At 39.1% G+C, this 144179-nt stretch overlaps 2 protein-coding genes, 1 long non-coding RNA gene and 2 pseudogenes across 6 annotated transcripts; 2 read left to right on the top strand and 3 right to left on the bottom strand.

Annotated features, from left to right (window-relative positions):
- The first annotated feature begins 2667 nt into the window (after window positions 1-2667).
- Window positions 2668-3612, top strand: LOC144309040 (myosin regulatory light polypeptide 9 pseudogene; annotated as a pseudogene).
- Window positions 3613-43587: 39975 nt separating this feature from the next.
- On the bottom strand, window positions 43588-49175 carry LOC144309086 (diphosphoinositol polyphosphate phosphohydrolase 3-beta). Of its 4 annotated transcripts, none has more exons than XM_077890205.1 (3): window positions 49160-49175; window positions 47858-48392; window positions 43588-46846 (listed from the first exon to the last, which is right to left on the bottom strand). In XM_077890205.1, the coding sequence occupies exons 2-3, from the start codon at window positions 48349-48351 to the stop codon at window positions 46843-46845; spliced, it is 498 nt and encodes a 165-aa protein (XP_077746331.1). In that variant the 5' UTR covers window positions 48352-48392; window positions 49160-49175; the 3' UTR covers window positions 43588-46842. The 4 variants fall into 4 exon arrangements, with proteins under 4 accessions (XP_077746331.1, XP_077746333.1, XP_077746334.1 ...); XM_077890207.1 differs by having other exon boundaries at window positions 43588-44113; XM_077890208.1 differs by lacking the exon at window positions 49160-49175 and adding an exon at window positions 48680-48807.
- A 690-nt stretch (window positions 49176-49865) lies between these two features.
- LOC144309087 (uncharacterized) lies at window positions 49866-57079 on the top strand. The gene is made up of 2 exons (XR_013375211.1): window positions 49866-50348; window positions 52383-57079. It is a non-coding gene; the product is annotated as an uncharacterized LOC144309087 (long non-coding RNA).
- Window positions 57080-76278: 19199 nt separating this feature from the next.
- LOC144308917 (dynactin subunit 6 pseudogene) lies at window positions 76279-101992 on the bottom strand (annotated as a pseudogene).
- A 37250-nt stretch (window positions 101993-139242) lies between these two features.
- LOC144307936 (centromere protein V-like protein 3) lies at window positions 139243-141111 on the bottom strand. Its single transcript, XM_077888013.1, is given in 1 exon segment — window positions 139243-141111. A coding segment is annotated over 1 exon segment (807 nt). The 5' UTR covers window positions 140963-141111; the 3' UTR covers window positions 139243-140155.
- Between the last annotated feature and the right edge of the window lie 3068 nt (window positions 141112-144179).

Genomic DNA, 144179 nt, shown 5'->3' with positions numbered 1-144179 from the left:
CCCAACCTCCCTTTCCACTACCCCTTGTTCATTTCCCAGAGTTAGGAGTCTTTCATGTTCTGTCACCCTTACTGATATTTCCCACTCATTTTCTCTCCTTTCCCCTTTATTCCCTTTCACTATTTTTTATATTCCCCAAATGAATGAGACCATATAATGTTTGTCCTTCTCCGATTGACTTACTTCACTCAGCATAATACCCTCCACTTCCATCCACGTCGAAGCAAATGGTGGGTATTTGTTGTTTCTGATGGCTGAGTAATATTCCATTGTATACATAGACCACATCTTCTTTATCCATTCGTCTTTCGATGGACACCGAGGCTCCTTCCACAGTCTGGCTACTGTGGACATTGCTGCTATAAACATCGGGGTGCAGGTGTCCTGCCGTTTCACTGCATCTGTATCTTTGGGGTAAATCCCCAGCAGATACACTTACTTTAGAAGACAGCTTGGTAGTTTCCTATAGTTTGAAACATACACTTACTACATGACCCAGCAAATGCGACTCCTAGATTATTTTTTTAAAGATTTTTTTTAATTTTTATTTATTTATGATAGAGAGAGAGAGAGAGAGAGAGAGAGGCAGAGACACAGGCAGAGGGAGAAGCAGGCTCCATGCACTGGGAGCCCGATGTGGGATTCGATCCCAGGTCTCCAGGATCGCGCCCTGGGCCAAAGGCAGGCGCCAAACTGCTGCGCCACCCAGGGATCCCTGAAAGCTCTTTATCTCTCCTTCTATTCTGAATGAGAGCCTTGCTGGATAAAGTATTCTTGTCTGCATGTTCTTCTCATTTAGGACCCTGAATATATCCTGCCAGCTCTTTCTGGCCTGCCAGGTCTCTGTGGAGAGGACTGCTGTTAATCTAATATTTCTCTCCATAAAAGTTAGAGATTTCTTGTCTCTTGCTGCTTTAAGGATCTTCTCTTTGTCTTTGGAATTTGCAAGCTTCACTATTAAATGTCGAGGTGTTGAGCGGTTTTTATTGATTTTAGGGGGGGACCTCTCTGTTTCCTGTATCTGAATGCCTGCTTCCCTTCCCAGGTTACGGTAGTTCTCAGCTATGATTTGTTCAAATACATATTCTGGCCCTCTGTCCCTTTCAGCGCCCTCACGAACCCCAATTAAACGTAGATTTTTCCTTCTGAGGCTGTCATTTATTTCCCTTAACCTATCCTCATGGTCTTTTAATTGTCTCTTTTTTCCTCAGTTTCCCTCTTTGCCATCAACTTGTCTTCTATGTCACTCACTCATTCTTCTACCTCTGTAACCGTTGTCATTAGGACCTCTAGTTTGGATTGCATCTCATTTAATTGATTTTTAATTTCTGCCTGAGTAGATCTAAATTCTGCAGTCATGAAGTCTCTTGAGTCCTTTATGCTTTTTTCTAGAGCCACCAGTAGCTTTATAATTTTGCTTCTGAATTGGCTTTCTGACATTACATTGTAATCCAAATTTTTAACTCTGTAGGGGAGAGGACTGTTTCTTTTGAGGATTCTTCCTTTTGAGGTGAATTTTTCCTTCTAGTCATTTTGTTCAGTGCAGAGTGGCCAAAAACAAGTTGTACTGGGAAAATGAGAAAAAGAGAGAAGAGAAAAAGGAAAATGAAAAAAAAGAAGAAGAAAAAGAAGAGAAAAAAGGGTGGGGGAAGCAAACAGAAAACAAAAAACAAAGGCAAGAATTCTCTGATTCTATATACTGTAAATCCCTCGACTTCCCCTGGAACTTTCCAGTGCTGCTTGGTCAACAACTTGCTTTTTCTCTGTCTAGCTGGTCTTCTGGGGGAGGGGCCTTCTGTCCTGATTCTCAGGTGTGAGCACTTGGGGGAGCTGCTCAGCCCCTTGCCTGGTGCAGGGCTCAGTGGGAGTTGTTTATCCTGTTTATCCTGTGAGGCCACTGTGAGGCTCAGTGAGGGTAGTTTATCCTGTGAGGCCCCAGGAGGAACAACAACAGTGGCAGCGGCCAGCTCCCCAGCCCTGGAGTCAGCTCACACAGTAACTACCAGAGCTCCCAGTCTGCAGGGGCCTGGATGCTCCGGGTTGGGGTCCGCCAATCTGCACAGCTCCAGCCGCCCAGTGGCAGGAGTGTCCTTGCTGCCCTGTGTCCTCTCGGCCTCCGCCTGTCCTGGGGAGAGCGCCGGATCTTGGGCTGTGTCCCCCAGCGCCCTCGGTTCCAAGGCCTGTGCTGCTGGAATTGCACTCACGGGCTGCAGCCCCTTCTGTGCAGAGCCGCCGCCCAAGCCGCCTCCCGAGCCGCTCCCAAGGCTCGCGCTGCAGCCCTTTAGGGAGTTCGGCCGCGGGGTGTGGCGCCCTCTCCCCCGGGGTGCAGGTCCTCTGTTAGTGTCCCTGGGAGCCTGAGGGCATCCTCGCCCCTCCTGGGATCCTGCTCCAAGTCCCTGTGAGTGCCTTTTCGTCCAGGAAGATTGGTAAAGCTCCTTCTTCTCTGGGACGGGGCTTTCCTGTCCTAGGGACACTCGCCCCATGGCTTTAGCCCGGCTACTCATGGGGCCCCTCCCCCTTGGATGCTTTTTATTTCTTTTTTTTTCCGTCTTCCTACCTTGATAGAAGCGCGAACTCTTCTCACTATAGCATTCCAGCTGTTCTCTCTAAATCTCAGGCCGAATTCGTAGGTTTTCAGGATGATTTGAAAGTTATCTAGGGGGCCCCGCACCAGCCCCACGCAGCGAGCGAGCGCCTTCTGCCTTCTCCCCACCAGGGAAGCCCCACCCACCTGAAGCCAAGATGTCCAGTAAGCGGGCCAAGGCCAAAACCACCAAGAAGCGGCCACAGCGGGCCACTTCCAATGTCTTCGGATGTTTGACCAGTCCCAGATCCAGGAGTTTAAGGAGGCCTTCAACATGATTGACCAGAACCAAGATGGCTTCATTGACAAGGAGGACTTGCATGACATGCTGGCCTCACTGGGAAAGAACCCCACTGATGAGTACCTCGAGGGCATGATGAGTGAGGCCCCAGGGCCCATCAACTTCACCATGTTTCTCACCATGTTTGGGGAGAAGCTGAATGGCACAGACCCTGAAGATGTGATCTGAAATGCCTTTGCCTGCTTCGATGAGGAGGCCTCAGGTTTTATCCATGAGGACCACCTTCGGGAGCTGCTCACCACCATAGGTGACCGCTTCACGGAGGAGGAAGATGTACCGAGAGGCATCCATTGATAAGAAAGGCAACTTCAACTACGTGGAGTTCACCCGCATTCTCAAGCATGGTGCCAAGGACAAGGACGACTAGGCCACCCCGGATGCCCCTGCCGAGGCCCCTGTCCCACTCCTGTTCCCCACTCACTGTGTATCAGCTCCATGCCGGTGATCCTACAGGACCCTCTCAGGGGATCCTCCCTCTGAGGGGCTAGGGGCCCAGCTCCTTGTGGGGAAACAGGCTGAGCAAACATAGTGCCAGGCAAGGGGCGCACAGCCAACGTGAAGCAGGTGTTCCACCATGACCTCCCCCATCCCAAGAGAGAACTGTCTTCTAGGGAGCTGGGCCTCAGGGCTGCTTCTCACAGGACAGGCCCTCTGTCCTGTTGGACGCAACTTCACATGCACCCCCATGCAGGGCATGACAGCTCTTTCCCAGCCACTAACCTCACCAAGGTCCTTTCTCAGAGGGCAGGATATCCTCTGTGCCCTGCTCAGCCACCAGAACATAGCCCACCCACCGGGAGTGTGATCCAGAAGATGCATGTAGGTTGGACATTTGACCCAGGGGAGACAGAATCTTAAATAGAAGTCTGAGCACTGAAAAAAAAAAAAAGAAAGTTATCTAGGTAATTTGGTGGGGACAGGTGACTTGGGGACCCTACTCTTCCGCCATCTTGCCCCTCCTCTGAACAAATCTTTATAAAGCTGAATTTTAAAAAGCCGACAAGAAAAAGTGAAAGAAGTGAAACAATAAGAAAAAAGGTCTTAATAAAAGTGATCTAGAGTTAGATCAAGAAAACTTCCCATTACTGAGAACAGAGAAAAAATCAGAGAAAATTATCAAAGATATATTTTAAGAAATCTCTTTAAAAATAAAGATCATGAGTATGCAGCAAAAATGTATAAAGAATTAGATAAAGTGGTATTAATTTAAACTTTCAGAATACCCAAAATAACTAAAAAAATAGTAAATCCTCAAAAAAAAAGCCCAAGAAGACAAACATTCAATAAAACATACACAAGACAAATGACTATATGTAGATGGCAAATGAGCATGTGAAAATGTGCCCAACATGTTGAAATGCAAATTAAAATACCAAAGAAATACCACTACAAACCTTTTTTAAATTAAAAATTGCTCATACTAAGTGTTGGTGAGGATGTGGAACAACTGGAACCCTCATATATTGCTTTGGAATTCCAAGGCCCACTTTGAAAAAATATTTTGGCATTTTGGCAATAAAGGTGTAAAAAAGAACTTCAGATGAATTTTTAAAAAGAATTTTATGGGGCAAGCAGAGCAAGGAAAAGTATTTATGGTGAATTTGAATTAAAACATGTTTCTAAGCAAAAACGATGGCTATAATGAAAGTACACATGGGATTCTGAAAATCCTAGGTTCAAAACTGGCTACACCAAGTACTAGTATTTTTGTTTTGGGGGGTTTTGTTTGTTATTTTTTTCTTTTTGATCCTCAAGATGTCTGATTTTATCTTACTTATATTTTCTTTTGTTTTATAGTTTATTATTTTACGACCAACTGCCCTGCACGAACAGACAAGCTTCTCTAATATCAACTACTGCTGGTGGATAGATTTTCTTTGTCTTTTTGTTTTTAATTGATAGTTTTAAATTGCATATATTTATTGTATACATCTTGAAGAATTTGGACATATGCATACACCATTACCATGACCAAGGTATTAAACATGTCCATCACCTCCAAAAATCTCCTCATGTTCTTTTGTTTCTGTCTGTATGTTTGTTGTTTTGGTAAGAACATTTTACATGAGATCTATGATCAAATACATTTTAAAGTACAGAATACCCCATTGTTAACCATAGGTGCTTGATCTCTAGAATATATTCATTTAGCATAGCAGAAGCTTTATACCCATTGAAAAACAATTCTCCATTTTGCCATTCCCTAGCCCCTGCCAACTACCATTCTATTCTCCATTTCTGTAAGTGACTTTTTGATAGTCATATAAGTGGAATTATGCAGTATTTGTCCTTCTGCAGTTGGCTTATTTCACTCAACATTATGTCCTCCAGGTTCATTCATGTTATCACAAATGCCAGGATCTTCTTTTTTTAAAAGGCTGAATAATATTCTATTGCATCTATATACCATGCTTTCTTTATCCATTTATCTGTCAATGGACATTTGGGTTATTTCCATATCATGGCTGTTGTGAACACTGTTGCAATCAATGAACATGGGGGTTCAGATATCTCCTAGGGATCTGATTTCAATTCTTTTGGGTGTATATTAAGAAGTGAAATTGATAGCTCATATGGTGATTCTGTTTTTAGGTTTTTTTGTGGGAACTTTCCACTGTTTTCCATAGTGGCTACATCATTATATATATTCCAACCAAAAATGTATAAGAGTTCCAATTTTCCACATGCTCACCAATGCTTGTTGTCTTTTCTTCTATTTTTGGAAATAACCATCCTAATAGGTATGAGGTGATATCTCATTGTGGTTTTGATATGTATTTCTCTGAAGGTTAGTGATGTTTTTATATACGTGGTGGCCATTGGCATGTCTTCTTTGGAAAAATGTCTATTCAAATCCTTTGTATATCTTTAAATTGAGTTATTTGGTATTATTGCTATTGAGTTGTAAGATATCCTTATATATTTTGGTTATTAACCCCTCAGCAGATAGATAGTTTACAAATATTTTCTCCCTGGGATGCCTGGGTGGCTGTTGAGCATCTGCCTTCAGCTCAGGTCGTGATCCTGGAGTTCCAGGATCGAGTCCCACATCGGGCTCCCTGCATGGAGCTTGCTTATCCCTCTGCCTATGTCTCTGCCTCTCTCTTTCTGTGTCTTTCATGAATAAATAAATAAAATCTTTATTAAAAAAAAACAAATATTTTCTCCCATTCTGAAGGTTTCCTTTCACTCTGTTGATTGCACAACATTCCTGTACAGAAGCTTCTTAGTTTGATGCCCACTTATCTGTTTTTGCTTTTTTAACTGTCTTTTGATATCAAAGCCAAGAAACCACTGGCCACACCAATGTCAAGAAGTTTTTCCCTTATGTTTTCTTCAAGGCGTTTTACAATTTTAGGTCACCTTATGTTTAGGTTTACAATCCATCTTGAATTGATTTTTGTGTATGGTGTAAAATAGAGAACAAATTTCATCTTTTTACAAGTGGATATTCAGTTTTCACTGAACCATTTGTCAAAAAGATTATCCTTTCCTCATTTGAGTTATTGGCATCCTTGTTGAAGACCAATTGACCATACATACCTGTATTTATATTGTCTATTCTGTTCCATTGGTCTATATCTACCTTTCTGCTTTATTATACTGTTTTAATTACTGTAGGCTTATAATATATTTTGATGTCTCCAGCTTTGTTCTTCTTTAGCAAGATTGCTTTGGCTCTTCTTTTGTGTTCCATATGAAATGAAACATTTTTTCTATTTCTTTAAAAATGCCATTGAGATTTTGATAAAGATTACATTGAATCTATGGACAGCTTTAAATAGTATGAACATTTTAATAATATTAACTTCCAATACATGAACACAAGATACAGAAGAAAGATCTCAAATAAACAACTTAATTTTATATCTCAAGAAACCAGAAAAAGTAGAATAAACTAAGCCCAAAGATAGGAGAAGGAAGGAAATAATAAAGAACAGAGCATAAATTTACTTAAAACAAAAGGAGAGGGGCAAGATGTCTGAAGAGTAGGGTCCCCAAATCACCTGTCCCCACCAAATTACCTAGATAACCTTCAAATCATCCTGAAAATCTACGAATTCGGCCTGAGATTTAAAAAGAGAACACCTGGAATGCTACAGTGAGAAGAGTTTGCGCTTCTATCAAGGTAGGAAGACGGGGAAAAAGAAATAAAGAAACAAAAGGCATCCAAGGGGGAGGGGCCCCGCGAGGAGCCGGGCTGAGGCTGGGGCGAGTGTCCCCAGGACAGGAAAGCCCCGTCCCAGGGAAGCAGGAGCTGCACCAAACTTCTCGGGCGGAAAGGCACCCGCAGGGAGTTAGAGCAGGACCCCAGGAGGGCGGGGATGCCCTCGGGCTCCCGGGGACACTAACAGACACCTGCGTGCCCAGGAGAGTGCACTGAGCTCCCTAAGGGCTGCAGCGCGCACGGCGGGACCCGGGAGCGGCTCGGAGGGGCTCGGGCGGCGGCTCCGCGGAGGGGGCTGCGCGGCCCGGGAGCGCGAATCCAACAGCGCAGACCGGGAGCACAGGGCGCCGGGACACAGCCCAGGATCTGGCCTCCCCCCTCTGCCCCGCCCAGGCAGAGGCCGGGAGGGCCCAGGACAGCAAGGACGCTCCTGCCCCGAGCTGAGAAGATCAGCGGCCCCGCCCCGGAGCCTCCAGGCCCTGCAGACGGAGAGCTCCGGAGTTACTGCAGGAGCTGAATCCAGGGCTCCAGAGCTGGCCACCGCCACTGGGGTTGTTCCTCCTGGGGCCTCACGGGATAAACAACCCCCACTGAGCCCAGGCCCCTCCCCCAGAAGACCAGCTAAAAGGACAAGGTCCAGGGGAAGTCAAGGGACTTAAAGGATACAGATTCAAAAGATACTCCCCCGTGTTTTTTGTTTTGTTTTGTTTTTTTTTTGATTTATGATTGCTCCCCCCCCTTTTTTCCCTTTCTTTCTTTTTCTTTCACTTTTTCTTCTTTTTTCCTTTTTTCGTCCTTTTTTCTTTTTTCTTTTTCTCTTTTCTTTCCTTCTTTCTCTCCTCTCTTTTTCTCCTATTCCCAATACAACTTGTTTTTGGCCACACTGCACTGAGCAAAATGATTAGAAGGAAAACCTCACCTCAAAAGAAAGAATCAGAAACAGTCCTCTCTCCCACAGAGTTATAAAATCTGGATTACAATTCAATGTCAGAAAGCCAATTCAGAAGCACTATTATACAGCTACTGGTGGCTCTACAAAAAAGCATAAAGGACTCAAGAGACTTCATGACTGCAGAATTTAGATCCAATCAGGCAGAAATTAAAAATCAATTGAATGAGATGCAATCCAAACTAGAAGTCCTAACGACAAGGGTTAACGAGGTGGAAGAACGAGTGAGTGACATAGAAGACAAGTTGATGGCAAAGAGGGAAACTGAGGAAAAAAGACACGGAGAATTAAAAGACCTTGAAGACAGATTAAGGGAAATAAACGACAGCCTGAGGAAGAAAAACCTACGTTTAATTGGGGTTCCTGAGGGCGCCGAAAGGGCCAGAGGGCCAGAATATGTATTTGAACAAATCCTAGCTGAAAACTCCTAATCTTGGAAGGGAAACAGGCATTCAGATCCAGGACATAGAGAGATCCCCCCCTAAAATCAATAAAAACCGTTCAACACCTGGACATTTAATAGTGAAGCTTGCAAATTCCAAAGATAAAGAGAAGATCCTTAAAGCAGCAAGAGACAAGAAATCCCTGAATTTTATGGGGAGGAGTATTAGGGTAGCAGCAGACCTCTCCACAGAGACCTGGCAGGCCAGAAAGGGCTGGCAAGATATATTCAGGGTCCTAAATGAGAAGAACATGCAACCAAGAATACTTTATCCAGCAAGGCTCTCATTCAAAATGGAAGGAGAGATAAAGAGCTTCCAAGACAGGCAGCAACTGAAAGAATATGTGACCTCCAAACCAGCTCTGCAAGAAATTTTAAGGGGGACTCTTAAAATTCCCCTTTAAGAAGAAGTTCAGTGGAACAATCCAGAAAAACAAGGACTGAATAGATATCATGATGACACTAAACTCATAACTGTCAATAGTAACTCTGAACGTGAACGAGCTTAATGACCCCATCAAAAGGCACAGGGTTTCAGACTGGATAAAAAAGCAGGACCCATCTATTTGCTGTCTACAAGAGACTCATTTTAGACAGAAGGACACCTACAATCTGAAAATAAAAGTTTGGAGAACTATTTACCATTCAAATGGTCCTCAAAAGAAAGCAGGGGTAGCCATCCGTATATCAGATAAACTAAAATTTACCCCGAAGACTGTAGTGAGAGATGAAGAGGGACACTATATCATACTTAAAGGATCTATCCAACAAGAAGACTTAACAAGCCTCAATATATATGCCCCGAATGTGGGAGCTGCCAAATATTTAAACCAATTAATAACCAAACTGAAGAAACACTTAGATAATAATTCAGTTATACTTTGTGACTTCAATCTAGGTCTTTCTACCCTCGATAGGTCTTCTAAGCACAACATCTCCAAAGAAACGAGAGCTTTAAATGATACATTGGACCAGGTGGATTTCACAGATATCTACTGAACTTTACATCCAAACTCAACTGAATACACATTCTTCTCAAGTGCACATGGAACTTTCACCAGAATAGACCACATACTGGGTCACAAATCGGGTCTGAACCGAAACCAAAAGATTGGGATCGTCCCCTGCATATTCTCAGACCATAATGCCTTGAAATTAGAACTAAATCACAACAAGAAGTATGGAAGGGGGGATCCCTGGGTGGTTCAGCGGTCTGGCGCCTTCCTTTAGCCCAGGGTGCGATCCTGGAGTCCCAGGATCGAGTCCCGCATCAGGCTCCCTGCATGGAGCCTGCTTCTTCCTCTGCCTGTGTCTCTGCATCTCTCTCACTCTGTGTCTATCATAAATAAATAAATCTTTAAAAAAAAAAAAGAAGTATGGAAGGACCTCAAACACGTGGAGGTTAAGAACCATCCTGCTAAAAAATGAAAGGGTCAACCAGGAAATTAAGGAAGAATTTAAAAGATTCATGGAAACTAATGAGAATACAACCGGTCAAAATCTTTGGGATGCAGCAAAAGCAGTCCTGAGGGGGAAATACATCGCAATACAAGCATCCATTCAAAAACTGGAAAGAACTCAAATACAAAAGCTAACCTTACACATAAAGGAGCTAGAGAAAAAACAGCAGATGGACCCTACACCCAGCAGAAGAAGAGAGTTAATTAAAATTCGAGCAGACTCAACGAAATCGAGAGCAGAAGAACTGTGGAACAGATCAACAAAAGCAGGAGGTGGTTCTTTGAAAGAATTAATAAGATAGATAAACCATTACCCAGCCTTATTAAAAAGAAGAGAGAGAAGACTCAAATTAATAAAATCATGAATGAGAAAGGAGAGATCAATACCAACACCAAGGAAATACAAACAATTTTAAAAACAAATTATGAACAGCTATACGCCAAGAAATTAGGCAATCTAGAAGAAATGGACGCATTTCTGGAAAGCCACAAACTACCAAAACTGGAACAGGAAGAAATAGAAAACCTGAACAGGCCAATAACCAGGGAGGAAATTGAAGCAGTCATCAAAACCTCCCAAGACACAAGAGTCCAGGGCCAGATGGCTTCCCAGGGGAATTCTATCAAACGTTTAAAGAAGAAATCATACCTATTCTACTAAAGCTGTTTGGAAAGATAGAAAGAGATGCCGTTCTATGAGGCCAGCATCACCTTAATTCCAAAACTAGACAAAGACCCCACCAAAAAGGAGAATTACAGACCAATATCCCTGATGAACATGGATGCAAAAATTCTCAACAAGATGGGATCCCTGGGTGGCGCAGCGGTTTGGCGCCTGCCTTTGGCCCAGGGCGCGATCCTGGAGACCCGGGATCGAATCCCACGACGGGCTCCCGGTGCATGGATCCTGCTTCTCCCTCTGCCTGTGTCTCTGCCTCTCTCTCTCTCTGTGTGTGACTATCATAAATAAATAAAAAAAATTAAAAAAAAAATTCTCAACAAGATACTAGCCAATAGGATCCAACAATACATTAAGAAAATTATTCACTATGACCAAGTAGGATTTATCCCCGGAACACAAGGCTGGTTCAACACTCGTAAAACAATCAATGTGATTCATCATATCAGCAAGAGAAAAACCAAGAACCATAGGATCCTCTCATTAGATGCAGAGAAAGCATTTGACAAAATACAGCATCCATTCCTGATCAAAACTCTTCAGAGTGTAGGGATAGAGGCAACATTCCTTGACATCTTAAAAGCCATCTATGAAAAGCCCACAGCAAATATCATTCTCAATGGGGAAACCCTGGGAGTCTTTCCCCTAAGATCAGGAACAAGACAGGGATGTCCACTCTCACCACTGCTATTCAACATAGTACTGGAAGTCCTAGCCTCAGCAATCAGACAACAAAAAGACATTAAAGGCATTCAAATTGGCAAAGAAGAAGTCAAACTCTCCCTCTTCGCCGATGACATGATACTCTACATAGAAAACCCAAAAGCCTCCACCCCATGATTGCTAGAACTCATACAGCAATTTGGTAGCGTGGCAGGATACAAAATCAATGCCCAGAAATCAGTGGCATTTCTATACACTAACAATGAGACTGAAGAAATAGAAATAAGGAGTCAATCCCATTTACAATTGCACCCCAAAGCATAAGATACCTAGGAATAAACTTAACCAAAGAGGTAAAGGATCTGGACCCTAAAAACTATAGAACACTTAAGAAAGAAATTGAGGAAGACATAAAGATATGGAAAAGTATTCCATGCTCATGGATTGGCAGAATTAATACTGTGAAAATGTCAATGTTACCCAGGACAATTTACACGTTTAATGCAATCCCTATCAAAATGCCACGGACTTTCTTTAGAGAGTTAGAACAAATTATTTTAAGATTTGCGGGGAATCAGAAAAGACCCCGAATAGCCAGGGGAATTTTAAAAAAGAAAACCATATCTGGGGGCATCACAATGCCAGATTTCAGGTTGTACTACAAAGCTGTGGTCATCAAGACAGTGTGGTACTGGCACAAAAACAGACACAGAGATCAGTGGAACACAATAGAGAACCCAGAAGTGGACCCTGAACTTTATGGTCAACTAATATTCGATAAAGGAGGAAAGACTATCCATTGGAAGAAAGACCGTCTCTTCAATAAATGGTGCTGGGAAAATTGAACATCCACATGCAGAAGAATGAAGGCAGACCACTCTCTTTCACCATACACAAAGATAAACTCAAAATGGATGAAAGATCTAAATGTGAGACAAGATTCCATCAAAATCCTAGAGGAGAACACAGGCAACACCCTTTTTGAACTTGGCCACAGAAATTTCTTGCAAGATACATCCAGGAAGGCAAAAGAAACAAAAGCAAAAATGAACTCTTGGGACTTCATCAAGATAAGGAGCTTTTGCACAGCAAAGGATACAGTCAACAAAACTAAAAGACAACCTACAGAATGGGAGAAGATATTTGCAAATGACATAGCAGATAAAGGGCTAGTTTCCAAGATCTATAAAGAACTTCTTAAACTCAACACCAAAGAAACAAACAATCCAATCATGAAATGGGCAAAAGACATGAAGAGAAATCTCACAGAGGAAGACATAGACATGGCCAACATGCACATGAGAAAATGCTCTGCATCACTTGCCATCAGGGAAATACAAATCAAAATCACAATGAGATACCACCTCACACCAGTGAGAATGGGGAAAATTAACAAGGCAGGAAACCACAAATGTTGGAGAGGATGCGGAGTAAAGGGAACCCTCTTACACTGTTGGTGGGAATGTGAACTGGTGCAGCCACTCTGGAAAACTGTGTGGAGGTTCCTCAAAGAGTTAAAAATAGACCTGCCCTACGACCCAGCAATTGCACTGTTGGGGATTTACCCCAAAGATTCAGGTGAAATGGAATGCCAGGACACCTGCACCCCGATGTTTCTAGCAGCAATGTCCACAATAGCCAAACTGTGGAAGGAGCCTCGGTGTCCATCGAAAGATGAGTGGATAAAGAAGATGTGGTTTATGTATACAATGGAATATTTCTCAGCCATTAAAAACGACAAATACCCACCATTTGCTTCAACGTGGATGGAACTGGAGGGTATTATGCTGAGTGAAGTAAGTCAATTGGAGAAGGACAAACATTATATGTTCTCATTCATTTGGGGAATATAAATAATAGTGAAAGGGAATATAAGGGAAGGGAGAAGTACTGTGTGGGAAATATCAGAAAGGGAGACAGAACATAAAGACTCCTAACTCTGGGAAACGAATAGGGGTGGTGGAAGGGGAGGAGGGTGAGGGGTGGGGCTGAATGGGTGATGGGCACTGAGGGGGGCACTTGACGGAATGAGCACTGGGTGTTATTCTGTATATTGGTCAATTGAACACCAATAAAAAATAAATGTATTTTAAAAAAATAAAACAATAGGAACTAGAAAAAAATAGAAAAGGTCAATGAAACTAAGAGTTGGGTTTTTGAAAAGATAACATTGATAAATCTTTAGCAGACCAAGTTAGAAAACAAGAAGACTGAAATAAAATTAGAGAAAAAAGTGGAAACATTACAGTGGATACTATAGAAATACAAAGGATCAAAGGGAAATACTATGAACATCTATACTCCAACAGATTGGATAACTTAGAATAAATTCCTCAAAACATAAATCTACCAAGACTGAATCACAAAGTAATAGAAATTATGAACACACCAATAAATAAGAGGTTGAATATAAATAAAAATATCCCCAAAATAAAAGCCCATGACCAAATAACTTAACTGGTTAATTCTACCAAATATTTGAATAAAAATTAATGCTAATCCTCACACTCAGTGAATATTTTGAAGAGGTGGGAATACTTTCAAGCACATTGAATGTGGCCAGCACTATCCCTATACCAAAGACAGATAAAGACACTACAAGAAAAGAAAACTATAGACCAATATCGCTGATGAATATAAATGTAAAAATTCTCAACAAAATATTATCAAACCAAATTGAAGAACACATTATACACCATGACCAAGGATTATACACCATGAGCAAGTAGGATTTATTCTTGGGATTCAAGGATGGTTCAGACATATGCGAATCAATAAATGTAATATATCACATTAATAGAGTAAAAGTTAAATATCACATGATCAACTAAATGGAACAGAATAGAAAGCCCAGAAATAAACCCACGATTGATTATATGGTCAATTAATCTTTGAAAAGAGAGATAAGAATATGCAATGGGAAAAGGCGGCCTCTTCAACAAATGGTGCTGGGAAAACTGGACTGCTTTCTTATACCATACACAAAAATAAACTCAGAATGGATTAAAGTGCTAAATGTGAGATCCAAAACCATAAATTTCCTAGAAGAGAGCACAAGCACTAATTTCTCTGACATTAGCCATAACGACTTGTTTCTAGGTATGTTTCCTGAGGCAAGGGAAGCAAAAGCAAAAATAAACTATTGGGACTATGTCAAAATAAAAAGCTTCTACACAACATAGGAAACAACCAACAAAACTAAAACATAGCCTACTGGGGGCACCTGGGTGGCTCAGTTGGTTAAGTGTCTGACTTTTGGTTTCAGCTCAGGTCATGATCTTATGAGCCATGGGGTCGAGCCCTACTTTGGGCTCCATGCTCAGTGGGGAGTCTGCTTGAAGATTCTCTCCCTCTGCCTGTTCCCCTACTCAATCTCTATCTCTCTCTCTCTCCCTCAAATAAATAAATAAATATTTTTTTAAAAATGACAACTTAATTGATAGGAGAAGATATTTGCAAATGATACATCTGATAAAGGGTTAGTATCCAAAATACACAAAGTATGTATACAGCTCAACAACCAAAAAACAAATAATCCAATTAAAAATGGGCAGGAGACATGAACAGACATTTCTCCAAAGAAGACATCTCCAAAGCAGGCACATGAAAAGATCCTCAAGATCTCATCATCAGGGAAATGCAAATCAAAACCACAGTCAGATATCATCTCACACCTATCACAATGGCTAAAATCAAAAACATAAGAAACAAGTATTGGTGGGGTTGTGGAGAATAAAGAAACCCTCATGCATTGTTGGTGGGAATGCAAACTGGTGCAGTTGCTGTAGAATACAGTATGGAAGTTTCTAAAAAATTAAAAATAGAATTATCATATTATCCAGTAATTGCACTACTGGGTATTTACCTAAAGAATAAGAAAACACTAATTTGAAGCTATATATGCACCTATATGTTTATTGCAGCATTATTTACAATAGATAAATTATAGAAGTGGCCCAAATGTCCACTGACACACGAATACATAAAGAAGATGTGGTATGTATATATATAATAGACTATTATTCAGCCATAAAAAAGAACAAAATCTTGCCATTTTCAACAACATAAATGAAACTAGAGAGTATAATGCTAAGTGAAATAAACCAGTCAGTGAAAGACAAATACCATATGATTTCATTCATATGTGGAATTTAAGAAACAAAACAAATAAACAAAGAGGGAAAAAAGATAAACAAAAAAAGTCTCTTACCCCTAGAGAACAAACCAGTGGTTACCAGAGGGGATGGGAGGGGGATGGGTAAAATAAGTGAAGGGGATTCAGAGTACACTTATCTTGATGAATACTGAGTAATATATGGAATTAGTGAATAACTGTATTGTACACTTGAAGCTTATATAACACTATATATTAACTCCACTGGAATTAAAATTTGAAAAAATCACATGATCATCACAGTAGATGCAGAAAAAGCATTTGGCAGTATTCAATGTCTTTTCACAATAAAATCGTTCAACACACTGCAAATAGAAGAAACATACCACAACATAACAAAGACCATATACAACAAATCTGCAGCTAATCTTATTCCCAAAGGAGAAAACTGAAACTTTTCCTCCAAGATCAGGAACAAGACCAGGATCCCCCTCTTTACCAGTGTTATCAATATAGCACTTTAAGTCCTAGCTGAAGCAATAGGGAGACAAAAACAAACAAAAAAACTCAAGATCAGGAAGGAAGAAGTAAAATTGTTGCTATTTGTAGAAGATATGATTTCGAGTATAGAAAACCCCAAAGAGAAACGAACAAGGGAAAGTGGAAAGGGAGGTGGGAAGGGGGATGGGGTGACTGGGTGATGGGCACTTGATGGGATGAGCACTGGGTGTTATGCTTATGTTGGCAAATCAAACTCCAATAAAAAAAAAAAAATATATATATATATATATATATGAAAAAAAAAACCAAAGACTCAAACAAAAATATTTTGAAACTACTCAACAATTTCAGTAAATTGCAGCATATAAACTAAACATACAGAAACTAGTTTTATCTTATAATTAATACTGAAATATTGATAAGGGAATTTTAAAACTTCTGTTCACAATAGCTCAGAAAGAATAAAATTCTTAGGAATACATTTAACCAAAGGAACAAAAGACTGTACAAGTGAACACCATAAAATACTGATCAAAGAAATTAAAAGGACTAATGTGGTGACCTTGAATAAGATATTTGGGCAGCTGGGGTGGCTCAGTGGTTTAGTGCTGCCTTCAGCCCAGGGCGTGATCATGGAGTCCCGGGATCGAGTCCCACATTGGGCTCCCTGCATGGAGCCTGCTTCTCCCTCTGCCTGTGTCTCTGCCTCTCTCTCTGTGTGTGTCTCTCATGAATAAATAAATAGAATCTTAAAAAATAATAATAAGATATTTATCTTTTTTTATTCTCAGTTATTTCCTTAATAAAATGGACATAACTGAGCAAGCAGATAGATAATTTTTTGAGGTTTTATTTATTCATGAGAGACACAGAGAGAGGCAGAGACACAGGGGGAGAGAGGAGAAGCAGGCTCCAAGCAGGAGCCTGATGTGGGGCTCCATCCCGAGACTCCAGGATCACGCCCTGAGCCAAAGGCAAAACCCAGGTGTCTCAGATAGATTATTTTTTTAATGAAAATTGGTCATTCTTATTACAGTTAACCCTTGAACAATGCAGGTTTGAACTGTGCAGGTCCACTTATATGTAGATTTTTTCAATAAATACAGTAGAGTACTATAAATGTATTTTCTCTTATGATTTAATAACATCTTTTCTCTAGCTTATTTTATTCTAAGAACACAGTATATAGCATGTACAGTATACAAAATATGTATTAATCTACTCCAGGCAAAAGTAGACTATTAGTAGTTAACTTTTTTTTTTTAGTAGTTAACTTTTTTTTAAGTGTGAGCCATAGTTGTTACCCAGCCTCATATCAGTAGGATTATATATGCAAACCCAGGGACCAGTGGATGTGGGAATCCGGGGGGCCTCTTTTATTCTGACAATGAGCTTCCTTTTCCTAGTTTTCCTCCAGCTTCCTGGCCAACCCACTCGCTATTTTTTGTTTTGTTCATTTTGTCGTGTTTTGTTTTCTGAGTCCCTTCCTGTGTTTCTCCTTTACATTTCAACTGCTTTTCTGTTTTTTTTTTAATTTATTTTTTATTGGTGTTCAATTTACTAACATACAGAATAACCCCCAGTGCCCGTCACCCATTCACTCCCACCCCCCGCCCTCCTCCCCTTCTACCACCCCTAGTTGGTTTCCTAGAGTTAGCAGTCTTTATGTTCTGTCTCCCTTTCTAATATTTCCCACACATTTCTCCTCCCTTCCCTTATATTCCCTTTCACTATTATTTATATTCCCCAAATGAATGAGAACATATAATGTTTGTCCTTCTCTGACTGACTTACTTCACTCAGCATAATACCCTCCAGTTCCATCCACGTTGAAGCAAATGGTGGGTATTTGTCATTTCTAATAGCTGAGTAATACTCCATTGTATACATAAACCACATCTTCTTTATCCATTCATCTTTCGTTGGACACCGAGGCTCCTTCCACAGTTTGGCTATCGTGGCCATTGCTCCTATAAACATCGGGGTGCAGGTGTCCCGGCGTTTCACTGCATCTGTATCTTTGGGGTAAATCCCCAATAGTGCAATTGCTGGGTCGTAGGGCAGGTCTATTTTTAACTCTTTGAGGAACCTCCACACAGTTTTCCAGAGTGGCTGCACCAGTTCACATTCCCACCAACAGTATAAGAGGGTTCCCTTTTCTCCGCATCCCCTCCAACATTTGTGGTTTCCTGCCTTGTTAATTTGCCCCATTCTCACCGGTGTGAGGTGGTATCTCATTGTGATTTTGATTTGTATTTCCCTGATGGCAAGTGATGCAGAGCATTTTCTCATGTGCATGTTGGCCATGTCTATGTCTTCCTCTGTGAGATTTCTCTTCATGTCTTTTGCCCATTTCATGATTGGATTGTTTGTTTCTTTGGTGTTGAGTTTCATAAGTTCTTTATAGATCTTGGAAACTAGCCCTTTATCTGATACGTCATTTGCAAATATCTTCTCCCATTCTGTAGGTTGTCTTTTAGTTTTGTTGACTGTATCCTTTGCTGTGCAAAAGCTTCTTATCTTGATGAAGTCCCAATAGTTCATTTTTGCTTTTGTTTCTTTTGCCTTCGTGGATGTATCTTGCAAGAAGTTACTGTGGCCAAGTTCAAAAAGGGTGTTGCCTGTGTTCTTCTCTAGGATTTTGATGGAATCTTGTCTCACATTTAGATCTTTCATCCATTTTGAGTTTATCTTTGTGTATGGTGCAAGAGAGTGGTCTAGTTTCATTCTTCTGCATGTGGATGTTCAATTTTCCCAGCACCATTTATTGAAGAGACTGTCTTTCTTCCAGTGGATAGTCTTTCCTCCTTTATCGAATATTAGTTGACCATAAAGTTCAGGGTCCACTTCTGGGTTCTCTATTGTGTTCCACTGATCTATGTGTCTGTTTTTGTGCCAGTACCACACTGTCTTGATGACCACAGCTTTGTAGTACAACCTGAAATCTGGCATTGTGATGCCCCCAGCTATGGTTTTCTTTTTTAAAATTCCCCTGGCTATTCGGGGTCTTTTCTGATTCCACACAAATCTTAAAATAATTTGTTCTAACTCTCTGAAGAAAGTCCATGGTATTTTGATAGGGATTGCATTAAACGTGTAAATTGCCCTGGGTAACATTGACATTTTCACAATATTAATTCTGCCAATCCATGAGCATGGAATATTTTTCCATCTCTTTGTGTCTTCCTCAATTTCTTTCAGAAGTGTTCTATAGTTTTGAGGGTATAGATCCTTTACATCTTTGGTTAGGTTTATTCCTAGGTATCTTATGCTTTTGGGTGCAATTGTAAATGGGATTGACTCCTTAATTTCTCTTTCTTCAGTCTCATTGTTAGTGTATAGAAATGCCACTGATTTCTGGGTATTGATTTTGTATCCTGCCACGCTACCGAATTGCTGTATGAGTTCTAGCAATCTTGGGGTGGAGACTTTTGGGTTTTCTATGTAGAGTATCATGTCATCGGCGAAGAGGGAGAGTTAAAAGGAGAATTACAGACCAATATCCCTGATGAACATGGATGCAAAAATTCTCAACAAGATACTAGCCAATAGGATCCAACAGTACATTAAGAAAATTATTCACTATGACCAAGTAGGATTTATCCCTGGGACACAAGGCTGGTTCAACACCCGTAAAACAATCAATGTGATTCATCATATCAGCAAGAGAAAAACCAAGAACCATATGATCCTCTCATTAGATGCAGAGAAAGCATTTGACAAAATACAGCATCCATTCCTGATCAAAACTCTTCAGAGTGTAGGGATAGAGGGAACATTCCTCGACATCTTAAAAGCCATCTATGAAAAGCCCACAGCAAATATCATTCTCAATATCAAAGCACTGGGAGCCTTTCCCCTAAGATCAGGAACAAGACAGGGATGTCCACTCTCACCACTGCTATTCAACATAGTACTGGAAGTCCTAGCCTCAGCAATCAGACAACAAAAAGACATTAAAGGCATTCAAATTGCTTTTCTGTTAATGTGTCTCTGCTTCACCAGTGTGATAACTCTTACAGCAAGCACCACAAGTCCTTCGTCTTTTGATTTCTGGCATCCCAGATATTTCCTGAGACAAGCTAAAAATCAAGGCATGTGTATTGAATTGATCTTTTGTGATGACTCCCAGCAGAAAAAGCATCTCCTCCATTTAGGAGTCAGCATTATAGATTTTATATTTGTAGGCACCATACATATGACCTTTTTTTTGGTGCCAAACACTGCAGGAATTGGCTCAGTTTTAGTGCCCTGGTGAATTTGCATGTTCCCTCTTAGGTCTTATAGGCAAAGCTAGACTGCAGGCACCTGATTCTTGGTAGAACACCTTGTGATTCCTCTTGGAGCAGGGGGAGATAAGCAGCCTGATCTGCTACAAAGTAGTTTCTCATCTGCCTCCCTATCTAGCTGGAGGCTGACACAAGGTCAATACGCATCCATCTCTGGTTTCAATTGGGTACAGGACATTCCTCCTTGTGCCCCCTGAGAATACAGCTGTGGACTACAAAAATGTTTCCTTCCTTAGGATACTGCTATAGACTTCACACTGACAGAGAGACCTACCACCTGTGTTGCCTGTCACTGAAAACCTCCCATTCAGTGTCAGTCCCTGGGGAACTACTGGTGCAGGGAGTTGATATTGCCTTTGCTGTGTCTGTATGTAATAAACTTTCTGAATCCATTTGGTCTTACCATTTCCTGTCTGGTCAAATCTATGGAAATGTAAAAAGCCAAAATAGCTGCTGTGGTTAGCCTGCGGTCCTGTTGGCTTCTGCAGTGTTACTTAGGGACCACTTGACAGACAGACTCTGGTGTTGACTTGTGTGGGCTGCATGACCAGAATACTGACTTATTTTCTTTGGCATCACACACAGCAAGGAACACCGTTTTCAGTACATTTCTTGACTTAGAGCAACCTTGTCAGACCTCAGATATTTACAAACCCACTTTAGAATGGATGCCATGTCTAACACCAGCTACATTGTTATTCGATCAATAAATGTACTGAAATCAAATAAATTTCTAAACTCAAATCATTTAAAATGTTAGCTTTATATCATACTTACTTGAAATTCAAAATTAGTATCACTTGCTAGAGATGTAATTGTGATGATAAATGAATTAAAAACAATTTGAAAGTTTAAATGAAAAAAAAGGGATAAGCCAAATCCATTTGCAATGTAATGCCTAATTCATATGTTATTTCATTTATTCTTCATAGCAACCATTCAGTGTAAATATTGTAATGAAATGAAACAGATCCAATGGGTCTAAATGCCTTTCCTATCATCACACAAGTTAGTGTTTGTCAGAGCCAGGATTGAAACCCATGGGTATTTCATGCTGTAGCCTTGAGAGACAGAATAGGTAGGAACCAAGTTAATTTGCCTCAGCAATTCCCCCTTTCCCTTTTGTTTTACTTAGGCCCTCATTTTTAAAAATCCAGCTCCACAACCTAGGACCTCTCATATATTTTGTGGCAAAGTGTGACACCCTGCCTTTAGTCTTACTTTTAATTTGAACCTTAGATTTTCAGTATTTTTGACTAGGGAATATTTTTCATCCTCTGTAAAGTGGGGAAACAATTGCTGCTTGTAATCCCCTGCCATTCCCTGAAGGTGGTGAATTTTGAGTAGTGCCCTTAGTTGCAGAAGTAATTTTTTGGAGTATGAGGATGCAATGGGGGAGGGGGGGGCGGGGGGGAACTCAGTGATGGAATTCTTATATTGTGCAGAGTAATAGAGGTGTAAGGCTAATAGTAGCTTCGAGATGCTTCTGAGATGTAGTGATTGTTAGATTGATGGAGATGTATGCAGAGGGAAAAAGATTTGGCTTTTCCCTACCTGCCTTTAAGTAACTTTTGAAGAGAGGTCAGAAATTCTGCAATGTTGTGGTCTTTTGCCATGGGGGCTTGTGTCATTAGTTCCTTTCTCTTTTTTCATGCAAACCATTCCAAATGGCTTTAGTATTCTAGTTACATTTTTCTATAGCACAGTAACTTAGTATGTTATTAAAACATTTTTAATGTTTCTTTTTGTTATAAATGATTTCATCTGGGATACTATATGATATGTGGGCCACATATCATATATTCTTCAAGAGAAGAACAAAACCTTTAATGTCAAATGGCGAAAAAATTACTATTACTAAATTTTTATGAAAATATCAGGTTACCATGATAGTCATAATGTGCACTGTTGAGTTTTCATGGATTCAACATTTTCAGAAATATTTACTTTGTGATAGAGCAAATCTTTTAACTTAGAACTTGAATCTCCAAATCTTTTTGGAGTCAGACATAAGTTTTGGGTCCACTCTGACCTTTTTTGTGAGGATTAAATGAGGTCATAATGTATGAAACTTAGGAAAGAGAAGTGGCTAACTTAGTACATATGTTACAAATACATGTTTTTATAATAACTCCTGTTATTATTAAAGAATGCAATAAATGGAGTTACTGTTATAACTGTTCACAGCTCTCGGTTGGTCAGTCATTCACAACCATACAACACAGATCAAAATTATCTAGGCAAGTTAACAGAGCCATGATGTTTAACTTTCTAGGTATAGAAGATTAGTATCAGCGTAGAAACAGGAGTAGGTAGCTTGCATAGTGACAGCTTTATTATGGGGTATTTGATAGAAAAGATGGGCAACTTACAAAGCTTGAAAAGATAGGAACCTGAAGTTTCCCCTTATTCACTATACTTTAAGTAGGGTCCAATGCTAAAAGGGAGATGCAATTCAGAATCAACTAAACATGGGAAAGTCTAGCCCTGCATTTCTCATAGCCTTTCAGGGTCTTCAGTTCCAGGGAGTAGAAAAAGAGGTTTTACATACCAATTCATTTTATGAAACTAGTATTACTGTGATATCAAAGTCCAAGAAAGAGAGTACATGAAATAAAAGTACAGGATAATGTCACTCATGAGGACATACATAAAAATTCTAAACAAATTATTAAGACTTATATTATTCAGAAGAATAATAAATCATGACCATCCCCCCCCCAGTAATGTATGGTTGGTTAAAACATAGGAACTTATCTATGTAATTTACAACATTAACAGATTAAAGGAGAAAAAAATCCTATGATCTTCTCAATAAATGCACTGAAAGTGTTTGAGAAAAATCAACATATATCCAAGATAAATATTTTTAGCAAAATAGATTAGAATGGAGCTTTCTTTGGTACACAGTAAACATGGTGACACTTGAAAATTTCTATTTCCTATCAGGAATAAGACAAGAATGTCCAATATTACCAGTTCCATTCAACATGGTACTGGGTGGGTCTGTCCAATGTTGTAAAATGAGAGAAGGAAAAAAAGTTATAATGTTTAAAACAGAAGAAGCTAACTGTTAGTATTCAAAGGTTATATGACTGTGTATGTTGAAAACCCAAAAGAAGCTAGACATAAACTTTCAAAATTAAAAAGCATGTTTAGCAAAGTTGCCGGAGATAACATCAATTTACAAATATGTCTGTATATACCAGATAAATCACAATATAAAATTTAAAACAATGAAAAAAAAACAAGAAAAAAGGAGAAAAAATAAAAAAACAGACTTAAATACAGAGAACAAACTGATGATTGCCAGAGCAGAGGTGGGTGGAGGGGATAGATGAAATAGATAAAGGGGGTTAACAGTACATTTATCTTGATAAGCCTCAAGTGAGGTATGGAATTGCTGAATCACTATATTGTACACCCGAAACTAAGTAACACTGAATGTTAATTATACTTGAATAAAAAAAAATGACATGAAAGTTACAAAGAAGATGCTCAATAAATGTTCTCTCCCAGGGAAATAAATGAAATAACGATATAATTTTCAATAGCACCAAATGCTTAGAAATAAGATTGACAAAATATCTGCATGATTCTTTGCAGAGAGTTGTAAAACTTTATTGAGAGAATTTTAACAGTGAAATATCCAGCATAAGAACAGTTTGCATGGTTTCAGCTTGTCTTCCTTTAAATCTGTGATTGCCTGGAGGACAAACATTATATGGGGAATATAAAATATAATATAAAAATTAGTGAAAGGAAATAAAGGGGAAAGGAGAGAAAATGAGTGAAAATATCAGTGAGGGTGACAAAACATGAGAGACACCTAACTCTGGGAAACGAACAAGGGGTAGTGGAAAGGGAGGTGGGCGGGGGGTTGGGGTGACTGGGTGATGGGCACTGAGGGGGGGCACTTGGCGGGATGAGCACTGGGTGTTACGCTATATGTTGGCAAATTGACCTTCAATAAAAAAAATAAAAATAAATTAAAAAATAAATCTGTGATTGACCTTCACCTGTAAGGTAAACAAAGCAGTTGGGAACATTACTTAGCAGAATTTTATTTATAGTATGTTAAAGGTATACAAAAAACACTACAGTTTTGGTTTTATAAGATAAATTTCTAAGCAATATTTAATCAATATTTTTAAACACATCACTCTTTTTTTAAAAATTTTTTTTTAATTTATTTATGATAGTCACAGAGAGAGAGAGAGAGAGAGAGAGAGAGAGGCAGAGACACAGGCAGAGGGAGAAGCAGGCTCCATGCACCGGGAGGCCGATGTGGGATTCGATCCCGGGTCTCCAGGATCGCGCCCTGGGCCAAAGGCAGGCGCCAAACCACTGCGCCACCCAGGGATCCCCACATCACTCTTTCTATTGGTACAAGAAAACAAGAAGACTATTCAAGTTCAGAACATACTAAAGGAATGGAACTTATTAAAAGGCAGTTTTATTTTTTAAAGATTTTATTTATTTATTTGAGAGAGAGAGAGAGTGATCAAGAGAATGAGCATGAGCAGGGGCAGGGGGAGAGGGAGAGGAAGAAACTGACTCCCCTGCTGAGCAGGGAGCCCAAGGTGGAGCTCGACCCCAGGACTCTGGGATTATGACCTGAGCCAAAGGCAGACACTTAACTGACTGAGCCACCCAGGAGCCCCTAAATGGGAGTTTTAAATGAAAATTTAAAAATTGCTTATGCTTTTACTAAAATCCAAACAACACACAAAAAACCTTGACAAAAGAAATTGATAAATATGTGTCATTTAAAAGCTTCCACTTGGGGGCACCAGGGTATCTCAGGTGGTTAAGCGATTGACTGGAGACTTTAGCTCAGCTCATGAAAGATCTCAGGGTCTTGAGATCAAGCCCTGTAGGTCTCCATGCTCAGCAGTGAGTGTGCTGGATATTCTCTCTCTCTCTCTGTCTCCCTCTGCCACTCCCCTGCTTGTGCTCTCTCTTAAAGTAAATACAAATATTTTAAAAACAAAATAAAAGCTCCCACTTGAAATAACATTCTAAATATAAGATAGCTAAATCAACGTCATATTGTTGCTTGGCTAAGTGAATACAAAGGCCAGTACTACATCCATTTTGTCTCTATTGTGCAGAAGTGCAAAAAAGTTTTTTGAGCTAGTTTAGCCCATATGTGATCGGTAACCATTTGTCCCCATTTCTACCTGTAATCCTACTGTGATTAGAAATAATGCCTTTTTTCACACTTGACAGTAATAAACTACATGGTCATATTAGTTTTAAGTCATCACCATCATTTCTGAAATTAAAATATGAAGCACATATATACCGTGTCTTACAACATGACACAAAAATGGAAGGAATGGATTGAGGAAGGGAAAAAGGAAATGAATGGAGAGAGGGAAAGATATCTAGAAAAGTCAAACATTTGTTTCTAAAAGTAAGTGCTTTTTTACACTTTATTGAGGGAATAACTGACAAATATATGTATTTCAAGTATACATGATTATTTGCTATGTATACATTGTGGGTTACCAGATAAACATAAGGAATTAACATATCCATTATTGCATATAGTTAACTTTTTGTGTGTAAGAATGCTTAAGATCTACTCTCATCACCTTTCGAGTATACAATATCATATTATTCACTAAAAGTAAGCGCTTCTGAGGGACAACTCTGACAAGTTTCGGAAGTTTTCCTATAGTATCTGCAATGTTCAGGTACTACTGAGATATATAAGTTTTCCTAATATATCAACCACTTCATATTTTGAAAATATTGAGTTCAAGAACGTATTCACTTTCAATTATATAAAATACTTTTTGTTATATCTTGTTCATGTTCCTTAGTGTGTACACTTCTTTATTTCATTTTCTTCAGGATTATGTAAACTAGTGGATACTCTTCATAAATATTTTTTAAAAGAACAATCTTCCTGATTTATTAGCTGTATTATTTTTCCTTTTACTAATATTTCATACCTTTTATTAAGTACTTCTTTCCTTTTTGTTAGGTTTATTCCGTTGCTTCTTGTTTTTCTTATCTTTTATGTTGGATGCTCATGTAATGTATTATCTATGTAATTACATGCATTTTAAAGGGTATTGCTCTTCCTATAAGTGCATTTTAGCCATGTTCAATAGGCTCCTGGATGTAGTCTGAAAACTATCTCCTTATGTAAATAGTCGAATGGAATGGTTCATCAATGTAGACTAAAAAAGTTTAGGACAATGCAAGGTAATTTCCTCCCTAAATATCAAGCGTGTCCTTTAAGTTCAGAAGCTCTTAAAATTAATGGTCATCGATTTGAAAAACACCTATGTAAAACACAAGTTGATTATTTATGAATTATTAAAGTTATAGACTTTAAATTTAAAATCTTATCAATTTATGTCTCAAGGCAAAAACTTTTTTTTTTAAAGATTTTATATATTTATTCCTGAGAGACGCAGGGAGAGAGAGGCAGAGACATAGAGGGAGAAGCAGTCTCCCTGTGGGGAGCCTGATGCGGGATCATGACCTGAGTTAAAGGCAGACAACCACTGAGCCACCCAGGTGCCCCTCAAGGCAGAAACTTATAATATGCTACTTTTGCTATGGTTATAGGTGATTTTGTCATAGTGTTCACATTTTTATTAGGGACAGTAGGTTCTGAAAACTGACAGGGGGACAGGGAGTGTGTTTAGCACAGATATTTCACAGATCTTTTTTTTTAATAATAAATTTATTTTTTATTGGTGTTCAATTTGCCAACATACAGAATAACACCCAGTGCTCATCCCATCAAGTGCCCCCCTCAGTGCCCATCACCCATTCACCCCCACCACCCGCCCTCCTCCCCTTCCACCACCCCTAGTCCGTTTCCCAGAGTTAGGAGTCTTTATGTTCTGTCTCCCTTTCTGATATTTCCCACACACTTCTTCTCCCTTCCCTTATATTCCCTTTCACTATTATTTATATTCCCCAAATGAATGAGAACATATAATGTTTGTCCTTCTCCAATTGACTTATTTCACTCAGCATAATACCCTTCAGTTCCATCCACGTTGAAGCAAATGGTGGGTATTTGTCATTTCTAATGGCTGAATAATATTCCATTGTATACATAAACCACATCTTCTTTATCCATTCATCTTTCGATGGACACCGAGGCTCCTTCCACAGTTTGGCTATCGTGGCCATTGCTGCTAGAAACATCGGGGTGCAGGTGTCCTGGCGTTTTATTACATCTGTTTCTTTGGGGTAAATCCCCAACAGTGCAATTGCTGGGTCATTGGGCAGATCTATTTTTTTTTTTTTTAATTGGTGTTCAATTTACTAACATACAGAATAACACCCAGTGCCCGTCACCCATTCACTCCCACCCCCCGCCCTCCTCCCCTTCTACCACCCCTAGTTCGTTTCCCAGAGTTAGCAGTCTTTATGTTCTGTCTCCCTTTCTGATATTTCCCACACATTTCTTCTCCCTTCCCTTATTTTCCCTTTCACTATTATTTATATTCCCCAAATGAATGAGAACATATAATGTTTGTCCTTCTCCGACTGACTTACTTCACTCAGCATAATACCCTCCAGTTCCATCCACGTTGAAGCAAATGGTGGGTATTTGTCATTTCTAATAGCTGAGTAATATTCCATTGTATACATAAACCACATCTTCTTTATCCATTCATCTTTCGTTGGACACCGAGGCTCCTTCCACAGTTTGGCTATCGTGGCCATTGCTGCTAGAAACATCGGGGTGCAGGGGGGGGGCAGATCTATTTTTAACTCTTTGAAGAACCTCCACACAGTATTCCTGAGTGGCTGCACCAGTTCACATTCCCACCACCAGTGCAAGAGGGTTCTCCTTTCTCCACATCCTCTCCAACATTTGTGGTTTCCTGCCTTGTTAATGTTCCCCATTCTCACTGGTGTGAGGTGGTATCTCATTGTGATTTTGATTTGTATTTCCCTGATGGCAAGTGATGCAGAGCATTTTCTCATGTGCATGTTGGCCATGTCTATGTCTTCCTCTGTGAAATTTCTCTTCATGTCTTTTGCCCATTTCATGATTGGATTGTTTGTTTCTATGGTGTTGTGTTTAATAAGTTATTTATAGATCTTGGAAACTAGCCCTTTATCTGATACGTCATTTGCAAATATCTTCTCCCATTCTGTAGGTTGTCTTTTAGTTTTGTTGACTGTATCCTTTGCTGTGCAAAAGCTTCTTACATTTCACAGATCTTGAGCATCAGTGACTATATGAATTTTTTCTACTTGATCAGCCACAGATACTGGAAACTTGACTCTCTCTTGCCATTTTGTTTGTCACTTGAGGCTTCATTGGGAAAAAGGTTTTAAAATGCATTTTTTAAAAAGTCAGAAACATTTAGAATTTGACAGAATCTATTTATTCCCATTCAGATCTCCATACAGAAAAACAAATTTCAAGCAGTATTTATTCATTATCTTAGTAGTGATGAAATCTCAATTCAGATATTAAAATCTGACCCCCCCAAAAAATAAAATAAAATTTGACCCCAAATGATATTTTACAATTATTTCAAAACAGCATATCTTTATATTCTATACATGCTATCCAACAGAACCAGAGAATGCAAAAATCAGCATTAAAATTAATATATCTGATTTGAATTCACTAATTATATAGAAGTAGAGATAGGTTTAGAAGTTAAGAGATTCTCCTGGAATCACACAGATTATGTTAGAGCTGGTGGTAGACCCCACTTCAGTGCCTCAGCATATTTCATATGAGCTGATATTTACTACAAATATATTATGTATTTGTAAAAGAAATTATGAAAGAATCTGAATTCTTAGCTATTGGTTAAAGTACTTATACTCAAAAGTAAGTAAATTTTTTGTTTGTTTTTAAATATTTTATTTATTTATTCATGAGAGACAGAGAGGGAGAGAGAGAGGCAGAGACACAGGCAGAGGAAGAAGCAGGCTCCATGCAAGGAGCCTGACATGGGACTCGATCCTGGACCTCCAGGATCAGGCCCTGGACTGAAGCCAGTGCTAAACCGCTGAGCCATCCAGGCTGCCCCAGTAAATGTTTTTATATCTCATAGTTCATTATGGCTTTGATCCAATTGGTTCCTAGATCCGATCGTCTGTAAGTAAGGCAGCCAGGCATTGAGAGTCTGAATTACCTGTCAAATAATCTTTAATATATGAAAAATAATAAACTTGACTATCTCTTACCATTTTATTATTTAGTAAGTTTAGGCTTCATTGGGGAAAGGATTTAAAATGCAATTATTTTTATTAATATAACAATAATGTTATATCTATGTTATTAATGATAGAATATTCTGAAAACTAAAACCACATACTTTGCATTCTTAATGGGTAACATACCTGCTTCTGGCATTTTAATGGGCTCTATACTTGGAAAACTTGCCCCCTTGACATTCAGACCATCTCTACCCTTATCCCCAGTCTTTGGGTGAGCCAGTTCCTGGAAATCAGCTTTCAGATCAGGCCCTTAAAAAAGTGAACAGTTTAAGCAATGAACATGAAATATAAGTAATGAAAAAATATTTATTCCTTCAGTTATATGAAATAAAATCCTGTAGGCTAGTGTGATAATAACTGACAGAAGGATGGACTTCACATCTTTGTTTTCCTGTATTATGAAACTATTTTTATTTTTTCTAAAGATTTTATTTATCTATTCATGAGAGATAGAGAGAGGCAGAGACATAAGCAGAGGGAGAAGCAGTCTCCTTGCAGGAAGCCCAATATGGGACTCAATTCCAGGACCCTGGGATCACGACCTGAGCCAAAGCAGACACTCAACCACTGGGCCACCCAGGCGTCCCTATGAAACTATTTTGAATGACTATCTAAAGATAAACCACATACAAAAACATATAAACCACACTACATCTACATTTCCATTATATTATCATAGTGTACTAAGAGTAGAGAGCATGAGCTATCTGAGAAATCTGAAGTCTACACCATGGACAGGATTTTAATTACAATTAAAATTTAATTTTCTGAAGGACTGAGTGCATTTTTGGGCTTATGACAAATATTATAGTAGTGACACACATCCTCTTTTGGGATAACCTGAGATTTATTTTGTTAAAATTAACTAGCTATTGTTCCTCTTGCCTTCATCCATGAAGGCAAGAGAAACAAAAGCAAAAATGAACTATTGGGACTTCATCAAGATAAGAAGCTTTTGCACAGCAAAAGAAACAGTCAACAAAACTAAAAGACAACCTACAGAATGGGAGAAGATATTTGTAAATGATGTATCAGATAAAGGGCTAGTATCCAAGATCTATAAAGAACTTATTAAACTCAACACCAAAGAAACAAACAATCCAATCATGAAATGGGCAAAAGACATGAAGAGAGATCTCACAGAGGAAGACATAGACATGGCCAACACGCACATGAGAAAATATTCTGCATCCCTCGCCATCAGGGAAATACAAATCAAAACCACAATGAGATACCACCTCACACCAGTGAGAATGGGGCAAATTAACAAGGCAGGAAACAACAAATGTCGGAGAGGATGTGGAGAAAGGGGAACCCTCTTGCACTGTTGGGAATGTGAACTGGTGCAGCCACTCAGGAAAACTGTGTGGAGGTTCCTCAAAGAGTTAAAGATAAAACTGCCCTACGACCCAGCAATTGCACTGCTGTTGATTTACCCCAAAGATACAGATGCAGTGAAACGGTAGGACACCTGCATCCCAATGTTTATAGCAGCAATGTCCACAATAGTCAAACTGTGGAAGGAGCCTCGGTGTCCATCGAAAGTTGAGTGGGTAAAGAAGATGTGGTATATGTATACAATGGAATATTAGCCATTAGAAATGACAAATACCCACCATTTGCTTCAATGTGGATGGAACTGGAGGGTATTATGCTGAGTGAAGTAAGTCAGTCAGAGAAGGACAAACATTATATGTTCTCATTCATTTGGGGAATATAAAAAATAGTGAAAGGGAATAAGTGGGAAAGGTGAGAAAATGAGTGGGAAATATCAGTCAGAACATGAGAGACACCTAAATCTGGGAATCGAACAAAGGGTGGTGGAAAGGGAGGTGGGTGGGGGGTTGGGATGACTGGTTGATGGGCACTGAGGGGGGCGCTTGGCGGGATGAGCACTGGGTGTTATGGTATATGTTGGCAAATTGAACTCCAATAAAAAATATATACAAAAAAAGAACAAAAAAGTAAAATAACTGAGAATTTGCTCTCTGCTTTAGCTCAGACATCCATCTTTTACCCTTTATCAGTGTTCCTGGTTCTTAGGCTTTTGGACTCAGACTGTGACTTAGACCATCTGTCCCATGATTCTCAGGCCTTCAGACTTGTACTGAATCACAGCACTGATTTTTCTTTTTCCCAGCCTGTAGGCAGCAAATTGTGAGATTTCTTAGCCTCACAATCACATAAGCCAATTTCTACAATACTTTTCTATTTACCTATATCTATCTATATCCTATTGGTTCTTTTTCTCTGGAGAGCACCGACTAATGCACATTTTGGTACTGAGAGTGGTTCTAGAGGAACTGAATGTTAAGGATAAATATTCTGAATTGATTCTTGAGTTTCTGGAATTGACTGTTCAGTATTATTAAATTTAAAGAAGTTAATGACTCTATTTCCAGTAGTAAAGAGAGATCGTCCATGAACTGTTTATAGAGATATGCAAAATATTTGCATTGGATACTCCTAATCAGCAACTTAAGGAAGGAGCCAAGTGACTCTGTATATGATTTTAGAACGTTTTTTGAAAACTAAGAAATATAATGACATTGGTTGGTTTCTCCAAATGTCCCTGGACAAATTAGTAAAAGAAAAAGATGAGTTGAAGGATTTGAATACTGAGTAATAAATGACTTAAGATTTTCTAGGGATCCCTGGGTGGCGCAGCGGTTTGGCGCCTGCCTTTGGCCCAGGGCGCGATCCCGGAGACCCGGGATCGAATCCCACATCGGGTTCCCGGTGCATGGAGCCTGCTTCTCCCTCTGCCTGTGTCTCTGCCTCTCTCTCTGTCTCTGTGTGTGACTATCATAAATAAATAAAAATTTAAAAAAAAAATAAAAAAAAAAAAAAGATTTTCTAGTTGTGCCCTGAAGGAGAGCCTTATCTCTTATAGCTGCAGGGTTGAAATTGCTGAAAATCAGATGCAGAATCTTATTTTTTAATTGGCTGAATTACAGTGGAAGTCCTAGCCTTTCAGGGTGTCTACTGTTGAAGTGAGAGCAATTGGACTGGGAAAGAAATTCCTGTAAATTAGAATAAGAATGCGTGAGAAGGCCCTGATGAAGCTGGGTACATTGAGCCCCTAAATTCTGATGAATTCTGATGTCTGCCAGTAGACATTGTCTCCCCATGCCCAGTGGAACTTGTCTCCCCACTCATCCACCAAAGGCAAAATGGGTGTGGTTACTGTAATGGACAGCAGAGACAAAGCAGAAATCTGAATAGTCTCACTCATTCAGACATGACATTGGCTAGTTGATTATTGTGTTCCTACCAGTGAAATAGGTAGGAAGCCTACTAAATTTTTTTTACTGATCTGTATAAACAGAAAAGTTTTAGGTAAAATGAGCAAACATTTAATCTATATCATAAGAGACTCTTCAATCAATTTCCAGTTTACAGGCCTAGAATTCCTTGAATGAAAGGGAGACTGGATCTCCTTGAGTAAGGACCCTGGTACACTACTGATAAGTTATACATTTACTCTTTCTCCCTACCCTACCAAAGAGACCCCAAGCCCTTTTTCAGGGTAACTGTACATTGGAGAAAAGAAAATAATTAGACCTTTCAGGAATTACTGGACATTGACTCTGAACTGACATCGATTCCAGGAGATCTGAAATGTCACTATGGCCCACCATGAAAGTAGGGGCTTATGGAGGTCAGATATTGATGGAGTTTTAGCTCAAGTCTGTCTCACAGTGAGCCTACTTGGCCTCCAAAAGCATCCAGTGTTTATTTTGCTGGATTTAGAATGAATAATTGAAATATACTCTACAGTTGGAAGAATCCCTACATTGGTTCCTAATCTGTGGAGTGAGGGGTATTATGGTGAGAAGGGCCTAGTGTAAGACACTAGAACTACCTCTACATAGGAAGATAGTAAGCCAAAAGCAATACTGCATTCCTGATGGATTGCAGAGATTAGTACCACCATCAGGGAGTTAAAAGATGCAGGGTTGGTGATTCTCTACACATCCCTATTCAGCTCTACCATTTGGCCTATGCATAGGACAGATGGATCTTGAAGAATGACAGTTGATTATCATAAACTTAGCCAGGTGGTGCTTCCAATAGCAGCTGCTGCACCTGATGTGGTTTCATTGTTTGTTTTTTTAAAAAAAGATTTTATTTATTTATTCATGAGAGACAAGCACACACACAGAGAGAGGCAGGGACATAGGCAGAGGGAGAAGCAGGCTCCTCTCAGGGAGCCTGATGTGGGACTCAATCCCAGGACCCTGGGACCACTCCCTGAGCCGAAGGCAGATGCCCAACCACTGAGCCACCCAGGTGTCCCAGTTTCATTTTTTGAACAAATTAACACATCCCTTGGTATCTGGTACCTAGCTATTAACCTGGCAAATGCCTTTTTCTCCATGTTTGTCTAAGGTTCACCAAATTCAGTTTGCTTTCAGCTGGAAAGGCCAGCAATACACCTTCACTGTTCTACCTCAGGACTATATCAATTATTCAGCTCTATGACATAATTTAGTTAGCTGAGATCTTGTTCACCTTTCTCTTCCACTAAATATCACACTGGTTCTTTAGGTTGATGACATTGTATTGAGTGGACCCAGTAAGCAAGAAGTAGCAAATACTCTAGGCTTGTTGGTAAGACATGCCATGGAGTGGAAAATAAATCTGGCAAAAATTAAAAGGACTTCTACATCAGTGAAATTTATATGGGTCCAGTAGTATGGGAAATGTTGAGATAGCCCCTCTAATGGGGAAAAATGTGAAGATATTTGTGTCTTATGTGAATTCTTACCAAAGGGTGGCCTCAGCAGAGAATTGAATAATTAAGTAGATTGGATGACCCATTCTATAGATACCAGTCAGCCTCTTTCCCCAGCAATCCTGTCTCATGAACAAAGGGCTCATGAACAAAGTAGCCAAGGTGGCAAGAATGGAGGCTATATAGAGCCCATCTGCAACATGAGGTTCCATTCATGAAGGCTAACCTGGCTATGAGCACTGCTGAGTGCTCAATCTTCCAGCACCAGAGACCAACACTGAGTCCCTGATATGGCACCATTCCTTAGGTGATCAATTGGCCAGCTACTTCATGGCAGGTTAATTCTATCAGACAGCTTTCATTATGGAAGAGGCAGTATTTTTGTTCTTATTGGAATAGACCCTTATACTGGATATATATTTGCCTTCTCTGCATGCAGTGTTTCTGCCAAAACCACCATCCATGGATTTACAGAATGATTTACCCCCATCATTGTATTCCATATAGTATTATGTCTGATCAAGGAACTCAATTCATTGTAAATGAGGTGCAGCAATGGGCCCACACTCATGGAATTCACTGGTTTACAATGGTACCCACCACCTTAAAGCAGCTGGCTTGATAAAACTGTGGAATGGCTTTTTGAAGACTCAGTTATAGCACCAGCTAGGTGGTAATACCTTTAAGGGCTAGGAGAGATTCTCCAGCAGGCTGTATATGCTCTGAATCAGCATCCAATATATGATGCTGATTCTCCCATAGCCAGGATTCATAGGTCCAGGAATCATGGGGTAGAATGGAAGTGGCACTACTCCCTATGCCCCTGGTGACCCACTAGGAAAATTTTAGCTTCCTGTTCCTGCAACTTTATGCTCTGCTGGCTTAGAGGTCTTAGTTCCAAAGAGAGAATTACTTCTTCCCCTAGGAGATACAACAACAATACCATTGAACTCTAAGTTAAGACTTAACCTCTTCATTTTGGATTCATCATCCCACTGAATCAATAGGAAGAAAAGAAGGAAGTTATTGTGCTGGCTAGGTGATTGATCCTGACTAAGAGGAAATTTGGACTGCTACTCCATAACAGAGGTAAGGAAGAGAATGTCTGGAATACAGGAGATCCTTCAGGGCATCTCTTAGTATTACTATGCCCTATGATTAAAGTCAATGGAAAACTACAACAACCCAAGTGATTAACACTTAAATCAGTGAAATTTGTGTAAGTTTGCCCTCCATGATATGAGTAGGCCTCATTCAATCATTTGAAGCCTGAATATGACAAAGACTGACTTCCTTGAGCAAGGGGGAATTCTCCAATAGATGACCTTCAAACTTCATAATGTAATACCAGCCTTCAGACTAGAACTGCACCATTAGCCCTCCTTCATCTCTGGGCTGTCATCCTACACTGCAGAGTTTGGATTTACTAGTCTTCATAATCATGCAAACCAATAAGTCCTCTCTCTCTCTCTCTCTCTCTCTCTCTCTCTCTCTCTCTCTCTATATATATATATATATATATATATATATATATATATATATATATATATATGTTGTTTGGAGAACACTGACCAGTAAACATGGTAACTCCTATAATCTTAGGGTAGTTACTGAATACTAAAGAGAGGACAAACAGGTATACGTTATTTTAACCATCATAATTGTTGCCTTGACTAAATTCCCCATGGTAATAGCACCCAATAGCAGGCATGGACACTTTGATTCATTATGTAAAAAATCAAAATTAAATTAAGTCTTTGGCAAGTACAAACTGGTTTGAAGCAATGGAATGTCATATATCCTCTCCACCTTTATCTAGTTTATATGGCCCAACATAAAATAAAACAGAGCTTTCAAGGATTGAAACCCATTATATGGGCAGCCTGGGTGGTTCAGAGGTCTAGTGCCGCCTTTGGCCCAGGGCGTGGCCCTGGAGACCCGGGATTGAGTCCCACATTGGGCTCCCTGCATGGAGCCTGCTTCTCTCCCTCTGCCTGTGTCTCTGTCTCTCTCTTTCTCTCTCTCTGTCTCGGTCTCTCTCTGTCTCTCTGTCTCTGTCTCTGTCTCTCTCTGTGTGTCTCTCATGAATAAATAGACAAAATCTTAAAAAAAAAAGGAAACCCATTATACAAGACCTATTTAGAGAAAGGGTGATCCCTACTACTTCTTCATTTCACAGCCTAATTCGGCCTGTGTTTCACCTGGAAAGAATAAATAGGACTTCACAATGGATTACTATAATCTTAATGCCATATTACCACCCATTAAGGCCCCCAAAATTAATATTATGGAACTTACTGATTTCATCCAATCAACAACTGATAAATATTTTTCTATTATAGATTTGGCCAATATGTTCTGCTTAGTGCCTGTTTCAAATGCCTCTCAGCCCATTTTCCTTCCTCTTCAAAGGGAAATTATATACCTTTACCTGGCTATCCATAGGGTACCTCAACAGCTCTTCTATCCCACACAATCTTTGCAGGCAAGACCATAACTAAATTCAACTTTCTCCAGGAGCACAAATATGACATTTTCATTTATGCCATTCTCTTTCAAGGGATTCCTTGGAAACACTCATTCAGGAGATCCAAATACTCAAAAAGCTCACAAAAAGGGTGTGGGCCATTGACTCACACTTAAGTGCCAAGTCTCACCATTTCAGATAAATTCCTGAAAATTAGTAACCTGAGAGCTACCAATTCTTGATGCTGTCAAAAAGCACAGCTCACCTTCTCAGCACCCACATTAAAACAAGCCAAACAACTTTTAGTCCTTTTTTGGTTTTGGAGGCAACATATTCCTCACTTACAAATTTTATTATAGCTTATTTATGCTGTTACTTTCAAATAGGCTCAACTTGAATGGCACCCCCAACAAAGAGCAATACTATAGACACTCTTATTAGTGTCCCTCAGAAACTCTTTCACTGTAGGGGCTTAGCAACCTACTCTCATGCATCTTAGAGTCTCTGAACCACCCATTATGGCCATAAATTGCCTGTGGCATTTTGACACAAGAAACTGTACTATTAGGTCCTGTGCTATGTATCATTAGAGAGCAATTGCTACACACTGGGGTCTTCTGGAAATAGAGGCCCTCACAGGCCCTGAGCTTATGACCCTCCATATCCAGCTAATTATGCCTTGGGCCTTGGAAAAAGCACCCTCACAAACTCACCAGTCACCAAAGCCTCTTTGATATAATACGAAGCCAAAATTGGGTCCTCTAGCGTATCATACTTGCAGGTGGGAATAGTCCTTCATGTCCTCAGTTTCTTGACAGATGTCATGGGGCATGAAGATGTCACCCCTTGGCTACCTGAGGATCATCTTGGGATTAATTTAGTGGATAGCAATGGGAGTTTGCATACTTTATGGATACATTGTTGTAATCACACATGACGGAACTAAGTGGATTGCTGCTGCTTTTCACCCCTTAACCCATATGTCTCTGAAAGTACTGGACCCAAGGGTCAGCATAATTACCCAAACTTCAGGCAGTCATTTTAGCACTGGATGCGCTGGGCTACAGCTGGCCCCTTCTGCAAATTTTTAGATCCCTAGGCCTGGTTCATTGGCCTGGTTATCTCTTTTGGCCAATGGCAGCAATATAAATTCTTTATTGAAGATTGTCCCTTTTGGGGTAAAGACTCTGGGAATATCTTGCTTCACAGATAAGAAAATATAAATCAACATCACACACACCTCTCCATATACTGAAGCTATGATAGAAGCCTTCATCAAGAGAGTCCTTATCCCCTTCAGATTTCTTTTTTTCCCCCTTCAGATTTCTAGGCATTATTGACTATGACCAAGGTACCCATTTCATTTCTCAGAATATACAATGCTGGGCAACACATTTGTTGGAATTTTCATCTTCCTTACAGGCCTCAGGCTACAGACCTCACAGAAAACCTTAATGGTATATTGAACCTGTACAAATTCAATTGAAGAAACATGGTACATGAAAAGATGCTCAACATCACTCATCATCAGGGAAATACAAATCAAAACCATGATGAGATACCACTTCACATCTGTCAGAATGGCTAAAATTAACAACACAGGAAACAACAGATGTTGGCAAGGATGTTGAGAAAGGGGAACCCTCTTGCAATGTTGGTGGGAATGCAAACTTGTGCAGCTACTCTGGAAAACAGTATGGAGGTTCCTCAAAAAATGAAAAATAGAACTATCCTATGATCTGGCAATTGCAGTACTAAGTATTTACCCAAAGGATACAAAAATACTGATTCAAAGGGGGCACATGGACACCAGTGTTTATACCAGCATTATCAACAATAGCCAAATTATATAAAGAGCCCAAATGTCCATTGATTGATGAATATTATATATATAATATATATAATGGAATATTACTCAGCCATCAAAAAGAATGAAATCCTGCCATTTGCAATGACATAGATGGAGCTAGAGGGTATTATGCTAAGTGAAATAAGTCAGAGAAAGACAAATACCATGATTTCACTCATATGTGGAATTTAAGAAACAAAACGAATAAGAAAAAGAAAAAAAAGAGAAAAAGAAGAAAAAAAAGAAAATTAAAAGAAAAAAGAGAAGGAGGCAAACCATAAGAGACTCTTAATTATAGAGAACAAACTGATGGTTGATAGAGGGGAGGTGGGCAGGGGATGGGCTATATGGATGATAGGTATTAAGGAAGGAACTTGTGATGAGCACTGGGTGTTATATGTAAGTAATAAATCACTAAATTTACTCCTGAAACCAATATTACACTATATGTTAACTAACTAGAATTTAAATAAAAACTTGAAAAAAAAATAAACATGGTACATTTTAATCATCAAACATCAGGGATGAATTGTAATGAAGTCTGTGTCCATTTTATTTTGATGTTTGTTGACAGCTCTTAAACCTCACCCCTCACTCTTCCTCTTCAGCTGTACATATAGACAAGCTAATACAAACCCTGGGTGCTCTCGCTTTTGGTGGATGAGAGAATTCCAAACCATGCAAGCTGCTGGCTGTGCATTAGAGCCTTCACCTCAGTTTCACCCTCTGCAACAAAAATCCAAGACAGTTTCCTTGTTCTCTCAAGACATTTTCAGACCAGCTTTGGAAGCCTGTTCTGCTTTCCTCACAAAGCATCATTAGATAATAAACCTTTGAGTATTCTCTTGGTGTGTAAGTGGCATCAACAGTCTCAACATCTGAACCAAATTTTGGATGAGGATGGGGTCCATTCTGTATTTTCAGAGTAGCCACAACCAGTGGCCTGTTTATAGACAGAATTCCTAGCAGGATATGTGAAAGTGGAATTGTAGGGAATGGCTACATGGTAACCTTGCACCCTCGCGTGCATTCATATAGGTTTGAACTGCAGCTAATCTGAGTCTGGGCTAAATGCCCTGTGACTTCCCAGAACACAGTCATACAGCCCCCTTCCTTCCCAAGTTATTTAAATTTCAGCCAGTAAACATACAGCACAACATTAGAGATGTAGAATTTGATTCATCATGTATAAACAACCCCAGATGCTCATCACAACAGGTGCACTCCTTAATACCCATCACCTATTTAGCCCATCCTCTCTGCTCACCTCCCTTCCAGTAACCATCAGTTTGTTCTCTATAGTTCAGAGTCTGTTTCTTGGTTTGCCTCTCTTTTTCTCCCCTATGTTCATTTGTTCTGTTTCTTAAATTCCACATAGGAGTGAAATCATATGGTATTTGTTTTTCTCTGACTTCTTTTGCTTAGCATTATACTCTCTAGCTTCATCTATGTTGTTGCAAATGGCTACACACACACACACACACACACACACAATCACATTGTCCTTATGTCCTTATCCATTCATTAGTTGATGGACATTTGGGCCCTTTCCATATTTTGGCTATTGTAGATAATGCTGGTATAAAAATCAGGGTGCATGTATCTCTTCGAGTTAGTTTTTTTTCTATTCTTTGGCTAAATACCTAGTATTACAATAGCTGGATCATAGGGTAGTTCTATTTTTCACTTTTTAAAAAAAGATTTTATTTTATTCATGAGAGGCACACACAGAGAGAGGGGCAGAGATACAGACAGAGGGAGAAGCAGGCTCCATGCAGGGAGCCTGACGTGGGACTCAATCCCGGGTCCCCAGGATCACACCCCAGGCTGAAGGCACGCTAAACCACTGAGCCACCAGGGCTGCCCTATTTTTCACTTTTTGAGGAAACTCCATACTGCTTTTCAGAGTAGCTGCACCAGTTTGCATTCCCACCAACATTGTAAAAAGGTTCGCCTTTCTCCATATCCTTGTCAACATCTGTTGTTTCCTGTGTTAAGTTTAGCCATTCTGACAGATGTGAAGTGGTATCTCATCATGGTTTTGATTTGTATTTCCCTGATGATGAACGATGTTGAGCATCTTTTCATGTGGCTGTTAGCCATCTGTATGTCTTTGGAAAAATATCTATTCATATATAGCCCCTTTCGTTTCTTTGTTCATTAGGGTATGTGGGACAAGGACCTGGGGAGCTGGCACCATTAGCTTACTCTTCTTTGCACTGTGTATATAAACTGCCTAAATCTAAAAGTAGCTAATTATGTCTTAACCAGTTGATTCAGTCAGGTCTTGGCTTTGTCCTGTATGTGTGAATTTATTACCATATAATCCTTATTGCTATATTTTAGCCATAAAATAAAATGATATAATTGGCATATTTGTATTCATTCAATAGTTCTTAAACTGAATAAATAGCAAGGGCCTACCATGTCTTTCAATCACTTGCATTTGGGAAAGTTCAGTGAATTATCAAATGCAGTGGTGGGGCCAGTTCAGCACCTGAAGGAATATCCCATAGTACTAAGAAGTTAGGAATACTCTGGGAAACGAACTAGGAGTGGTGGAAGGGGAGGAGGGCGGGGGGTGGGGGTGAATGGGTGATGGGCACTGAGGGGGGCACTTGACAGGATGAGCACTGGGTGTTATTCTGTATGTTGGCAAATTGAACACCAATAAAAAATAAATTTATTATAAAAATTTTTAAAAAGTTAGGAATAGTTATTACTAGGAGATTCTGAGAAATGGAAGCATGATTGATACCCAAAATTTTTTTTCCAATAAAAAGAAATTTGAGTATAGATCAGTTTTATGGTATATAAATTTTCACATATTCCAGCAACAAATACCTGGCAAAATAACAGTAATATATTTTTGACAAGTGGGAGTATGACAATCATTTACATAATAAACATGTTATGAGCACCTGTGGGGCATCATGTTCCAGGCCCTGTGCCAGACTCTGGAGACACAGAGACAATCTAGTCTCAGTCCCAGAGCCACAGAACTTCAGAGTTCAGAAGATAGAAACATTCAGGCTAATATAATAAATAAAAATATAATTTTGGTAAGAACTATGAAATAACTAAGCAGTAGGGTACCTGGGAATGTAAGATTATACTCTACCCCAAGAGACCAAAAAGGGCTTTTCAGAAGCAGTGCTATTTATAAATACAGAGGCTATGATTATCCCCATTTTACAGAAGAAAAAATTGAAGATTAGAGAGGTAAAGTAACTTGGTGGAGGCCACAACCAGTTTTAGGCCATGACCTGTTGGGACTCCAAACCACTATTTGTTTTAATTTATAACCACTATCTATGGTTCCATTCCCCTTTTTCATGAAATTTTTAAAACCTGCTAAAATTAGAGCAAACTCAAGTTAGGAAACAACTTCCAGGAAGACTTATGAGAACTTCTGTGGAATTTTTCCGTTCCTTCTAACAGGGGAACCTTGGAAAGGAAAGCTCTGCCCAGCTGGGGCTAGTAAGGGGCACTCTAAGATAAACCTTTTAATCTCACCTTTTCCAAGAAACCAGTTTCTGTGGAACCACTTGCTCTTGTAATTGAAACACACTTGGAGAGCAAGAGTGGAATGGGTAGCTTTAGCTTCATAGTACTTCACACTTAAAAGGTGTTCATCTTTCCTGGAAGGGGCCTCCAATGTTGTTCTTTCTGCCTGCTCCTTCTTTACTCACAAAAGTTGGGACAGACCTCACATCTGTTGATTTCAGCACAGCTTCACTAATTCCACCTTAGAAGGCTTTAGCCTCTACAGAATTCTAAGTACAGTCCCAAACAGAAGGAATATTTGCAGTCAGGAATGTTAACTATTTACTTTCCTGTTTCACCTACCTTATATGTAACTTTAAGGTTAATGAATATGCAACTAATAAGTCTACAGCCATTGATTTCCTAAAAAAACCATTCAAAGTAGCATTTTATTGATTTTTATAAAATTCCATAATTTTTCCCCTGGAAACTCTATCCCTTTGTGCTTTCACATTGATATAAACTAGACTGTGGCAAATATCCTGTTTAACAGAACATGAGAATACATTCCCATTTTCCAATCAATAAGAATTTGACTTTTCCTGTTTCAATGAGCCAAATTAAGAGAAAAAAATGCTAACACTGGCCTGTAGCAAGAGAAACACTAGCCATTCCAGTTTGTCAGCCCTCTCTTTTTGGGCATTTGACCTCTTGGGCTAGAAGAGGCAACTTGGAGCCAACATATTCTAAATAATCTAAAATTTTTCTTCCTCCTCTTTTTTCTGTGCCTTATATATTAGCTTTAATAAGAACTCTGATAACTACCTTTATTAATTTTTTACTGTGGAAAATGTCAAACACACAAAAGTAGAGAGGAATATAGATAATGAACCATCATCTAATCATCACCCAGCTTTAACAATTATCAACTCAAGGCCAACCTTGTTTTATTGGTATCTCTAATGCACTTAACATCCGCTTATTATCAAGCAAATTCCAGATATCATTTCGACCATAAATATTTAAGAACGTATCTCTAAAAGTTAAGGACTCTTGTTTTCAACATGACTACAATACCATTATCCCAATGAATATCAAATATCAAGTCAATTTTATAATTATCTGGATTGTCTCGTAAATGTATGTATTTTACAGTTTAGTCAGATCAGGATCCCCAAAAGATCTATATATCATAATTGGTTGATGTGTCTCTTAGGGCTCTTTAATCTATAGGTTCATTCTCCATTTCTTTCTTTTATCCTGGCGATTCATTTACTGAAGAAACTGAATTATGTGTCCTACAGTTTCCTACAGTCTGGATTCTGTTGACAACTCTGTGGTATAATGTTTCTTGATAGATGGTGTTTTCTATAGATTAACAATGTCTAGAGACACTGATTTAGGTTCAAAATTGTGGGAAATATACTTCATAGGTGGTGTAGGATACTGCCATCAGGAGGCACACATCTGGGATGATAGAGACGTATGAGTAAGAATTTTTGCTAATATCTTATGTTTGCCTTAAAACAGTGTGTGATACCTGATATATGAAAACACATATATGCTAGACAGTAATTTAGTGTACTAACACCAGATTGGATGGTGAATGCTTTACCACTCAGTGTCATTACAAAGTATTAATTATTTAGACAAATCTTCAGTAACGTCTACCTTATTTTTTTAAGATTTTATTTATTTATTCATGAGAGAGACACAGAGAAAGAGGCAGAGACATAGGCAGAGGGAGAAGCAGGCTCCCTGCAAGGAGTCTGATGTAGGACTTGATCCCAGTACCCTGGGATCGCGCCCTGAGCCAAAGACAGATGCTCAACCACTGAGCCACCCAAGTGCCCTACATCGACCTTATTTTAAGTGACATCTTGTAGATACATAAAAAGATTAAGGAAACTAGGTCCTTGAACTCAAGATCATATAGCCATCCTCATGAGAAATACAGATGCATAATCATAAAAACACAAAAGAACGGCCATATGTGCCAAATTAGAAGTCTGTACAGATACAGTGGTAGTTAACAACCTGGAGAATAATCATTGTAACAGAGAAGTGTCCAAAAGCATAGAATGAGCTTGTCCTTAGGAATGTGAAAGAGTTCACCTGTGCTTCATAATTCCATTCATCATTGGGTTCACATACTTGATTCTTTCAAAGTAAATCTGAATAACATCTATGCCATTCACCTAAAAAAAATATTAACAGTTTTATTGGTTCATCAATTCCTCCAGGCAACAAATATCTATTGAAAGTCTACTAATGTTCATTAACTACTTTGTTTTGGAACAGCCTTCAGTGAATCATCCAATACAGTTCCACTCTGAAGCCCCATGAAAATAACAGATTGTCCCAGGTAAAATATGAAGCTAAGAAATCAAGAATATACTAGTAGTAGACATTTCTAATCTGTAGCTCAACAACAAATATCTCCACATTTTAGTCACTCTTCTAGGTTCTGGGAATATGGGCAGGATTCAGGCTGGGTCCTGCTCCCCCCAAAAGTTCATAGTCTAACAGGCCACCAATCATTCAGAAGGATGATTACAATACTAGAATGGTGCTGAAAATATTTCCTGTTTTTCTTGCTGCTTCCACAAAAGGAACCCTGAAAGAGAAAACTCTAGCTAGCTGTTAGTACTTAGGCTCTAACACAGATTTCTCACCTCCCTTTTCCCAGTTAACAACTTTTGATAAAGGGATTGTCTTTCTTATAACAGGACTCCATTTAACCGGAAGTGAGAGGAGGAGCTCCAGTTTCAGAGCCCTTTAAACTGTCTGTCCCAGGAAGGTCCTTGAATGTTGCTGCAACATTACAAACTGCCCGTTCTGCTCTTACACAAACACACACACACACACACACACACAAATTTATTTGATGATTCTTAATATAAAATGTTGAAATCTTTATAGTTCTGTCAAACGAAACCATATAAAGGAATTCAAAATATTTATAGCCACCTCCCATCACTTTAAGAGTTAATAAGCTCAACAGTGATTTGCTAAAACAAAACAGATTTCTTAGAAAATATAATACATTAGACATCCAGGGAATATGTATCAAGCATAACAGTATCACCTTTATTCCAACATATCTTTTTAAAACTTTTTAAAGATAAGAATAGGCACTTATCCCATTGGGAAAAGGAAAATAAACATAGCCTTTACAAAAACAGCTGAAAACACATTTCTGCCTCATATTTGAAAGTCTTAATTATCTTTGATCAATGCCATTTTCTTTGGGGTAAGTGCATGAGCTGAAAGATTCATCTATTCATTTTTTGTGCAATCATCACATAAATAATTCATGGGTGCTATATACTGATTCTACAGGGAGAAAATTCTAACTGTGCATCAAACCCTTAAAGGATATAAGTCATAGACATGATTAGGTTTGTTAGCTCTGTGTCAAATATTTTAGCCTGAATTTTTTGGATTTCTCTTTTAAAATGAAAGGCTTTTTGTTTTGGGGTTCTTTCTTAAGTTTTCCTAGACTGAATTCCAAAAGCATATATAACAAGAACTGCCCACGTGAATTTGATAACTTAAGTGTGATAACCGTAAAATGTTCTGCTGCAACTTAGAAATTCAAGCCTTGGAAGTTTTACAAATTGTATAAAGATATCTGGGCACTGAAGAAAATTATAGCAAGTGAAAGAACTCAATTCAAATGTTTCTGAAGAAAATACAGCAAATATTTACAGGCTAACAATTCTTAAAAGTTGATTTGTCAAATACATAGTTCAAAAGTCAAAACATAAGATTGTGCATTATTATTTCTAAAAATTCTATATATAGGTTAAACCTCCCAGGTATTTGTGGCAGCATTTCAGATGAGGGCAGTTTTACATATGGAATAGTTATAAAGTATAATCCAGTTCCCTTGCTGTTAGTTTATATTTTGAAAAATCTGAGGTTACCAAGAATATCTATGAGTCAATTTGGATTATTGTAACAGGAAAGGTTGTATAGGATTTAAAAGTTTAAAAAAATAAGACATATTGCTCTGTACAAAGAAACAATTTTTAAAAAACATTAGATGATTCTGTATAATTTACAATATGAAATTATAATTGGTTTTTAAAAGTTGATTTTCTCATTCCTTTGACAATATTATTTTTTGTTAACTAAAATATGTATTTCATTCAGACATATTTGTATATGGCAGATATTTTTTAAAAAACAGTGGCACCAAAGTTACAAAAAAGGCAACAATTCACCAGTGCATGTGTTCTTTTGAAAATGTTAATGTGCAGAATAGCAAAGGATTTAAATTAGTTATTATCCACTTATATTTATTACTGGTCTATAGAATACTTTCTAGATCTTAAAGGTTATATGTAAAAGTCCCCCACCTATACTCTCTTCACAAAATAGGCTCTTCCTCAACATTCCTGAGAGAAGGAGTTCCAAGAGGAATCTAGACTTTCAAAATTTCTTAATAGAGTGCATAAAACTGACTCCCAAAGTCAGCTGAGTGACACACACAAAAAACTATCAAACTATCAATAATGATTAAAGATGATATATACTTAGCTGCCCTATAAATTAGGATAATCTTTAAACCCCTCAATACCCACTTCATGTAGTTGGCTATATTTTTACCTACTTTTTAATATGGTTGGGATGGAACACAAAGTTTCAAGACAGACTTAAGTATTTTACATGGCATTCCTGGTTTCAACAAAGTTAGCAAGGCAATGTATGAATTTTTAGTTTGGCACCAAAAACAGTTGGTCTTTTGACACAAAATGTTTATCCTAAATCTTTGAGAGAAATTGTTCAGTGGTCCGGATGGTTTAAGAAATCTGTAAAAGCTGAAGTCTGTAAAAGCTGAGTAGCAAGACGGGTTCCTCACTGGATTGGGATGTAATCACCATATAAATTCCACTCCTATGGTTACTGGTAGTCAGGAAGGTTAACTGGAATGTCACAAAATTCAAATATGTGAAATAACTTTCTTTCAAAGACTAGTTTATATTGAGAAAACCATGGTTGCTCTACAGTATTAAGAAATGGGCAATGGAGTTGGAAGCTGAACACGCTAAATTACACTCGATGAATACAGTTTTCATGACAGTATGTACATATCAGGATATGTTTGGCTAACAATACTTTCCCAAGAAGATACTCAGTGTATAAAGTAATATAATCTGAAACTACATTTGGGCTATATGGGAAATGGCCATTTCAAATATGCAGCAACAAATGACCAGTGGTCAGAATTCTTTTGAAAATGAAATCATAAAAAAAAAGGAAAAGAAAATGAAATCATGTACGTATGGGTAAAGAAACTTCTGAAAAGGGCAAATTAGATCACATTACTGAACCGAAAATTGTTGCCCACTGTGGAAAGACCACAAGATGTAAAATTTCTTAAATACTTTAAATATATATATAGATCTATATCTATCTGATCTTTAAACCAATTTCCATCACAAAAGGGCTTGCTAGCAAGGTCTAATGCTGCGAATGAGAAAGCAAAAAATACAGATGCCACACAACCAAGATGTTCAGATTTTAAAGGCCTTCACTCCAAAACAAACCACAAGATTGGTACCAAAAACACGCACGCGCACACACACACGTGTGTGCAATGTAATAAACTACAGCATCAACACACACACACAAAGGGCTGGGCAAGCAGTTAAGGCACCTTAAAAAAAAAAAAAAAAAAAACATGTGGTTTAGGATTTAGGAAATCTGTTACAGTGCTACCAAGCAGCAATTTTGAAAGCATCTGAAAAACGTGCAAATTGTCTGAAAACTGTCTGGCAACCGAGACAGTTTGCAAGCGTGATTCAGAGGTCTGCCAAGGAAACAAAAGAAGCCCCCCTCCTCCCCGTGAGACCGCAAAGGAATGAGAGGTGCTCCGGGCACTATGTATTCTAAGATAGGCGGAAAGCAGAAGTCTGTGCAGGAGCCGTACATACTAGGGATCGCTCTGTGGCAGGGACGCGGCCACGGAGTTTCCATTGGTTGGGGAACCGCCCAGCTTTAGTTTTTCCAGATATTCGGCATGCACGGGCTTGTGGCACTGGAGAACCTTGATCGCATCTTCGATTTTGAACCACTCTCGCTTCCTCCCAATGCTAACCGAATCTTCCCAATCCTCCAGAATCTCAGTGACAGTCAGTACGTACACGTACGTTCTGTGCTTGCGGTCTTGGTTCTGCTCGAAAATGCCCAGGAGCCGGCCTAACTTCCCCTTCACTCCCGCCTCTTCGTACACCTCTCGGACTGCTGCACCGCCCGGCTCCTCCTCGGGCTCCATGCCCCCGCCCGGCACAATCCAGCGGTCCGGGTACCGACTGCTACTCACTAACAGCACCTCGTCCTCGCGCTCGCTCCGGAAGCACAGGCACGCCGCTCGCTTCTTGAACCCCTCCGGGTCGTAGGTGCGCGTCTGGTTCGGCTTGCACTTCATCCTCTGGGCCGTCCGCTCCCGCCGCTCGCTGCCGCTGCTGCCTGAGGTGCCGGGGAGAGAAAGAGCTGAGTAGAGGTGCAAGGAGAGAAAGCGCTCTAGCCCTGAGTCCCAGGAACCCGAGGAGAGATGGGGCGGGGGCGGGGGCGGGGGCGGGGGCGGGCGAGGTACGTCAGTTAGCTCGTCCCTCGTGCGGGCCGGAGGGTCCCGAGCGCAGCCGCCTGAGTGGACGAGGCGCCGCCGCCCCCCGCGCGCGCCGCCGCGCCCGCGCCGCCGCCCCCGCGCCTGCCGCCGCCGTCGCGGCGGGTCTGCCACTCCGCACACAGCCCACCCGCGGCTCCTGTGGGCGTCTTTTTCCCTCCTCAGCCGCCCGGCAGGGGTTGAGTGAGGTGAGGCGCATTCGCGTGCGCGTCCGCGTCCACGTCCACATTCACGTGCGCGTTCACGTTGGAGGGCGAGGGGCGGAGGCGGGGGTCTCGCTGCTCCCGCAGCGCGTGAGGCGCCTCGGGCCCACTGCGCAGGCGCCCCGCACCTCCCAGGCTGGGAATCTCTTTCCTCAGGGAGTTCAATTCCCGCGCTGTGACTGTGGCCGAGATCGTTTCCACGTGTGCCTTTGCGTGGAACTTGGCTGTGGCGCGGCCAGACCTTTCTCCTCATCCTCCTCAGCAAGTTGCATGAAACACCTACACTTATTTTACAGACGATAAGGTCAAGGGCATCATCATCGCCCCATAATGAATGCTACTGACTTAAGGTTTATGAGGGCCCGTTGTCGTCAAAATGGTCCTCAGTATTCTTGGCAAAGCAGTACCTAATCTTTGCTGAGTCATATCAGTCCTTTCAGTTCTTCAACAGGTTTGTCCACCTAAAAGGTAAAACAGCCGGTTATAGTTTATCAGCAAAATGGGTTTATTTGGGTGTAGCAGAGGAATTGCAATTCGGGACATGCAAACTATGGCACCCCATAGGCCAGTCTGGAGATGAGACCAGAGGAATCTTTGGATTTTTGGAACTTTCTGGGGAAAAGGAGGTGGTTGGGAGGGACTGCTGTGAAGGCAAAGTCGACACAAAGGACAGCAACAGTTCTAGGTGCTGACGGTTTCTCATTAGCCCAGTTGTGGTATTTTCCTATTGGCTGAGCTTGTTGCTGGGCGAGGAGAAATTCTTTTTTTCTCTTGCTGGAGTAGGGAAAGTAAGCTTCTTCCTGTTGGGAATGCCAAGCAGTTTGTCTTTGTTGGGGTCTGCAATGGCCTGCAGTGGTAGGGCATGAGAGCTCTCCCTGCTGGCCTCCCGACTCCATTTGAAATGAGGTCTCCTTTATTCAGGGTGTCAGGGTCTTGGCCTTGCTGGGCATGTTGGCACAGCCCATAACTTAACACTTTTCTTGAACTCCTATTGACCTCTTACCTAACCTCTGTTCCTCAGTTTCCTAACAGTAAACTTCTCGCCTACTTGTATCAGCCCTTGGCACTTGGAGTCCCATTCACCCAACAGCTGCAGAACCACCCCAAGTCTCCTTTTATTAAGTCCCAACAATCTTCACCCTCCACACCCTCTACCCTTCTCTCTCTTTCTCACTGATGGGTGCTGCTTTGGGTTTTGGAAAACATACCTATGGAAAGCCCTTAATAGTTTTCAGTTTGATGTTTACAAGGCTCCTAGTGTGGGACTCCAGCAAAGCCACTTGGTGCTCCCTCACCACCTCTCTGTTTGGTCATGCTGTCCTCTTGGCCAAGAAGTGGTCCATCCCAGTAAAACTTTAACAACCAAAAGCCTTCCCTCACCTTTTCTTTTTCTTTTTTTTCTTATTGTTTCCCTGCTCTAACAGTAGCCTTATGGAGAAGACCTCTGATGTCCCCCAACTTTTGCCATACTGCAGCTTAGGCATCTTTGTCTCTCTCTTACCCACAATCCCTCTGCTGGCATCAAGCAACCAGGATCATGGAAACTCACTTTTCCAGGGAAATAATCCCTCATCAAAGGGAAATTGAATCTGAAATGTAAGTGCAAAGGAATTTTTGTTTGTTTGTTTGTTTGTTTGTTTGTTTAGAGAAAGAGAGAGAGAGGGAGGGAGGGAGGGAGGGAGAGAAGGGGAGTGCGTGAATGGGGAGGGGAAGGGCAGAGGGATGAAGAGAGAGAGAGAGAGAGAGAGAGAGAGAGAGAGAGAGAATCTTAAGCAGGTTACACGCCCAGTGTGGAGCCTGATAGGACCCTGAGATCATGACCTGAGCTGAATCAAGAGTTGAACGCTTAACTGACTGAGGCACTTATGTTCCCCAACAGCCCAATTTTTATTTTAAAAATTTTCCCTTTTTAAATTTAAATTAAATTAATTAACATATAGTGTATTATTAGTATCAGAGGTAGAGGTCAGTGATTCATCAGTCTTATATAATACCTAGTGCTCAATATATCACATGCCCTCCTTAATGTCCATCACCCAGTTACCCCATTCCTCCACCTCCTCCCCTCCAGCAACCCTGTTTGTTTCGTATAATTAAGAGTCTATTATGATTTGTCTCCCTCTCTGATTTCATCTTGTTTAATTTTCCCTCCCTTCCCCTATGATCCTGTTTTGTTTCTCAAATTCTATATATGCGTGAGATCATATGAAAATTGTCTTTCCCGAGTGACTTATTTCGCTTACCAGCTCAATTTTTACAGCTCAATTTTTAAATAACAAGTTGGATCAGCTTCTCAGGTTCTGTTCTACTCCATTTATGCCCAGAATAGCTCATAAAAACGATCCTGTTCCCAGTGGCAACAGACACCTGCAATATCTAGAGCATAATATGACTAAACGTGTGGGTTGCATATGAAGAAAATGATAAAATGGAGACATAAAGAGAATGACTTCAACCAATAGAGATACTACTACTATTGACCATATTTTAATGTTATATGGATGGTCAAAGAACAGTTGAAGGAATGTGACATCCTGTAATTAAAAACAAAGTAGGAACATAGATGTTAGCAGGCTGTATTCTTCAGTGTGTGTAATAGACAAATACACAAACGATGTTAAACAACTAGAAGAAATTCCACTACAATCAGGATCTGGGCAAATTATCACCAGTATGATTAAATTTTGCTTTATATGGTCTTTCCAGTGTAAGGAGAATGTAAAGAGAAAAAAGCATTGTTACAGTAAAGAAGACAAAATTTTCATTTTTTCCAAATGATACGAATATCTTCTTGGAAAAAGCCTAAGAAATGATGTAAAAATGAATTCTTTCCAATGGCAGAATGAAATATTAATATTTAAAGTATGGATGCTTTCATGTATTCCAGTAGTAATCATATAGAAAATATAATAGGGAAGTGATAGTATTCAGAGTAGCAGTATCAACCATCACACAATAAATAAAATACCAAGGAATCCTGAACAATATAGTTGGGATATTGTAGTAGAAAATGATAGAGCTTAGACTCAGCTTTGAAAGATAGTATGAATGAATCCAGAGGAATTCCAGCAAAGCCCGGAGGTGGGATTGATGTCTGTGGGGAGGGGTGGCCCAACCAGGCCCTAGCCACATCACTAGTCTACTTTATAGTTACCACATCCTATCTCCTCATTGTACCAGAGGGGCCGCTTTTCAGTCTAAGTCTATCACTTCCACATCAGAGGATGCCTATGTAGTAGGTCTCTGCTGGGGCCATATTTTTTGGAAGGGAGAGGAATAGCAAATTAGAATATGGAAAGAGGTTCAGGAAGAATTATTACTGGCAAAGTCACAGCACATTTCTGGATAAGGGGATCCCCAATTGACGGTTTGGTACACTGCCAGGAAAATTTCAAACTGTTTTTTTGGCAAAATTTCATACAATGAATATATTATTCATGTATTAGATCGATAATAGGGCAAGATAGCTATTAATTTTTCTGCAGAAGATTAAAAATCATTTTTGGGAGACTAGCATTCCACTGTCTGGGTCACCCATAGTTAACGATTTCTCTAATGATGAACGTGGTTGTTTCACAAAGTATGGTAACAGTAGACTGTTACAGTAATGACTGTAATTTGTGCATGCAGGCCTGTATCTCTTCCCACATTGCCCTTGTCCTTGGCGATGGAATTTGCTTTGTCCGATGGAACCATAGCAAGTGTGAAGCCAGCAGAGAATTGAAAAGCACTTGCACACCACGGTTTGCCCCCTCTTGCTGCTCTTGGCACAGAGAACAACAATGTGAAGAAGTGTGGGTGAGGTGGATGATGAGAGGCCCAGGACCCATGTATTCTCTCCACCACAGCCGATGGTGAACCAACTGCCAGATGTGGGTGAGACCATGATAGACCATCTAGCCCCCAGCAGAGCCAGGGGCTCTCACCACAGATGCATAAGCAGGCGTTCTGAGAACAGCGAAAGGACCACTCAGCTTTGCTCAGCTGAAATTATTGACCTGCAGAATTACAAACAGAATTTGGTTGTTTAAAGTCACTAAATTTTGGATGGTTTGTGGTACATCAAAATCTGGCTGGCACAATTGGTAACTGCCACCCATCAAAATCCAACCAAAAATAGGAGATAGATAAAATACTTTTCATAGTAGAAATATAGCCTCTGCTTGCAAAAGTTGACAGTGAACTTTCCCTGGAGTCTTAAGGAAAGGGATGAGGTTAAGATGTGTGACATTTGTTGGATACGATCTGTTTGCCAAGCCCTGGGTTGACCCCTGTATCCTGTTTAACAGCCCATTAAATCTTAGAGAGGAGATTACTATTTGCAATTCATAGAAGAGAAGACTTAGAGTGGAGTTTGTATTTGAATTCAAGTCTTCGTGTCTCTACAGCAGATTATTTTTATCAGGAGCTATGGTTTGTTGTGTCATTTTTTGGATGATGTGGAGAATTGACTTCTTACATGAGGTGTTCTTTTGCTAAGAGTCACTGGGTTCAAAGAAAGGTATTTTCATCTGGATGTTCTTCTCCTGCACAATCTAGTGAAAAGAACACCTAAGTGCCTACCTCACTTCCACCAATCAAGTGTGTCACCTCGACATGTTACTTGACCACTTGAAGTTCAATAACTTCTGCACACAGAAAATGGAATTAAGTGATGCAGAAGAGAAGATATTGTTTCATCATCACTCTGGGCATTGATTTTGATCTATTGGTGGTCTGATTGGTTTTACATACTTAATATGTATCAACCAACAAATCTGAACAATGAGTATCAGAATCTCCCTTCAACAGATTAAGAAACCAGCTGACATGCGCTTAAGTAAGACAGTAAGTGAGGGAGCTGAGATTCACACCTTGGTCTGTGTGACTCCAAAGGCAATCCTCTTCCCTTCTCTATGACACATGTCATGGATGTTGAGAGTTGCTGACATGCACAGCCCATGCCATTCCTGTGATACAGATGTCTTCCCCTGGGAGAATGTTAGAGACCTTCCCAGAGCCCTTTAGCATTCACAGCCAGAACCAACTTTCAGGAGAGTGACCACAACATATCTGAGAGGATTTCAGGAGATAGTAAAGGCGAACAGTCAGGTGAAGTGATTTTAGTAGTAGTCAATGAGAGAAAACATGATGTTTTACAAACAATAGTCAATGAGAGAAAACATGATGTTTTACAAACAAATGACCTAGAATTTAAATCTGGCTCTCTCAAGTAGTTTTGCAGCCTGAAGCAAGGGAATATCTCTGACTGTATTATTTCTCATCTGTAAACTGGGATTATAAAAGTACCTACCTCATTAACCTCACCTTGCCTGAAAGGGCTTTCCTGACCATGTGTACCCACCCTCCACTTACACTAAGATTAAATTACCTCTCCCCCCCCCCTTTTTTTTTAATTTTTGAGGCTTCCTTGACTTTAATTCTGTCACTGCTCTACCCAAGGAGCTCTGTAATTGGCCTGCATGTTTGTAAGAAATTAAAGGCTGGGGGCCAACCTGACACATATCTATACTCTCTGAATCAGGCCAGTGCCTGACCTTGGTGTCCAGGAAGGATTAAAAATATATTGTTTGAGTGTAAATGTTGACGGAAGTTACATGGATCAAAGGCCAGTGATTAGTGTACCTGTTAATTGATTATTAGCGATATAAAATGAAAGATGAGTGAACATAGGCATCTCCAATATATCTTTTCACATGGGGAGGTTGGATGGGTTGTGTTCTTCAGATCACTCTCCATATGCTCCCCATTTTGTTGCTTCTTTGTCTGTCTTGGATACTGTTTTTCCCTGGATCACAGAATTGGCTTCATAGTGCGTCTATGGTAGATAATTCAGTAAAATCTTCCCCAATACAAAGTGATTGGAGCAAGAAATACCTCTCCAAGTTTTCCCTTTGATTAATGAGTGAATCACAGGGTGAATACAGGCCTTTTACTTTTGTGGTTTTGTGAGTAATGGCTCAGTGTGCAACCAAGGGTGTGAACACAAAGATCAATGGATATCAAGTCCAGGTGAGTGCTTCCATTCTCTCCGAGAGGCAGCACTTCTTGATTTCTTCTGCTTCTTTGGTCACTCCCTCTAGTTCCCTGACTGCTATGTTTCTCCTTTGCACCGACATTGTCCCTGTACATACTTCTCATTCAGCACCTAAGCCTTTCTAGTGCTCCTCTGTTCATGTGTCAGAGTCAAATGCTAATGAAAATCTACAAGCACCCCCCAACCCCTATTTTATATTGCTAAGTGCACTCACCTTTTCCACCCCACCCCATATTCCTGATCCCCTTTTCCTTGGCCTGAGTTATCACCTAACAGACTATGTTATTTACTTCTTTCTTATGCTTATTGCTTATTTCTCTCCCCACCCCCACTATAGCTCCTGCTTGAATAGAAGCTCCTTGATCTTAGGGATCCTTGTCCCTTGCCCACTGGTATATCTCGAGCAGCCCAGAACATTGCTGAGCACACACTCTAGTCATCTGCATCATATCTATTGATATAATGGGCATATCTGTCTCTCTTGCTACATTGTGACACCCTTGAGAGGCAAGGGCCACATTTTATTGGTCTTTGTCAATCCACCATCCAGGACAGTTTTTCATTCAAATGGAAAGGCATCGCTGAATATCTGTGGAATCAATCCGTTAATTAATCTTTTGAAAGTGACACTAATAGGGAAAACATTCTGTTTCCAAACCGCAGTTATTCTAGTAGGTGCCATCGGTGTCAGCACCATGTATGTATCAGCTGCCGTGCAAACTATCTTAGGCAGCTGGGAGATATTTGAGGGCTAGAAGTCTGACCCATTTTTTTGTGGATCCCTCAAAGGGCTGGTACCATTCTTTCTGCACAGCAGGATTTAGAGGGGTGTTTCAGATAGCCATTCATCACCTGATGATTTTATCTGTGCAGGACGTATACTATAATTTACCTAATTTCTTTTAAAATAAAACTGTATCCTTGAGAATAAAACATATAATTAAGCAGACAAAATGAAAGCAATATGCTGACATGGTTGAAATAAATGTTGAGGCTAATGTGAAGTAATAGTGCACATAATGATGGGCGCTACACTAGGCTCTTCATCAATCTTTCATTTAGTCCTAATAAAAGTACTTCAGGGGTATACTGTCATTTTCACTTCACAAGGGAGGATATTGAGATCAAGGACATAGTGGAAATTGCCCAGGACCTGAAAGCTTGTAGGTAGGTACACGAGGTGGAAACTCAGGGCTCATTGATGATGACACCCCAGAAAGTCTGCAGTATAGGCCTGCCCCCAGCAGTCCTGTCTGGTTCCCCTTCCATTATTTGCTGGTGCAGCTCTGCACTATCTCATCCTATCTCCCAAAATTTCAGAAGCCCTTCATCCCAGAAATCTTTTCCCTGTTCCTTGGGCCCAAATGTTGATATATTCAACACTAATTCTGGCTGTGACAGAAGAAAGATGATGGTTTTGAGCCCTTGTAGAAGACTAGAATAATTGTTACTTACCACTCCTTCGTGACTTTTGATGATTGTGGATCCTAAGGAAGGCCCTTTGTTGCAGAGCTGGTTTCCTTGTGTGAGAATCCTGTGTTTGGCAGGATGCCCTTCCCTTCCACAAAGGCATCCAACCTGCCCAGGAAGGAAGATAGTTTGCTTGTCAATGACGCTGCGCACCCACAGGCCCAGGCACCATGAGACCAGTTCCTTCAGAGGCGAAACAGGTTTCTCAGGGTCACCAAGCTGTTCCACAAATTTCACGGGCTCCTTAGATAAAGACGCATACAGCTGATGTTTGGTATCAATTTGGGAAAAGGAAAATAACTGCAATCCTTCTTTCACAGTAAAAGCCTCAAGTACCTTGATCAGAATTAGCCTGTTCTGGAAAGATGCACCATTAGTGAGCACCATGTATGTATGTAGCTATGACCAAAGCAGTAGCTATGACCAAAGGTTCTGAGCCAGGCATCCATCATTCCCTGGAATTTGAGATTGGTAGGAAAACAGCTTTTCCTTCTCTTGTTTTCCGTCTTCTTTTGGGCTACCTATTTCAAGGCAAGTTTGAAAATTAGTGGTTTTGTTAGAAGTATTCCAAAAATACAATATTGTATCTCCTAGTAGAGGACACCAGTTAGACTCTTAGTTTCTAAACTTCACTTTAACTTTGGTCAAATAGCTTTTTCTACCAGCCTACATGTCAAAGGAAGTATCCTAGATTTGTTGCTCTGGATGAACTTCCTGGTGTATGTCATTCCCAAAATCCTCATAAAGGAATCCTTCTTGGTTTTTTTGTTTGTTTTTTAACTGCTCTATCAGAAGAGATAATAAAAGCTCTTTGAGGGCCTACGGTGTTTCAGGTGTTTTGCATATCTTGCTGGTCACCTTCATAATATTCCTATAACATAAGTACCATTATTCCAAGTTCACAAATGAGGACATTAAGGCCCAGAAGGATAAATATATTGGCCCTGATGCATGGCTAGAAAGTGGCAGACCTGAGATTTAGGACTCCTGTCACAACCATTGCCTGCATTGGTCAGCATATTCTGACGTTTAAACAAAATGCAAATAAATCCCTGTGTTTTTGAAAGTCACCAACGTCAGTTAAAATATTCTCTACCATTGCTATGTTATCAGTCTATTTACTTTGAGTCTTGCTCTTGCAAATAATACTTTTCCTTTACATGAGATACTGAGTTTATGACATTATAGTCAGGAGTGGCAGATATGAAAAGGCATATACATGACTAAGGCCCCTGGCGTTGTTACTGTAAGGCATATTGTGTGCTGCTGAAAAGAATGTTATGTGCTATATAGAGGCACATGGACAAACAGACCAGATTTCCATTCCTCCAACACCTCTTCTAGAGGGGCTTCTATCTTCTAGAAGGGCTTGCATGGCACCTGAGACTGAAAAGCCACACATACAGCACTGCTATGAAAAATATCGGCCGTACTACCTGCAGATTGGAAGTGGGCATTTTTGTTGTCAGTGTTTCTGTATGAAATAGATGAATTCAACAAACCACGTTTCATGTAGTCTGCTTCATACAGGATATGCAAAAAACAAACAAAACATGGTCCCAGCACTTAAGTACCTCACAGGTTTCCCTGTACTTTTGTTTTTCAAACAAAAAAACGGAATGTAATTTGTGAATTAGAGGTCTCCATAGGGTACACTTGCAGTGCACGAGAGGAAAAGAGGAAGAAGAGACAAAGAATTGGACTGAGAAAGAATAGCGCAATAGGAGCAGGAGTCAGATCAGGAGAACTGAGTCCTCGTGACTATGAACACGTATGTCTGTACCTCAAAATTCCACTCTTTGGGGACTCACCAACGTGATCCCATGTTCTTGAAAGTTTATAAATTTCACCAAATAATAATCACATTACCAATCTTATATTTATTAACTTATTTCTCCAGTTAAACTTCTTTACAGGTGTGAATACTGTGTATCGATCACTTTGCATTTGAAAAGCCTAGGAGAATTTCAAAACTTCTTCCACTGTGAGGACATTTCAGAAACTGAAAAATTATTAGAAAGGCCAGCACTGATTATGAAGTCAGGAGGTCAGCAATACACTGGTACTGGAAGCTATTGAACATAGGGAATGGGATGAAAGTCAGATAATCCATATGTACCACACACTTTGGTAGGCTCTGGGATTAGAGGGATCATTCAAGCTGATCCAGCTATCTTAGTACAGAAAATCATACAGGCGGATCTTAACCCCAGTGGTCCGTAAATATTTGTCAAAATTCTTTATCAGGGAAGTGTTTTACACACACACACACACACACACACACACACACACACACACATTAAATTAGAATTCTGGAACTCAACTAGGCTCACAGAGTATTGGAGCCAGTCTGTCTGACTCTCAAGCCTCAAAGAATGTCTATGACATCAGACCCTTTTACTTCTTAAAGACTGATCAATTGGGGGGGGGAGAGAGAGAGGGAGAGAGAGAGAGAGAGAGAGAGAGAGAGAAGAAGAAGAAGAAGAAGAAGAAGAAGAAGAAGAAGAAGAAGAAGAAGAAGAAGTAGTAGGAGGAGGAGGAAGAGGAAGAGGAGGAAGAGGAGGAGGAGGAAGAGGAAGAGGAGGAAGAGGAGGAGGAGGAGGAGGATGGGGGAGGAGCAGAGGGAGAGAGAGAGAGTCCTAAAGCAGACTCCTTACTCATCATGGTGCTCATCACAGGGCTCAATCCCTGGACCCTGAGTTCATGACCTGAGCTGAAACCAAGAGTCAGCTGCTTAACAACTGTGCCCCCCAAGAGCCCCCAGGACCCTTTTTCATAATAATTTATTTAAGTTTAATTCAGAGCCCTTATCTACAATTCCCCTGGCTGTGCATGTCTGTTGTTGCCCCATAAGATATCCTTGGAACTGAACGTTCTGCCTTATCTAAAGGGCAGAGACTGAGTGGGCAGCTCCAGCATGGAACTCCTTCACACTAAGTATGGCACGCATCTTACTGGGACATATCCTTCTTGTTACTGTCATACTTCAAGCTATCCATTCTTGCCTCTATATTACAACTAATCTTCACTACACAAGAGTTAGAATTCTCTGCACTGTGACTTTGGCTGTGCTTATTTTAATTTGCACCTTAGAGCTACATGTGGTTATGGCTGGGACAGAAATTATGTCCCATTCTCTCCATTAAGTTGGATAATACAGAGAATTACCTTAACCACAACAGGTTCAATGCAGTAATAACTTAAATACCTGATATCAGTTTTTCTGTGGCTGCACAACAAATTGTGACAAATTTAGCATCTTAACCACTAATTTATTAGTTCACAGTTTCTATGGGTCAGTTGTGTGGCATGGATCTAGTGAGTTCTCTGCTTGGGGTCTCACAGGGCTGAAATCAAGGTGTCAACTGGGCTGGGATCTTACCTGGAGGCTCTGGAAAGGAAACTATTTCCAAGCTCTTTCAGGTGGTTAGAGGAATTCAGCTCCTGTGGAGCAGGATGTTGTTGGGGCTGCTCTCAGATTCTAGAGGGGCTGGCTGTAGTTCTCGTCCTGCAGTTCTCTCCATCTTCAAACAAGCAATGGTGTGTCAGGTTCTTCTTCTGCTTCAAATCTCTCTTGCTTCCCCTTCTGCTGCCAGCCAGAGAAAGGTTTAAAGAGCTCCTGTGATTAGATTAGGCTTTTTTGTATAATCTCTCTATTTAAGGTCATTGTTTAGTAACTTTCAGTACACCTGTAAAATCCTTTTAGCCATGTAACAACACAAATATGCACAAGATAATTCATCTTATTCATGGTATCTGAGATTGTGGTGGGAAATGTTAGGAGACCAGTTTTAGAAGTCTACCTACCACAACCTCGAATAACCATCATTTGATTATTTATGTAAACCTTTTTTTTATGACCCTGGTTGTCTGAGTCCTATGAACACAATGCCCACTCTTTACGGACTTAGATCATGTTGTCATGCAGTTGTACTTTTAACAAGTGGCTTGTGCCTTCCCAAGTGTATTAGTCAGAGTTTTCCAGATGAACAGAATCAGTAGCATCGTGTGTGCTTGTGTGTGTGTGTGTGTAGAGAGAGAGAGAAAAACAGAGAGAGAGAGAGTGTGTGTGTGTGTGTGTGTGTGTTTGTGTGTGTGTTATTGTGATGAACTGGCTCACATGAGTATGGGAGCTAGGAAGACCAACATCTATGCCAGCAAGGTAAGAGGCAGGAGAACTCTAGTGTAGTTCCAGCCCAAGTCAAAAGGCCTGAGAACCAGGAGAGGCAATGCTTTAAGTTGCAATCCACCAGCTGCTGGGGTCAGTTCTCAAGAAGTTTTGATCTTTCACTCCACGTCTAAAGGCAGGAAAAGACAATGTTCTACCTCAAGCAGCCAGGCAGGATAGATTCCGTCCTGCTTGAGGGAAAGTCAGCCTTTTTGTTCCACGTAGCCTTCAACTGATTGGATACAGGACACCTACACTGGAGAGGGCAGTCTGTTTTACTCAGTCTACCTATGCAAATATTAGCCTTGCCCGTAAACACCTTCACAGACACACACACTCAGAATAATGTTTGACCTAATATCTGGCCACCCTTTGGCCCAGTCAAGGTGACACATAAATTTATACATAACACCAAGCATCTTGACAGTCCATTGATTAACATTTATTTTTAAATTTCCTTTGTATCTTAAATACTCTATTTCCATGTTTCCCAATGATAAAATGCATCTGTGAATGATCTCACTTTTAGTCACATGTTAACTATTTACGTTTTAGTTTATATGTTGATAGGGAAAACAGATCTGCAAGCAGTTTACATTCTTTACTGTAAAGGGGAAATTTGCATCACGCTGCATGCAAATTTAACAATACCTAATATTTATGAAATATTTACCATATTTGGCAAGTTCTTTTGTCAGCTCTGTAGGTGCTTTACCTCATTTAGTCAGCACAATACCATGACATATGTGTCATTAACAGCCCCATTTTTATATGAAGAACTTGAATACAGAAATTAGGTAATCTTTCCACTGTGACAGCTTGTAAGTGACCGGCCCAGGTTTGGAATCTATGGCTTCAGAACTGATGTTCCTAACTAATTCATGTGCCTATATAATTTATCATCCAAACTACGTAAAATTTATTATCCGAGCCAGAATGAGAGCACTTTTTAAAATTATACCTGCTCAGCAATGCCTGGATGACTCAGCGGTTGAGCTCTGCTTTCTACTCAGGGTGTGATCCTGGAGTTCAGGGATTGAGTGCCAGATCGGACTCCCTGGGGGAGCCTGATTCTCCCTCTGCCTGTCTCTCTCTCTCTCTCTCTTTCTCTCTCTCTCTCTCTCGAATAAATAAAATCTTTAAAAATAAATAAATAAAATCATACCTGCTCAATAGGCATAAAAGAGCAAAGTTGTAGATATGTCAAGACATTGCTTACTTGGTTAGTGATAATTCTTTTTGTCACAACTATCAGAGAATTCTCACCTAGACTGGCTAAACCAAAAAAGAAATCCATGATCTCAGGGCATTTGTAAGATCATCATCACTTTCCCTCCCTCTGTTAGATTATTCCTGTCAGCATACAAACTGGTGTTGTTTTCGTATTTGAAATACAACAAAACAAAATCCAAAACAAAACAAGCAAAAAGCCTTTTTTAAACTCACTGCTTCTACCACCTGTGAGACCATGTATCCTCCCCTGATATCAAACCTCACAGGGAGAGAGTTTTCTACACTGGCTGTCTCCAATTCCTCTCCTTTTCTGTCTCAATCATATACCAATCAAGCTTACACACCTTCTACTAAAGTGAAACTGTTCTGGTCAAGGTAACATTTTCATCAGTATTTCTAAATCAAGTGGTTGTCTCACAGTCCTCTCCTCAGTTGACTTATCAGTAATTTTGGACAGAGTTGACCACTCACTCCTTCTGGAAGTACTTTCTTTCCTGGTATATTATTCAGGGTTTGCTAGGGAAACAAAGCCAAGTTGACATATATACACCTGGGTTCCAGGACAATACTTTTCTGGTTGTTCTCTGACCTCCTCAATCTCCTTTAGCTGGCTCTCTTCCTCTCCTTGTGACCTCCTGACATTGACCTGCCTTGGAACTCAATCCCTTAGTCCCTTTATCTTCTCTGCCTATACTCATTCCTTTGGTTATGGTGTCTAATATTGTGTCTTTATATGGCGTCTACACCCTCAAGGGTATACCCAGGGACAGAAAATTCCTGTTTTACTTGACCCCAATACTTCAGTTGTTAATATTTTGTGTATTTTTGGCTCTCTTATTCTCTCTCCTTCCCTCTCTCTGACTCTCTCTTTGTCTTCTCTCTTACCTTTTCTTCTCCTTAAACACACCGTATACTGATACATATACATACAAATTGTTTCCAAACTATTTGAAATTAAGCTGTAAATATGTCCTTCTACCCCTAAATACCTTAGAGTACCTTCATGAGAACAAGGATATTCTTTTGTGTAAGCACACTACAATCATCAAAATCAATAAATTAACATTGATACCATATTATTATATATCTCATTTACAGACCTTATTCAAATGTGGCCAATTATCTTAACAAAGTGATTTATATGAGTGAAATTGTATGGTCTTTGTCTTTGTCTGACTGATCTATTTCTCTTACCACAGTACACTGTAGCTCCATCCATGTCATAACAAATGGCAAGATTTCATTCTTTTTGATAGTTGAGTGATATTCCATTAGATAGATAGATAGATAGATAGATAGATAGATAGATAGATAGATAGGTTCATCAGTCGGTGGACATTTTGGGCTCTTTCCATAGTCTGACTGTTGTTGATAATACTTCTATAAACATCAGGGAATTTAAGAAACAATACAGATGAACATATGAGAAGGAAAAAAGATAGAAGGAAGCAAACCATGAGACTCTTAGTGATAGAGAACAACTTGAGGGTTGATGGAGAGACGTTAGTGTGGGTTGTGCTAAATGAGTGATGGATGAGTATTAAGGAGAGCACTTGTTATGATAAGCACTGGGTGTCATATGTAAGTGATGAATCATTAAATTCTACTCCTGAAACTAATACTACACTATATGTTAACTAGAATATAAATAAAATTTTGAAAAAATGTCATTTATAGAAAATTTTATAAATTTTATGGTTTGTCCATTCTTCTCTCCAGTGTAATGTAATGTAATGTAATGTAATGTAATGTAATGTAATGTATCTAGTTATTATTTCACTTTTTTTCTTCAATCCGGAACAAGTTCTCAAACTTACTGTCTTGCATAACCATTACAGTTTTGAGAAGTATGAACCATTTACTAGAGTGTCCCTCATTTGGGGTTTACCTGATTTTCTGTTTTCATGATTAGATTCAGCTTATGCATTTCTGCAAGGAAGACCAGAAGGTGATACTATATCCTTCTCATTGCATTATATCAATTAGCACATGATATCCATTTATTTCATCATTGATGATACTATATTTGTTCTCTTGGTTAAGGTTGTATTCATCAGATTATTCCAAAGTAAAATTAATATTTTCCTTTTGTGCACTTAAATATTTTGTGTGGAGATACTTGGAGACTATGGAAATATCCTCTTCTATCATCCATTAATGATTCTCTACTGAATCCATTAACACATGATGTTTGAAAAATTATATGTTTCCAACTTTATCATTTTTCCCCGTTTACTACTAAGGATTCTTCTGCAATGAAGAGCTTTCCTCTCACCCACATTTATTAACTATTCATGTCTTAATTTGTTTCAGTATGGGTTCATGAATGTATATTTTATTCACTGTGTAATAAGCCACTACCATCATGATTGATTTCGATGCTTTAATTTGCCCAGATTTGGTCACTGGAAGCCCCTTGATTTCTGTTCCCATGTCCTTTGATATGTGTCCACTTTTCTTTGAAACCTTTTTTGGTGCAACAAGATGTTCCAGGCTCTTTTTGTACTTGGCTGTTCCAGCCCTGGACTCAGCCATTTTCCCAAGCCCTGGTTTCTTATAGTGTAGAATGGTGTTTGGAATGGAATCTTGCTTTTAAGCATCATTTTCTATTGGCACTATGACTTGACAATCTCCTACATTTCCTTTAACTCATTACCCAATATGTGGAATTGGCATAAAAATAGGATATTTTCTCATAGGTATGTGGCAAGGTTTAAACATAGTAAAGAAAGCATTTAGTATAGTGCTTGGAACACAGGTGATGTTTTAAAATGAGACAATTTGAGCATCACAGTATGTAATAATAATAATAGATTATGACCCAGTGAATAAAATAAGAATCTATAAGTATACTTGAAAACAAGTATACTATTTTTATCTTTTTATTTTTTTACTATTAAATACTTCTGGTTATAGGTAAGATCTACCACCTCTGGGAAAAACCTCAGGATTACAATATTTGTCTTGTCAAGTCAAGGCCAGTTCAAGCATTGCAGAGCCTGTAAGAATAGAAACATGAAGAATGATTCCAGAAGCGGACTTCAAGACTTGTTAACTGACAGACTTCAATATTAGGGACAAACAACATGAAATGAAGAACATCAACCTCTCCTAACAAACCCTGCTACTAAAACCCAGTACTTTCCTTTTTGTGGCCCTAATACCACTGTGCTATAAACAGACAATTATTTTTCTGCTCATTCATTAGACCGTGAACTGATAGATGTAACTTGTTTATGACTTACCCTTGATACCCAAAACAGTGCCTTTCAGTATAGGAGACATCCAATAAGTATGTTCTGAGTGAGTGACTGACTGACTGAATGAATGAATGAATGAAAATATTGAGCAGTTTCAAGTATCTCATTAGCATAACAAGAGGAGGAAATTAAGGCTGACAAAAATAGAGAAGCATCCCCAAAGTCATACGCTTATAAGAGGTAGAGTTCCATCCTGGTCTGAATCTAGAAGCCTGAAGCCTTAGTTGTATTGCCTCCTTGGATGATGGGCCTTCCCAGAAAGAAAAGTCTGCCCAGTTCCCATGTTTCCAGAATTCAGGTGGAAGCCCTGTATGTACCAGACTGTGTCTCCTAGACTGGTTCAAAGTTCAGGTAATTAATTCAACAAATATTTATGGATCACTTACTATAGGTCTCTCAGATTTTGGAGATATAGCTGAGAACACAACAGATTCCCTGCTCCTGTTAATATTTCATTCTAGTGTGGAGAGTTAGATAATGAACAAGGGGACTCATAATATTAGGAATGATGGAGAAATTAAACCTTGATTACAAATAGAGAATCACGGGATCCCTGGGTGGTGCAGTGGTTTAGCGCCTGCCTTTGGCCCAGGGCGCGATCCTGGAGACCTGGGATCGAATCCCACGTCAGGCTCCCGGTGCATGGAGCCTGCTTCTCCCTCTGCCTGTGTCTCTGCCTCTCTCTCTCTCTCTCTGTGACTATCATAAATAAATAAAAATTAAAAAAAAAGCAAATAGAGAATCATCCAACATGTGTGTGTAGAGAAGGAAGTGTGAATGTGGAGGAGAGAGAGAGCTTGCTGGGTTCAGAGAACTTGGAATAGTTTGTAATAACTGGAGATAGAGTGGAAATATAGGCTGGGGGTTCAAGTGGGAAATTAGAAAGTAGTATCCACAAGAAAATGAGTCACTTAATTTCTCTGGGACTAAATGTTTTTGACAAGAAAAGAGGAATGTAGACCTCTGAGAAAATGTGTGGCAAATGTCTAAAGCTCAAATCTAAAAACAATGCTCTTTTCTTTTATTGAACAACAATGACATTAATTATAGCTGGTGTCTTTGAGTTTGCTCTTTATTAGTCACTGCACTAGTTGCTTTATGTGTTTATTTATTCCTCTATAAAGAAGAGTAGTGGGGATTTTTATAGTTTACAATGTTGGGTAGCAGTAGATGGCAGGTATTAGAATTAAATCCCAAATCTGTCTAATTTCAAAGAGCTTGTTGTTTTGTCTAAATATTTCTCTTTTCTTTTTTCTAGAGGTTGCACTTAGGCAAGAGGTGGCAACCGAGGTGAATTGAGTGGTACATAAAGTTTAAAATGAGAGTTATGGGAGCTCCTAGGTGGCACAGTTAAGTGTCTGACTCTTGATTTTGGCTTAGGCAGTGATCTCAGGGTGGTGAGATCAAGCCCCACCTCTGGCTCCATGCTTAGCACAGAGTCTGCTTAAGATTCTTTCTCCCTCGCCCTCTGAACAACCCCTTCTCCCCGCTCTCTCTTTCTAAATTAAATAAATAAATCTTTGAAAAAATAAAACTAAATGACAGTTATGAAACTAAATAACAAAGCATTTCCACAGTGTTTAGTAAAAGGGAAATCAATTAAGTTTATTATTTATATTTCATTCTTAATATTTTAGCCTTTGTGGTTTTTGAATTAAATTTTTTATCCTTCAGAATTTTTTTATAATAACTTTTACTCAGGCAGGGCACCTTGTGGCTCAGTGGTTGAGCATTTGCCTTTGGCTCAGGCCGTGATCCCAGAGTTCTGGGATTGAGTCCCACATCAGGCTCCCCACAGGGAGCCTGCTTCTCCCTCTGCCTATGTCTCTGCCTCTCTCTGTGTCTCTCATGAATAGATAAATAAATCTTTAAAACAATAATTGTTACTCATCCTAGAGAAATGAAACCTGTGCTTAATGAAATATATATTTAGGGACATGTAATCTAAATTTCTAAAAAGATAGTGTTTATAGGTTGTAAGACCTCTGATGATATCATGTGCCATTCCCATTAATAAAGAAAAGTCCTTCCTGAACCCATCTTCCCCAATATGGAGACCCTGGGGAGATGTTGACAGGGCACCTGTGAGAAACCAAGGTATAAATGGATATGTGTGTATGTGCTGGTGGTTTTAGAATATGAACATGAATTCTTGGATGCTCCTCCCTTTAAAAGGTGGGCCTTAAACCCCTCCACTTTAAGTATGAGATGGACTTAGTGACTTGCTTCTAAGAAATAAAATGAAGTAGGAGTGATGGTGTACAACTTTAGAGAGCAGGTCCTTCCTCTCTTGGACCTGAAGGAAGCTGAGGGAAGCTAGCTGCCATGTCATACCCAATAGCCCAGTGGAGACATGGAACCAAGGCCTCCTGCCAACAGCCCTGTGAGACGGTCATCTTGTACGTGGGCCATTGAGTCCCTATCAAGTCTTCAGATGGATGTAGGTCTGACTGACTTCTTGAGAAAAACCTCATGAGGGGCGGGGCAAGATGGCGGAGGAGTAGGGGTCCTCAACTCATCTGCCCCACCAACTTACCCAGGTAACTTTCAAACCATCCTGAGAACCTACGAATTTGACCTGAGATTTAAAGAGAGAACAACTGGAGCGCCAAAGAGAGAAGGGGTTTCGCTTCTAACAAGGTAGGAAGGCAGAAAAAAAATAAAAAAGAATCAAGTGGGGGAGGCGCACCACAAGGAGCCAGGCTAAAGCCTGAGGGCGAAAGCCCCCAGACAGGAAAGCCCAGCCTCAGAGAAGCAGGAACTTTAAAACCTCTGCACCGGATTCTTTCCAGTCAGAAAGGCGCTTAGTAGGGAAATGGAGCAGAATCGCAGAAGGGACAGTGGAGCCTCCAGTTTCCTGGAGTCACTAATAGGGGCAGTGCACCCCGGGAAAGAGTGCCACAAACTGGGCGGATATCTGTAAAGGGCTGGAGTGCGCACCCGGCGGGGCATCTGTGAGAAGCCTGTGGGTTAGGCGGGCGGCTCCAGATGGAGGGAGGGGTCTGTGCCCTGCTGCCTTAGGAAGACGTGCCCGGGAACATGATTCCAGCAGCACAGGCCACAGATCCCAGGGCGCCAAGCAGGCACAGCCCAGGATCCTGCGCTCCTCCAGGGACAGGCAGAGGTAGGGAGGGCACAGGACAGCGAGGACTCCCTTGCCGCCAGGTGCCCCCAAGCTGAGCACATCAGTGCCCCCACGCCGTCGGGGAGCATCAAGGCCAGGGTTGACTGGGACTGTGGTAGTTACTGCTGGAGCTGACTCCAGAGCGAGAGCTGGCTGACGCCAGTGTTGTCATTCCTCCTTGTATCCCCCCTATGCCTGGGAGGGTCGGGGCCACCAGGGAACAGAGGCCTCACGGGGTAAACTTCTACCACTGAGCAGTTTACCCCGTGATAAACCCCTCTGATACTCAAGAGGCATGGCAGCTCCCTCAGGTGCACACACCTGAGAATCAAAACAGCAGGCCCCTCCCCCAGAAGACCAGCTGGAAGGACAGGGGAAAAGCAAGTTATTGACCAAGCAGCGCTGGAAAGTTCCAGGGGAAGTACAGGAATTTACAGTATATAAAACCAGAGGGTACTCCTCCTACTTTTTTCTTTTTCCAGTACAACTCGTTTTTATATAAGACTATAAATTTCCTTTTTTCTCTTTTCCAACCTTAACTACAATATTTTACCATCTCTTCACTTTTAAGATTCTTCCTTTTTGATTTATATACTTCTACAATTACAAGTCCTAGATATATTTTCCACTTCTAGATTCCCTTCAACAAACTCAACTTAGTTTTGGGAGATATACAAGATATTTTTGTTTGTTTGTTTTCTATTGTTTTGTTTTGTTTCTCTGCCTCATTTTGTTCTACAATGGTGGAAGTTAATACATTCTAAAACACGACAGGTATGCACCCAGAACCAAGTGGTATACCGTGCTGGTTCATTCTGTGAGATTCCTCATTCCCATTCTGCCCCCCCCCCCTTATATCTCATTTATGTTTTGGTGATCAATGTTGGGGCTTTCTACAAGTATTTCTGGTTTATATACATTTGGAACTGAGTTTCTTCTAACATACAGAACTTAATATACTCAGAGCCAAGAGGATCACCCTCTAGAACCCCTCAGGTAGACTACATTCTCCCTCCACTACAACTTCATCATCACTAAATTCATATCTTTCAATAGTAATTCTGAATGTGAATGGGCTAAATGATCCCATCAAAAGACGCAGGTTTTCAGACTTGATAAAAAAGCAAGACCTATCTATTTGCTGTCTATAGGAGACTCATTGGGACCTAAGGATACCTCCAGCCTGGAAGTGAAAGGTTGGAGAACCATTTACCATTCAAATGTTCTCAAGAGAAAGCTGGGGTAACCATCCTCATATCAGGTAAATTAAAGTTGAGAAACTATATCATACTAAAAGAGTCTATTCAACAAGAGGACCTAACAATCATGAATATGTATGCCTCTAGTATGGGAGCTGCCAAGTATATCAATTAATAACCAAAGTAAAGAGATACTCAGATAATAATACACTTATACAGGGAGACTTGAACATGGCGCTTTCAGCATTTGATAGATCTTCTAAGCACAAAATCTCCAAGGAAACAAGAGCTTTAAATGATAACTTGGACCAGATGGATTTCACAGATATTTACAGAACTTTACATCCAAATGCAATTGAATACACATTCTTCTCAAGTGCACATGGAACTTTCTCCAGAATAGACCACATGCTGGGTCACTAATCAGGTCTCAACCAATACCAAAGAATGGAATTGTCCCCTGTATATTTTCAGACCACAATGCATTGAAACTAGAACTTGATCACAAGAAGAATTCTGAAAGAAACTCAAACACCTGGAGGTTAAAGAGCATCCTATTCAAAGTTGAATGGGTCAACCAGGATCTAGAGAAAATTAAAAAGATTCATGAAAACTAATGAAAATGAAGATACAACTGTTCAAAATCTTTGGGATACAGCAAAAGCAGTCCTAAGAGGGAAATATATCGCAAGCATCCTTCAAAAACTTGGAAAAACCTAAAATACACAAGCTAACCTTACACCTGAAGGAACTGAGAAAGAAGAGCAAATAAAACCTACACGAAGCAGAAGAAGAGCGTTAATAAAGATTCAAGTGGAAGTCAATGAAATAGAGACCAGAAGAACTGTGGAACATATCAAAAAACCAGGAGCTGGTTCTTTGAAAGAATTAATAAGATAGATAAATCCCTAGCGACCCTTATTAAACACAAAAGAGAAAACACTCTAATTAATAAAATCATGAATGAAAAAGCAGACATCACAAACAATACCAAGGAAATGCAAGCGATTTTAAAAACGTATTATGAGCAGGTGTACGCCAGTATATTAGGCAATCTAGAAGAGATGGACACATTTCTGGAAAATCACAAATTAACAAAACTGGAACAGGAAGAAATAGAAAACCTGAACAGGAAAATAACCAGGGAGGAAATTGAAGCAGTCATCAAAAACCTCCCAAGACACAAAAGTCCAGGGCCAGATGGCTTCACAGGGGAATCTATCAAATGTTTAAAGGAGAAACAATACCTATTCTACTAAAGGTGTTCCAAAAGAGAGAAAGAGATGGAGTACTTCCAAACTCGTTCTATGAGGCCAGCATCACCTTAATTCCAAAACCAGACAAAGACCCCACCAAAAAGGAGAATTATACACCAATATCCCTGATGAACATGGATGCAAAAATTCTCAAAAAGATATTTGCCAATTGGATCCAACATTACATTAAGAAGATTATTCACCATGGCCTAGTGGGATCTATCCCCCGGATGCAAGGCTGGTTCAACACTCATAAAACAATCAATGTGATTCATCATATCAGCAAGAGAAAAGCCAAGAACCATATGATCCTCTCATTAGATGCAGAGAAAGCATTTGACAAAATACAGCATCCATTCCTGATCAAAACTCTTCAGGGTGTAGAGATAGAGGGAACATTCCTCGACATCTTAAAAGCCATCTACGAAAAGCCCACAGTAAATATCATTCTCAATGGGGAAGCACTTGGAGCCTTTCCCCTAAGATCAGGAACACGGCAGGGATGTCCACTCTCACCACTGCTATTCAACATAGTATTGGAAGTCCTAGCCTCAGCAATCAGACAATAAAAAGACATTAAAAGCATTCAAATTGGCAAAGAAGAAGTCAAACTCTCCATCTTCGCTGATGAAATGATACTCTAGATAGAAAACCCAAAAGCCTCCACCCCAAGATTGCTAGAACTTATACAGCAATTTGGTAGCGTGGCAGGATACGAAATCAATGGCATTTTTATACACTAACAATGAGACTGAAGAAAGAGAAATACAGGAGTCAATCCCATTGACAATTGCACCCAAAAGCATAAGATACCTAGGAATAAACCTAACCAAAGAGGTAAAGGATCTATACCCTAAAAACTACAGAACACTTATGAAAGAAATTGAGGAAGACACAAAGAGATGGAAAAATATTCCATGCTCATGGATTGGCAGAATTAATATTGTGAAAATGTCAATGTTACCCAGGGCAATTTACACATTTAATGCAATCCCTATCAAAATACCATGGACTTTCTTCAGAGAGTTAGAATAAATTATTTTAAGATTTGTGTGGAATCAGAAAAGACCCCGAATAGCCAGGGGAATTTTGAAAAAGAAACCATATCTGGGGGCATCACAATGCCAGATTTCAGGTTGTACTACAAAGCTGTGGCCATCAAGACAGTGTGGTACTGGCACAAAAACAGACACATAGATCAATGGAACAGAATAGGGAACCCAGAAGTGGACCCTGAACTTTATGGTCAACTAATATTCGATAAAGGAGGAAAGACTATCCATTGGAAGAAAGACCGTCTCTTCAATAAATGGTGCTGGGAAAATTGGACATCCACATGCACAAGAATGAAACTAGACCATTCTCTTTCACCATACACAAAGATAAACTCAAAATGGATGAAAGATTTAAATGTGAGACAAGATTCCATCAAAATCCTAGAGGAGAACACAGGCAACACCCTTTTTGAACTTGGCCACAGTAACTTTCTTCAAGATACATCCACGAAGGCAAAAGAAACAAAAGCAAAAATGAACTATTGGGACTTCATCAAGATAAGAAGCTTTTGCACAGCAAAGGATACAGTCAACAAAACTAAAAGACAACCTACAGAATGGGAGAAGATATTTGCAAATGACGTATCAGATAAAGGGCTAGTATCCAAGACCTATAAAGAACTTCTTAAACTCAACACCAAAGAAACACCAATCCAATCATGAAATGGGCAAAAGACATGAAGAGAAATCTCACAGAGGAAGACATAGATATGGCCAACATGCACATGAGAAAATGCTCTGCATCACTTGCCATCAGGGAAATACAAATCAAAACCACAATGAGATAGCACCTCACAGCAGTGAGAATGGGGAAAATTAACAAGGCAGGAAACCACAAATGTTGGAGAGGATGCGGAGAAAAGGGAACCCTCTTACACTGTTGGTGGGAATGTGAACTGGTGCAGCCATTCTGGAAAACTGTGTGGAGGTTCCTCAAAGAGTTAAAAATAGACCTTCCCTACAACCCAGCAATTGCACAGTTGGGGATTTACCCCAAAGATTCAGATGCAATGAAACGCCGGGACACCTGCACCCCGATGTTTCTAGCAGCAATGTCCACAATAGCCAAACTGTGGAAGGAGCCTCGGTGTCCACTGAAAGATGAATGGATAAAGATGTGGTTTATGTATACAATGGAATATTACTCAGCCATTAGAAACGACAAATACCCACCATTTGCTTCAATGTGGATGGAACTGGAGGGTATTATGCTGAGTGAAGTAAGTCACTGGGAGAAGGACAGTGTATGTTCTCATTCATTTGGGGAATATAAATAATAGTGAAAGGGAATATAAGGGAAGGGAGAAGAAATGTGTGGGAAATAACAGAAAGGGAGACAGAACATGGAAGACTCCTAACTCTGGGAAACGAACTAGGGGTGGTGGAAGGGTCGGAGGGCTGGGGGTGGGGGAGAGTGGGTGACGGGCACTGAGGGGGACACTTGATGGGATGAGCACTGGATGTTATTCTATATGTTGGTACATTGAACACCAATAAAAAATTAATTTATTAAAAAAAGAAGAAAAAATAAAAAATAAAACAATCAATGTGATTCATCATATCAGCAAGAAAAAAACAAGAACCATATGATCCTCTCAATAGATGCAGAGAAAGCATTTGACAAAATACAGCATCCATGCCTGATCAAAACTGTTCTGAGTGTAGGGATAGAGGGAATATTCCTCAGCATCTTAAAAGCCATCTAGGAAAATACCACAGCAAATACCATTCTCAATGGGGAAACACTGGGAGCCTTTCCCTTAAGATCAGGAACACGGCAGGGATGTCCACTCTCACCACTGCTATTCAACATAGGACTAGAAGTCCTAGCCTCAGCAATCAGAAAACAAAAAGAAATAAAAGGTGTTCAAATGGGCAAAGAAGAAGTCAAACTCTCCGTCTTCGCAGATGACATGATACTGTACATAGAAAGCCCAAAAGCCTCCACCCCAAGATTGCTAGAACTCATACAGCAATTAGGCAGTGTGGCCGGATACAAAATCAATGCCCAGAAATCAGAGGCATTTCTATACACTAACAATGAGACTGAAGAAAGAGAATTCAAGAGTCAATCCCATTGATAATTGCACCCCAAAGCATAAGATACCTAGGAATAAACCTAACCAAAGAGATAAAGGACCTATACCCTAAAAACTACAGACCACTTCTGAAAGAAATTGAGGAAGACACAAAGAGATGGGATAATATTCCATGCTCATGGATGGGAAGAATTAATACTGTGAAAATGTCAATGCTACCCAGGGCAATTTACACATTCAGTGCAATCCCTATCAAAATACAACAGACTTTATTCAGAGAGTTGGAACAAATCATCTTAAGATTTGTATGGAATCAGAAAAGAGCCTGAAAAAAAAGACCCTGAATAGACAGGGGAATATTGAAAAAGGAAACCAGAGTTGGGGGCATCACAATGCCGGATTTCAGGTTGTACTACAAAGCTGTGATCATCAAGACAGTGTAGTACTGGCACAGAAATAGACACATAGATCAATGGAACAGGATAGGGAATCCAGAAGTGGACCCTCAGCTCCCTGGTCAACTAATATTTGACAAAGCAGGAAAGACTATCCACTGGAAAAAGGACAGTCTCTTCAATACATGGTGCTGAGAAAATTGGACAGCCATACGCACAAGAATGAAACTAGACCACTCTCCTTCACCATACACAAAGATAAACTCAAAATGGATGAAAGATCTACATGTGAGACAAGATTCCATCAAAATCCTAGAGGAGAACTTGGCCACAGCAACTTCTTGCAAGATACATCCATGAAGGCAAGAGAAACAAAAGCAAAATGAATTATTGGGATTTCATAAAGATAAAAGCTTCTGCAAAGCAAAAGAAACATTCAAAAAAACTAAAAGACATCCCTACACAATGGAGAAGATATTTACAAATGACGTATCAGATAAAAGGCTAGTATCCAAGATCTATAAAGAACTTATTAAATTCAACAGCAAAGAAACAAACAATCCAATCATGAAATGGGCAAAAGACAGGAACAGAAATTTCACAGAGGAAGACTTAGGCATAGCCAAGAAGCACATGAGAAAATGCTCCGCATCATTTGCCATCAGGGAAATACAAATCAAAACCACAATTAGATACCACCTCACACCAGTGAGAATAGGGAAAATTAACAAGGCAGGAAACCACAAATGTTGGAGAGTATGTGGAGAAAGGGGAACCCTCTTGCACTGGTGGTGGGAAAGTAAACTGATATAGCCATTCTGGTAAACTGGGTGGAGGTTCCTCAAAGATTTACAAATAGAGTTACCTTACAACCCAGCATTGCACTGCTGGGGATTTAGCCCAAAGATACTGATGCAGTGAATGACCGAGACACCTGCACCCTAATGTTTATAGCAGCAATGTCCACAATAGCCAAGCTGTGGAAGTAGCCTTGGTGTCCATCGAAAGATGAATGGATAAAGAAGATGTGGTCTATGTATACAATGGAATATTACTCAGCCATTAGAAACGACAAATACCCACCATTTACTTCAATGTGGATAGAACTGGAGGGTATTATGCTGAGTGAAGTAAGTCAGTCAGAGATGGACAAACATTATATAGTCTCATTCATTTGGGGAATGTAAAAAATAGTGAAGGGGATTAAAGGGGAAAGGAGAGAAAATGAGTGGGAAATATCAGAGAGGGTGACAGAACATGAGAGACTCCTAACTCTGGGAAACGAACAAGGGGTGGTGGAAATGGAGGTGGGCGAAGGGATAGGGTGAGTGGGTGACAGGCACTGAAGGCGTCAGTTGACGGTATGAGCACTGGGTGTTACACTATGTTGGCAAATCGAACTCCAATAAAAAATTACCAAAAAAAAAAAAAAAAACCCTCATGAGATACACTGAGCCAGGAGTACCAGCTAAGCCTTTCCCAGATTTGAGCTGCAGAAACTGTGTAATATAGTAAATGTTTATAGTATTAAGCTGCCACATTTTGGGGAATTTTCTACACAGCATAATTACTATAGTGTGTGTTCATTGATTAATAAGAGAGTAGTGTAAAGTACCCTTTCTAAACTTGATACTATTCAACCAATGAAAATCTATCATCTTGCCCCAAAAGCTATCACCACATTGCAGTAAGATGCTATGATAAAATGGTTTCTTTCTTCTTCCTTCCAGTTGCTACTTTTTCTGTCACCAGCATGTCAGGGTTTGTCCTACTACTTAGCTTAACTGCCTAGAATGTCTGTTATGAAGTTTAGGTTCAGTCTCAGTATGACAGAAATTGTTAGTAAAAGAAGGCTGATAGCCTTGCTATGGAGAAGTCCCACAGAGTGAAGATTGCACAATACATCATCTGGGCTTTGATTTGTTCTTTGTTCTAAAGGGTCAGAAACTATTTTATCAGAATATTAAGGACTCATAGACTAAATTGACTGACTTGGGGGCTGAGCTATACAAAGTAAATTCATACAAGACTAATGTATAAATAAGAAATTTCTCTAAATTTATTATGTGCAGAATGGAATTCTAGTGCTCTCATTTAGTGTTCCTCCTTTCCCTGAATTATAGTGTAGAGGCTATATTAGAAAATCAAAAGGTAGTTCAGTTAAGCTTGCAATTAGAGCCCAGGTGGTGAGTCCCAAGTATGTTCTTCCAAAGCCACTGGAAGTCTTGATAAACTGATACTATCTCACCATGTGTTTATTTAACTGGTTTAACTTTCTAGGGTTATTTTATTACCAAGTCCATAGGTGGTATCTCACTGTTGTCTTCCATGTTACTGGAGTTGAGCTCCCTTTCATAGTCTTCTTTAGGTGGTCTTAGTTTGGCAAGATTTTCATCATGAAATCCAGCTGTATTATCTCAGGCTGTGGTTGCTCAGTCTGCACCATCAATCACTGTATTCTCAGGGATGACCTCAAATGTATTCAGATTGCAACAAGCCACAGTGATGCAACCACTTGTCAGTATTACATTTCATTCCACATATGCTTTTGATACAATAACATTATGATTTCCCATTTTTCATGGCTTGGGAATAACAGCCAACTTCAAAATCATTATTGGTGCCAATGATCATAGGTTTCAGGTCTGGATCATCAGCATTAGGGGTGATATTATCAAGGTAAGCATTTATGATAAGCACCTGTTCTTCAAATAGGTTACTTCACCCACTATTAGCCTGACTTCTGCAATAATTTGTGCTTTAGAGTGAATCACTGTCCTAGGTCCTGTAGTTATATCACCCCAGGTTTCACTTTCTACATACACAACTGCTCCAGGAGGAATCTTTACTCTTTTGAGCCTTCTCTGCCATGGTCTGGCCCCTGTCTCTCATGGACTTATTTTTTTAAATGTTTACCATAGCATATAATGCATGTTTTGTATTTTCATTACTGATATAAAATTTCCTTTAAATGGAGTTGAGTAAAAGATGATACAATATATAGGAAATATTAAGAAATACGTGGGTTTTGAGTATATCTTGTAAAGCTTAAAGTTGTAAGACATGCACAACTGAGGTGCTATTAAAAACACTGTGCTAAAGTCAGGCTTTATGGGTACTTTGCTAGATAGCAGGTGGGCTGCTAAAAATATTTTTGTTAATGAGATTATCCTAGAAAGCCTCACAGTACACAAAAAGTTTGCTTGAAAGCTGATCTCAAAAGTTATAGAAATTATACCTCAAAAATAGTATCCACTATATCAAGTCCTTATTACAAGTGTGCATTTTTCCTATCTGTGTTGCCTATAAAATATTTACTATGACAGCAAATAGTTCTGCCCACGGTATTTACACAAGTGTTCTTTACCCTGGATATTCAAAGATCAATGAAACATTGTTTGTCATAGTCATAGATTTCACAACTGTATGTTGGAAGCAGACAAATAAAAACAAACATAGACGCTGAGATATAAATGGGTACACACTGTAGTGGGAATACTAAGGAATACTGTGTAGTGGCACAGGGAAAGTGAGCCAGAGAAATTGACAGAGAAGGAGTATCCCAAAATCCCAAAATGGAGGAGAGTTGTCCATTCCTTGCTAAGGTTGAGGTATTCATTTGTACATCTTTCATCTTTACTTTCATCTTTGATTTCACATTCTTGGTTTTGTCAGTGTAAACCTAAATAAAATATACCTCTATAATTTTTATAAATTTATTTTTTATTGGTGTTCAATTTGCCAACATATAGAATAGCACCCAATGCTCATCCCATCAAGTGCCCCCCTCAGTGCCCATCACCCAGTCACTCCCACCCCCTGCCCACCTCCCCTTCCACCACCCCTAGTTCGTTTCCCAGAGTTAGGAATCTCTCCTAACTCTGGGTCTCTATTTATTTCTCATTCTGTCTCCCTCCCTGATATTTCCCACTCATTTTTCTCCTTTCCCCTTTATTCCCTTTCACTATTTTTTATATTCCCCAAATGAATGAGACCATATAATGTTTGTCCTTCTCCGACTGACTTATTTCACTCAGCATAATACCCTCCAGTTCCATCCACGATGAAGCAAATGGTGGGTATTTGCCGTTTCTAACGGCTGAGTAATATTCCATTGATAAATAGACCATATCTTCCTTATCCATTCATCGTTCGATGGACACTGAGGCTCCTTCCACAGTTTGGCTATTGTGGACATTGATGCTATAAACATCAGGGTGCAGGTGTCCAGGCGTTTCATTGCATCTGTATCTTTGGGGTAAATCCCCAGCAGTGCAATTGCTGGGTGGTAGGGCAGATCTATTTTTAACTCTTTGAGGAACCTCCACACAGTTTTCCAGAGTGGCTGCACCAGCTCACATTCCCACCACCAGTGCAAGAGGGTTCCCCTTTCTCCACATCCTCTCCAACATCTGTTGTTTACTGCCTTGTTAATTTTCCCCATTCTCACTGGTGTGAGGTAGTATCTCATTGTGGTTTTGATTTGTATTTCCCTGATGGCAAGTGATGCAGAGCATTTTCTCATCTGCTTCTTGGCCATAGGGGTCCTTTCTGCTTCCACACAAATCTTAAGATGATTTGTTCCAACTCTCTGAAGAAAGTCCATGGTATTTTGATAGGGATTGCTTTAATGTGTAAATTGCCCTGGGTAACATTGACATTTTCACAATATTAATTCTTCCAGTCCATGAGCATGTAATATTTTTTCATCTCTTTGTGTCTTCCTCAATTTCTTTCAGAAGTGGTCTGTAGTTTTTAGGGTATAGATCCTTTACCTCTTTGGTTAGGTTTATTCCTAGGTATCTTATGCTTTTGGGTGCAATTGTCAATGGGATTGACTCCTGAATTTCTCTTTCTTCAGTCTCATTGTTAGTGTACAGAAATACCACTGATTTCTGGGCATTAATTTGTATCCTGCCACCCTGCCGAATTGCTGTATGAGTTCTAGCAATCTTGGGGTGGAGTCTTATGGGCTTTCTATGTAGAATATCATGTCATCTGCAAAGAGGGAGAGTTTGACTTCTTCTTTGCCAATTTGAATGCCTTTTATTTCTTTTTGTTGCCTGATTGCTGAGGCTAGGACTTCTAGTCCTATGTTGAATAGCAGTGGTGAGAGTGGACATCCCTGCCGTGTTCCTGATCTTAGGGGAAATGCTCCCAGTGTTTCCCCATTGAGAATTATATTTGCTGTGGTATTTTCCTAGATGGCTTTTAAGATGCTGAGGAATGTTCCTCTATCCCTACACTCTGAAGAGTTTTGATCAGGAATGGATGCTGTATTTTGTCAAATGCTTTCTCTGCATCTATTGAGAAGATCATATGGTTCTTGTTTTTTCTCCTGTTGATATGATCTATCACGTTGATTGCTTTACAAGTGTTGAACCAGCCTTGCATCCCGGGGATAAATCCCACTTGATCATGGTGAAAAATCTTTGGGATACAGAAAAGCAGTCCTGAGGGGGGAATGCTTTGCAATACAAGCATCCATCAAAAAGCTGGAAAGAACTGAAATACAAAAGGTAACCTTGCACCTAAAAGAGTTGGAGAAGGAACAGCAAATAAAACTTTCACCCAGCAGAAGACAGTTAATTAAAAAAAATCAAGCAGAATTATATCTTCTTTATCCAATTATCTGTTGATGGACATCTCGATTCTTTCCACAGTTTGGCTATTGTGAACATTGCTGCTATAAACATTGGGGTGCAGGTGCCCCTTCAGATCACTACATTTGTATCTTTGGGGTAATTACCTAGTAGTGCAATTGCTGGGTTGTAGGGTAGCTCTATTTTTAAACTCTTGAAAAAACTCCACACTGTTTTCCAGAGTGGCTGCACCAGCTTGCATTCCCACCAACAATGCAAGAGGTTTATCCTTTCTCCACATCCTGGCCAACATTTGTTTCTTGTCTTTTTAACTTTAGCCATCCCAACTGGTATAAGGTAATATCTCATTGTGTCTTTGATTTGTATTTCCCTGTTGCCAAGTGATGTATTTGTGGTCTTTTTAGATTTTTTCTTGTGGTTGATTTCTAGTTTCAAAGCATTGTGGTAAAAAAAAAAATGCATGGTATGACTTCAATCTTCTTCATTTGTTTAAACTTGTTTTTTGGGGCTAATATGTGATCTATTTAGGAGAATGGTCCATGCGCACTTGAAAATAATGTATATTCTTCTGTTTTAGGGCAGAATGTTCTGAATATTTCTGTTAAATCCATCTGGTCCAGTGTGTCACTCAAAGCCACTGATTCCTGGCTGATTTTCTGTTTGGACGATCTATTCATCAATGTATATGTGGTGTTAAAGTCTCCTATTATTATTGTATTTCTATCAATTGTTTCCTTTATGTTTGTTATCAATGGTTTTATGTACTCGGGTGCTCCTATGTTGGGTGCATAACTATTTACAATTGTTACATCATCTTGGATTGTCCCTATTATTATTATACAGTAATATAAATTCATTTCTTGTTAAAATCTTTTTTTTTAAGATTTTATTTATTTACTCATGAGAGACACAAACAGAGAGAGGCAGAGACACAGGCAAAGGGAGAAGCAGACTCCATGCAGGGAGCCCAACATGGGACTTGATCCCAGGTCTCCCAGATCACACCCTGGGTGGAAGGTGGTGCTAAATCGCTGAGCCACCCGGGCTGCCCTAATGTTAAAGTCTGTTTTGTCCAGCATAAGCATTGCTACTTGCGTTTTCTTTTGACATCCATTTGCATAATAGATGTTTCTCCATTCTCTCACTTTCAATATGGAGATGTCTTTAGGTCTAAAATGAGTCTCTTGTAGGCAACATAGAGATTGGTCTTGGTTTTTAAAATACATTCTGTCACCCTATGTCTTTTGATTGGAACATCTAGTTCATTTACATTTGAATTACTTATGGATAGATCTTTATTTTATTTCTATTTTGTTACTTGTCTTACCAGTGCTTTTGTAATTTTTCCTTGATCCTTTCTTCTCTTGTTCTCTTTCACGTTTTTTTTTTTAACTTTCTTTAGTGATATACTTGGTTTCTTTCTCTTTATTCTTTTCTTATCTATTACTGGTTTTAGATTTGTGGTTACTATTAAGTTTTTGTATATAACATCTTCTGCATGTAGCAGTCTATATTAAATTGATGGTCACTTAAGTTTGAATCCATTCTTTACTCATCTCATCCCCACATTTTGGGTATATGGTGTCATATTTTCCATTGTTTTATTTTATGAATCCCTTGACTAATTTTTACAGAAATATTTATTTTTACTGATTTTGTGGGGTTTTTAAAATTTTTATACTATAACTTATGATCTTACCTTCCCACTCAGAGTCTTCTTTTTTAAAGATTTTATTTTTTTAAGATTTTTATTTATTCATGAGAGACACACACAGAGAGAGAGGCACAGACACAGGCAGAGGGAGAAGCAGGCTCCATGCAGGGAGCCTGAGGTGGGACTCAATCCTGGGTCTCCAGAATCACACCCTGGGCTGAAGGCAGGCGCTAAACCACTGAGCCACACGAGCTGCCCAGATTTTTTTTTTTATTTATGAGAGAGAGAAAGAATGAGTAGGAGGGGGAGCAGAGGGAGAGGGAGAAGCAAATTCCCCACTGAGCATGGAGCCTGATGTGGGGATCAATCCCAGGACCCCAGGATCATGACCTGAGCCGAAGGCAGACATTTAACCAACTGAGCCACCCAGGCACCCCATCCACTCAAAGAGTCCTCTTTAATATTTCTTATAGAGCTGGTTTCGTGCTCATGAACTCCTTTAGTTTTTGCTTGTCTGAGAATCTCTTTGTCTCTCCTTCTATTGTGAATGATAACTTTGCTGAATAAAGTATTCTTGGCTGAAGATTTGTCCCTTTTGGCACTTTGAATATATCATCCACTCCTTTCTGGCCTGCAAAGTTTGCTGAAAGATTTGCTGATAACCTTATAGGATTTCCCTTGTATATAAGTGTCTTCTTCTCTCTTGCTGCTTTTAAATTTTTTCTTTAGTACTAGTTTTTTGCCATTTTGGTTACTATGTGTCTTGGTGTGGAGCTTTTTGTGTTGATTTTTTTGGGAATCTCTGTACCTCCTGAACCCTGATATCTATTTCCTTCCCCAGATTAGGGAGATTTTCAGCTATTATTTCTTCAAATAAATTTGCTTCCCCCTTTTCTTTCTCTTCGCCTTCTGGGATCCCTACAATATGCATATAATTATGCTTGAGTCACTGAGTTCACTAAGACTATTTTTCATTTGCATAATTATTCCTCTCATTCACTCAGCTTGATTAGTTTTTATTACTCTGTCTTCCAGGTCATTATTTAATTCATTTGCTTCATCTAGCCTCCTATCTATTTTATCAAGTGTATTTTAAATTTCATTTATTGTGTTCTTCATCTCTGATTGGCTCTTTTTTATCTCTTTGTTAAGTTCTCACTGATATCTTCCACTCTTTTTTCAAGTCTGGTGCGTATCTTTATGACCATTACTTTAAGTTCTCTATCAGGTGTATTACTTTTATCCATCTTGGTTGGGTCTCTTGCTGTGATTTTGTTCTGTTCTTTCATTTAGGATATATTCCTCTGTATCCTCATTTTGTCTACCACTACTGTTTCTTTATTTTAGAAAAGTCAGCTATGTCTTTTGCTCTTGAAAGGAATGGCCTTATGAAAAATAGGTCCTATTCTGCCCTGCAGTGCAGTATCCTCTGTTCCCTAGGACCTGGAACTTCAGGGAGTGTCTCCTGTGTGTATTGTGTGCCTTCTGTAGAGTTCTGGCTGGTTTTTCCTTCAGTCCAGTTGTCTTCTGTGGCTCTCTTTGCCTACTATGAGCTGTGTTTGTTTCCTGGTGAAGGTGGCATGTGTTTTAACAAGATATACACCAGTCTGATTGCTAAGTGAGACCTGCCACCACCACCACTGGAACTGAATTATCATAAAACATGTGGATCAGGAGATTAAGTGTTGGTGGGATTTATGCAGGTCTTCTGGGGGAGGGGTCCACAGTGCTGGAACTGAGGCAAGTATGACTAGGAAGGGTATATCCACAGAAGCATGAGGAGCAGGTTTTGGTGTAAGTTAGGGAGTGAGTATAGGCACCATGCTGGTTCCCACGGGTGGCTTTGTGTTTATGCTGGGTGTGTTGGGGAGGAACATGGCATGTGCCAGCTCCTTTGTTCCTGGAGGGATCTCCCCTGATCCCTAATTCTCTGGATCACACTCTGAGATGAGTAAATCATTCTCCCTCTTGTCTGCCCCCACTGTGTTTCAAACTGCTACTTCCAGTCTGTATCTCTGTGAGCTGTTTGTCCTACTGTCTCTTCAAGGGTGGGAACTCAGCATTCTATTGCCCTCAGGGCTCTCCTAGAGCAGATCCTGCAGATTTGCTCCCAAACCATGTCTTCACCCTTCTACCTTCTTTAATGTGACCTGTTCTGTACTTTTAGTTGCAGAATTTGTTCTGCCACTCTTCAGTTCATATTCTGGTTTATTTATGCTGATGTGAGTGTTACCTAGTCGTATCTGTAGGATGAGGCAAGCTTAGGATCCTTCTGCGCCACTATCTTCCTAGCATCTCTCCTGTATAGATATTATCTTCATCTCATTTGGGCAAATGTCAAGGAGTTTAATTGATCGATCATGTTATATGGTAATGTGTAGTTTTGTGAGAAATTGCCAAACTATTTTCCAAATTGGCTGTACTATTTTGCATTCCCATTCTCACTGGTAATGGATGAGAATTCCTGTTGTTCCACATCCTTGCCAGCATTTGGCAGTGTTTGGATTTTTGACATTTTGATAAGTTTGTAGTGGTTTCCCATTGTTATTTTAATTTGCAGTTCGCTAAAGAACTATAATGTTGAGCATCTTTTCACATGCTTATTTGCCATCTGTATCTCTTGTTTGGTGAGATATTTGTTCATATCTTTTGCCTATATTTAATTAGGTTGTTTGTTTTGTTCTTGTTGAGTTTTTTCTATGTATGTTTTAGATGCCAGACCTTTATTTGGATATGTATTTTGCAAAGATTTTCTCCCAGCCTCTGGTTTGTCTTTGAATTCTCTTAAGAGTGAGTTTTGCAAAAAGAACTATGCTACAATCCAGCAAGTATACTACTAAGTATTTACACAAAGAATATAAAAATACTAACTCAAAAGTATACATGCACCCCAATGTTTGTAGCAGTATTATTTACAATGGCCAAATTATGGAAACAGCCCAAGTATCCATCGATTGATGAATGGATAAAGATGTGGTATATATGTACACAATGGAATATTACTCAGCTATCAAAAAGAATGAAATCTTGCCATTTGTAATATCATGGATGGAGCTAGAGAGTATTATGCTAAGCAAAATAAGTTAGAGAAAGACAAATACCATATGATTTCACTCAAGTGTAGAATTTAAGAAATATAACAATCATAGGGGGAAAAGGAGAGAGAGGCAAACCAAGAAACAGATTCTTTACTATAGAGAGCAAAACTGATTATTACCAGAGTAGGGGGCTAGGTGGTGGGGGATAGATTAAATAGGTGATGGGATTTAAGGAGTACACTTGTGATGAACACTGGGTGATATATATAAGTGTTAAATCACTATATTATACACCTGAAACTAATATTACACTGTATGTTAACTAACTGGAATTTAAATAAAAACTTTTTAAAAAGAAAAAAGTGTTTTTGCAGAGCACATGTGTTTAATTTTAACTGACTCTAAGTTATTAGTTTTTTCTTTCATAGATTGCACATTTGGTATTGTATCTATTTTTTTTTAATTTTTATTTTTTTTTATTGGTGTTCAATTTACTAACATACAGAATAACACCCAGTGCCCGTCACCCATTCACTCCCACCCCCCGCCCTCCTCCCCTTCTACCACCCCTAGTTCGTTTCCCAGAGTTAGCAGTCTTTACGTTCTGTCTCCCTTTCTGATATTTCCCACACATTTCTTCTCCCTTCCCTTATTTTCCCTTTCACTATTATTTATATTCCCCAAATGAATGAGAACATATAATGTTTGTCCTTCTCCGACTGACTTACTTCACTCAGCATAATACCCTCCAGTTCCATCCACGTTGAAGCAAATGGTGGGTATTTGTCATTTCTAATAGCTGAGTAATATTCCATTGTATACATAAACCACATCTTCTTTATCCATTCATCTTTCGTTGGACACCGAGGCTCCTTCCACAGTTTGGCTATCGTGGCCATTGCTGCTAGAAACATCGGGGTGCAGGTGTCCCGGCGTTTCATTGCATTTGTATCTTTGGGGTCTAAAATATGATTTCCAAACCCAAGGTCACCCAGATTTTTCCTATGTTATCTTCTGAGAGTTTCATAGCCTTGTGTTTTGCTTTTAGATCTATGGTCCAGTTTAGGTTAGTTTTTGTGAAAGATGTAAGGTCTTGTCTACATTTATTTAGTTTGAAAGTGGATGTCCAGTTGTTCTAACACCATTTGTTGAGAAGACTGTATTTTTCCATTAAATTACCTTTGCTCCTTAATCAAAGATCATTTCTGTATATTTTTATGGGTGTATTTCTTGGCTCTCTTCTGTTCCATATATCTCTTTTAATTATTTTTCCAATACTATACTGTCTTGATTACTGTAGGTTTATGGGAAGATTTGAAGTTAGATAGTACCAGCCCTCCAACTTCTTTTTTCTTCAATATTGTGTTGACAATTCTTATTTTTTGTCTTTGAACATAAATATAAAATCATGTTTTCAATATCTGCAAAATAACTTACTCTTACTTTGATTAGAATTACATTGAATCCATAAATCAAATTGGGAAGAACAGATGTCTGGACTATTGAATTTTCCTATATGTATATATGGAATATTTCACCATTTATTTAGTTCTTTGATTTTTCATCAGAGTTTTGTAGTTTTCCACACATAGATCCTATACATATTTCTCTAGATTTATACATTTCACTTACAGACTTAATACAATCCCAGTGGAACTCAACATAACCATGTTAATATGCCCCTATTAGAATAACATTGAAAGAATATATAATTTAAGAATAGAAAATCTGGTTGGCTCAGTGGTTGAGTGTCTGCCTTTGGCTCAGGTTGTGATCCTAGGATCTGGGGATTGAGTCCCACATGAGGCTCCCTTCGAGGAGCCTGCTTCTCCCTCTGCCTATGTCTCTGTGTCTCTCACGAAAAAATAAATAAAATCTTTTAAAAAAAGAATAGTACTATATGTTGGCAAATTGAACTCCAATAAAAATATACAGGAAAATAAAATAAAAAAGAATAGTAAAATCATTTTTAAGAGCATAGCATCCCAATGTTTGGATTTACAATTATTAAATATTTCATTAATATTGCTTAAGTATTATTTCCTAATTATTTGAACTTTAACTCCCATCTTTTATCTTCACCAACAAGGAGAGAGACAAGAGCAATCATCACATTTGCTTTTGTAACAGAAATTTTATCTATGGTTAAAGGGGTTAATGCTTAACATTGCCTAGGATCAAAGAAAAGGAATGGGTCATCCAACATTGGTAAAGAACAAGTCTATGCACTAGGCCCCAGGTTAAGCATTTCCTCTTCCTTAATTCTCATAACATCTTGCTATTAATGCCAATTATATAAATGGAAACCAAAAGTTGGAGTGGAGTTAGGATTTGAGTTCAAGTTTTTCTAGATCCCTAGCACTACCATCATGACTTATATAAAGAATTATTTCATTGACTGCTGGTTTTTTATTATGGCATTTTTAGTGGCACATAGAGTTTACAGCTTGGATATGATCCTCACCTGCTTAAAAACACTAGATTCCCCGAACTGTGTTTGCTGTGTTTTTTTTTTTTTTATGCTGTGTTGTTTTTTATTCTTCTGCATGATATAATTAATAATCTAGACCTTTATCCTAGTATAGATCTGTATTCTAATCACATTTCTACCAGTTAATAGTTGTGTAACCTTGGACCAACTGTTTAAGTAGTTGGAAACTCAGTTCCCTTGGCATTCATAAAACTTCATAAAGTGACTCAGAAAAAGAGAATATTTTGTTTTGCCATGAGTCCATGCAACCATTTTGATAAACTCTGCATGTCCACAAAGAATTCAATGACATTTTGGGTAATAATAATATTATTGTATTGCCTATATTGTGTGATGTTAGGTGTATTATTACCCAGCCTAGTGTAGAATGTGAAGAAACAAATTTGGCCTGCATCTAGCCACATTCGAATCAAAGCCTCAAATAAAAATAATCAAGTTAGGGGTATCTGTGTGGCTCAGTCAGTTAAACATCTGCCTTCGGCTTAGGTCATGATCCGAGGGTCCTAGAATTAAGCCTCACATCGGACTCCCTGATCAGTGTGGAGTCCGCTTCTCCCTCCCCATCTGCCTCTGCTCCTGCTCATGTTCTCTCTCTCTCTCTCAAATAAATAAAAATCTTTTTTAAGATTTTATTTATTTATTCATGAGAGATACACAGAGAGAGGCAGAGACACAGGCAGAGGGAGAAGCAGGCTCCTCGCAGGGAGCCTGATGTGAGACTTGATCCCAAGGCTGGGATCATGCCCTGAACCAAAAGGTAGATGCTCAACCATTGAGCCACTTAGGCGTCCCCAAAATCTTTGAAATAATAGAAATAAGCAAGTTAAAAATTATAATATAGGAAAATCTGAATTCTCTCTAAGCATCTTAGTAATTTCCATGGAACTGGTGGGTATAATCTTTGAAAAGAACTTCCAAATGGAATCATATCACCTTGCAGAGTAAGAGACCAAGAATGTATTTGATTAACTAGAATACACTAACACCAAGTATATGTTAGGTACTGCGCTAGGTATGGAGAACACAGAGATGAAGCATATAGAAATCCTGTCTTCAAGATGCTCAGAGAAGAATTGGGGGGAGAAACATAAACAGATAAATAAATCATAACCTTTCTTCATTATCAATTCTGTGCCATGTAAATTTACAAATATATAGATATAGATGTTTTCATTCTTTTTTTAAAATTTTCTAAAAGATTTTATTTATTTATTCATGAGAGACAGAGAGAGAGAGAGACAGAGACAGAGACACAGGCAGAGGGAGAAGCAGTCTCCATGCAGGGAGCCTGACATGGGACTCGATACTGATCCCAATCCCGGGTCTCCAGGATCACACCCTGGGCTGAAGGTGGCGCTAAAGTGCTGAGCCACCTGGGCTGCCCCAGATGTTTTCATTCTTTGAAAAAAATTCTCTTTTAAAATAAAACTTAACTCTAAGGTTAAAAACTAAGAATACAAAATTATGTTATAAAATATTTTTAATGAAATTAAGCTTCAGTATAAGTAATAGTAAGCCAATTATGTGTATTATACTATTATATATAATATCATTATATATTTATTGTATATTATATATATTATTTGTATAGGTATCAGTGATAGAGGGTAGATAGCTAGTGAGTGCTGGATATGGGACTTTACATTTAAGTATGCTTGACACTAAGCTGATCCTTTTTCTGCTTATTATGGCAACACTTTACTTATTCCATATGTAGTGGCATGTATAATTCCCAATGAGACAGTTATCCTCAAAGGGATTCACATTTTGAAAATCCAGGCACACAGCAAGCCTTAGCATCCTCATAAAGGGCAAGGTCACTGTCAGTCAAAACTCAGATAAGTAATGTGCTAAAACCAACAGGTCATTTGTAGATATCCTGACTTTTGTGTGTGTTAAGAAGGAGCAGAGAGCTTGGGAAGTGAGAACCACAATATTGGGCCCTTCTATGGAAGGCAGATATTTTACCCAGTATGAAGGGTTATGAAGCTGCAGTGGCCTCTATGTTTCTGCCATCTTAGTAAAGTCTAGTGCTAAGAGATCAGTTCTTCAGAAACAGTTGTTGTCTGGGAAAGGGAAGATGAAATACCTAGCTCAGAGCCTTGAACCGTCATAGCTAGACAAACCTTTCACCTCCAGGGTTCCCATATGAGGAAGTACCAGAAAAAGGTTTTTTAGAGACTTTAACAGATTTTAAGTAGAGCCAAAAGAGCTATGGAACATGTTTTGGTAGCTAGAAATGAAACATATTGCAGGTTGGAGTCAAGAGACCCAGAATTGAAGACTGACTCTACTATTAGCTACCTGGGTGGTATTAATTTTAGAACAGTCCCTGATACATTGTATTCACTCGGTAATATTCATCAAATGAATATGTTTGCCCAACTAGACCAAGAGACCCTTGAAATTAGGGACCCTATTTCACTGGTTTTTGTAAATTCAGCATCCAGTTTACTGTCTAAATCCTGTTAAGCACCAGTAAATTTTGAGTTAATCACTATTTTGTAAGTAACATTGATAAGAAAATCATTTGCCCAATGTGGACATAGCACCAAAGATATTATTGATGTAGGCACCAGTTATTTTGCTTTTATGTATAGATATGAAGCAAACCCTTCTAATAAGATGTGAATTTTTGAAGACAAAAATATCTGACTCATTATCATTGGCATTCCACATGGTAACTAGTATTTAATAGTACATGTAAGAATTTACTGCAACTTTCCTTGATCTCAATCATTCTAGTGTCACTCTTAATGGTTTTTACTTTATCTGTGCACAGTCTGTACTTTTACTTAATATGTTTTTGTTTTGTTGAAAGAAAAATATCTTTTAAAATGAATCATAGCTCTAAGATTAAAAACTAAGAACACAACATAATGTTATAAAATATTTTAAAATGAAATTAAGATTCAGTACAAGTAATAATAACCTGGTGATATGCATTATACTAAGTACTTTATATATCTTCTCTCTTTCAATCATTATGATAGCGCTTCTACAAAATATTTTTCCCATTACCACAGATGAGATTAAGGCTCAAAGAAGTTAGGAATAGTCTAGGGTCACACAAAGACACAAAAGACAAAGGGAAAAACAAAAACTCTGACTCAAGTTTTTTGGGTGCTAAAGCCCACTTGGAGTACACTGTGGCAGTTTCCCAATTATTCCTAAGTGCTTCCTCCTCAACCTTTCCCCCATCCCTTTCCCCCTTTTCTCACTGATTCAGCCCTCTGGTTTTCAGGCCATCTCTTCTTCATACTTTCAGCAATTTCTCATTCCACAGGCCATTCCCCAGGTCCTCTGGCTCACTGCCTGTGCATCTAACATTGAAGCATACTAGAACAGAGGAAAATGGATATTTTTAAGTCTTTCTGAGAACATAAAGCAATTGTTATTTACACCTTCCTGAGAACTATTAAGGAGTGACCATCTGAGAAGGGCTCTTTGTGATCTAGTTTCTGGGTATGAGAATGCAGATAGAGGCCTGAAAGAGAGAAGGAACTTGTCCTCCTTGTACAAAGAACTGGAGGAGGAGATGAAGCCTGGAAGATAGAGGTTTCTGGAGGGAGGCAGGGACAGTGAGCTATGGGCTGCAAGAACTGTAGGAGATAAGGGAAGATACAGAACTCAGCTCATGGTAGGCACCCACTAAATGTCCTTGGGTTTTAAGTAGGTAAATTATGGTGAATTGTGTAATGAGGAAATTTCTTTCCAAGTTGAAGCTGTGAGCAGGAACTCTGCCTGTGTGTTCACAAAAATCTTTCCTGTGTTTTCAGAAGCTGAGTAGATAGATCAAGAAAACTTGAGACAGCAGTGATTTAAGGTGAGACAGGATTCAACAAATAATGGGTCTAGGGCTGGTAATCAAAGCCAAGAGATAGAATATGCAGTAAGAGGAAGAGGGAGAGGAATGATATCATTTATTGGCACCCTCCCTCCACCATGTCAGGTATTTTATGTATATTATTCCATGAAATTTTCAGATCCAATCTGCAAAGCAGATGTCCCCCACACACACATGACAGATGAGAAAATAGGTTCAGAATACCTATGAAGGAATTAGCAATCCACTAAAGTAGGATAAAGGTGATTTTAAATAGAAAATATCTGAATAAACAGCAGTCATAGAAACATTTAAATTTAAGTAGAATCTACCAAAAATACAACTGCTATTGACCTGTCCCTCCCAGGAATTTTCCTGATTAAAGGAGAACTGACCATTAGTACCAGAAGGTATGAATTCAGCTTCTATAACCCCCTCTCCAAAAATAAAACACACACACATGGAAATGTTGAGCCTAGAAGGAGATGGACTAACCATTGTCATTAGCATCAAAAAACCTGACAGAACCTTGCATGAATTTCCCACTGAAGTCCTAACCTCTCTCCCTTTTGTTAAGTTGGTATATATACCTTTGTTTCTGGCTATTCATTGAGTTACTCATTACTGAGTGCTCCCACTTATGCATGCATTTTCTCCTGTTAATCTATTTATTGCCATCTAATTTACAGGCCTTGACTATTTAAACCTAAATTAGAGGAAAAAACTTTCCTCCCAACAACTAAATGTCTTGCCCAGGTTCACACAGATTGCAAATAGCAGGGCACAGGATTTTACCTCTTGTCATTTGTGCCTTAAAGAAAAATTTTATGGATTTTAGAGTAGAAATGTGTATTTGATGAAGGCCTCTCTACCTCCTTGGCAGAGAGCAATGTGATTCCCTGGAACAGACCCTAGAGCAACCACAGAACTGACCCAGGACATATCCAAGTTCCTTAGACTCACATAATCATCGTCTATGTTACAGCTCCCAAACCTGATGAAGCTGAAGCAAACTATGTGAGTGGATGGGCCATAGAAATAACCTGTGTGCTGGCAATTTTTCTTTAGTCAAACTCAGAGTAGAGTGACAGTTAAGGCCGGTAATGGTCACTTTCCATAAATATCTTTATGCTAGAATATTCTGGAGGAGTCAGAATTTCTGAGAAAAGGCTGACTTGAGATGGGAACGTGTCAGAACAGCCAGGATAGTCTTTGGATTTAGTGAGATTATGCTATGTAACTGAGGACAAGTCACTTAATATCATTGAGCCTCAGTGCTATAAAATGTACATGCTCTTATCTACTTCAAGAATCTTGTGGAGAACAGGTGTAATATTGGCCAAGAGTTTACCACAGCTGATTAAGCTTATAATATTAGTAGCTCTGGTCTTGATTACCCTTTTTAAAATTCTAATACACTTTGAAGATACCTTTATGTGTATTTGCATATATATGGCATTATATAACACACTAGTGTGCTACATGTGCACAAATAATGTTCTTTGTCTTGGTAACACACTATGTTTTGAAATCCACAGAATGCAGTCAGAAGGTTTTATTTATCAGGGAAACATATTCCTTGGGTACTACTATAAGATTTGAGAGAAATACAATATCATCATTACCTACCACCACCAACTTAATCAAAGATTCTTCTATACTACTTTATTTTTTAAGATTTTATTTTATTTACTCATGAGAGATACAGAGCGAGAGAGAGAGGGGCAGAGACACAGGCAGAAGAAGAAGCAGGCTCCAAGCAGGGAGCCCGACATGGGACTCAATCCCGGGTCTCCATGATCACGCCATGGGCTGGCTGCAGGCGGCGCTAAACCGCTGCGCCACCAGGGCTGCCCTTCTATACTACTTTAAACTTATAACAATAGTCACTATTATGTTTGAGTAAGTCCCCCAGTAAGGCTAAACCTTATATGTGATCTATGAAATATATAAATATTGGAAGTCACACATTGTTTTATTTCTAAATTTTTGCTTTTGTTGTACTTTCTTATTTCTAGTTATTAAAAAGATAAACCAATATTTTAGAAGCATAGAAAAAGAACAGAATATTATTTGTAGAAAAGAAGAAAAAGCCACTATGGAAAATAATATGGTGGCTCTACAAAAAAATAAAAATAAAACTACCATATGATCCAGTATCCTGTTTCTGATTATTTATCTGAAATAATTGAAACCAGGATCTCAAAAACATATCAGCACTCTTATATTCATTGCCAAGTGTAAAACAACATACATGTCTATCCACAGATAAATGAATAAAGAAAATGTGATAGATCTCAAAAGAAAATTCTGCAGTATGTGACAACATGGAGAAAACCTGAGGACATTATGCTAATTGAAATAAGCCAGTCACAGAAAGACGAATACTGCAAGATTCCACTTACATGAGTTGTCTAAAGTAGTCAAATTCATAGAATCAAAGACTGGAATTATGGTTGCCGGGGTAAGGGGAAGGGAAAACAGGGGAGTTATTAATCAACAGGCATAAAGTTTCAGTCAAGTAAGATGAATAAATTAAAGATCTCATCTGAAACATTCTACTTATAATCAACAATAATGCATTATACACTTCAAATTTTGTTCAGAGGATAGATCTTGTCAAGTGTCCTTATGATGATAAAATCAAATTTTAAAAATACTTTATAGTTTTCAGACTACATGTCTTTTAGCTCTTTGGTTAGGTTTAATCCTAGCTATCTTACTTTTTTGTGCAATTATAAATGGGGTTGATTACTCCATTTCTCTTTCTGCTGCTTCATTATTGGTGTATAGAAACGCAACAGATTTCTGTACATTGATTTCGTATCCTGTGACTTTACTGAATTCGTGTATCGGTTCTAGCAGTTTTTTGGTGGCATCCTTTAGATTTACTATATAGAATATCATATCACCTGCAAATAATGAAAGTTTTATTTCTTTGCTGATTTGGATGCCTTTCATTTCTTTTTGTTGTCTGCTGAAGCTAGGACTTCCAATACTATGTTGAATAATGGTGATTAGAATGGTCACCTCTGTCTTGTTCCTGACCACAGAGGAAAAGTTTTCATTTTTTCCCCATTGAGGTTGATATTAGCTGTGGGTTTTTCATATATGGCCCTTATTATGTTGAGGTATGTTCCCTCTAAACCTATTTTGTTGAGGTTTTTATAAAATCATGAATGGATGTTGTACTTTGTCAAATGCTTTTTCTTTATCTATTAGAAAAGATCATATGGTTCTTATCCTTTCTTTTATTATGTGGTGTGTCATGTTGATTGATTTGTGAATATTGAAATACCTTTGCAGTCCAGAATAAATCCCACTTCATAGTGGTGAATGATTTTTAAAAATGTATTGTTGGATTTGGTTTGTTAGCATTTTATTGAGAATTTTTGCATCCATGTTCATCACAGATATTGGCCTGTAGTTCTCTTTCAGTAGAGTCTTTATCCAGTTTTGATATCAGGATAATAGTGGCCTCATAGAATGATTCTGGAAGTTTTCCTTCCATTTCTATTTTTTTGAATAGTTTGAGAAGAATAGTTTGAGAAAGAATAGTTTAACTCTTCTTTAAATATTTGATAGAATTCCCCTGTGATTCCATGTGGTCCTGGACTTTTGTTTCTTGGGAGTTTTTTGATTACTGATTCAATTTATTTGCTGTTTGTTCAGATTTTCTATTTCTTACTATTTCAGTCTTAGTAGTTTATATATTTCAAACCAAGAAACAGACTCTTTTCTTAAGATTTTATTTATTTATTTGAGAGAGAGAGAGAATGAACCAGGAGAAGGAGCAGAGGGAGAGGGAGAAGCCAACTCTCTGCTGAGCAGAGATCCTGCTAAGGGGTTTGATCCCAGGACCCTGGGATCATGACCTGAGCTGAAGGCAGCTGCTTAACCAACTGAGCCACCCACGTGCTCACTACCCCACTTTTTAGATTTTATTTGAAATAGACTGTTAACTATAGAGAACAAACTGATGGTTACCAGAGGGGAAATGGAAGGGGGTGATATAGGTGATGGGGATTAAGGAATGCACTTATGATGAGCACTAGGTGATGTATGGAAGTACTGAATCACTGTATTGTACACTTGAAATTAATATTACATTGTATGTTAGCTAACTGTAACTTAAATAAAAACTTAAAAAATACTGTAAAAATCATGTAATCAGAACTTTCATGGAAGAGGTTGTGGTGGGCAAAGTAAAGTTCATAATGGCACCACTCACTGTGGACAAAATTGAAAGACAAAGCAAAGATGAACTTTCAGCTTTTCTGTGTGGCTTTTTATATTATCAGTAATGCTCTTGCCATGGTCCAAGTTTTTTTTTTTCAGAAAGGCAAATCAAGACAGTACTCTTCCCCCTCTAGATGAGGGATCAATATTAGAGAAAAAAATTAAAATAAATTTAAAAAGGAAAAAATCTCCCTCTTTCTACCTCCATATGAACAGTGTTAATTTAATTTAGTTCTTCCTGGTTTTCTTTCTTCTTGGTGGTGGGGGATAACACACATAAGTGAAGTGAAAAACAAAGACAAAAAAATTAAATTTCCTTACTACTTACAGCACACTGACAAGTCCTTGAAACAGCACAGTGACATTCCTCTAGGAACTCAGCTGCCTTGATGTCAATGCTTTGCTAAGGGCAAAAGACAATCTTAGCTTAACATTATCCCTACCCACCCCCAGGATTTTAAAAGTCTACCCTAACATATAAAAAAAATTCCTTTAGAAATTTCCCTTATCTCAACCCACAAGATACTTGTTGGCAATCACCCCCCAGGCGTATGATCCACCAATACACATCTGAAGGGTCTCATGACTAAGGTTTTATTAGACAGTAATAAATGAGATTTTCCTAAAAATAGCTAGCTCCCTCAGGGTTCTGGAAACCTTGCTTCCAAAATTTGCTATAGACTTATGCTATCCCTAACCCCCTCCCAACTTGAATGTATATTATGGGCCACTCTTTATTATCCCAGTGCAGCTATCTCTGCCCAGGGGTCCTGTCTCTGTGCTTTAATAAAACCACCTTTTTGTACTAAAGACTTCTGAAGAATTCCTTCTTGGTCATTGGCTCTGAACCTCAACATCTTTCCTACATCACAGGAAGTGCACAAAACAATGAATTAATGCAAAGTAAGTACAAATGTAACCACCCAAGTCAAAAAATATGAAGGTCTCTAATTCTTAGGTACTTTTTGATTTCAATTTTTATAGTTATCATGAATGCTGTAATAAGTTCCTTCTCTACAAAGATTTTAATAAAACTCCTTTGGCAGCAAAACATCTAATAGAATTCAGATTGTGTCAATGTATATGCATGTATATGTCAGTGTGTGTATACATCCGACCTATTCTGTTTAAATATATCTACATACTTTAGAGATGCTGAATAAATACTTATAAATTTATTTATTTGAAAAAGAACATTTATAGTGATTCAGCAATTCCATACACCACCTGGTTCTCATCACGGACAAGTATATTCCAGAAACTAATAGAACAATGTATTTTAACTAACTGGAATTAAAATAAAAACCTAAAAAGCCAAAAAATTAAAAATAAAAAATTTATTTTCTAATACTAAAATGAATACATAAGACTTATAGAAAATAAGAGAAATTTCAAAATAAGAAAATTATCATATTTTTGCTATTTTAACCAACCTGCAGTATGTAACATAGTAATTAAAATTTAGATCACAGATTTACATTTCTAGAATTATAGAAAATTATATTGCTTAGACCAACTCTCTCAATGAAAACAGTTCAAAATACTATGGTAAATAAAATTGTGATCTATACTTTTGGGAATATTTTGGTGGCAATTATTAATCATAATTTGGATTATAATTCAATGTCAGAAAGCCAATTCAGAAGCACAATTATAAAGCTACCGGTGGCTCTGGAAAAAAGCATAAAGGATTCAAGAGACATCATGACTGCAACATTTATATCTAATCAGACCAAAATTTAAAATTAATTAAATGAGATGCAATCCAAACTGGAGGTCCTAACAACAAGGGTTAGCGAGGTAGAAGAATGAGGGAGTGACACAGAAGACAAGTTGATGGTAAGGAAGGAAGCTGAGGAAAAAAAGATAAAAACAATTAAAAGATCATGAGATAGGTTAAGGGAAATAAATGACAGCTTCAGAAGGAAAAATCTATATTTAATTGTGGTTCCAGAGGACGCCGAAAGGGACAAAGGACCAGAAAGTGTATTTGAAAAAATCATAGCTGAGAACTTCCCTAACTTGGGGAGGGAAACAGGCATTCATATTCAGGAGATAGAGAGATACCCCCCTAAAATCAATAAAAACCATTCAACACCCAGACATTTCATAGTGAAACTTGCAAATTCCAAAGTAAGGAGAAGATCCTTAAAGCAGCAAGAGACAAGAGATCCCTAACCTTCATGGGGAGAAGTATTAAGTTTTTGGTTGTGTTTTTTTTATTCTTTTTTTTTAAGATTCCATTTATTTATGAGAGAGAGAGAGAGAGAGAGAGAGAGAGAGAGAGATGAGACACAGGCAGAGGGAGAAGCAGGCCCCATGCAGGGAGCCCGACAGGGGACTCGATCCCAGGACTCCAGGATCGCGCCCTGGGCCAAAGCCAGGCGCTAAACCACTGAGCCAGCTAGGGATCCCCCAAGAAGTATTAGGTTAACATCAGACCTCTCCACAGAGACCTGGCGGGCCAGAAAGGGATGGCAGGATATATTCAGGGTCCTAAATGAGAAGAACATGCAACCAAGAATACTTTATACAGCAAGGCTGTCATTCAGAATAGAAGGAGAGATAAAGAGCTTCCAAGATAGGCAGAAACTGAAGGAATATGTGACCACCAAACCAGCTCTACAAGAAATATTAAGGAGGATTCTATAAAAGAAATACGAAGTCCAAGGAAATGATCCAAAAAACAAGGAATGAATAGGTATTATGACGGCACTAAATTCATATCTTTTAACAGTAACTCTGAACGTGAATGGGCTTAATGACCCCATCAAAAGACACAGGGTTTTAGACTGGATAAAAAAGCAAGACCCATCAATTTGCTGTCTATAAGAGATTCATTTGAGACCTTAGGACACCTCCAGCCTGAAAATGAAAGGTTAGAGAACGATTTACCATTCAAATGGTCCTCAAAAGAAAGCAGGGGTAGCCATCCTCATATCAGATAAATTAAACTTTATCCCAAAGATTGTAGTAAGAGATGAAGAGGGACACTATATCATACTTAAAGGACATATCCAATAAGAGGACCTAACAATCATGAATATTTATGCCCTGAATGTGGGAGCTGCCAGTATATCAATCAATTAATAATCAAAGTTAAGAAATACTTAGAAAATAATACACTAATACTGGGAGAATTGAACACGGTGCTTTCAGCAATTCATAGATCATCTAAGCACAACATGTCCAAAGAAACAAGAGCTTTAAAGGATACACTGGACCAGATGGATTTCACAGATAGTTACAGAACTTTACATCCAAACGCAACTGAATACACATTCTTCTCGAGTGCACATGGAACTTTCTCCAGAATAGACCACATACTGGGTCACAAATCAGATCTTAACTGATACCAAAAGATTAGGATGGTCCCCTGCATATTTTCAGACCATAATGCTTTGAAACTAGAACTCAATCACAAGAAGAAATTTGGAAAGATTTCAAACACGTGGAGGTTAAAGACCATCCTGCTAAAAGATGAAAGGGTCAACCAGGAAATTAGTGAAGAATTGAAAAGATTCATGGAAACTAATGAGGATGAAGATACAACCATTCAAAATATTTGGAATACAGCAAAAGCAGTCCTGAGGGGGAAATACATCTCAATGCAAGCAACCATCCAAAAACTGGAAAGAACTCAAATACAAAAGCTAACCTTGCACCTAAAGGAGCTAGAGAAAAAAAAGCAAATAGATCCTACACCGAACAGAAGAAGAGAGTTAATAAAGATTTGAGTAAAATTTAATGAAATTCAGACCAGAAGAACTACGGAACAGATCAACAAAACCAGGAGTTGGTTCTTTGATAGAATTAATAAGATAGATAAACCATTAGCCAGCCTTATTAAAACAAAAGAAAAAAGACTCAAGTTAATAAAATCACGAATGAAAAAGGAGAGATCACCACCAATGCCAAGGAAATACAAATTATTTTAAAAACGTATTATGAGCAGCTTTATGCCAATAAATTAGGCAATCTAGAAGAAATGGGCATATTTTTGGAAAACCACAAACTAGCAAAACGGGAACAGGAAGAAATAGAAAAACTGAACAGGCTAATAACCAGGGAGGAAATTGAAGCAGTCATCAAAAACCTGCCAAGACACAAAAGTCCAGGTCCAGATGGCTTCCCAGGGGAATTCTATCAAATGTTTAAAGAAGGAACCATACCTATTCTACTAAAACTGTTGGGAAAGATAAAGATGGAGTACTTCCAAACTCATTCTATGAGTCCAGCATCACCTTAATTCCAAAACGAGACAAAGACCCCACCACAAAGGAGACTTGTAGACCAATATCCCTGATGAACACAGTTGCAAAAATTCGCAACAAAATACTAGCCAATAGGATCCAACAATACATTAAGAATATTATTCACCATGACCAAGTGGGATTTATCCCCGGGATACAAGGCTGGTTCAATAAAGCAATCGATGTGATTGATCATTTCATAAAGAGAAAAAACAAGAACCATATGATCCTCTCAATAGATGCCGAGAAAGCATTTGACCAAATACTGCATGCATTCCTGATCAAAACTCTTCAGAGTGTAGGGATAGAGGGAACATTCCTCAGCATCTTAAAAGCCATCTATGAAAAGACCACAACAAATATCATTCTCAAGGGGGAAACACTGGGAGCCTTTCTGTAAGATTAGGAACACAACAGGGATGTGCACTCTCACCATTGCTATTCAATATAGGACTAGAAGTCCTAGCCTCACTAATCAGGCAACAAAAATAAATAAGTAAATAAATAAATAAATAAATAAATAAATAAATAAATCCAAATTGGCAAAGAAGAAGTCAAACTCTCCCTCTTTGCAGATGACATGATACTGTACATAGAAAACCCAAAAGACTCCACCCCAAGATTCCTAGAACTCATACAGCAATTCGGCAGTGTGGCGGGATACAAAATCAATACCCAGATGTCAGTGGCATTTCTATACACTAACCACGAGACTGAAGAAAGAGAAATTAAGGAGTCAATCCCATTTACAATTGCACCCAAAGGAATAAGATACCTAGGAATGAACCTAACCAATGAGGTAAAGTATGTATACTTTAAAAACTACAGAACACTTCTGAAAGAAATTGAAATTCCAAAGAGATGGAAAAATATTCCATGCTCATGGATTGGAAGAATTAATATTGTGAAAATGTCAATGTTACCCAGGGGAAATTATACATTTAATGCAATCCCTATCAAAATACCATGGACTTTCTTCAGAGAGTTAGAACAAATCATCTTAAGATTTGTGTGGAATCAGAAAAGACCCCAAACAGCCAGGGGAATATTGAAAAAGAATACCATAGCTGGGGGCATCATAATGCCAGGTTTCAGGTTGTACTACAAGGTTGTGGTCATCAAGACAGTGTGGTACAGGCACAAAAACAGACACATAGATCAATGGAACAGGATAGAGAATCCAGAATTGTACTCTCAGCTTTATGGTCAACTAATATTCGACAAAGCAGGAAAGACTATCGACTGGAAAAAAGACAGTCTCTTCAATAAATGGTGCTGGGAAAATTGGACATCCACATGCAGAAGAATGAAACTAGACCATTCTCTTACACCATACACAAAGACAAACTCAAAATGGATGAAAGATCTACATGTGAGACAAGAATCCATCAGAATCCTAGAGGAGAACACAGGCAACACCCGTTTTGAACTTGGCCACAGCAACTTCTTGCAAGATACATCTATGAAGGTAAGGGAAACAAAAGCAAAAATGAACTATTGGGACTTCATCAAGCTAAAAAGCTTCTGCACAGCAAAAGAAACAGTGAAAAAAACTAAAAGACAACCTACAGAATGGGAGAAGATATTTGCAAATGACGTATCTGATAAAGGGCTAGTTTCCAAGATCTATAAAGAGCTTAACAGCAAAGAAACAAACAATCCAATCATGAAATGGGCAAAAGACATGAACAGAAATTTGACAGAGGAAGACGTAGTCCTGGCCAAGAAGCACATGAGAAAATGCTTCGCATCACTTGCCATCAGGGAAATATTAATTAAAACCTCAATGAGATACCACCTCACACCAGGGAGAATGGTGAAAATTAACAAGACAGGAAACAACAAATGTTGGAGAGGATGTGGAGAAAGGTGAACCCTCTTGCACTGTTGGTGGGAATGTGAACTGGTGCAGCCACTCTGGAAAACTGTGTGAAGGTTCCTCAAAGAGTTAAAAATAGATCTGCCCTTCGACCCAGCAATTGCACTGCTGGGGATTTACCCCAAAGATACAGATGCAGTGAAATGCCGGGACACCTTCACCCGATGTTTATAGCAGCAATGTCCACAATAGCCAAGCTGTGGAAGGAGCCTCGGTGTCCATCGAAAGATGAATGGATAAAGAAGATGTGGTTTATGTATACAATGGAATATTACTCAGCCATTAGAAATGACAAATACCCACCATTTGCTTCGACGTGGATAGAACTGGAGGGTATTATGCGGAGTGAAATAAGGCAATCGGAGACGGACAAACATTATATGGTCTCATTCATTTGGGGCATATAAAAATAGTGAAATGGAATAAAGGGAAAAGGAGAGAAAATGAGTGAAAATATCAGTGAGGAGGACAAAACATGAGAGACACCTAACTCTGGGCAACGAACAAGGGGTAGTGGAAAGGGAGGTTGGCGGGGGGTTGGGGTGACTGGGTGATGGGCAGTGAGAGGGCACTTGGCGGGATGAGCACTGGGTTTTATGCTATGTCTTGGCAAGTTTACGCCAATAAAAATGTTTCAAAAAATAAAAAAATAAAAATTAATATTTGAGCAGTTATTCATAACATGTTGCACAGAAAACCATAGGCTGACTAGATTCTGAGTGGCACACCTTAATTTGTAGTTATCTGACCTTTCTGAGTCCTAGCTTATTGAATCGGCATCATATGAGCTACATTCCAAATTTGTTAGGATAATGCAGAATTTGGTGACACATCTAGCACAGAATCTGGTACATAGTGCAAACATAGTTTACGGTAGCTGCAGTCTGATATAATTCACTCCCTGAAGCTTTCCCCAAAGCATTAGAAAGGGATACCAAACAAGATTAGTAGAGAAAATAATTTACTTACCGATAGGATAACGTGTGCTGACAGGCAGAGGCTCTGGGATACTAGTCCCCATGAGGGTACACATAACTCCTAGTGTCATCAAGCAGCTTCAGAAATCTCACATATTGGGACGCCTGGGTGGTTCAGTGGTTGGACATCTGCCTTGAGCTTAGGGCGTGATATGGGTCCTGGGATCAAGAGTTGCATCGGGCTCCCCACGGGGAGCCTCTTCCATCTGCCTATGTCTCTACCTCTCTCTCTGTGTGTATCTCTCATAAATAAGTAAGTAAGCAAACAAATAAATAAGAAATCCCACATATTCCTAAGATTTAAAAAAAAAAAAGCTTGCACAAAATAGACTTTTGGTCTCAGAATGTATCGTCACTATGTAAAATAGCTCACATTTTCTTCTCATTTTTAAAAGCTTCAATTGCCTTTCTATATGACCAGCCTATTCTGGAGCAATACTTTATTAACAAGAACCAGTGGTAAAGGGTTATGACCACAGGCTTTGGTTCAGGCATTGATTTTTTTGGAATCTGGAAGGAAAACAGCTTTTTCCTTTCATTTTATTTTATTTCAGGCTATGTATTTCAGGACCATTTTTTCCCGTAATAAATGGCTGTGTTTAGAGTTTCCCCAAATTACAAGAATGTTCTTTCTCTAGGAGAGAATAGCAGGTAGATATCTAGTTTAGGAGTTTCACCTTAGCTTAAATCTGATAGCTTTAAATATCCATGTACACCTCAGAAGGAATCTTCCTTGACTTTTTTTTTAGATTTACTTGTCTGTTTTTACAATTTCCATAATTCTTGTAAATAAATTCCAACCATGTGTTAGACACTTTATGGATGCATGGTTTAAGACTAAAAATTAAGGCTCAACATTATGTACTGCCTTAACATCTGGTAAAATTTGGAAGGCCTTGAATGGTCTAACCAGGAGTTTCTCTCCCCTCCTATCCCATGAATAAGATCCCCTAGCCAAACAACCTTTTTTATCAGGGTAACCAGGCACAGTTCCTGATTATCCCTGAATAGCAGGTTTCACTTCTCTGACTGCCCATGGAATTATTCAAACAAGCAATCAAATCTACCAGTAGAAAACGGGGGGCACTTCATGTTCTTAATACTTAAAAGCCTGCTTTCCACAGCCCTGGTTATCTACTCTGTTGCCAAGGGCAACTCTGTGTGGCCCTGCCTCACATGCAGTGTCTTCTCCCCCAGGTTGTGAATATAGGTGACTAATAAACCATTAGCAATCTCATCTGTTCAGTATTGGTGTTATGTGCTTGGCCATCCCCATAAGCACAGGGCAGGAACACCTCTATCACCAATGTAGTGAATAGGAGGCAATCTAACTGCTAATCATCACAAAGATCCTGTGACATAGATGTCTTTATTACAGTTTCACTGATGAAGAAATTAAAGTTCAGAAAATTATAGATAATTGCCCTCAACCACACAGGAGAGTGCCAAAATAGAGTTTAACTTGGTCCTTTCACAAAATAAAATGTAAAAGAGTCATTGTGTTTTCCTTGCAATGCACATTCATTCCCAGCTATTTCTTCTTTTCTCCCCCGAACCTCAGTGGCTAGAAACCTAGAAAATTTCTTTTTTTCCTAGACCTTCTTGCCAATAGGAATTTCAATATTTTATATATTCTGCTAACAAGATGGCCTCCCATGAGATTTGGAAGGTACAAGGGAAACAGAAGTCATCTTTCTTTGCAGCTACAGTGGCTTTGGTAAACATAGGCTTTAAAGAAGTTTCTGTTTTAACTTCCAGTCATCTGCCTCAGAGATGCAGACTATTCTTGGAGTTTCCTACAATTTTCTGATCTCTGGGAGATAGCAGAAACTCCTACTATTCTTCGAATTCTGTGGCAAAGGACCTAAAAACTAGAGATGACCTCCCCTTCAACTTCACTCATCTAATTCTGTATATTAAATCTCATCCACTGATAGCTTCAGTTTTTTCCCCTATGCTCATTGAATCTTCAGGACTTTTCACTCATCCCTGTTAATAGATGACCAATTTAGATCTCTGTCTAAGCCCCAAATTGAAATGATCACTCTCCAAACTACATCTTCAACAAAGAATCCTTTTCAGAATGTAACATGGTGTGTCAACTATCTCCAAATTAAAAAAAAATATTCACTGATTTTAAGTGTCCACTCAATGTTTTTTAGTAAATTTAGAGTTGTGCAACCATCACCAAAGTCAAATTTAGACATTTCCACACACATACCCAAAAATAATCCCATCTGCCTATTTGCACTCAATCTCTACTCTTATCCCAGCCCCATACAACCATTAATCTATTTTCAGTCTCTATATATTTCAGTCTTTATATTTTTAGTCCTTTCACAAAAATTGAATAATACAATATGTAGTATTTTGTATCTGGTTTATTTTACTAGCAAAATGTTTATGAGACTTCCATGTTATAATATTTAACAATCCTGCATACTTTAATAGCGCTTAAAATGCTTAATAGTATTTTGTATGAATATACTTCAGGTTGTAAACATTCACAGATTGATAAGACATTTGGGCTGTTTTCATTTTTTGGCCATTAATAATAATGCTGCTACAGACATTCAACAATCTTTGTAGGAACATATGTTTTTATTTATCTTGAGTGAATGTGTAGGAGTACAGTCATATAGTAAATTTATGTTTAGCCATTTAATAAACTTATGTTTTCCAAAATGAATGCATTATTTTACATTTCCACCCTCAATGGATGGGCTTCAATTTCTCTACATCCTCATAAACACTTTTTATTGTTTGTCACTTTGATTACAATTATTCTACTGGATATGAATTAGTTTAGATTTGTATTTCTCTAATGAGTAAAGATGAGGTTTTTATCATGTAGTTATTGGATAATCATATATCTTCATTGATGAAATATCTATTAAAATATTTTGGCCACTTTTAATTGGCTTATTTGTCCTTTTGCTACTTAGTTATAAGAATTGCTTATATACTTAAGATAAAAGCTCTTATCAGATACATGATTTGCAAATATTTTTACCAATGGGTGGCTTGTTTCTTCTTATTCTTTTGAAGTCTAGTGGTATTGGCTGATGAAGTACAATTTACTATTTTTTCCTTTTGTAGATTGGGTTTTTAGTGTTGTATGCAAGAGATCATTGCCTAATACTAGGTCATGAAGATTTGAATCTGATTTTTCTGAAAGTATGAAAGTACTGTTTTAGCTACTGCATGTAGAGTTATCTATTATGAGTTAATTTTTGTATGATGTGAGGTAAAAGTCTAAATATGTCATTTTGCCAGTTGAAGTTCAGTAGTCCCAGCACCAGTTTTTCCAGCTTTATTGAAATAATATTGATGTATAACATTGTGTAAATTGAAGGTGTACAAGGTAATGATCTGATACACATGTATTGTGAAACGATTACCACAGTAAGGTTAGTTAATATATCCATCATCTTACATAATTATTTATTTGTGGTGAGAACATTTAAGATTTACTCTTAGTGACTTTGAGGTATATAATACAGTATCATTAACTATAATCACCATGCTGTACATTAGATATCCAGAAACTTTTTGTCTTTTAATTGGAAGTTTGTACCCTTTGACTGACATCTCCCTATTTTCCCTTTTTCCCAACCTTCAGAAACCACCAGTCAACTCCTTGTTTCTCTAAGTTTGGCTTTTTAGATATCACATAGGAATATCATATAGCATTTATCTTCTGTTTGACTTATTTCAGTTAGCATAATGCCTTCAAGGTCTACCTATCATTTCTGTCATCACAAATGGCATTATTTCCTTCTTTCCCATGGCCTAAGAATATTCCTGTGTGTGTGTGTGTGTGTGTGTGTGTGCGCGCGCGCGCCACATCTTTACCCATTCATCTGTAGACAGACACTAAGTTGTATCTGTATCTTGGTTATTGTGAATAATGCTATAATGAACATGAGAATGCCAATATCTCTTTAAGATTCTAATTTCATTTTCTTTGGATATATACTCAGAAGTGGGATTGCTGGATCTGATGATAGTTCTATTTTTAACTTTTTGAGGAATCTTCATGCTATTCTCCATAGTGACAGCACCAATTTACATTTCCACCAACAGCACACATTCTCTTTTCTCCATATACTTGCCAGCACTTCTTATCTCTTATCTTTTTTATAATAATAGCCATTCTAACAAATGTGAAGTGGTATCTTATATTTTGGTATAAGTGGTATCTTATATTCTCCCACTACACAGGTTGCCTTTTCATTTGGTTAACTGTGTCTTTGGTTGTACAGAGAAGCCTTTTAGTTTGATATAGTCTCATTTATTTATTTTTGCTTTTGTTCCTTGTGCTTTTGGTATCATATTAAAAAATTCTTTGCCAAGACCAGTGTCAGGGAGATTTATACCTGTGTTTTCTTCCAGAAGTTTTATGGTTTCAGGTCTTTTGTTTAAGTGTTAAATTCATTTTAAATTAATTTTAATGAATGTTAAAAGGTTCAAATTTAATTATTCTGCATGTGGTTATCCAGTTTCCCCAACATAATTTATGGAAGAGACTGTCCATTCCCCATTGAGTATTCTTGACTCTTTTGCCAAATATTGGTAATCATCTTTCTGGCCATACATGCCAACTATTTGTTGATTGTATTTCTGGGTTCTCAATTCTGCTCCATTGGTCTGTCTTTTTTCATGCTAGTTTTGATTACCATCACTTTCTAACATAGTGTGAAATCAGGAAATATGATGCCCCTAGCTTTATTATTTCTCAAGATTGCTTTAGCTATTTAGGTATTTTTGTGGCTCTCGGAATTTTGGGATTATTTTTTCTATTTCTGTAAAAAATGCCATTGGAATGTGATAAGAATTGTACTTAATCTTTACATGGCTTAGGGTAGTATGGGCATTTTAACAATATTGTTTCAATCAATGAACATGGGATACTTTTCCATTTACTTGTGTTTTGTTCAATTTGTTTAATCAATGTCTTACAGTTTTCAGTGTATAGATCTTTCCCTTATTTGGTTATGTTTATTCCTAAGTATGTTATTGAGACTTTTCCAGCTTTACTGACTCATAGCTGACATGTAGCATTGTGTTTAAGGTGTATGGTATGTTGATTTGATACATTTACATATTGCAAAATGACTACCACAACAGCATTAACTAACACCTCCAGCCTATCACAGTTATTATTTCCTTTTTTGTAGTGAGAACATTTAATACCTACTCTCTTAGCAACATTCAAGCAAATAATATGGTATTATTAGCTATAATCACTGTGGTGTACACTAGATCCCCAGAACTCATTATTCTTATAACTGGAAGTTTGTACCTTTTGACCAGTATCTCCCCCACCACCATACCCTGGAAACTACCACCCTGAACTTTATTGTTTTTGATGTTTTTGTGAATAGGGTTATTTTTCTTATTTCTTTCTCAAATATTTTATTGTTAGTGTATACAAACACAATAAGTTATTGTATATTAATTTTGTATTCTGGGGATCCCTGGGTGACGCAGAGTTTTGGCGCCTGCCTTTGGCCCAGGGCGCGATCCCGGAGACCCGGGGTCAAATCCCACATCGGGCTCCCGGTGCATGGAGCCTGCTTCTCCCTCTGCCTATGTCTCTGCCTCTCTCTCTCTCTCTCTATCATAAATAAATAAAAATTTTTTAAAAATTTGTATTCTGCAACTTTACTGAATTTGGTGATTAGTTCTAGGTTTTTTTGATCGAGTCTTTAGGACTTTTTAAATATAAGATCATTATATTTGCAAATAGCAACACTTTTACTTCCTCCTTTACAACTTAGAAGTATTTTGTTTCCATTTTTTTGCCTGATTTCTCTAACTAAAAATTACAGTACTCTGTTGAATAAAAATGGTAAGAGTAGGCACCCTTGTCTTGTTCCTGATCTTAGAGGAAATACTTTCAATAACATTATTGATGGGCTTTTTACATATGGCCTGTATTATGTTGAGGCATGTTTCTTCTATACACAGTTTGTTGAGAGTGTTTATCATGAAATGATGCTGTATTTCATCAAATGCTTTCTCTGCATCTATTGAGATGATCATAAGTTTTGTGTCTTTCATTCTAATAATGTGGTATATCATATTTATTGATTTGTATATGCTGAACAATCCTTGAATCTCAGGAATAAATTCCATTATATCATGGCATATGATCCTTTTAATATGCTGTTAAGTTTGGATAACTTCTACAAATATATTCATCAGGAATATTAGTCTGAGTTTTCTTTTTTTGTAGTGTCCTTATCTGATTGGTATTAGGGTGATGATAGACTCATAAATTGAATATGGGAGTGTTCCTTTTCTCTTTAATTTTTTGGGGAGAGTTTGAGAATAATTGATATTTTTTCTTCTTTAAATGTTTGGGGAAATTGACAAGTGAAACCATCTGGACCTGGGCTCTTGTTGGAAGGTTCTTGGTTACTAATTCAATCTCCTTATTTGTAATTGGTCACTTCATATTTTATATTTCTTCATGATTCAGTCTAGATATGTTGTGTGTTTCTAGGAATTTATCCCTTTCTTCTAGGCTATCCAATTTGCTGACATGTAATTGTTCATAGTAGCCTTTTATCCTTCTTTGTATTTCGGGTATCAGTTGCAATGTTTCCTCTTTCATTTCTGATTTATTTATTTGATTCTTCTCTCTTTTTTCTTAGTATTACTAAAGGTTTATTAATTTTATCTTTTCAAAGAACCAACTCCTAGGATCTTTGATCTTTTCTATGTTTTTCTGGTCTCTATTTCGTTTATTTCTGATCTGACTTTTGTTATCTCCTTCTTCTACTAAGTTTTTAGACTTAGTTTGCTCTTCTTTTTCTAGGCCATTGAGGTTTAAATTTAGATTATTTTTTATGGAAGGAATAAACAATGAGAATAAAAGGTACAGCATAGGGAATATACTCATTGATATTGCAATAGTATTGTATGCTGATAGATGACAATTATATTTGTGGTGATCATAGCATAACATATAGAAATTTTGAGTCACTATGTTGTATACCTGAAACTAGTGTAACATTGTATGTCAACTATACTCAAATTAAAAAATTAAAATAAAAAATAATAAAGTTAGGTTGTTTATTTCAGAGCTTTCTTTATTCTTAATGTAAGCATGTCTTGTTATAAAATTCCTTCTTAGAAATGTTTTAGCTGCATCCCATATGTTTTCATATGTTGTAATAACATTTTCATTTTCCTTTAATATATTATTTACTCTCTTTTGATTCATTCTTTGACCTATTCGTTTTTCAAGAGTGTAATGTTTAATTTCCACCTGTTTGTGTATTTTATAATTTTCCTTATGTTTTTTATTTATAGTTTTATACCATTGTAGTTGGAAAGGATAATTGGTATGATTTTAATTTTCTTAAAGTTGTTAAGACTTGTTTTGTGATCTATCATATGATCTATACTTGAGAATGTTCCAAGTGTGCTTGACAAGAATGTTTATTCTGCTGCTTTTCAATGGAATGTTCTGTATATATCTGTTAGGCACATGTGGTATAAAGTATAGTTCAAGACCAATGTTTCCTGTTAATTTTCTGTCTGTAAATTCTATTCATTGTTAAAAGTGGGATATTGAAGTTCACTACTACTCTTATATTGTTTATTTTTCCTTTCAGATATGTTAGTGTTCACTTAATATGTTTTGGTTTTCAATGTTGTGCACATATATATTTATATTGTATCCTTTTGATAATTGACCCTCCTTATCATTATATAGTGACTCTCTTTTCTCTTGTTATGGCTTTTGAGTTAAAGTATATTTTGTCTGGTATAAGTGTTGCTATTCCTGTGTTCTTTTGGTTTCCACTTAAATGGGATATCTTTTTTTATCCTTTCATTTTGAGCCAAGTGTGTTCTTAAAACTAAACCAAATCTCTTATAGGTAGTATATAGCTGGATCTTGGGTTTATTTTTTGAGGTTTTATTTAAATTTCTCTTGACTAACATACAATGTAATGTTATTTTCAGGTGTAAAATTAAGGGAATCAATAATTATATATAGTATATACATCTTTCCCTTATTTTGTTAGTTCAAACAGAACAAGTGGTAGTCAGTGGAACAAATGCCTTCCTTAACCAGATCAACTGTTTAAACTACCTCCGACCACCTCCCCTCTGGTAACCATTTTGTCCTCTATAGCAAAGAGTCTATTTCTTGGTTTGCCTCTCTTTCCTCCCAAGATGTTCATTTGTTCTGTTCCTTAAATTCAATATGAGTGAAATCATATGGTGTTTGTTTTCTCTGACTTATTTCATGTAGCATAATAATACTCTCTAGCTTCAACAACATCATTGAAAGTGGCAAGATTCCATTACTTTTTATGGCTGAGTAGTATTCCATTGTATGTATATACCACCTCTTCCCTATCCATTCATCAGTTGATAGACATCTGGGCCCTTTGCATTATTTGGCTATTGTACATGATGCTGCTATAAACATCAGAGTACATGTATCCCTTTGAATTAGTTTTTGTATCCTTTGGGGAAATACCCAGTAGAACAATTGCTAGGTGGTAGGGTAGTTCTATTTTTAATTTCTTGAGGAACTTTCATTGTGCCTGCACCAGTTTGCATTCTCACAACAGTGCTAGAAGGTTCCCCTTTCTCTGCATCCTCACCAATACCTGTTGTTACATGTGTTGTTCATTTCAGACATTTGGAGAGGTGTGAGATGATATCTCATTGTAGTTTTTATTTGTATTCCCCTGATGATGAGTGATGTTGAGCATCTTTTGATGTATCTGTTAGTATCTGTGTGTCTTCTTTTGAAAAATATCTATTTGTGTCGTCAGCCTATTTCTTAACTGAATTATTTGCTTTTTGGGTGTTGAGTTTGGTAAATTCTTTATATATTTAGGATACTAACCCTTTATCCAGTGTGTCATTTGCAAATATCATCTCCCATTCCATGGGTTACCTTTTAGTTTTATTGACTATTTCCTTTGCTGTACAGAAGCTTTTTATTTTGATGTAGCCCCAATAGTTTATGTTTGCTTTTGTTTCCCTTGCCTCAAAAGACATATCTAGTAAGAAGTTGCTATGGCTGCTGTTAATGATGATACTGCCTATGTTGTCCTCTAGGATTTTAATGATTTTCTGTCTCACATTTAGTTCTTTGATCCATTTTGAATTCATTTTTATGTATGGCATAAGAACGTCCAGTTTCATTTTTTGCATGTTGCTGTCCAGTTTTCCCAAAAGCATTTGTTGGAGAGACTGTCTTTTTTGCATTGGATATTCTTTCCTGTGTTGTCAAAGATTAGAGTTGACCACATAGTTGTGGGTCCATTTATGGGCTTCCTATTCTGTTCCATTGATCTATGTGTCTATTTTTGTGCCAGTATCATACTGTCTTGATCAGTACACATTTGTAATATAACTTGAAGTCTGGAATTGTGATTTTATTATTAGTTTCTAGTTTCATTCCATTGTGGCAAGAGAGAGTACATTGTATAATTTTAATCTTTTAACATTAATTCAAACTCATTTTGTGGTCTAACATACATTCTATTCTGGAGAACACCCCATATGCAGTTGGTTTATCCTATTCTGTTCACTAAGCTTCTCAATCTCTATGTTTATATTTTTGCCCAATTTGGAGAGTTTTTAAACATTATGTCTTTGAATACTTTTCAGTTTCACTCTTTCCTCTCCTTTTGGGTCTCTGATGATATAAATGCAGCTCTTATGTTATGGTCTTACAGCCCACTGGAACTCTTCATTTTGCAAGCCTAATTTTTCTCTATTGCTCAGATTGGGTAAATTCTATCTGTCTGTCTTCAAGTTCACTAATTCTGTCTTCTGTCATCTCCTCTCTATTATTAAGCCTAGGATGGGCTCATAGGATGTGAGTTCTCTTTTAATTTGCTATTGTGTTTTTTTATTTTTGTAATTTTCATTTATTTCCTTTTTGAAAATTTTTTTTCCTAAGATTTTCTATTTTTCATTTGTTTCAGGAGATTGTATGATTTTTTTGATGAACCATTTTTATGATAGCGAATTTAAAATTCTTATCAGAAAATTCCAACAGCTAATTCATCTGTCTTCTTGTCTGTTGATTGTCTTTTCTTATTTGTGTTGTGATTTTCTGGTTCTTGGTATGATATTTGATTTTCTATTGTGTACAGGACATATTTGATAATGTAATATGAGATGCAAGATCATATTTAATATTTTTAAACCAGCATAGCTCCTGCTAATGTATACCACAAGAGCCAGGTAAGTGTGTATGTTTAGCTGCTGCTGGGCACTGCCTATAGTACCCTGGCAAAAGTAGGCACTCATTCACACTGCCTTATTGCAGATTGTTGGAATGGAAATTCAGCTTCCTGGGGGCAAGATGGCGGAAGAGTAGGATCCCTAAGTCACCTGTCCCCACCAACTTACCTAGATAACTTTAAAATCATCCTGAAAACCTATGAATTCGGCCTGACATTTAAAGGGAGAACAGCTGGAATGCTACAGTGAGAAGAGTTTGCACTTCTATCAAGGTAGGAAGACGGAAAAAAATAAGCATCCAAGGGGGAGGGGCCTCCGTGAGGAGCCAGGCTAAGGCCAGGCAGCGAGTACCTCCAGGAAAGGAAAGCCCAGTCCCGGAGAAGTAGGAACTTTACCAATCCTCCCAGATGGAAAGGCGCTCTCAGGGAACTTGGGCAGGATCCCAGGAGGGGCATTGGAGCCCCCAGGTTCCTGGGGTCACTAACAGAGGAAGTGCGCCACAGGGGAGAGCACACCACACACCGTGAGCTGAGCTCGGTAAACAGCTAGAGCACGTGCTGGGTGGGGCCTCGAGAGCCACTCAGGTGGTGGCTCAGGTGGCAACTCCACGCGAAGGGGACTGCGCAGCCCCGGGAGCACGATTCCAGCAGTGCAGGCTCCAGAGCTCAAGGCACCAGGGGACATAGCCCAGGATCTGGCACTCCCCTTGGGACAGGCTGAGGCCGGGAGGACACAGAACAGCGAGGATGCTTCTACTGCGGAGCAGCCCTGAGCTGTGAAGATCAGAGTCCCCGCCCCTGGAGCATCTAGGCCCTTGCGGACTGGGAGACTGTGGTAGTTACTGCTAGAGCTGACTCCAGGGCTGGAGAGCTGGCCACCACCACTGTTGTTCCCCCTGGTGTAACCTTGTGCCTGGGACTGAGCAGGGCCACAAGGGAGCAAGGGCCTCACAGGATAAGCAGCTCCCACTGAGCCATGCACCTGGCAGGGGGGTACAGGGCAGCTCCTCCAGGTGCACATACTTGAGAATCAGCACAGCAGGCCCCTCCCCCAGAAGACCAGCTGGAAGGACAGGGGAAGAGCAAGTTCTTAATCAAGCAGCGCTGGAAAACTCCAGGGGAACTGGAGGGACTTACAGTATATAGAATCAGAGGATATCCCTCCTTGTTTTGGTTTTTTGTTTGTTCCCCCCCCCGCTTTTTTCCCCTTTTACCTTCCTTTTTCCAGTACAACTTGTTTTTAGCCACTCTGCACTGAGCAAAATGACTAGATGGAAGAACTCACTCACTAGATGGAAGAACTTTTTTTTTTCAAAAAAAAGAATCAGAAACAGTACTCTCTCCCACAGAGTTACAGAATTTGGATTACAATTCAATGTCAGGGAGGCGGGGCAAGATGGTGGAAGAGTAGGGTCCCCAAGTCACCTGTCCCGACCAACTTACCTAGATAACTTTCAAATCATCCTTAAAACCTACAAATTTGGGATCCCTGGGTGGCGCAGCGGTTTGGCGCCTGCCTTTGGCCCAGGGCGCGGTCCTGGAGACCCGGGATCGAATCCCATATCAGGCTCCCGGTGCATGGAGCCTGCTTCTCCCTCTGCCTGTGTCTCTGCCTCTCTCTCTGTGTGTCTCTCATGAATAAATAAATAAAATATTTTTTTTAAAAAAAGGAAAAAGCAAAGCTGGAGGCTTCACAATTCCAGACTTCAAGTTATACTACAAAGCCATAATATATTAAAACAGTATGATACTGGCACAAAAAACAGACCCATAGATCAATAGAACAGAACAGAAAACCAAGAAATAAAGCCACAATTATATGGTCAATTAACCTTTGGCAAAGCAGGAAAAAAATATCCAATGAGTAAAGGATAGTCTCTTCAACAAATGGGGTTCAGAAAGTTGGATAGCAACATGCAAAAGAATGAACCTGGACCACTTTCTTACACCACACACAAAAATGAATTCAAAATGGATGGAAGACTTAAATGTGGTATAGGAAACCATCAAAATCCTATAAAAGATTATAAGCAGGACATAAAGAAAGATGGGCTTTTCTGTGTGATTGACATGATTGCCTAATTACTTCTACCCTGCACAAAATACATCACTACTTCTTGGGATCCCCAAAACACCAGGGCCCTTGTCACTGGACATTTGCCGCACAGTAGAGGACTATTACTCCTAGAGGGCTGATTGGTGATGACAGTTGATTCATGAGAAAAAAATACAGGAGGTTAAAAGGTACTCATTGTTAAGTTAGAGCAAAGGAATGGGTTTGAAAACCTTTTTCTTTCATCTCTGGATGGCAGGCCAGGACTGGAGATTGAAGAGATTGAAAGAGTTGAGGGATTTTGGCTTCTCTGTAATAAGCTTTATTGGTTATTTCTATTATAATACACTCGTGTGGGAATAAATGACTTAGTTTGAACTTTTATGGATTTTAAAAAATAGTTTAAAGAATTCACTTAGTAAAGGATTCAGCAACTCTCCAAGTGAGTTAAGTATATTGATCAATGGCTTCCCTATCCACTTTTACTTAAGTGGTAGCACACTGTACACACTGTTCTGTATCTTGCTCTTTGGAATTAGCACTGTTATCATGGACGACCAAAAAAAAAAAAAAACCCTATGTTTATCAATGTAGACAGTGATTAAATGAATTATGCTATACCCATTGAACTGAATATCTGAATATCATGGAAACATTATGAATGATTCAGTGGCGGGGGGGGGGGGAATCCCTGGGTGGGTCGGCAGTTTGGCGCCTGCCCTCTGCGCAGGGTGTGATCCTGGAATCCCGGGATCGAGTCCCACATCGGGCTCCCTGCATGGAGCCTGCTTCTCCCTCTGCCTATGTCTCTACCTCTCTCTCTCTCTCTCTCTCGCTGTGTCTCTCATGAATAAATTAATAAAATCTTTTAAAAAAATGATGCAGGAATGCCTGGGTCGCTCAGTAGGTTGATTATTTTATTTCTGGTTATATATTACTTTCACAGAATGAAAATATCAACAAATAACAAAAGGTATGTATTAAAATCTCCATCCCACACCAGGTCCCGAGACATCCAGTTCCCATTCCCATATTAGGGCACTCAAGATTCAAAAAATTAAAATATGATAAGATTCTCATGACATAGTGTGTATATAAGCAAAGGAGCTCAGTGTACTAGTATCAGAGCTAAGATATAAATCTGTTCCTTTTGTGAACCAAGCTCTTTCCAACTTTCCAGGCCTCAGATATGTTGTTCCCACTATGTGGAAAACTTGTTCCTCCATATTTGTCTGTCTCTTACTGTCTTTTTGGGTCTCAGCTTATAAATCTCTTCCTTGGAGGCTACTCTAACCTGGGAGGGATTTCCATCCTATGTGGTGTCAAAGTATCCTGAATGTCTTGTATCTCAGAGAGCACTTATACACTTTTGCTATAGTTTCTTTTTTGTTTTCTGTCTCTTTCAGCAGAAATCATGAATTCTGCCTCATTCATTTTTTTTCATTCATCCCAGAATCTAACACAGTTCCTACAGACAGATTTGGGAAAAATCTATCTTATTTGGACCCCAAGAACGACTTGGTCCTCATCATCTCCTCACCATCAGACACAGGTTAGAGTTGTATAAAAGGGCACAAATAAAGGAGTTGAATATTTAGTGAGTGGAAGATGATGGAAGCTCATCACTAATATCCCAAATGGACAAAGATCATTTTAAGGCTCAGGAAAATATAACTGGAAATAGAATTGGGGGCAGGAGATTTCTGGGAAGGGTTTTCTTACTCCTCAAAAGAGAAGTATAGGAGAGGGCAGTCTTTTTCTGTTGGATGCAATTGTGCCTAGACTTGATGCCTGGAACTCTTATTGCAGAGGAAATCATGCCAAGTGAAGTATCTTTTGATGTCAGAAGGCTCATTTCTTGGACCCTCTGGAGACAGACATCAACTATATGCTGACTTCAGGGAATCCTTCCAGACCTGCTGAATAGGAAGGAGCCAGCCAAAATGCTTGCTTCTCAATCCAGGATTGTACAATTTCTTCCAATATCCACTGGAGGTCGCTACTCCACTGCTGATATCGTCTGCTATGGTCCATTGAAGTAAATGTGAATCATTTACTTATAAGCCCTTGTAGCACAAAGCTCCTAAATGTACAATAGGTCCACGACTTAGGTGTATGGACAAAAAAGATAAGATAGGAGTATCAATGATCTTACCCTCAGACCTACATTCTTCATGTATAACCTAAGGAGCCCAGGTGTCTTGGCATATTTCCTACCACACTGATGTGTGGCTAACATAGGCACAGTATAAATGTTCTTCATTTATGAATGACATGTACTACTCAGCAACTATAGGTAAAGAATACTATAATCCAGAATTGAGGGATTTTCTCAGGCTGTGAAATGCAAAATGGCTAATTATACACAAGATTGTTAACTGTTTGCTCACCCATTTCACCACCGTCATGTGCAACTTCCTAATCTGTTCCTGTCTAACTTCAAAGCCCTTTTTCTTTCCTGAAAATAAGAGCTTCCAAAAGTGTGGAACACAGAAAACTGGTGACACCCACAAAAATCTTAATGCTATTTAGATATTAAAACTTAAAGAGTAATATATATTTTATTTGGCAATAAACAGCATATCACAGCCATATCAAGACCTTTGTGGGGTTGTGGGGAAGAGCATTGACATTACATATTCTTTGGAAATTTTTCATCAATTTTCTTCCAAATGTCTCTGATCTTTTTCCCAGATTTCCTTCCCTATTGGCAATTACCCGGATTTTTTCCCCTCTCTTTCTCAATACTCCATCCCTTATCAGGCTTCTTTATTCCTCAATAGAAGCTTCCACATCTTTCTTCCCGTCCACCATCTGTTTTCTCAGAAGCCAGCTCCAAGCTTCCAGTTTGCATTCTTTTTACTAGGAACAATTTCTTCAAAAAAGGACCCTTCTCCATAGTTTTTAATAACATCAGGGCATTATAAATGGCAATGAGTTTTTCCTCTCAGAAAGCAGTCAAACAAATTACTCTGTTGCCCCAAAGCAGAAAATATAAGTACACATCATAAAGAAAAAAAGCCATTAACTTCATTGGATATTATGAGCATTCTGCCACAATCTTAAAAGTCATTCATTTTTACTGAAACCATCAGACAAAAACAGCACAGTGGTATCCAGAATTGTCAACAATCTTAAAAGTAGTAAAAAAAAATGACTGAGTTCTGAAAGATGTATATACATGCATCTTTTCTGACAACTATGCTATGAAACTGGAAACTAAACGCAAGAAAAAATATGGAAAGACCATAAATACATGGAAGTTAAATAACATGCTACTAAACGATGAATGGGTAAACTGAGAAATCAAAGAAGAAATCCAAAAATATATGGAGATAAATGAAAATGAAAACACAACATTCCAAAACTTTTAGAATTCAACAAAAGGGCTTCTAAGAGGGAAGTTTATAGCAATACAGGCCTACCTCGAGAAGCAAGAAAAATCTCAAATAAGCAACTAACTTTACATCTAAAGGAGTGAGAAAGAACAAATGAAACCTAAAACCAGCAAAGGGGAGGAAATAATAAAGGTTAGAGTAGAAATAATTGACATAGAAAGTAAAAAACAAACAAACAAAACAGATCAAAGAAAATAGGAACTGGTTCCTTGAGAAGATCAACAAAATTGACAACCATTTATTTAGGCAGACTCATCAAAAAAATATATATAGAGAGAGGATTCAAATAAGGAAATCATGAGTGAAAAGAGAAATAAAACTCAACATCACAGAAATGCAAACGCTTGTAAGAATGTGATGAAAAATTATATGCCAACAAATCAGACAACCTAGAAGAAATGAATAAATTCTTAAAAACGTGTAACCTCCCAAAACTGAATCATGAAGAAATGAAAAATTTTAACAGACCAATTATCAGTGATGAAATTGAATCAGTAATCAAAAAACTCCCAAAAAACAAAATTCCAGGACCACACAGCTTCACAGATGAATTCTATCAAACATTTAGAGACGAATTAATACCTATTCTTTTCAAACTATTCCAAAAATAGAAGAGGAAGGAAAACATCCAAATTCATTCTATGAGGACAGTGTCACCCTGATACCAAAACCATATAAAGACACTACAAAAAAGAGAACAACAGACCAATGTCTCTGATGAACATAGAGACAAAATCCTCAAAAAAATTATTAAAATGTAAATGTATTAAAAGTACATTTTAAAAATCATTCAGGGGACCACTGGGTGGCTCAGTGGTTGAGCATCTGCCTTGGGCTCAGGGAGTGATTCTGGAGTCCCGGATGGAGTCCCACATCAGGCTCCCTGCATGGAGCCTGCTTCTCCCTCTGCCTGTGTCTCTGCCTCTCTCTCTCTCTCTCTCTCATAAATAAATAAATAAAATCTTTAAAAAATAAAAATCAATAAAAATCATTCAACATGATGAAGTGGAATTTATTCCCATGATGCAAGTGTGTTTCCACATTCACAAGTCAATCAATGTAACATAGAGAAGCTAAGATGGCACAGTAGTAGGAGGACCCTAGGCTTTCCTCATACCTTGAGTACAGCTAGATAAATATCAAGTAATTCTGAATACCCAAGAAATCAGTCTGAGGACTAATAGATCAAATTGTACAACTAGAGGGAGAGAGGAGGGAGGTGGGGAAAGATGGTAGAGGAGTAGGGTCGCCAAGTCACCTGTCCCCACCAACTTACCTAGATAACTTTCAAATCATCCTGAAAACATATGAATTCGACCTGAGATTTAAAGAGAGAACAGAACAGTGTATGTTCTCATTCATTTGGGGAATATAAATAATAGTGAAAGGGAATATAGGGGAAGGGAGAAGAAATGTGTGGGAAATATCAGAAAGGGAGACAGAACATAAAGACTCCTAACTCTGGGAAACGAACTGGGGGTGGTGGAAGGGGAGGAGGGCGGGGGTGGGGGTGAGTGGGTGACGGGCACTGAGGGGGACACTTGACGGGATGAGCACTGGGTGTTATTCTGTATGTTGGTAAATTGAACACCAATAAAAATTATTTTATTTAAAAAAATAAAAAAATAAAGAGAGAACAGCTGGAACGTGACAGAGAGAAGGGTTTTCGCTTCTAACAAGGTAAGAAAGTGGGGGGCGGGCGGGATCAAGTGGGGGAGGGCCCCTGCGAGGAGCCAGGCTAAGGCCAAGGGCAGGGCGGTGAAAGCCTCCTGGGACAGGAAAGCCCAGCCCCAGAGAAGCAAGAACTTTAAAAATCCGCACGGGATTCTTCCTGGACTGAAAGGAGCTTAGCAGGGAACTCAGGCAGGATTGCAAGAGGGGCAGTGGAGCCTCCAGTTTCCTGGAGTCACTAACAGAGGAAGTGCACCCCGGGGGAGAGCACCCCACACAACCCGGCCCAATCTCGGTAAAGGGCTGAAGTGCATACCCGGTGGGGCCTCAGGAGAAACTCAGGCAGTGGCTCCAGATGGAGGGAACTGTGCCCTGATGCCTTCAGGAGCTGCAGCCACGGGAACGTGATTCCAGCAGCGCAGGCCCCGGATCCCAGGGCGCCAAGGGACACAGCCCACGATCCTTCCGCTCCTCCCGGGACAGGCGGAGGTGGAGGGCACAGGACAGCGAGGACTCTCCTGCCCCAACTGTGAAGATAAGCACCCTCCACCCTCCTGAAGCATCTAGGCCAGTGCGGAATGGGAGACTGTGGTAGTTACTGCGGGAGCTGAATCCAGAGCTGGAGAACTGACCGCTGCCAGTGCTGTTGTTCCTCCTTGTGTCACCCTGTGCCTGGGACGGAGCGGGGCCGCCAGGAAACAGGGGGCTCACAGGATAAACAGCTCCCACTGAGCCATGCACCTGGGGGGGGCGGGGCAGCTCCTCCAGGTGAACACACCTGAAAATCAGCATAGCAGGCCCCTCCCCCAGAAGACCAGCTGGAAGAACAGGGGAAGAGCAAGCTCTTGACCAAGCAGCTTTGGAAAGCTCCAGGGGGAGTCGAGGGATTTACAACCAGAGGATACCCTTCCTTTTTTTTCTTCCTTTTTCCAGTGCAACTCATTTTTGATCAGACTGTAAATTTCCATTTTTTGTCTCTTTTCCTACCTTAACCACAATATTTTACCACCTCTTCATTTTTAAGATTCTTCCTCTTTGACTTACATACTTCTACAATTACAGGTCCTAGATATATTTTCCATTTCTAGATTCCCTTCAACATACTCAACTTAATTTTGGGAGATAAGCAAGGTATGTTTGTTTGGTTTTGTTTCGTGTTTTTTGTTTTCTCTGCCTCATTTTATTCGACAATGGTGGAAGTTAATACCTTCTAAAACATGACCAGCATGCACTGAGAACCAAGTGGTATACCATGCTGGTTCATTCTGTGAGATTCCTCATTCCCATTCTGCCCCCCCCCCCTTTATCACATTTGGGTTTTGGTGGTCAATGTTGGGGCTTTCTACAAGCATTTCTGGTTTATATAAATTTGGAACTGAGTTTCTTCTAACATACAGAACTTAATATACTCAGAGCCAAGAGGATCACCCTCTAGAACCCCTCAGGTAGACTACATTCTCCCTCCACTACAACTTTGTCACCACAACCATCTCCAGTCCCTGCCCTTTTTTTTCTTCTCCTTTTTTTTTCTTTTTTCTGTTCTTTCTCTTCTTTGGGATTCTTGACTTCTTTTTTTTTTCCAACTACTTGGTTTTAAAATTTGTTTTCACTTTAGTGGTCCTTTTGTTTTATTTCGTTCTGAACTTTGTTTTCAATTTCTGGTCTCTGAACTTGACACAATCACCTAAGGTGAAATTTACTTAGCTTGTGGTTGATATTCTTGATGCAGCCCGCTCATACACCCACTGTGCACTGAACAAAATGCCTAGAAAGATGAACTCATGACAAAAGAAAGAATCAGAAACAGTACTCACTGCCACAGAGTTACAGAATTTGGATTACAATGCAATGTCAGAAAGCCAATTCAGAAGCACAATTATAAGGCTACTGGTGGTTCTGGAAAAAAGCATAAAGTATTCAAGAGACCTCATGACTGCAGAATTTAGATCTAATCAGGCCAAAATTAAAAATCAATTAAATGAGATGCAATCCACACTGGAGGTCTTAATGACGAGGGTTAATGAGGTAGAAAAAAGACTAAGTGACGTAGAAGACAAGTGGATGGCAAAGAAGGAAGCTGAGGAAAAAAGAGAAAAACAATTAAAAGACCAGGAGGAAAGGTTAAGGGAAATAAATGACAGCCTCAGAAGGAAAATCTATGTATAATTGGAGCCCCAGAGGGCGCTGAGAGGGACTGATGGCCAGAAAGCATATTTGAACAAGTCATAGCTAAGAACTTCCCGAATTTGGGGAGGGAAACAGGCATTCAGATCAAGAGATAGAGAGCCCCCCCCAGAATCAATAAAAACCATTCAACACCTCAACATTTAATACTGAAACTTAAAAATTCTGAGGAGAAAGAGAAAATCCTTAAAGCAGTCAGGAACAGGAGATCCCTAACTTATATGGGGAGCAATACTAGATTAACGGCAGACTTCTTCACAGAGAACTTGCAGGCCAGAAAGGGCTGACAGGATATATTCAGGGTCCTAAATGAGAAGAACATGCAGCCAAGAATACTTTATACAGCAAGACTCTCATACAAAATAGAAGAGATAAAGAGCTTCCAAGATAGGCAGAAACTGAAAGAATATGTGACCACCAAACCATCTCTGCAAGAAATATTAAGGGGGACTCTATAAAAGAAAGAGGATGCCCAAAGAAATAATCCACAAAACCAGGGACTGAATAGGTATTATGATGACATGAAATTCATATCTTTCAAAAGTAACTCTGAACATGAATGGATTTAATGATCCCATCAAAAGGCGCAGGGTTTCAGACTGGATAAAAAAGCAAGACCCATCTATTTACTGTCCACAGGAGACTCATTTTAGACCTAAGGACACCTCCAGCCTGAAAATACCATGCAAAGGGTTCTCAAAAGAATGCTGGGGGTAGCAATTCTCATATCAGATAAATTAAAGTTTATCCCAAAGTCTGTAGTAAGAGATGAAGATGGACAGTATATCATACTTAAAGGATCTATTCAACAAGAGGACCTAACAATCATGAACATTTATGCCCCGAATGTGGGAGCTGCCAAGTATATCAATAAATTAATAACCAAAGTAAAGACGTACTTAGATAATAATATATGAATACTGGGAGACTTCAACAGGGCACTTTCTGCAAATGACAGATATTCTAAGCACAACATCTCCAAAGAAATAAGAGCTTTAAATGAGACACTGGACCCGACGGATTTCACAGATATTTACAGAACTTTATATCCAAACGTAATTGAATACACATTCTTCTCAAGTGCACATGGAACTTTCTACAGAATAGACCACATACTGGGTCACAAATCAGGTCTTAACTGATACCAAAAGAATGGGATGGTCCTCTGCATATTTTCAGACCATAATGCTTTGAAACTTGAACTCAATCGCAAGAAGAAATTTGGAAGAAACTCAAACACGTGGAGGTTAAAGAGCATCCTGCTATAAGATGAAAGGGTCAACCAGGAAATTAGAGAATAATTAAAAAGATTCATTGAAGTGAATGAAAATGAAGATACAACCGTTCAAAATCTTAGGGATACAGCAAAAGCAATCCTAAGAGGGAAATACATCGGAAAACAAGCATCCTTCAAAAAATTGGAAGAAACTCAAATACACATGCTAACCTGGCACCTAAAGGAACTGGAGAAAGGACAGCAAATAAAATATACTCCCGGCAGAAGAGTTAATAAAGATCCAAGCAGAACTCAATGAAATAGAGACCAGAAGAACTGTAGAACAGATCAACAAAACCAGGAGTTGGTTCTTTGAAAGAATTATTAAGATAGATAAACCATTAGCCAGCCTTATTAAAAAAAAAAGAGAGAAGACTCAATAAAATCACGAATGAAAAAGGAGACATCACAGCCAATACCAAGGAAATACAAGCAATTTTAAAAACATATTATGAGGAGCTATAAATTAGGCAATCTAGAAGAAATGGACGCATTTCTGGAAAACCACAACTTACCAAAACTGGAACAGGAAGAAATAGAAAACCTGAACAGGCCAATAACCAGGGAGGAAATTGAAGCAGTCATCAAAAACCTCCCAAGACACAAAAGTCCAGGGCGAGATGGCTTCCCAGGGGAATCTATCAAACGTTTAAAGAAGAAACAATACCGGGGATCCCTGGGTGGCTCAGCGGTTTGGCGCCTGCCTTTAGCCCAGGGCTCGATCCTGGAGTCCCGGGATCGAGTCCCGTGTTGGGCTCCCAGCATGGAGCCTGCTTCTTCCTCCTCCTGTGTCTCTGCCTCTATCTCTCTCTCTATGTCTATCATAAATAAATAAATATTCTTAAAAAAAGAAAAAAAAAGAAACAATACCTATTCTACTAATGCTGTTCTGAAAGATAGAAAGGGATGGAATGTCCAAAATAGCCAAACTGTGGAAGGAGCCTTGGTGTCCATCGAAAGATGAATGGATAAAGAAGATGTGGTTTATGTATACAATGGAATATTACTCAGCCATTAGAAACGACAAATGCCCACCATTTGCTTCAACTTGGATCGAACTGCTGAGTAGTATGCTGAGTGAAGCAAGTCAATCAGAGAAGGACAAACATTATATGGTCTCATTCATTTGGGGAATATAAAAAATAGTGAAAGGGAATAAAGGGGAAAGGAGAAAAAATGAGTGGGAAATATCAGAAAGGGAGACAGACCATGAGAGACTCCTAACTCTGGGAAACGAACAAGGGGTGGTAGAAAGGGAGGTGGGCAGGGGTGGGAGTGACTGGGTGATGGGCCCTGAGGGGGGCAGTTGACAAAATGAGCACTGGTTGTTATGCTATATGTTGGCAAATTGAACTCCAATAATAAAAAATTTAAAAAAGGGATCGAGTACTTCCAAACTCCTTCCATGAGGCCAGCATCACCTTAATTCCAAAACCAGACCAAGACCCCACCAAAAAAGAGAATTATAGACTAGTATGCCTGATGAACACAGATGCAAAAATTCTCAACAAGATACTAGCCAATAAGATCCAACAATACATTAAGAAGATTATTCACCATGACCAAGTGGGATTTATCCCTGGGATGCAAGGCTGATTCAACACTCATAAAGCAATCAATGTGATAGATCATATCGACAAAAGAGAAAACAAGAACCATATGATCCTCTCAATAGGTGCAGAGAAAGCATTTGACAAAATACAGCATCCATTCCTGATCAAAACTCTTCAGAGTGTGGGGATAGAGGGAACATTCTTCAGCATCTTAAAAGCCATCTAGGAAAATACCACAGCAAATATAATTCTCAATGGGGAAGCACTGGGAGCCTTTCCCCTAAGATCAGGAACAAGACAGGGATATTCACTCTCACCACTGCTTTTCAACATAGTACTAGAAGGCCTAGCCTCAGCAATCAGACAACAAAAAGAAATAAAAGGCATTCAGAACTTATTCAACTCAATAGTAAAGAAAGAAAGAATCCAAAAATGAAATGGGCAAGAGACATGAACAGAAATGTCACAGAGGAAGACACATATGCCTGAGAAATCAGTACCAGCAGAGTGCAGCGTAGTGGGACTTGGTGTAAGAAACAGCCTATGTTGGTGCTGTGCTGTTTGTTTAAGTTAGTTTATGCTGAGGAGTTGAGGAGGGAAATGGCACCAGGAGAGGGGAGTTTGTGCTTGGTGCTCCCAGGGAAACCCTCCCAGAAGAGCAAATAATTTCCCCTCATGCACTGTATGTGTTTTTCAGATGGCTGTTTTCCCAGTGTCTGTGTCTGGATTGCTTGCCTGCATGAAACAGCACAGCACACTTTGGGTTCTATCTCAGGCAGTCAGCTGAGTTTTAAAACTCGAAACTTAAGGGAATTTGTGTGGCAGGGACCTACACTCATCTTCTGGGGGAGGGTCTTGCCCTGCTGGAATTGATGCAGGCTTAATCCAGAAGACTGGTCCTACCACAGTGCAGGAATGTGAGGTTTGGAGCAAGTGCACTAAAGAGCCAGTGTCCAGGTTAGGCTCCTTCAGCAGGTATCTCTGTGCCTATGCTGGGGGGTGTAGAAGGGAAATCACACCTGTCAGCATCTTTGTCTCCAGAGAGGGAAGGCAATGCACTGCAAGATGCACTGCAAGAAGTTTGACTTCTTCTTTGCCCATTTGAATGCCTTTAATGTCTTTTTGTTGTCTGATTGCTGAGGCTAGGACTTCCAGTACTATGTTGAATAGCAGTGGTGAGAGTGGACATCCCTGTCTTGTTCCTGATCTTAGGGGAAAGGCTCCCAGTGCTTCCCCATTGAGAATGATATTTGCTGTGGGTTTTTAGTAGATGGCTTTTAAGATGTTGAGGAATGTTCCCTCTATCCCCACACTCTGAAGAGTTTTGATCAGGAACGGATGCTGTATTTTGTCAAATACTTTCTCTGCATCTATTGAGAGGATCCTATGGTTCTTGGTTTTTCTCTTGTTGATATGATGAATCACATTGATTGTTTTACGAGTGTTGAACCAGCCTTGTGTCCCAGGAATAAATCCTACTTGGTCATGGTGAATAATCTTCTTAATGTATTGTTGGATCCTATTGGTCAGTATCTTGTTGAGAATTTTTGCATCCATGTTCATCAGGGATATTGGTCTGTAATTCTCTTTGGTGGGGTCTTTGGTTTTGGAATTACGGTGATGCTGGCCTCATAGAACGAATTTGGAAGTACTCCATCTCTTTCTATCTTTCCAAACAGCTTTAGTAGAATACGTATGGTTTCTTCTTTAAACGTTTGATAGAACTCCCCAGGGAAGTCATCTGGCCCTGGACTTTTGTGTCTTGGGAGGTTTTTGATGACTGCTTCAATTTCCTCCCTGGTTATTGGCCTGTTCAGGTTTTCTATTTCTTCCTGATCCAGTTTTGGTAATTTGTGGCTTTCCAGAAATGCGTACATTTCTTCTAGATTGCCTAATTTATTGGCGTATAGCTGTTCATAATATGTTTTTAAAATCGTTTGTATTTCCTTGGTGTTGGTAGTGATCTCTCCTTTCTCATTCATGATTTTATTAATTTGAGTCTTCTCTCTCTTCTTTTTAATAAGGCTGGCTAATGGTTTATCTATGTTATCAATTCTTTCAAAGAACCAACTCCTGGTTTTGTTGATTTGTTCCACAATTCTTCTGGTCTCGAATTCGTTGAGTTCTGCTTGAATCTTTATTAACTCTCTTCTTCTGCTGGGTGTAGGATTTATTTGCTGTTTTTTCTCTAGCTCCTTTAGGTGTAGGGTGAGCTTTTGTATTTGAGTTCTTTCCAGTTTTGGTTTTGATGCTTGTATTGCCATGTATTTCACCCTCAGGACTGCTTTTGCTGTATCCCAAAGATTTTGAACAGTTGTATCTTCATTCTCATTAGTTTCCATGAATCTTTTAAATTCTTCCTTAATTTCCTGGTTGACCCTTTCATTTTTAGCAGGATGGTCCTTAACCTCCACGTGTTTGAAGTCCTTCCAAACTTCTTGTTGTGATTTAGTTCTAATTCCAAGGCATTATGGTCTGAGAATACACAGGGGAAATTACAACCAACACTACAAAAGTACAAATAAGAGAATATTATGAAAAACCATATTTCAACAAATTGGGCAATCTGAAAGAAATACATAAACTCTTAGAAACACATAAACTACCAAAACTGAAACAAGAATAAATAAAAAACTTGAAGAGGTTAATATTCAGCAAAGAAATTGAATCACTAATCAAAAATCTCCCACCAAACAGAAGTCCAGGACCAATTGACTTCACAGGTGGATTCTATCAAAAATTTAAAGAGTTAAGACCTACTTTTCTCAAACTGTTCCAAAAACATAGAAATGGAAGGAAAATTCCAATCTCATTCTATAAGGCAGAATTACTCTAATTCCAAAACCAGACAGAAACTCCAATAAAAAAGAAAACTACAGGCCAATATCCCTGATATTGCAAAATTCAGATGCAAAAATTCTCAACAAAATACTAGCATATAGAGTCCAACAGCACATTAAAAGTATCATCCATCTAAAGAAGATGTGGTTTATGTATACAATGGAATATTACTCAGCCATTAGAAACGACAAATACCCACCATTTGCTTCGACATGGATGGAACTGGAGGGTATTATGCTGAGTGAAATAAGTCATTTGGAGAGGGACAAACATTATATGGTCTCATTCATTTGGGGAATATAAAAAATAGTGAAAGGGAATAAAGGGGAAAGGAGAAAAAATGAGTGGGAAATATCAGAAAGGGAGACAGACCATGAGAGACTTCTAACTCTGGGAAACGAACTGGGGGGTGGAAGGGGAGGTGGGCAGGGGGTGCAGGTGACTGGGTGACAGGCACTTGTGGAGGCCAAGAAAATTAAGGCCATTCCACTTTAAGTGCAGCGTTAGCACAAGTACAGCCATCCCAGGCCCCTGTGAATAAGAGCTGAAATTTACATTACTTCCGTTATAGGAAGAAAACACCTTACAGTGTAATGTCCTAGAAAGCCCTATATTAGAATAAGAACAGAGCCCAAGCCAAGGGCCGGAAGCCCCTATTAGAATGAGAACTGAGTCGAAGCCAGTGGCAGGAAGCCCCATATTAAAATGAGAACAGAGTTCAATGCCCTTGAAAGCCCCATATCAGGATGTAAACAGAACTTGAGAAATTCCTCCACCCCCTCTGGAGGTCCCCTAGACCACCCTTTAAAACTAAGCTGGAACCCACCTCGGGGTTCAAGTCCCTGCTCCACTGTGTCGGGTATACTTGGACCCAAGCTCGAGCTTGTAAACAAACCCTCGTGTCTTTGCATTGGTGTTGGCTCCTTGGTGGTTTCTCAGATTCGCAATCGGGGACACAACACACTGAGGGGGGCACTTGATGGGATGAGCATTGGGTGTTATTTTATATGTTGGCAAATTGAACACCAATAATAAATAAATAAATATATATTTATATATTTTTATATATATAAAAGTATCATCCATCACAGTCAAGTGGGATTTATTCCTGGTTGCAAGGTGGTTCAATATTTGCAAATGAATCAACGTGATACACAACATTAATGAAAGAAAGAATAAGAACCATATGATCATTTCAATAGAATCAGAAAAAGTATTTGACAAAGTACAGCACCCATTCTTGATTAAAAACCCTTAACAAAGTAGGGATAGAGAAAACATACCTCAACATCATAAGGGCCATATATAAAAAACCCACAGCTAATATCATCTTCAATGGACAAAAACAGAGCTTTTCCTCTACAGTCAGGAGCAAGGCAAGAATGTCCACTCTCACCACCTTCCTAGCCTCAGCAATCAGATAATAAAAAGGAACAAAAGGCATCCAAATCAGCAAGGAAGAAGTCAAACTTTCACTGTTTGCAGATGGTATGACACTCTATGTAAAAAACCTGAAAGACTACACCAAAAAATTACTAAAACTTATACATAAATTCGGTAAAGTCACAGGATACAAAAATTGATGTACAGAAATCAGTTGCATTTCTATATACCAATAATGAAGTAGCAGAAAGAGAAATCAAGGAATTAATCCCATTTACAATTGCACCAAAAACCATAAGATACCTAGGAATAAACCCAACCAAAGACGCAAAATATCTGTACTCTGAAAACTATAAAACAACCTCATTTTTAAAAGATTTTTTATTTGAGAGAAAGAGAGAGCGAGAGCAAGAGAGCACGAGAATGGGGGAGTGTCAGATGGAGAAGCAGACTCCTTGCTGAGTAGGGAGCCCTATGCAGGATCGATTCCGGGACTCCAGGGTCATGACCTGAGCCAAAGGCAGACTCTTAACTGACTGAGCCACCCAGGCACCCCTATAAAACACTTATGAAAGAAAATGAAAATGACACAGAAATGGAAAACCATTTCACGCTCATGGATTAGAGTAACAAATACTGTAAAAACGACTATACTGCCCAAAGCAATCTATACATTTAATTCAATCCTTATCAAAATACCACCAGCACTTGTCACAAAGCTAGAACAAACAATCCTAAAACTTGTATGGAACCGCAAAAGACTTCCAACAGCCAAAGCAATCTTGTAAAAGAAAATCAAAGGCATCACATTTCCAGACTTCAAGTTATACTACAAAGCTTTAGTGATCAAGATAGTATTGTACTGGCACAAAAAGAAACACATAGACCAATGCAACAGAATAGAAAACCCAGAAATGGACCCACAACTATATAGTCAACTAATCTTTGACAAAGCAGGAAAGCATATTTAATGGAGAAAAGACAGTCTCTTGAAAAATGCATTGGGAAAACTGGACAGCAACATGCAAAAGAATGAAACTAGACCACTTTCTTACACCATGCACAAAAATGAATTCAAAATGGATGAAAGACCTAAATGTAAGACCTGAAACCATCAAAATCCTAGAGAACATAGGCAGTAACCTCTTTGACATTGGCCGTAGCAGCTTCTTACTACATGTCTCCTGAGGCAAGGAAACAAAAGCAAACATGAACTATTGGGACTACGTTAAAATAAACAGCTTCTGCATGGCAAAAGAAACAATCAGCAAAATCACAAGGCAACTTCTGAAATGGAGGAAGATAGTTGCAAATGACATATCTGATAAAGGGTTAGTATCCAAAATATACAAAGAACAACTGAACACCCAATAAACAAATAATCCAGTTTTAAAATGGGCAGCATACAGGGGTGCCTGGCTGCCTCAGTTGGAAGAGGGTGTGACTCTCAATCTTGGGATTTTGAGCTCAAGCCCTATGTTGGATGTAAAAATTGATTAATTAAAAAATAAAATATTTTAAAATATGGGCAGAAGACATGAACAGACCATTCTTCAAAGAAGATAAACAGATTGCTAAGAGACACGTGAAAAGATGCTCAACATCACTCATCATCAGGGAAGTGCAAATCAAAACTACAATGAGATATGACCTCATGCTTGTCAGAATGGCTAAAGTAAAAAACACAAGAAAGAACAAGTGTTGGCAAGGATGTGAAGGAAAAGGAACCCCTGTGCACTGTTGGTAGGTATATGTGCTGCAAAAGCGAGCACAAGCACTTTTGGTAGGAATGGAAACTCACGCAGGCACTGTGAAAGACAGTGTGGAGGTTCCTCAAGAAATTAAAAATAGAACTACCATATCATCTAGTAATCACACTACAGGGTATTTACCCAAAGGATACAAAAACACTAATTTGAAAGGATATATGTACCACTATGTTTATTGCAGCATTATTTACAATAGTCAAAGTATAAAAGCAGCCCATGTGCTCATCGATAAAGGAGTAAAGAAGTGGCATCTATATACAATTAAATGTTATTCAGCCCTAAAAGAATGAAATCTTGCCGCATGCATGGAGATGGATTGATCTAGAGAATGTAATGCTAAGTGAAATAAGTCAGTCGGAGAAAGACAAATGCTCTATGATTTGATTCATATGTGGAATTTAAGAAACAAAGCAAATGAGCAAAAGAAAAAAATGTGAGAGACAAACCAAGAAACACTCTTACTTGTGGAGAACAGATGGTTACTAGTGGGGAAGTGGGTGGGAGAATGGGTGAAATAGGTGATGGGAATTAAGGAGTGCACTTGTGATGAGCACAACGTTGTTGTATGGAAATGTTGAATCACTGTATTGTACACCTGAAACTAATATAAAACTTCAGGGACACCTGGGTGGCTCAGCGGTTGAACGTCTGCCTTTGGCTCTGGATCCTGGGACTCCAAGATCAAGTCCCACATGGGGCTTCCTGCATGAAGCCTGCTTCTCCCTCTGCCTGTGTCTCTGCCTCTCTCTTTCTGTGTCTCTCATGAATAAATAAATAAAATTTCAAGGAAAGAAAAAACTTCATTGTTAACTACACTGGAGTTAAAATAAAATTTAAGGAAAAGATTACTACTAAGAGCTCTTTAATACTCTTTTACCACAAGTGAAGGATTGCCCCAGGAAAGACCAGTGTTAAGATCATAAAGAAAAGAGCATTGGGGAACCTGGGTGGCTCAGTGGTTGAGCATATGCCTTTGGCTCAGGCCATGATCCTGGGGTCCTGGCATAGAGTCCCACATCAGGCTTCCAGGAGGGAGCCTGCCCCCCACCCCCCGCCTATGTCTCTGCTTTTCTCTGTGTGTCTCTCATGAATAAAAAAATAAAATCTTAAAAAAAAGAATAGAGCATTGAGCATAATGAATTTTCTGCATTGTTCTAACACATCCAAAGATGATGGTGACTGCCTAGAGCCAGTGATTTCTGGAGACTAAGGACTTTAGGTTAAGAGCCTTGAGGTTTAAAAGAAAGGTACTTTTAGGGAAATAGAGTCCTAGTTTTAGTCCTAGGGGTCAGCTGGAGGAGGAGTGTAGAAAGTGGAGTTTTTTGTGATGTACTGGTTAGGGTCTGCCTCAAAGTTACATGAATCTATAGAGAGAAGGGGCTCAAGACTAGGGGTTCATGCCAACATGCTAGATAGAGGTGATGACTATAAATTAAACTATATGAACTTACAATAAATTTAAAAGGAAAAATACTCAAAGCTTATTGCTTCTTAATCATTTTATTGCATTTTACTATTGTCTATATTCTTGAAATTATCTTTGTGTTTTGCATCTGTCTTGTGAAAATGTTATATAATGGTATACAACTGCACATCTCTTTTCTTTTTTTAATAGAAGTATAGTTAACATACAGTGTTATATTAGTTTCAGGTATACAATATAGTGATTCAGCAGTTCTATACATTTCTCAGTGCTCAGCAAGATAAGTTCTCTTGGTCCCCTTTATCTATTTCACCCTTCCCCCCACATGCTTCCCCTTTAACAACCACCAGTCTGTTGTCTCTTTTTAAGAATCTATTTTTTGTTTGTCTCTTTTTTCTTTGTTTCTTCATTTGTTTGTTTCTTAATTTCCACATGTGAGTGAAATTACGTTGTCTGTATGTCTCTTCTTATGTATGTATTCAATGACTTCACACTGGTAACTTCAAATAGGCCATGGTGTGGGTATTTACACCGCACTGTGAAGATCAGGAAATCAAGGTTCCATTTTTCATTATCTTGATTGTCTAGAATTAAGAAAGTGAAGTAAAACATATTAATAGTGCAAACTATACTGAAATGTATTTTGTGTCTGTGGCCATTACAGTGTGAATAAAATAGGACACAAAATCGAAGAACTAGTCTTTTAGTATTTGATAGCTATTGTCCAACTCAGCAAAGAGGATCTTGAAGTCATTGATGAATTACTTAAATTCTGGTATAGGTTTTCACCTATATCTGAGTTTTGTCTTGCTTATTAACTTAAACAAGTTAAAAGCCAAAATTCATGCCAGAATTGTACTTAGAAAAACATGTTAAATATTTGTTAGTATATATGAGGTTAATACCTCAACTCCCCACCCCCCACACACACACACCAAATGACGTGGCCTCTCAGTGCTGACTAGTGGTTCCAGAGCAGTGCAGGTGACATCTAAAGAGATGGCTAGATAAAATGGGTCATAAAACCTTGAAGCAAGGTACAAGAGTAGAGGACAAATAGAGGGGAGAGGTGGAGGTGATGAAGGGGGATGGTTAGGCCATTTCTTTGAGTACATTGTGTGAAAATATATGTTGATGTTTACTTTGTATTTGTTTACAAACTTCAATGCATATTTTATGCAAGTCCAAGAATATACGTGTACACACAGATATTAAAGCATATAAATATGATAGACAATGGGTTTTATTTATTCATGTTTAAACAGGTTAATGCATGAACATAATAGCATGTACAGTGAATGTTCAAGAATTCTCAAAAACACTAGTTAGTTCATCAGAGAAATGCAAATGAAAACCACAATAAGATTAACTTTTATCTGTCAGAATGGCTAAAAACAAAAAGGCAAGAAATAACAAGTGTTTGTGAGAATGTGGAGAAAAAAGTTACTCTCAGACACTGTTGGTGAAAATGTAAATTGGTAAAGCCACTGTGGAAAACAATATAGAGGTTCTTCAAAAAAATTAAAAATAGAAATACCATATAATCCAATAATTCCACTAGTGACTATTAGAAAACAAAATAAAACAAACACTAATTCAAAGAGAGATATGCACCACCATGTTTATTTCAACACTATTTACAATAGCCTAGATATGTAAGCAACCTAACTGTCTATCAAGAGATAAATGGGTAAGGGAGATGTACTATACATATATAATGGAATATTACGCTGCCATAAAAAGAATGAGGTTGTGTCATTTGTAACAACATGGATGGACCTAGAAGGTATTATGCTAAGTGAAATAAGTCAGACTAGAAAAACAAATACCATATGATTTCACTTACATAGTGAATCTAAAAAAAAAGAATAAATGAATAAACAAAAAACCTATAGACCTATAAATCAGACCTATAAATCCAGGGAACAAACTGATGATTGCTAGAGGAGAGGGAGTGGGGAATATGCAAAATGAGTGAAGTGGAATGGGAGATACAGGTTTCCAGTTATGGAATGAATAAATCACAGAAATAAAAGGCACAACATAAGGAATATAGTCACTGATATTGTAATAGTGTTGTGGTGAGCATAGCATAATATATAAATTTGTCAAATCACTATGTTACACGTATACCTGAAACTAATATGATATTATGTGTCAACTATACTCAAATTAAAATTTTTTTAAAAAGAAAGTGTGTAACAAAGAAACTTTTGGAGGTAATCAATACATCTATTACCTTGATTGTGGTCAAGGTTTTATGAATGTATGCATATATCCAAACTCATCAAATTGTATACATTAAATATGTGCAGGTTTTGTCTATCAATTATATCTTAATAGAGCTTTTTTTAAAGAAGAATTTTTATTTTAAAATTTATTTTAGAGAGAGAGAGACAGAGAATGAGCAGAGGGAGAAAGAGAATCCTCAAGCAGACTCTCTGCTGAGCACGTAGCCCTGATGCAGGGCTCCATCCCAGAACCCTGAGATCATGATCTAAACTGAAGTTAAGAGTTGGCTGCTTAACTAACTGAGCCACCCAGGTGCCCCAAAACTATTTTTTAAGTATATGGAGATGTTTATACTTGGCTGTTTTGTGGCAGTTTTTTTTCTTTGCAACTTTATACTTTTCTGTTTTTCCCTACATTGTATTTTTGTTGTTTTTGAAATAAGAAATAGCCTTTATCCATGTAAGAACAAAAATAAAAGCAAAACATTGGTTAGTTGTTTCCCCACTTCTTTTTATTCAAATGATGCACATATTTTTTCTGAAATTTTTTACTATTAGCAAGAAATAGCTATGTTTTAATTTATATACTTTCTAAATAAGCCTGAATTTTATCAAAATACAATGATAGCTCTTTTTCAGTGCCTGGCACATAGTGGGTGCTCTTAGTTTATACATGCATAGATATTTATTGAATATTGATGTGTCAGATACTGTACTAAGCACTTGGGATTCATAAAGAATTGGATAGGGTCCTTACCGTCAAAATGCTTACAGAAAACAACAAGCAAGTACAATTTGTGAACTGATAATGAGGCCAGAATAGAAATCTGTTCCTCATGTGCATCACATTCTCTCTGATTTCCAAGACCTTATATATATTATTCCTTTTCTCTGGGAAATTCTAATTCCCTTTCCACCTGACGAACTCCTATTTATGTGTTATGTCTCATATGCAAATTCTCTTCCTTTGAAAGGCTATGGTTTGCCTCTTTGAATATGTATTATCAGGATATCTTGAATTCCCCCATCACTGTGAGAACCTACTACGATTAGTGGAAGTTCCTTATTTTCTGTCTCCTGAACATAACTGTGAGCTCCGCAAAGACTGAGACCAGGTATGTATCCAAGAACCTACTTCAGGATTTGGCATACTAATGTAGGGAATGAAAGCAGAATGATAGCTGGAAGTCTCAGTTCATAGAATAAGGATAAAAATCAGAAATAGAAAATGCTCTGCATCACTTGCCATCAGGGAAATACAAATCAAAACCACAATGAGATACCACCTCACACCAGTGAGAACGGGGGAAAATTAACAAGACAGGAAACCACAAATGTTGGAGAGGATGTGGAGAAAGGGGAACCCTCTTGCACTGTTGGTGGGAATGTGAACTGGTACAGCCACTCTGGAAAACTGGAGGTTCCTCAAAGAGTTAAAAATAGAACTGCCCTACGACCCAGCAATTGCACTGCTGGGGATTTACCCCAAAAATACAGATGCAGTGAAATGCCGGGACACCTGCACCCCAATGTTTATAGCAGCCATGTCCACAATAGCCAAACTGTGGAAGGAGCCTTGGTGTCCATCAAAAGATGAATGGATAAAGAAGCTGTGGTATATGTATACAATGGAATACTACTCAGCTGTTAGAAATGACAAATACCCACCCTTTGCTTCGATGTGGATGGACCTGGAGGGTATTATACTGAGTGAAATAAGTCAATCAGAGAAGGACAAACATTATATGATCTCATTCATTTGGGGAATATAAAAAATAGCAAAAGGGAATAAAGGGGAAAGGAGAGAAAATGAGTGGGAAATTTCATAGAGGATGACAGAACATGAGAGACACCTAACTCTGGGAAACGATCAAAGGGTAGTGGAAAGGGAGGTGGGCAGGGGGTCGGGGTGACTGGGTGATGGGCACTGAGGGGGACACTTGACGGAATGAGCACTGGGTGTTATGCTATATGTTGGCAAATTGAAATCCAATTAAAAAAAAGCAGAAATAATGCATCCACATCAATTTCCTATTCATATGTCATTGGAAGAACAGACATGGCTAAGGACTTGAAATGTACTGGTAGAGGTTCTTTTCTTAATATACTAACTAGTGCAAGATTTTATTCAGTAAGGAAAAGGAAACTGGAAATAGTATCTGGGGGCAATGATTTTAGGAAAGATTTCTTACTTCATGAAAAGAGCCCCACAGTAACAGATAGGTCTTCTTTTTCTACTTGATACTGTTCTTCCTGGTTGTAATTCCTAGGACACTTATTATAGAGAAAAGCATCCTAACTACTGGAATTCTTTCCCAGAAACTCTGGGAAAGAAAGCATCACCCACCTCCCTTGAATTTCTCAAGGGTTAAACAGTAAAATTATCCAATAATGTGACATTATTTACAACGTCAACTGGAGGGTGATATGCCACTGCTGGTGCCACCTTTTATAGCATGACCTGAGAGGACTACATTTAGTTATTTATAATCTATAATTTTAAGAATACATTACAAATAAAAGAAGCCCTTTCAGTAGATGTGAAGATATAAAGGAAAGGATGGAAATGGCACCAATCCTGCCTCCATTTTCCAGAAAAGACTAGATTCCTGGGGATCTTGGAATGCTTTGCCTCCGACCTGATATGTGACTAACAGGGCATAGAGTTCATGGTTTCTCCTGGAATATAGATAGTCTCTTTAGGTTCCTTTATATCTCACCCTGGAGAGACAACAAGATTAGGACAGGAGTATTATTATTGTTAATGTTTTAGAGATGAGGACCCTGAAACTGGAGCCCAGAGAAATTTATTAACTGGTCCAAGAGTAGGGACTTTTTTTTTTCTGTGTTTCCCTGGCACCCTGTTCTTGTCCTAGCCACCACACTCTGTTGTAAGATCATGGTTGTCTGTCTTATCCACCAGACAGAAATGATAGTGGCCTAGGCACTACATTTTGTTCTTTGTTCTATCCTAGCATGGAGAGCAGTGCTGGACACCCAGTAGGGATAAAATGGGGGTAAAGATGGAGAGAGAATAGGGTATGAGGTGAGGTAGGATGAGGTTCCATCTAGGGTGATTATCCTGTTAACAGTTTGGATGAATGAGAACAGGAACGTGTCTGCAAGGACATATGCTATTAAGGACAGAGAGGAAACTGGATATTTAACGAATCCGTCAAAAGGGGATAGAGCATTTAGCATCCTGCATACTTGTGGCTCACAACTCCTTTTTTTTTTATCCCATTACTGAACTGCTCTGACTTTCATTTTAAGAGGCTCCAGAAATGGCACATGAAAAAATAAAACGGCACATGAGAGAATGCACATGGACATGTCTTAATCTTAGAGCTGAATACAGTTATGACCATTGGTTCTGTTTATCAATGTCCTGGTCTAATAAAAGCAATAACCACAGCAAATTCTTGCTGTGAGTCAGTCATTGTGCCAGGACATTATATGTATGACTTCATTTAGTCCTCACAATGAGAGAAAGTGTAGGATTTTACAGATTTTATAAACCATACAGCAGTAGGTAGAAGAGTTGACATTTCAGTCCCAACCCACATGCCAAGCCCTTGCACTTTCTTTGAAATAAGAGATGCCTAAAGCATGGTACACAGACTATGATCAGTATCCATGATGATTTTAATGGTGCATGGACAAACATTTACTATATAGTTTTAAAGTGTATTTTTTTTTGTGTGTGCAACAGAAAAAAAAGCTAATGCATAAAGCAACATTAAGGCCTTCTTTGGAGGTAGGAGAAAAAAAAACATGGACATACAACCTGTGTCAAAAACCCCCCAAAGACTCCCTTAAACACCTCTGTCCTTTCCCCAGCATTCCTCATTGGTTCTGGGCTGCTTGCTGCTTCTCTTTCTCTTCAAATCTCTGTCCTTGGGTATCTGGGAGATCATCCCCTTTCCCAACAGCTTGTCCATCCTCAGATTTTAGCACTGTCTCCCATCCCTTTTCATGGAAAGCAGCCTAGAACCTATTAATGGTATGCAGGTTAACAACGCTCTCTGAGGGGCACTTGGGTTGGTTAAGCTCTGACTTGGGTTCAGGTCATAATCCTAGGGTCCTGGGATCAGGGTCTCCAAGTGGGGCTCCCTGCTCAGTGGGGAACTTGCTTCTCCCTCTTCCTCTGCAGCTATCCCTGCTTGTGCTCTCATGCTCTCTCTCAAAAAAATAAAACCTGTAAAAACAAACAAAAGCAAACAAAAAGCAATGCTCTCTGAAACTCTTGAATGTGAGTCTTTAACAAAATAAACTCATGAATGATTTGCATGTGGCATAGAGAAGCAGAAAAGTCAATATTCACTTTGAAAGAAAAGCCACTCTTAGAAAAAGGAAATTACACACCCACACATTTATTTGTACAGAGACACTGACATGGTAGAAGCATGAAGGCTTGAGCCATTTTTTTCCTTCTCTCTGGATCCCATCCATGCAATGGAATGTCATATGGGTATAACTCAAGTTGCAATTTGGTTATTTTCTGACCACCAAGATAACTGAATCTCCTAGAGGCATTAAGTGCACGTTCATGTTATCTCTCCCACTCTCCCTTTTATACCTCAACTCAACCTGTAGATGGTAAAGGGCTGGGCCAAGCTATTCCAAATAGCAAAGGAGGAAGCTTGACGAGTAGAGGGTCATGTTAGGGAAACCAAGGCATAAATTCCCTTCCTCTAGTCTGGGATGGTGGGGAGGAGGAATGATGGAAAATGAGAGGCAAGGACTGAAGGACGATAACTTCTCTGTGTGATGGCTGTCATGTTATTTGCAGTACACATGGAATCACATACTTATTCAGTTCATTTTTAATTTGTTGATATGTCAAGTTAAACAATTTGATGTATATTATATGCACATCTAATGAAATATATGTACAGGAGAGAAACAAACAACAAGAAAAAGAGATGGAAAGAACTCCAGGCCCTTTCGTCCAAGTGAGAGAACACTGAGAATATTTATTTGTACTTTACTCCTTCAAAATATTATAATTATAGTGAAAAGCTGGGGGAAAAGGTAATTATCCTTTAGAAGAGGTTGGTTAAATAAGTTATGGAAGATCCACATTTTAAAATTTTATGAAGCTATTAAATGATACATATAATTTGATAGGTAATGACACCTATTGTTAAATAAAATTTCAGATATATAGAAATCACATATAAATTAATGCTGATTAGGAACGTACAACATAGAAATACATACTTTTCTATTTACTAAGTATTTATTTCGAACACTTTATCTGAATACTTAACACATGTTCAAGATAGGAATTTCAAAACATCAAAAAGGGTGTATATACAGTGCACATTCTTTCTCATTCTTGTCTCCGCATCCCCCCACCCACAGGCAGTTTCTAAAACAAAACGAAGCAAAATGGCAACATTTGAAAACATAAGCGCAATGAGGTACGTCACAATAATAAGCCTTAAACATATTATTTAAAAATACAGTAAATAAGCAATGTGGCTAAAAATAACACCTATATCTCTAAGTAGTGAAAACGTGAGTGCTTACCTAAAATACACGCACACACAGATATTCAATAGAAAACATCCGTAAGTGTTCGCAAAAGTGTCTGGATATAGCGAGTGGTCCAGCATACCAGATGCGACCATTTAAAACAATCTCATTCACAATAGCACCGTAACGGTACAGTACATAGGAATAATCTGAAGATGATCTGTGAGAACTATATGACGAATACATCATACAAGTGAGTGTTACACTAGGCGACTTTTTTTTTAATTTTTATTTATTTATGATAGTCACACAGAGAGAGAGAGAGGCAGAGACACAGGCAGAGGGAGAAGCAGGCTCCATGCACCGGGAGCCCGACGTCGGATTCGATCCCGGGTCTCCAGGATCGAGCCCTGGGCCAAAGGCAGGCGCCAAACCGCTGCGCCACCCAGGGATCCCACACTAGGCGACGTGAAAAAGTAGAGACGCTACTTGCTTATTGGATTGGGAATATTATGGCTGTTCACAGCCATATGTGCGCTCAGTTTTTTATTATTATAAGCAAGTCCGTTGAAAAACACTGAAAGGGAAGGGGTGGGAGCCTGGAGCGACGTCACGGGTTCACGAGTCCAGAAACCGATCTCTTTCCTACAGGAATTCCTCCACAAGCACTGGCTCCCTCCGAGGGGCGCGGGGCATGTTTCAGGCGTGCCGCGGACTAAGCCACTGATCCTCTTCCGGAGGACGCGTTCTGGATGGCCTTGGGCTCCTTCGTGGCCTCCTCCCCCCAGTCGCCACCGTCGACCTCCTCGATAACCACACTGCGTACGGTGCCGGCATCCAGGCAGTGCGGGGCGACGCCGTAAATGCCGGGGTCAGAGACAGATGCGTGGAAACTCTGCACGCCGCACCTGCTGCAGAAGCTGTGCAGCGCCGGGTGCGTGTGGGACCGATACGTGAGGATGCTCTAGGCGCCCAGCAGCAGAGTGAAGCGCGAGGCCGGGACGAGGAAGTGTCGATGCTGCTTCTTCCTGCACAGCCTGCAGCTGCAATCCACCATGCGCAGGTCTGCGGGCGCCCAGACCGCGAAGCGGACCGCGCCGCAGTGGCAGCCGCCGGTGCGATACACCAGGCCGGGGTACTCGAAGGTGTCCAGCAGGAACTTGGCGGCGCCCTCGCCGATGAGGCCCCGCCGCTTCCTGAACGTCTCCCGGCGCTACCGCTGCGCGCCCAGGTCCAGCTCACTGGGGGACAGAGCGGGCGCCAGTGGCTTCAGGGATCGGGATGGCCGCGGGCCCTTGGAGCCTGTCTCCCGGGTCTGCCGCCAGCAGCGCTTCCGCCTCGATCTTGACAGATCCCGCCTGGCCGCCACCAGCCTCCTTCCCGCCGCGTGGCTCCCCACGCGGACCTGGAAAGGGAGCCGCCGCGCGCCCATGATCGGGATGGCTGCGCAGGCAGCAGCGGGATCCCTGGGCCGCTTTTGCCCCCGTGGCTGGGTGTTGGTGCGGTTGCTCACTCTGCCCATGGCGCCTGCCGCCTTCCAAGCGCTTGCCCACCGCCTCTGGTTTCCTAGTTAAGTTCCACAGCAGCCCCGTTGCGTCAGCCTGATTGGCCACGTGTTGAATGTGATGTAGAGACCCTTCCTTTGACCCTATCAAAACAGCCTTTACTGCCCTGAAATTCTGGCTAAGCCTATCAGCTGCCCCTTCTCCTAAGTATCATTTTCTCTCGTTCATTCAAATCAGAAGCCTACCCTTAAAATATTGGAACACTGAAAATGCTACAAACCTTTTATCTAACATGCATGCAGCAGCAGACAGAATAGTTTAAAATAAGCACCGTTCATCTGGTGTGGAAAAGACAAACTGAAGCAAACACAAAATATGTATACTGTGAGTAATTGTAGTATAGTTGGGGCTAAAAAAAAAAAAGGATGACCCACAATACTATATTACAACACACCAGTGGACGCAAAGAGAAACTGGATTCTAACTTCACTACAGGACACGAAGATTATTTGTGCAAATTTGTCTTCTAAGAATAAGAGGTAAAAGAAGAAACAATACATTACTTTGTCCATCTATACGGAGAAATTTTAACAGCACTGAGAAGCATAAATATGAAGTTGAACTTTGTTCTTTGGAAACTGATATGATCATTGGGCATGGCGGGAGGAAAGACCACAAAATGAGCATGGATCCTCCTTCCTGCAGTGTAATCACTACCTGGGAAAACAGTGAGGAATCTTCCAAAAAGTGCTTCCTGAATTAAGTAGTGACATCTACACATACTGACTGCAAGCAGAGATCCACCCATATATTCAATGATTCTTAACATTTTGTTATATATATATATATATATATATATATATATATATATATATATGCATATGTGTATGTACTTTTGAAAAATATTTTTAAGTAAGATACACACATCAATGCCACTTAATCTCTCAATGTTTCAGCACTTGTGTCCTAGGAATAAAGACTGTGATTATAAATTAAGGAAAATATCACTAAAGTGGACCAGGTATGCTAGAAGGGGAGGCTGGTATGGAAATTACAGGAAGAATTCCAACAGGAAAGAATGATCCATTATAGGCCTGTCTTCAGGGACAATGCTGGGGCATTGCATCTCCTACAAGAAATCCACTACCCTTGCAACTCAGCCAATAAGAAATGATCATCACCCTGAACTCTTTTCTCCTTCTCCAATGGACTTTTGTTCAAAACTCTCCCAACTTCCTTCTTCTTCCTTATAAAATAATGTTCCTCTCCTTTGTTTGTTGGACTTGCCTATAGTTTTGCCATAGTTTGCTTGTCCTAGATTGCATTTCTCTGCTATTCCTACATAAACCCGTTTTTGCTGTGTAAAATAACTGGCGGCTTTATTTTTAAGGTTAACAAGGCATAATTTCTTGTATAGCTACAGTATCATTGTCACATCTACAAATCAATATAATTTTCCAAATTCATCTACTCCCAGTATATATTTAAATTTCCTAAATTGTTTCCTAAATGTGTTTTATAAAAAGATTTTCCCCTTCAACCCAGGCTCTAATTAAAATTCACACATTTAATTTGGTTATTTCCTTTTAGTCTCTGTGATTGCTGCCATAGCAGCTTCTTACTAGACATATCTCCAGAGGCAAGGGAAACAAAAGCAAAAGTGAATTATTAGGGCTTCATCAAGATAAAAAGCTTCTGCACAGTGAAGGAAACAACAAAAAGTAAAGGCAAACTTCAGAATGGGAGAAGATATTTGCAAATGACATATCTGATAAAGGGTTAGTATCTAAATATATAAAGAACTTATCAAACTCAATACCCAAAAATACAAATACTCCAGTTAAGAAATGGACAGAAGATGGGGCGCCTGTGTGGCTCAGTTGGTTAAGTGTCAGACTCTTGATTTCGGCTAGGGTCATGATCTCAGGGTCCTGGATCGAGCTCTGTGTGAAGTCCTGTTGTTTCCTTCCCCTTTTGCCCCTTCCTCAGCCCACTCATGTTCTCTCTCTCTAAAATAAATAAATCATCCCAGTAAAAACAGAACCCTAGGCTCTTACTTACAACCCCCTGCCTCCCCATGATCTTGTTGTGACCCTCCAGGTGTCCTATGTAATTTTCACAACGTATAAGTAATAAACCTTTATTTTCAAAGTTTCCTGATGGTTGTTGCCGAGAGCATCTTGCAATCATGATAAGAACCACAAGGACCATTCCAGCCACAATATAGGCTGAGACTGGCACAGAATAAGTTCTATGCAACTAGATCACATACATAAATTCATGTCCCATCATTGCAGCCACTAACCCCAGTACCACAAATCTGTTCAACATTTCTAATATTTTTTCATTTCTAAAATTTTATATAAATGAAATCAAACAGTATGCAGCTGTTTAAGATGGGCTTTTATTCACTCAGCATAATACTCTGTATCATCCAAGTTGTTTGGCATATCAATATTAATTTTTTATTCCTAAGTAGTATTTCATGATGTGTATATAGTACAATTTGTTTAAACATTTACCTATTGGGGATCCCTGGGTGGCTCAGCGGTTTAGTTCCAAGTTAGCGGTTTAGTGCCTGCCTTTGGCCCAGGGGGTGATCCTGGAGTCCAGGGATCAAGTCCCACATCAGGCTCCCTGCATGGAGCCTGCTTCTCCCTCTGCCTGTGTCTCTGCCTCTCTCTGTGTGTGTCTCTCATGAATAAATAAATAAAATCTTTAAAAAAAATAAACAAATAAAAAACATTTACCTATTGAAGGACATCTGGGATGTTTCCAATTCTTAGCTGTGACAAATCTATTATGGACACTTGTGTACAAGTGTCTGTGTGACCATAATATTTTATTTAAGATAAAGAGTTTAATGATTTGCTACATGTTGGCTAATTGAATTTAAATTTTATTTTTTTAAAAGATTTTATTTGTTTACCATGAGAGACACAGGCAGATCTGAGATCTGAGATCAGAGTACTAGCATGGTTGAGTTCTAGTAAGAGCTCTCTTCAAGGATTCACACATGGCATTTTCTCATTGCACGCATGTGGAGGGAGAAAAAGAGGAAGATCTTCCTTTTCTTTTAAGGCCACCAATCCTATTGGATTAGGACTCTACACTTATGACATCATTTAACCTTAGTTACTTCTAAAAAAAAAAAAAAAGCTTATCTCCAAATAAAATCACATTAGGGATTAGGGCTTCAACATGAATTTCAGGGGGGAGGGGCTCCACAATTCA

The sequence above is a fragment of the Canis aureus genome, chromosome X, assembly GCF_053574225.1.
Source record: "Canis aureus isolate CA01 chromosome X, VMU_Caureus_v.1.0, whole genome shotgun sequence".
Lineage (NCBI taxonomy): Eukaryota > Metazoa > Chordata > Mammalia > Carnivora > Canidae > Canis > Canis aureus.
The sequence above is the reverse complement of the archived record's forward strand: the minus strand, read 5'-3'. Positions and strand labels throughout refer to the sequence as shown.

Bases quoted from the DNA above. Each gene is read 5' to 3' on its own strand.
- LOC144309086 (XM_077890205.1), bottom strand. From the start codon at position 48,351: ATGAAGTGCAAGCCGAACCAGACGCGCACCTACGACCCGGAGGGGTTC.